General features: G+C 45.2%; 2 protein-coding genes and 1 long non-coding RNA gene across 3 annotated transcripts; 1 reads left to right on the forward strand and 2 right to left on the reverse strand.

The window, feature by feature from the left end:
• Window positions 1-8,034: 8,034 nt before the first annotated feature.
• On the reverse strand, window positions 8,035-11,038 carry ASCL2 (achaete-scute family bHLH transcription factor 2). Its single transcript, XM_090034930.1, has 2 exons — window positions 10,381-11,038; window positions 8,035-8,955 (listed from the first exon to the last, which is right to left on the reverse strand). The coding sequence occupies exon 1, from the start codon at window positions 10,976-10,978 to the stop codon at window positions 10,391-10,393; it is 588 nt and encodes a 195-aa protein (XP_089891056.1). The 5' UTR covers window positions 10,979-11,038; the 3' UTR covers window positions 8,035-8,955; window positions 10,381-10,390.
• A 32,571-nt stretch (window positions 11,039-43,609) lies between these two features.
• TSPAN32 (tetraspanin 32) lies at window positions 43,610-121,153 on the forward strand. Its single transcript, XM_090034931.1, has 8 exons — window positions 43,610-43,675; window positions 48,565-48,679; window positions 53,657-53,754; window positions 71,196-71,267; window positions 106,987-107,088; window positions 109,073-109,165; window positions 111,620-111,703; window positions 119,598-121,153. The coding sequence occupies exons 1-8, from the start codon at window positions 43,610-43,612 to the stop codon at window positions 119,691-119,693; spliced, it is 726 nt and encodes a 241-aa protein (XP_089891057.1). The 3' UTR covers window positions 119,694-121,153.
• Window positions 58,020-86,183, reverse strand: LOC149871428 (uncharacterized). Its single transcript, XR_016440530.1, has 3 exons — window positions 85,509-86,183; window positions 65,884-66,023; window positions 58,020-58,264 (listed from the first exon to the last, which is right to left on the reverse strand). It is a non-coding gene; the product is annotated as an uncharacterized LOC149871428 (long non-coding RNA).
• Window positions 121,154-121,896: the final 743 nt, after the last annotated feature.

Genomic DNA, 121,896 nt, shown 5'->3' on the forward strand with positions numbered 1-121,896 from the left:
AAATGTATCATAATCATTCAGTTATTAAGTGGCTTATATGAAAGTAGTTTATTGACCTCAGGTCACTTCTTAGTAAGCAGTCCCATCCCACAAAATACCACACTGGAAAGTCCTCAGCAGACAAAACAAGGATTGAACAAACCCTAATTCTCCTGGAGGCCATTTCTCACAAGCCAGAACAGAGGTATAGGTGAAGCTATGTGTGGAAGTGTGTGCTGCTATTTCCTGCAGCGTGCCTGTTCCATAACAAATTCTTTATGAGGTGCTGCACAAATGCAAGCCATGATAAACTGAAACCAACAGTTAGTCATTCTTTGCACCAGATTCATCTGTAAACCAGCTACTTATTACTTTTGGACTATGATTTAGGTGACGAAGAAAACTAGGCACCCCCCACCCCCCGCCCCCCTGATGCTGGATCCTCTTTGGACACTTTTTCTTCCTTCTATGTATTTTAAGGAAAATTGCATATATCAGACCCTTGAGTCTCTGTTGTACTCCATTCCACTTCAGGTATCTGCTGCCAGGAAGTACGTTGTACATAGCTGTTGTATGGTAAAAGCAAGCAATTTTGTGGAAGGTTTTCTTGCTAATGATTTGTCTGATGTTTAAAATGGCCTATACCTCCTCATTTTCAAAATTGCTCCTTATTTTATTTGTTGAATTTTTCTCTCCTTAAAGGTAGCCTTGGGGTAGGGAAGCAATGGAGCCTGACAGCAAGTGGTCCATGGTATGTGGTAGCATAGATTCAGAATAGCAGTGAGGGACAGTACATTGTGAAGGGTTATTTTAACACTGGGCATGTCCACACATGCAAGCACATGTATATGCAGCAGCTCAAATAGAAGCGGTGTGAATTTGAGCCGGGGCTTCTTGCCTCAGGGCATGTGCCTGGACATGCACTTTGGTGCAGGGCAAATTGTGCCACCTGGGGCAAAATAACCCTGCTTGGCTCCTTCTGGATCTGCAGCCAGGAGGAGCTAAAGCTGAGGGCCAGCACCTGTGCTGTCCCCAGCAATATAAAAGCTGCCCTGTCAAGTAGCTCAGAGCTACTCATTCTCAGGAGCTTCTGGGGCCTGGCCAATTGGTTCCTGGGGACACTACCCCTTGTGCCAGCTGGATTGCTGAAGTAGGCCTGAGAGTTCCCTGCGCCCTCTACCCACTACAGCAGTGTGGCAGTGGGGGCTGCTGCCTGGCTATGACCTGCTGCACACCAGCCAGACCTGGCTAAGGCATCTGCCACTCTGGGCCAGCTGCCAGTGGGCTGTGGCTGCAGAGCTGGCCTTTATGCAGCACTACTGCCATGTATGCCCCTTGCTCGGCCATCTGGGCAACTGTCGCCTAGAAGATGTTTCCAGTGTGGTGGCCTGCTTTGAACTGTCAAAGCATGTCCTCCTGGCTCCAATTGAGAAGGAGGTCAGCCATCTCCAGCTGGGTCTGAGCTGCCAGCTCTGACCAGGCTCCTCTGCCTGGGTCCTGCCACTTACCTCCCTAGCAGGAATTCTGGTGTTCCCTATTTGAAAACTGAAAAATCCCTGATAAAAAATCCCAAAGTCACTCTGTAAAATACCCCCAAATCCATGTTCCTCCACAATTAAAACAAAAGACCACTTTATAGAGAGAGAGAGAGTGACAGGCAGAGAGACAGGGGTCAGTTGGGCAATGTTTTATTGATATAACTAGAGCAGGGGTCAGCAACATTTTTGGGTGGAGTGCCGAAAACACCCACAACTTCAACTTGTAAGATGTTGGTGTGTCAAGGGTGGATGACAGGGGAGCCACAAGGGGCCCAATCCTTGCTGTTGCTGTGTAGCCCTGGCCCCTTCCCTACCATCCACCCAGAGACACATGTGTCAAGCAAAATGCCTTCGAGTGCCATACTGGCACCCGTGCCGGGGGTTGCCTACCCTTGATCTAGAGTGCTAAAGCAATTTGTAAGACTACTGGTGTCTCTATCATCATAATAAAATGAATTCTAAATACCTGTATGTTTTGCTGTTTGCCTTTGGTTTTCTTACCATAGAGCAGTTAGAGCTCCCTGTGACCCCTTCACTAACCAGGATGTGGGGACAGCTGCCCCTGCAGCCATAGCTCTTGCCAGTAGGTCTCATCCTGTCTGGCAGCTGGGCATGCAAGGTGTGGGCTAGAGGGATGTGGGGTTTGCAGGAGGGGGGTGGGAAGGGGGGTAGGGGGCTGTGGGTGGCTGTGGAGGGATATGAGGGGCCATGGGGTGTGTGGGTAGGTGTGGGTAGACAGTAGGGGGACTGCTCAGGAGGGTTGGGTCCCCTGCCCCCCCTGCAGTGCACAGCCCCCCCTGCACAGCTTATGGGCTGCCCCCACAAGCCCCCCCCACAGGGATTACAGCCCCCCCAACAGGGGTTACATCACCCCCACAGGGGCTACAACCCCTGCATGCAGGGCTTACATGCCCCACCCCTGCTTGTTCCCCCAGTCCCCCAGATTGCTGCCCCACCTGGTCCCATTTCCTGCTGGCTCCTGCAGCCCTCCCAATGGCTGCCCCACCCAGCCCCACCCCTGCTTGCACTCCCAGCCCCCCGATGGCTTCCCCACCCAGCCCTACTCACTCCCCCAGACCCACCAATGGCTGCCCTACCCGGCCCCATTCCCTGCTTGCACCTCCAGCCCCTATGATGGCTGCCCCCTCAATCCCCAGGACCAGCCTCCTGGCAGCACTTAAAAAAGGAAAAAATCCCCGCATTCACTGACAGTAGCAGCTGCTGTTGCGGTCACTGTGGCCTCATGACAGAGCACCCCACCCATGTAGCATAGGGCAGTGGGGCCCGGCCCCGGCTGCCTGGCACCTGCACTGCCACTGCCCATCGCACCGGTGCTGCTGGAATCGGCAGGATGCTGAGCGGCTCCGCATGCTGCTGGGCAGCTGGGGCCACTACAGCTGTCACCTAGGCCCCATGCTGCAGGGTGGGATGGGGAGGAGCAGGGGCTATGCCAAAAGGCCCCAGTGACCCCAGCGGCAGCTGCTACTGCCAGGGAGTGCAGGCTTTTTGTTTTGGGGATTTTTTTTTTAATTGCCAAGATGCTGGGACCAGGCAAGGCAGCGATTCTTGGGGGGCTCAGTGGGCAGGCAGGGCATGGGACTGAGCAGGGGAGCCACCAGGGAGGCTTGGGGGGAAGGCAGAGAACAAGGCTGGGCAGGGCAGCCATCGGGGGGGCTGAAGGAGCAGGCAGGGGATGGGGCCCCTAATACTTAAGGCTTCCTTGCAACCTCTGTTCAATTAATTTGCTCAGATTTGATTGTCTACAATTTAATACCATGCCTTGGTGGTCTACTTGCTTGCTTAGAGTTCCTTTAGAATGTGGTATCAAGCTTTATGCACTCCATTTCATAGGTAGATATCTAAGGGTGTGAAAAGCCATTTGCTGCACACGTTCTTGGTTTAGGAAGCCTACTTTAAGCTGCCTAAACCTAGACTGGGAGTGGTATGTGCAGCTGTTCACTGCTGCTGGGAGCAGTGTGGGAAGCCCCAAGGTAAGTAACTTAGGGTGGGATGGGGAGCTGGTGGGTCGGTGGTGGGGTTGGTAGATCTGTAGAGGGTATTGTCCAGTTGGCGGGGGGGGTGCTAAAAAAAAACTCATTCAGGGCTACGGAGGCAGGGGGGAGGGGTGGCAAGTGGCTGGGTTTACCTAGCCCTGGGGCTGTACTGTGAACATTTGCAGGCATTTCCAAGTTAACCCTTTCTTGATCTAAGCTAGTGCATCTTGGAAATCTTCAAGAGGAGTCTGGACAGTCGCCATGCTGGGGTAACCTGACTCCAGTTGTCTTTCCTGCCTAGTCCAGGGGGCTGGACCTGATGATCTTCTGAGGTCTCTTCCAGCCCCTTACAATCTATGAGCATCTATGAACATCTCCTGAGGTGCACTAACTTAGATCAGGTGCTTCATTTTTTTTTTTTGGCTGAATTAAACCCTCCAAATACCTGCACAAGTGGGCGTTTAGATCACCCTAACACTTCTTAGGTCAATTGAAATATTATTCCTGTATGTATCCTGAATGAAAGCCAGCAGCTTCTGAGAGAGACAGAACTTCCACAATTCCCATTGTAGCCCATGAGAGCTCTGGATGTTTAAGGTACATGTTTAGGTGACTAGTTGTAGGCACTTGCATTTTGGAATTCTTGGAACCCTTAACCAAAAAAATGTTTCAGAACACAGGAATGTCTTCATCTGAGCAATGAGTTTTCAAACAAAAATGGTAAAGGAAGGAGGCTGGAAGACCTACAGTTGTATTGTTCCCCTACATGGTAGAAACATAGGGCTGAAAGGCACTTCTTAGGTCATCATCAAATCCAGTCCCCTGTTGTAATTGCAAGCAAACGTATCTCACCTTAAATCCATTCATAAATGTATCAGGTTACATCTTGGCTCACCCCAGTGCATCCATACAAAATACATTTATCACCTCTCAGCCTTCATTTTGTTAGGCTAAGTAAACTGAGCTCTCTTAATCCCTTTTATAAAATGAGCTGGTAAATGGAGAGCCAAAGTATAGCCCGTATCAGTAGTGATGAAGGGTGTTTGTGAAGAAGGGATATTTGTATTTCCAAGTCTAAACAGTCAGGGTTCTGTTTGCCATGGACCAGAATACACAATACATTCAAGTACCACCACAGTTACCGTTAACTGGCATCCTTGATGATGAGACAAAACTCAGCCGTTGAACCACCAAGGGAATAATCCCATTTATTCATAGTAATGACTTTCTCCTAGCTGGTGAAGTACATAAGGGAGTGGCAAAAATATTGGACTGGTGCTGCTGTCACCCATGCAATCTTTTTATACAAATAGAAGGTTTTGGTGTCCACATTTCTGCCAGCTTTCAAGGCGCTACTGAACTCAGCCTGGTCAGTTTTGAATTAGCAGCAGTTCTTGATCATGGGAAATAAACTGTAGAGTTAAGTGGAGAATAAACTGTAGAGTTAAGTGCGACTGTATGTAACAAAAAAAGGTACCTTCCATTTTCCAGTTCGCATATAAACTCTCTACATGGTGTTTCCTGTTTTAAATAAAAATATGTGAAGCCTTTGGAAAACAGGGAATACATTGTGTTTCTTCACCTAAGAAACATTAATTGATTAACTTGAAGAAATGCATCTTCACTGTATACAGCAGTGATTCTCAACCAGGGTGCCACAGTACAGCACAGCACGTTATCACTGTTAGGTTTACAACATGATTCACATGATAAACCTAGAGATTTCAAATAGAAATCCATAGGTGTGGTCTTTCTGCATTCTCTGCAAGAGAAAAACTGCTCTGTTATTTTATGTAGTCAGAAAAAAAATAGGGAAAACGAAGAGCTGCCATTTTCCGCTGGGGGCCATGCCATGGGTCTACCCAGGGGTGCCATCAGTCTAAAAAGGCTGAGAACCACTGGTCTACAGTGTCTATAGGGGAACTATATTACTCTGTATGAACTTCGTAGTTACCTGATGTTAAGTAATTTTGATTCTTTATTTACTATTTGAGGTTCTAGTTCTTTTAGATCTCATCTGAGATTAAAGCAGTTGGAAGAAAGATGTGATTTAATCTGGGGTTATAGTTTGGCAAATCCTTTGAGTTGGATTTATCCAAGAATATTATCAATAAAAAAAATTCTTAAATCTTGTATCATTCACAACTCTGTCAGAATCGGTATGTGCTCACCTTGCTCCTTTCTACTTCTGGAGGAGTTTTCTAATCATTACACACAATGATTTATTCACTGTCTCTGAGCCTGAGAAGAGAAATCCCTTCTCAGCTTCTCAAAAGCTTTGCAACAGCCAATGTCAGTTTGTCTTCCCAGAAAGGGAAAGATTTGTTTCTCCCATGTTTTGTTCAGGTAATTTGGTGTAGCTTCTCTGTGCCCGAATTGCCAAAACTTGTACTAACTCCTGCCAAATATGAAGTGTAAACTTTTCTGCTTTTCATATGGGTTCAAAAATACTTGCAAGATTTTGTTAGGTCACTGAGAATGGCATGGGATATAGCTCCTGAGTAATTTCAATCACAGGTTACCCAAAAAAATGAGTATGGAAGTGGTATAGAATAGTGATAGTGGACTCTGTTTGTAATCTAAGGTATAAAATCTAGTTTACTTCAGTATTTTATCATTTATGGGTAATAACTGTTAGCTATAAATTGTTACAGTTAATTTATACAGCTTTAATGTTGCTGCAGGAAATATCTAGGGTGACTGACTTCTGAAAAAGACTTACTAACTACATTTTAAACACAGCACTTTTGGTATTAATTTCTTGAAAGAAGGTAAACAACAAAGTAGTCATTAAATAGTAGCAGAGTTGTCCAGGCCAGTGGTTTGCAGTATTTTGCATAGCTGGACAGGAGAGCTGGGTGTCTCTTTATGTACTTTTAGCAGGCTAAAAAGGCTTGTAAAAGCCCAAGCCAAAAAATCTCGTAAAGCTCTTGTTTTAGGCAGTTGAAAGATTTATACAAGCATCCCTGTCTCAATTCATCTTTGAGGTGTGCTCTAATTATAAGAGCTTGAAGTCTCAGTCATTTTAAAAAATGACAAATTAAAATTTAAGAAAAGGGGATGCTGGAAGGATGAAAATGGTAAACCTCAGAACCTACTTGCTTTCTCCATGTCTAATAGTTAAAGTATTCAACAGGCAGATTAGGACTCAGCTATGCTAGTCTTTGCTTTGCCACTAGTGAGCTATGGGATGCTGCTGAGTCGCATAGGAGCAGGTTTTTCTCTACAGTGCTTGCACTACTCTGGAGTCCAATTCCCATCGTCTGTCCAGTGGACTGAGGATTTTTCTACATTTGAAGGTTGATTTGGGTAGGGTGCAAATTTTGAAGTACAACAACTACCTCCAACTCTAAGCGCTTCTAAAATGTCCGTATTTAGAGTTGCTCAGCAATCGTCTCAGGTACAGATGAGCTCCAAGGCTCACAAGTGACCAAGCTGCCTTTTCAAAATACTATAAATAGGGCCTGCTTTTATTTAAGTAGTACCAAATACCCTTAGCTTTTCTTGCTTCATGGAATGCCATGGATACCGATTCATTTCTTAGACATCCCATCACACCCTGTTTTATTTATATTAGGACTGAAGCTCAAATAAAAAAAAGATGCGTCAAGCACACAAATTCTTGAACGTTGAGCTCAAGAATATGAAAGGACTTAAATCACCGTGCTGAAATATAAGAGAAGTGGAACTGCACTGTCCTATTGTTTTTCTGAATTCTAAGAAAGGAAGAGCCAACACATGGTCTTCCAGAGTTAGGTCTGTTTTTTTTCAGTGATTACTAGTTTGGTTTTGTACATCCTCTAGTGCATTTTTGTTTTGCTTTGGTTCATAAGAGCTGTTGAGACAATCCTTTGTTTACCCATTCTGATCTTTGCTTTGGCTTTTAAGAACTTTTCCCCCAGTAACAGAAGTTGGGGCACACTTCCTCTGAACGATGCCTTCAGTGTAGACCCAGTAGTAGTACCAAACCCCTTCAAGTGAGGCTTATGGGGGAGCCATATCATTTCAAAATACTGTTTAGCTTGAAGAAGGGTACCAGGAATCTGTCTTTGGAACTCTCAGTACAAGTTAATTACTACAAATGATGGTATTGCCTGAGGTATTATGTAGGGCTCTGCACTGCTTTCAGGACAGCCCTGCAAAGAGATCTATGCAGAGGCTCCACTGTATTTTGGGGAAGCAACCCTAAGGAAAGCAATCATTGTGTTTTGTCTTCAGAGGCTGAAGTATGCCTTTATCTTTACAATCCTACCTCCCTGTAGTTTTTGATGGAGTGGTTAGTTGTCCCAGAAGTTCTCACTCATCTCTTTCCCACACCCAGCTGAGTAGGAGGACTGTAAATGCATCTAGCCCCTGTAATTGAGAACAGTTGATGCCATTTGTGTGACTTGCGTGCATACAGTCCTACTTAGTACCCTGTAAGTTTTCTTCTAGTACCGTTTTCCATGTCAAGGTCCTCCCCCTCAAGCAAAATGGGACACCTAAATAGATAGCTGGAATGTACACATCTTACAGCTACCAAAGCCATTTATAAATAATTTTATTTATAAATTCAATTTACATAAAATATGATACTCTTTAAAAACTGCATATGTACAACTTAAGAAAACCTAGCAAGTGCATACAAAAATGCCTTCAATACATGAAAAACTTCAGTTTTCAGATAAATGAGCCTTCACACCAGACACAACTCGGACACCACCTTTAAGACAAAACAAGATTTTACAGTCCTTTTAGTAAAGTGTTTGGAAAAGAGATCCTTTATCTAAATCATATAAGTTCTCAAAACATTCTAGCTGGCAGTGTTAAGGAACAAGGGGACTGGATTTACTAAAAATAACTCAACCTTCCCTTCCCCCTTTTCTAAAGTTTCTCATACAAAAATACGTCTTCATATTGATAGTGTTCCCATAGGCAGTTCAAGTTACTTAAAATAGTATCTGTTTGACTTTATAAAAATTCCCTCCCCCTTTAGAAAAAAAAAGGAAGTTGCAAGTGTTTCATTTTCCACCCTCCCCCGCCCCACCAAAAATAGTACACAGGTATTAAGGGTGGAAGCCTGACAGCATTCAAGCTACCATTTGAAGTACAAGCATACCATTTCATTTGAAGTACAAGCATACCATTTCATTGGTAATTAAAGACATGGAGGGCACCATAAACTACTGTACAACAGCAGGTGAACATAGTGGTCCCTAGAACCTATTTACATAATTGCACTTTTAAAAACCAAATAAAGGAGAGCTCGGGAGCCACAACAGGCTGCTCCAAGAACCCTGGCAGGTGGCTTCTGAAAGTCCAGTTTCTTAAAGTTCTTTGCAGCAGGGCTTTATGAAGGTAGAAAACGGGCTGAAGTAGGAAGAGAACTTTTTGCTCTTCTGTTCATCATAATAGGCATCAAGGACAATGAGGTACTGAGGTCCTAAACATCTCTGCTTTCAAGGCTGTTACAAAATAAATAAATAAATAAAGGCCATTAGTGGTATGTAACTAACAGAGTCCACACCGCTCCTCAAACGGATATGCCGCTTTCTTCCTAGCCACGACTTCTGGCTAATCAGTCTCAGTTCAACTTAAGGCTCACTCACAATGCCGCACACAAGTGATTTATTGTGCTTACGAAGTACAAGCAGAACCTGGCTCTTACGCTGCTCTAATCTGTCCCCTTTGCCCTGGTGGGGGATGGAGCGGGGTGGGAGACAACTCTTGTAAACTTAGTCTTGTCCTCATATATTTTGGAATTTTGCCACTGAGTCCAGCTTTGAAGATGGGGGACAAGGAGACAGGAAAGAAAATTGTTCAGAAGTCTCCAGCATTTTTAATTCATATTTTTAAACTTAGGTTTTGCACTGTAAAAAGTCTTCCTTTCTTATACCCCACCCCGATCTTTCAAGCATCTCCACCCCCATTTGTTTGAAAAAACCCAAGCCTATTCCTAGCATGCTGAACACATAACAATGCTACAAGAAAGCCAACTGTTGCAGACGCTTGTAATTGTGACTGATTTACAACCCAAAACAGTTCTAGGCTAAATCCACATTTGACTCCACTTGATTCCAGGCTTCCCCCCTGCTTTTCATTTCCCCAGGGCAAGTTCACCAACTCTTGCAGAGGGAGCTGCCTGCTCGGTCTCTGCCAATCCCTTCCCAGACCCTGACAGTAGGCTGTCGCTTGCAAAAATGCTCGTGCCTTTTGGACCCAGTTAGTCCAAGGCTCAAAAATCGACCTCCATGGAGCGAAGCATCTGAATGAACACTTTGCTCTGGGACAGTGAGGGCAAGGGAGCTAATTCTAGTGAAGTGCCATTCAAACAGCATGCGTCAAACCACTGTCCTCCCCTCTCCTATTCTGATGATGCCCAGGGCAATCTGCCACAGGCATGCTTAAGCCCTACCTCTGCCTGAAGCCCAACTCGTACAAAACAGCCAGTGCCCCTTCCCTGCAATGCTCCTGGCTGCTTGCAGTGGCCAGGCACCTGCTGCAGTGAGATGCCCTGTAGCACCACAATGCACGCCACCAGATTTGCATGTGCCTGCAAAAAGCGTGCATGCAGCGCACCGACGCCTATAAAAGAGAAAAGCGCATAGAGGAGGCTAAAAGGAGAGGGATCCCAGCTTGGGGCCTCTCCTCCTGGACCCTGAGCCCTCCTGCAGGCAGCTCTTGTGCCTCCAGGGCCTGTCTTGAGGTCCCCTCCAGCTCCTCCTCCGGCCAGCCCCAGGTATCACAGAAAGTGAGGGTAACAAGGGACCTCAGGAGGGCATCCCCCCCACCACACACACCCCCCTCCCTCGCGGCTGCCCCAAAAAGCTGGTGCCTTTTGGGCCCAGCCCGGAGCTGGCGGGCGGGTGCCGGCGGGCAGGGCCCCTTACCCGGGAGGCTTCAGAAGGGCCCGAACCAGGCGGTGAAGTCGAGCAGGTCGCGCTCCTCGGGGCTGAGCGCCGCGTCGTAGGCGCTGTCGTCCGAGGAGGAGGCGGAGCGCGGGGAGGCGGGCGCAGAGCTGCCGGGCGCCGCGCCGGGGGAGGGGGCGGCGGCGGCGGCGGCGGCCGTCGGGGCGGCGGGCGAGCGCAGGCGGCGGGCGGCGGCGTCGTGCTCGGCCAGCAGGCGCTGCAGGGCGCCGATGTACTCCACGGCGGAGCGCAGCGTCTCCACCTTGCTCAGCTTCTTGGCGGCGGCGCCGTGCGGCACGTGCTGGCGCAGGGTCTGGAAGCCCAGGTTCACCAGCTTCACGCGGTTGCGCTCCCGCTCGTTGCGCCGCGCCACGGCCGCCGCGCCGGGCCCCGCCGGCTGCAGCTGCAGCGGGGCGGCCCCGGGGAAAGCCAGGCGCCGCTTGCAGCGCAGCAGCTCGGGGGAGCCGCCGCGCCGCTTGGGGCCCTTGCAGCGCCCCGCCGGGGGGCCCCTAGCCGGCTGCGGGGCGAGCGCCGCGAAGCCCGGCGGGGGCGCCGCGCCGGCCGTCACCCCGCTGTTCATCGCTGGGCATCGGGCAGAGCGCGCAAAAAAAAAAAAAAAAAAAAAAAAAAAAAAAAATTGGCAAGCGGCGGGGAGCGTGCCCAGCGCGTGGAGCCGCAGCCCTGCCTCCTCCTCCTCCTCCTCCCTCCCCGAGCCGCCCGCAGCCCGGCCGTGTCAATGGCAGCTCAGGGCGGCTGTGCGGCGGGCCCGCTCCGCGCCCGGCCCCTTTATCAGCACGCGCTGGGGCTGCCGCCGCGCGCGAGCCCCCGCCGCCCGCACGCGACGCGCCCGGCGCCGCCCCGCCCCGCCCCGCCCCAGGGGGGAGCCCGCTTGGCAGCCCCGCGCGGGCGGCGCGTGGCTCCCGCCGCCGGCTCCGGCACAGCGCGCTCGGGGGGAGCACGCGCCGCATTTGCATCCCGGTGCCGATTGGCGGCGACGCCCGGCTCCTCCGCGCGGGAGCGCCGCCGCCCGGCCCCGCGCTGCCCCCGGCTTCGGCCCCTGCCCCCGCCCCCGCCTCCGCTCCGCCCGGGGCAGCGCTTCCGAGCCTGGGGGGCGGGGGGCGGGGGCCGGCGGCTCTCTTATTTTTGTTGTGCCCAAATCGAGAACTCTTGATTCCCAAATGGCTTAAAGCTCTTATTAGACCAGCGGGCTTTTCTCCCACACGCAAAAAAAAGTGAATTGCAAGCTTTCGGGCACAAACAGCCTTCATCGGGTACGGGAGGAAAAGATTGCAAAAGCTCTCCTAGGTGCAAATGAAAGTTCGTATTTCATAGGGTTTCACAGAGGAGTCAGTGATACCTAAAGGTATCCTTTCTGGACCAGGAGGTGACGCGTCGAGGGTGCGCAGGGGGGCATGTGCACCCCCCGACAGGCAGTGTTCCCCGCCTAGGCGAGGGGCAGGGGAAAGCACCAGCCGGGGAGCGGGGGCCCCAGGAGAAGTGATCCCTGCGGCTCCCTCACGGCCGATCACAGTGACCGGGCGTGGGGGGCTCCTCCGCAGCTGACTGTGCCAACCCAGGACCTCCCCCAGTCGGTGCAATGGGCTGCAGGGGAACCCCCGTCCAGTCAGCAACGGGGGGGGGGGGGCAGGTGCCTGCCCTGACTCAGGAAGTACCAGTCACCCGTGGTTTTAGATTTTTGCATTTCTTGTCTCAGATCAGCACGGCTACCAAGTACATCCCTGTCTTTTATTAGACACTTGCAAATACCATTTTTCTTTGTTCTCCAGCCCCTCCCGCCCCTTCCAGCTGTCCTGTACAATATGAATTTTATACCCTATGAGAAATTGTACCATCTTTGCCTCTCCTGTGCCTGAGGAAGAGCACACGTGTGCCCAAAAGCTTGCCGATAAATGCAAAACCCTTGGTTCAGAGATGAAAGCTTTTGTTAGACCAGTGGGTCCCCACCCCTTTTGGCCATGACCCACTGCTAGGAGTAGAGTGCAGTGGCGTGTTGGCCCAGGGGTGGAGAACTCCCACCATGTGGCAGCTCATCCTTTGTGTGTAGCACCACCGGCATTACCCCCATGACCCTCATTTGAGTTGTGACCCGAAGTTGGGAACGGCTGTATTAGACCAACTAAGAAATCACACACACAAAAAAAGAACTTTTTCTGCAACTTCGTAGTTGAGCTAATAAAAAGTATCATCTCTGAACCAAGAGTTCTGGAGATGTGCATTTCTTTTTGTCTCAGAGCAGCACCCAAATACGTCCCTGCAAGGTGTTCAAGAGGAGGCTGGACAAGCACCTCGTGGAGTTCGTTTGAACCCAGTTACCTCCTGCCCATGACAGGGGACAGGACTTGATAATCTTACAGGTCCCTTCTGGTCCTTCTATTCAATGATTCTATAATAAAGAACAATTTTGTTTCTACCTATCTAGTTGGTCTCAGGGTGCAAATTATTGGGGAGTTCAGGGGGGCTGAGCAACCCCATAATTGACCAAGGCCCCCCCCCCAGAAGATTTGAAAATTATAACCCGAGGGTCTCTAATTTTATTAGGGCATCGTGATGGGCAGCCCAATTTTTTTGCAGAGCCCCCCAAGCGTCAAAGTGTAATTTGAACCCTAGTTGGTCTAATAAAAGATATCACCTGTACCACACTGACTGCTTGTACTTTTAGATGGACAGGGCTACAACCTTTATCCCTGTAATTTCTGAGGCAGCAAATTGATGCAGCATATGCAAAACCCAAGTCATTCCCAGCAAGTTTTAACTGACTTTTGGGCTTGCTGTCAGTGCTTTCTTAGGACTGCTTGCCTCAAAATACGAGGGCTGTTCAAAAAGTATCGTGACTGATGCTGTAGGAAGCAAAATATTTTATTTACAAGGGTTTTGGCTTTGTGTCCTTCTAAGTATGCTCCTTCTGCAGCCACTCACTTCTCCCAGCATTTCTGCCAGTGTTGGAAGTACCTCTGGTAAGCAATTTCACAGATTTCATAGACATTAGGGCTGGAAGGGACCTCATAAGATCATCAAGTCTAGCCCCCTGCCCAGTTTGTGGAATCGCTAAAAGCTGCTCAGTCATATTTTGTTTTATGGTTTCCATATCACAGAATCTTTTTCCTTTCAAGGTTTTCCTTAGTTGAGGGAGGAGAAAAAAGTCATATGGGGCCATATCAGGTGAATATGAAGGCTGCGGCACTTGTGGGATATGGTGTTTGGCTAAAAATTGTTTCATAAGCTGTGCTGAGTGGGCAGGCATGTTGTGGTGAAGCATCCAAGAGTCGGACACCTACATTTTAGTCATTTTTCTGGTCATTTCATTCTCAAATCGCCAGTTAGAATTGAATGACATGAACCAGCAGAAATTCCAACTTCTTCCGCTGTCTCACAGTCAATCGCCTATCATTTTGCACCAAACTGTAAACTGCTGCCACATTTTCATCATTTTGTGATGCCAAAGGGCATTGGGAAAGCTCATCACTTTTGACCAATGAGCGTCCTTTAAACCAATGATACCATTCAAAAACTCTTGCACAGCTCATAGTGTCATGACCAAATGCTAGCTTAAGTCATTCAAATGTTTCACTTGCCATTTTCCTGATTTTCCTGCAAAATGTAATGCACACGTGTTGTTCTGGACACTGACATAATGAAAGGGGACACAAGACACAAATGATCTTACGTCAACCACTGGCCATAGAAAACTGGGAAAACACCATGAGCTGCAAACCTGTCCAGAAGAGTCCCAGCATGCCCAGACATTCAGCAAAGCCATGCCCCCCCACACACCCAATACTTTGTACCAGTTTTTTTTTAATTTTCTGTCTTCCAAGCCACATTAGCCAAAACGAATTCCAAATCCGAGAGTCAGTCCAGAACCATAAGTAGCCATACTGCCAGCAAACATCCTCCACCCCACCTGGGGTTTCTGATGTTTCACTGCACACACAAACTCTGGTCTCTCAGACCAGGCAACTTTGAGCTTCCAACACGATAATTTCATATTTAAGACCTGGCAACACTGCTTCTCTCTAAGGTGGCTGCATGACTTCTGGGCAGGAAAGCCTCCTCCCTTCTCCAGGAGAATACAAAACACCAGCAAAGGGTCTCTGTGCCTGAAGAAGGGTGTTTGTGCCCGAAAGCTGGCAAAGAACAATTTTTCCAGCCAGGGGCGATGCATAGGGGGTCCACACAGATGCATGTGCACCCCTTGAGCATGGTGGTGCACGCCCTGCAAAAAAGTGCTGCCAACACAGTGGTGCCTGTGGGTGGTTGCTGCTTGCCACCCCACTGCCAATTCCTGCTTACCGCTGTCGCGCTCCTGCTGCCATGCTCCCACCGCTACTGTGCCCTGCCAACCACTGGGGGCATGCGCTGTATGCTTCCAGCTACTGAGTTGATCTAATAAAAGATATCACATTTACCCAAAGAACACTGCCTGCCTTCTCATGTACCTGAGTGTGTCAGAGCCCCCAGCCCCTCTCCACCTGCAGGTTTTTCTACTGTTTGCATTAAGGAATGGTTTTTGGCTGAGCTTCAAATAAGGCAGGCTGCAAAGACTAAAGAGCTCATATTTTCTGAGAGATGTTTCCAAGCTGAAAAATGAAAAGGCTGTGAACAACTAGGCACACAGTGGCAGGGCCCTGTGCATGGATAAAATGCTTTTTTGATATCGTTTTATAGAAGCAGGATATTGGCTGCTGTGCTTCCTCTGCTTTACTTGTGGCAGGGTGCCTGCAGAAGGGTTCTTGTCTGACCTGCTCCCCCCATGCATCTGGAGATGGAGTACGCATAAAGTCATAGAGAAGCAGGGCTGGAAGGGACCTCTGGAGATCATCTAGTCCTGCCTAAGGCAGCATCCCTATTCAAGCCATCCCATACAACCCTATCCTCAACTCCACATAAGTTCTTCAACCCTGGCACAGCAAAGACCTAAAGCCCTAACCTGCCACAGGTAATGCAGGGGGACCAGGGTAGCCAATGTCCTGCTTCTATAAAATGTTGCCAAAGCACCTTCTCCACCCACAAGGCACTGGGACTTTGTGCGCCTAGTGGTTCTTAACCTTTTCTTTTTTCTTTTTAGCCCCAAGGCCCCCCACCCCCTCAGAAAATACTAGCTCTTAGTTTTTGCAGGGAAAAATACTAGAGGGATTCTTCCCTCGCAAAAAATACAAAACAAAACAGGGGAGAATAGTTTGGAGGCTCCAGTTACCTGTTGGAAGTCCCCAGGTTATTTTGTGCATCATGTTGTTCAGTGCTAATGTTGAGGGGCACCCCGCGCAGTGCTCATGGTAAGAGGCATGTCTTAAAAGGACTTTAAGGCACCCCAGGATGCCATGGCACCCTGGTTGAGACTCACCAGCACAGTAAAGGTGGTTTTGCACTGTGTTGTAGCAGTTGAATAATAAACTTATTGCACTCCTCCCCTCCACCCCTCCATCACCTCCGTGACCTCTCTCTACAAACTCCGAGGCTGCAATAAAAATTGCCTTTTGTACGTTATGTTCCAGACTGGGATGACACGTGAGAGAGTTCAGAAAGAAGTTGAGGGTGTGAAAAGAAGAGGTCAGACAGTTTTGCCAGCACCAAACACCCAGAAATCCTAAATCTGAGCCCAACTGTATCAAGAGTCTCTGCCTTGAAAGTCATGGGGCCTTTTTAAAAAGAAAAAATATCCTCAGTGTTTTTTTCTGTCTTCTGGTTTTCAAGCGCCTAGGGTTCACTCACTCCAAGTTTTCAAGCTTTTATTTTCTGCTCCAGTGAGAACAAGGAACTGTGTTTTTTTTAAAATCAAAGTGAAGGTAGTCATGCGATCTCTTTATTTCAGAATGTAGAGCTTTAGGAAAAATACCAAACTCCTGCTAGGCTTGCCATAAGGTTGTGCAAGTTTGCCATTCTGCTTGGAACCCAGCTTAATCTCAGTATGTGCAATCTGTGTTTACCGTAAAATATGTTTATATAGAATACACTGTGTTTCCCTAACACCTTTAACAGATTTAAATGTTACGCTGGAACTGCCTGTATTTGTAATAAACCTACCCAGTACAGATACCATGCAATAGTTATACAGTAACATCCTGTATTCCTTTGCATTTTGATACGTTAAACGATATGCCTGAAGGCCATTCATCATGTAACAAGAAAGGGAATCCATGGCAATTATGTAAACAAAGAGCATACAGACTTCATATTCTGTATATCACAGTATGATAAAGGGTATCTGCCACAAAGCACTTTTTTTTTTCAGAAATGAATTAGCTCTGGAGAGCAATGATACAGGGAAAGGAAAAATTAAAGTACTTAATGAGGCAAACATGCTTACATTCAAACCTGTGAGCAGTTCCATTTGATTCAAAGTTAAGCATGTGTCTCTGTGTTTGGACACTAAGGACTTCACAATTAGGACAAGGATGAGATATTTTTAGATGTCTTGCATGAAGAGGTAGAACTAATAACAAAGTTAAGGAAAACCCAACACTCATAGGAGCTTTCAAAAGGAAGATCCACATTTTCTAGGCTGTGTAGAGGGTTGGATTAGATGGAGAGAGTAATAGTCTTGCAACTAAGGAACCTGATCGAAAGGGGTAAAATCTTGATTCTAATGCTAGTTCTTCCACAAATTGTAAAATCTTGCACAGGTCACTTAATCTGTCTGTCTCCTTCCTTGTTACAAAGTTAAGGTATTTAGGCCAGGGGTGTCAGACAGCTTTTGGGCCAGATCTGACCCATGGAGCTTATGTGGGTCTCTGGGCCATCATGGGGCATGCATCAGCCCTAGCCCTGCCTATGGCACATGGGCTGGACCCTACATTGGAAGCAGCATAGGGAGTTGGTAGGAAGTGCATGCTGCATGCAGTATGTACACTGGATCAGCTCTGAGGCTGGTCCAGATGAGGTCATGCCAGAGCCAGCACACAGGGCCTATCTAGTAGAGACAAATGCAGCACATGCAGCCACATGCAACACAGGCCCTATGCCAGCTTCCTGTACAGCAACCACAGCTAGTCTAGCCTGCATCCCATGCCAGCCCCAGGACTCAATCTGTAGGGGCTGGACCTGGTATTACATTCAGCACGGGGGGCGGGGAGACAATCTGGGGCATGGGCTATATGTGGTGTCCCACTGGACCAGCCCTGTGTGCTCAGTCTGGCATGTGCAGGCAGCCTGGGGCCCAACCTAAAGCCAGTGAACAGGCCTGGTCCAGTGGGATGCCACATGCAGCCTGCACCCTGGATTGCCCCACTGTGCTGCATGCAGCACCAAGTCTATCCACATGTCACATACAGCGCAAGCCCTGGAGTGGGACAAGCACACATGCTGCACAGATGCTGCACATGGCTCAGGGAGTTGGTCCTAATCTGGCCGGCAGACTGGCCCAGCAACCCTCATATGGTCAGCAGGGCCAGATGTATTTGACACCCCTGATTTAGGCCAGGCCTGTAAGCAGAAATTAGGAAGCCCCATAAACTATGCTGGGGAAAAGTAGAGACAATTGTAAACTGAGCCCTGAAATGAATGAAAGTACAAATTAAATTGGTTGAATATGGCTGGAACATGCCTTTATTCTGCATATATTAGAGGTGAGATGCCATGGGAGGGAAGTCCCTGACTTTCTCCTTGCTATTTCTCCTCCCCAACATGCACACCTTTTCTTTTCGAACATTCTGTTTTGTCTTTGTACTGAAATTACTTTCAAATGCAGGAGCCTCAACCCAAGCTCCATCATTGGCAGCTAGGCAATTCTAAGAAAGGTAACTGTTTCCTGCAGTATCTGAAGAATGTAAGTGGAGCTTTAAGAGGGAAAAAAAATTACATCAGTTAACACTACACTAATTGAGTGATTTATTTTTTAATGGATAAACTCTTGTGTTTTAGATAAAATTAGAATCTTAGAAAACTAGGGTTAGAAGGGACCTCAGGAGCTCATCTAGTCTAACTCCTTGCTCAAAGCAGAACCATCCCCAACTAGATCATCCCAGCCAAGGCTTTGTCTAGCTGGATCTTAAAAACCTCCAGGGATGGAAACTTCACAACCTCTGTGGGTAACCTGTTCCAGTGTTTACTACCCTCCTCATGAGAGAGTTTTTCCTAATATCTAACCTAAACTTCCCTTGCTGCAACTTGAGACTCTTCTTCTTCTTCTGTCATTTCCCACCACTGAGACTAGTCTAGCTCCATCGTCTTTGGAGCCACTCTTCAGGTAGTTGAAGGCTGCTATTACATCTAGAGGTGTCCTGATACATCGGTCCATATCATATCGGCATTCATAAAAGGAAAATTGACATTATCAGCAATCAGCTTTTTTTTGCTGATGTGGCCAATAATGTCACCAATAAATACATGTGCACAGCTGCAGTGTGCACACAGCCAGGAATGCAAGCTGACAACTTGGAGAGCAGAGTCCAGCCAGTAAGTCTGTGGGAGGGAAGGAAGGGGTATGGAGGGTGAATTAAGGCCCCTGCGGTAAGGGAAGGAGTGGGGCTGGGGCTGGGGCTGGGGCAGGGGCAGATGCTGCCCGGCAGGGTGCGGGGCAGAGCTGTGGCTCTTCTGGGAGGTGCAGAGGGGCAGGCTCCCACCACTGCACATACCCTTGAGGGAGACACAGGGAGCATGTGCCCCCCAGATCTATGCGTGGGGTAAAGGCAGGCTATCACTGCAGGCTGGGGGCCAGGGGCTGTGCTAGCCTCTTCCCAGTGGGGGAGCTGCACTCAGGCTGGGTGGTGGCACTGGGAGGGGTGGCTACAGGGGGGGCTATGGTGAATTTCAGGGTGGTGTAGCCCCCAGTGCTGTTGCTGCCCACCCTGCCCTAGCCTGAGCACAGGCCTGTCCCAGTCCTACCCCACTAGGAAGAAGCTGATACGGCCCCTGGACCCCAGCCTGCAGTGGCAGCCTGCCCTGGTCCTGCACACAGATCTGGGGAGCACATTCTCCCTGTGCCTCCCCCCAGGGGTATATACAGCAGCGGGAGCTGCTCCCCCATCCCTGCCCCTCTGCGCCTCCCAGAAGAGCTGCAGCTCTGTCCTATGCCTTGCCTTGTCCTGCCCTTGCTGGGCAGTGCCTGCCCCTACCCCTGCCCCATTCCCTCCCTCACCATGGGGGCTTCAAACTGCTCCCCCACACCCCTTTCCCACAAGAGACTTACCAGTATGCTAATTGACACTGCTCTCCAAGCTACCAGGCTGCATACTGGCAACCAAACCGGTATTGACTGATACCAATGGCAAATTTTTAACCAGCCATATCAGCCCAAAAAATCTTTATTGGTGTACCCCTAATTAAATCCCCTCTCAGTCTTCTCTTCTCCAGACTACATAAGCCCAGTTCCCTCAGCCTCTCCTAATAAGACATGTTCCCCAGCCCTCTGCTGAGCTCTCTCCAACTTATCCACCTCCCTTTGGTAGTGGAGATCCCAAAACTGGATAGAGTACTCCAGATGTGGCATCACCGGTGCAACACAGAGGGGAATAATTACTTCCCTCCATCTGCTGGCAATATTCCTACTAATGCAGTCCAGTATGCTTTTAGCCTTCCTTGCAACAAGGGCACACTGTTGCAAATAGTGTTGTAATTCAAAGGTAGTGTTGTAATTTTTCCCTTCTGCCTATCTGTCCATTGGTTGAGGATCAGGAATTACGGTCTGAGCATTAATCTGTGTAGGTTAGATAAGGACTTCTATTGAATTTCACAGTGATTGGATTTAGTGGTTTCTTTTTTGTGATGACACCAACCTGTTTTGGCTTAATTAGAAATGCATGCGTTAGGGCTCTACCTTATTGGGCATGATGCATATGTAGTCGCAACCAAATCAGTTTACAGCTTTTAAGCTTTTACAGTGCTGGCCACCCTGAAGGGCTGGGAACTAAATTAAGTTCCATGTTTACAAAACACATTTGGGGCTAAATTAGCTCTTTAGTCATTCATAGGTAGATGGTTAGAAATACATTAGCAGTGTGTTGTAAACTAGGATCTGTATGTAGCTCTGGAAGTACCGGTATGACACTCAGTTAAGTGGGGTGAGTATCTGGAAGAGGGGGCACTGTTCCCCCTCTGAGGGAGGTCTTTATTTTCTCCAAGAGATTCACTGGCTGTGGGTTCTCTTGGGATTACAGGTGACAAATTGCTTTTTAACAGGAATATGAGGCTAAGTACTTGAGACCTTTTCCAGATCTGGACCCTGGCAGTCTAATCTTTGCCTTTGCTTTCCAGATTGGTTTACTACAATGTGTTCTACATGCACATACACTTAAATGCCTCTCAGAAATTAAAGCTGCTGCACATATATATTGCTTGCTTCCTAAGTCCTGTTAGCTACATGGAATATGTTGCAATTGACAATTGCAATGGATTCAGATATTAACTCAGGCATTTGTTTCATTAATACAGCCTGTGAGCCTGATGGCAAAGCTGATGGGAGTTTTTCCATTATCTTTTGTGGGCCCTGGATCAGCTCCTTTCTGGCTTGTTTCTTACCTACCTGGTACAGCTTTCTTCATGTAGCACAACAATATATAAGTGGAGATGTGTAAATTAATGGTCCCTAAATGTGGTCATCTGGTGCAACTAGTGGGATGTTTTTAGTGGAAGGTGCTCATCTATGTTAGGATTTTAAACTGTTATAAATTGCTCTGGTATACAAGCACCTTTCACATAAAACTATGGTTGTTGCTTTCTCCCCAGAGGCAAACTCAGGGTCCCAAACATATGGATTCCCTCAGACTAATAAAACACTTAATCTCCTCCCAGATGTTTGCTAGAGATGAAGCATGATGGAGTTCAGCAAAGTGGGCCTCTGTTTTTGAGGGGAGGGCCTTGTCTCTGCTATGGAAAGATGCTCAGGAGTGTGAGCTGGTTAATTTTTGTATGTTCCTTGGGGCAAGTTATTGATGGGGCATATTTCCATAAATAAAAAATGCGGGGTGGGGTGGGAAGTTTGTTAAGCAATTGAGAGTGGAAAGGAGCATTTGAGGGGCCCAGATACTGAAATGAGGGTCTTCATCCATCTTCACCAGTCCGAAAGTCTTAGTGAGTTGTGTCCTAAAGTAGACGTAAGGCCCCAGTTCTACACTATCTTGTGTCTATATAAAGTGGGTTCACACTGTTGCCAGATGAGACCACAGCAGTTTGTACTCACTTTACACATAGGTAAATGAAGTCAAGGTGCAAAGCTGCAAAGAATAAGGTCACAGAAAATCAACCATTCCAGGTATAGTATCACTCCAGTGATCACTTTTGAAACTTTTGTCCACACTGTGTATCTTGAAGAACCAATGAATGATGTTTCACGGTTTTTGGAAAAGTTGGGTGCTATGGGCCACATAGGTAGCCCATCCCTTACAACCCAGTCTTGCAAACAGCAGTGGATGTGAGGAACTTAGCTCATGAGTCGTTTGACTGTTTTCAGTGGGTCCATTTGCTCATATAAAGTTACAGGGCCACTTCCTTTCACTAAGCTGTTTGGGGCAGGGACCTATTTTTTAAGTATTTTTAAAGCTCCCAGTATAGTCTAGAATATGCTATAAATAACTTTAGCTAGAATGGCAGCAAGAATTGAAATATAGAAAAACTTCATTTGGGATGAATTTCAGTCCACAAATAGGTCACGTTTTGAAAAAGTTGGCTCTCTAGGCAAAAGGAAACTGCATTTTCCTCAGCTCTGAAAAAAAAAGGCTTGAACATTCAAGAGTAATAACTGAACTTGAAATTGCTTAAAAATAACCATACAGAAATGAAAATGGATTAAGACTTGTACATATGTGAGTGTCAGTAAAGATAGCATTAAGGTAGAACATGCAACCATCATGCCAGTGCTACCCACATGCTTACCTTTAAGACTTCAGAGTTACTGCTGTTAGGCAGATCTGGTAGTGTTTGCAGGACCTGGGCCTTGGTAGGGTACAGGCTTACTCTGAATACATTTTTATTGCAACGGCATAAGTTTCATGATGCTCTTTAAGTATATCCAGGAGCTTTAAAAAATCAATCTTAAAATCTCTTCGTAACATTAACTGCTATAAAAGAAGATGTAGTGACACAAGAAATCATTAAGTACCATAAACCATTTTAATGTACCTCCCTCTGGTAATCATCTGGAGAGGATGTTCAGAGATGTTGAGTGTGTCTCAAAGGTGCAGGGGAAAGGCTTATCATACCACTTCAATGAGCATGTATAAGATAAAATTGGAATATTTATCATCACCACTCAGAGGCTCCAATAAATAATGATGTTGCTGTGCTAGACCCTGTACAAATATAAAGCGAACAGGCTCATTCCTTCCAGAAAAGGAAACTTGCCTAGCACAGGGGCCCAATTCTCTATGACTGCATTTTGATGTAGTTTGTACTTGTCCAACGTAAGTAAGAAGACCAGTGCATCATGTTGTATGTGTATGAATGAGAACATCATGGGGAAATGTCGATGGGGAATTGAGCCTACAATGAGCTGACCATGGAATGCTTCAGTTTATTTCATTGGGGGCCACTTGTATGCATTTTGCTTGAGTGAATAAGAGCTGCAAGATCTGGCTCCAGGAGATACTGATGTAAGCATGCAAGGGTGAAAAAACTATCCTAGATGCTGTCAGTATGAGCCTACTGGCATACTCAGTGAAGTGTGTGAGTAAACCCTTACCGGATTGGGGCCCAAGGACACTTCATGCTTTGCAAGGAGCAGAGTTAACATTCAACATTCAAGTCTATCACTTGTATTTCTTGACATTTTAGCAACTGTATCTGTTACCTTAATGTTCATGAAAGGTGTATGAATTTTAGGAGATCACTGTGTTCTTACTGGTTTGTAGTGGGGTTTTTAGTTTTGTTTTGTTTTTAATGTTTATTCCTTACCATTTTAGCAAAAGGGTTTTTTAATTCTCTTTATGAGAGAAGATTTTTTTTTCTTTTGGCCTGTTCCATCTGTAATATTCTCCAAGATTGACAACACTTATAACTATTCCCCCAGCTCCCTTGTTCATCTCAAATTCATTTGAAAATGCCTGAAACTCCATTCAGGGTCTCTAAGGCATGATTTGGAAATTTTAAAAAAAAATCCTTTTGGAGGTTGTGTGGTTTCTCTTTGGTTTTGTTTCTTCTTAGACAGCTACAGGCAAACGTTGTGTCCATTCACTATGGAGCTGCATCGTGAATGTTAAGCTTGGCAAATGCAACACCCTCCCCTTTCTCTCTCCCCCTTCCCTCCTTGAAAAGAGACAGCTCCGGGTTTAAAAGTTTATTTTAGCTTTGATTGTGTGTATGTGCTATATGCATGTTAATCAGCCTTCACAATGCATCCTTGTGATAAGCCAAAGAATGCAGACTTTGGCTGTGGGGTTTCTTTCTTTCTCTTTTTTTTTCTTCCTTTCCCTCCCCCTTCAGGTAATTGTGATAGGAGGGAGAGCTTGCTTTAATTAATGTAGCTTGTGTGTGTTTTAGTGAGGGGAGAGTTGGGTGATTTACAGTGCAATACTTTTTATTTACAAGCAAGCTCAAAAGTGAATTTAGCCATATTACGGGCTGTAGGTGAAAGACTGAATGGGTTGAATCGCAGCCAGCACCCCTTTAATTCAGTCACATTTTGGAGCTAGTTTCTACAGCAGGAGGAAACAATGCCCTGGTTATTTGGCTGCCTGCCACTCTACATGCAGAGAATCTCATAATGACCATGAAATTATTTTTTCCTTGTTCTCAACCCTGTAAGGGAAGCAGAGGGGTTTCAAGCCCACTTGGAATCCCTGAGCAGTGGCAGTTGTTTTTTGTTGTTGTTGTGTGTGGTTGTTTTTTTTTTGGGTGGGGGGGGTACCATCTTTTCTCCCAGAGGCAAATCATGAAGGAAAGGGAGTTTTAGGTTTGAGGAGAGAGGAGGCTGCAACTCAATTAACCAGCAGCTTCGTCTGCTGCTCATAGTAGGGCTAGCTGGATATTGGCACCTGAATAACAGTGTAAAGAAGCATGCCTCAGCCTGCTTTATCCCACCCCTGCATGCAGAATGCTCTCCGTTGGTTTGTGCACATTCCCTCCCAGGGTTGTGCTCCTAATCCTGGTCTACAGAATTTGCCAAAAATGCTAGAAGGTCTTCTGCACTACCTCCTCTGCCTTCAGGTGAGCTTGATGGAGGTCATCTCTAGTTTTTTTGAGCCAAAGAAGAAACCTGATCAGTGACATCTTTCTGGTTATCGTCTGTACTCTAGATAAATAGATTGCTGTGCCAGAAGGGAACATTGGGATAATCTAGCTTGACTTCCCATATAACACAGCCCACAGAAGTTCACTCAGCTTCCCCTGTAGTGAGTCTAATAATTGCCAAACTAAATCACTCATATCAGAAGGGCACTTAGCTTTGGTTCCAAGAGATGGAGAGTCCTCTACTTCCCTTAGCCAGTTATTCTGATGGTCAATCACACTTGCTGTTTAAAAACTGATATTTTGTTTGAATTTATCTGGCTTTGGCTTCCAGCCATTGCTTGTTCTTGTTGCACTAGGTTAAAGAACCCTTTAGTACCCAACATTTCATCCCGTCAAGATACTTGGACATTGATTGTTACCTTTTGATCTTTTTGACAAATTACCAGAGATTAACCTGAGAAATACAGCATTAAATGGGGCTTTATCCCTCATCAGGTGTTCTTGACAGTGTCTCAGGTTATCAGAGAACCCAAGAAAGGCTGATGAGTTCTGAACTTGTATTGATATATTCTTGCATTAGATCACAGAGATAAAGGTAATTGTATCCATTCCATTGCCAAGGCAAGTTTCTGTCTTGCCCTATGTTCTTCAGTGTTTCATGTGGCCTCGTTATAAACAACTTTGTGACCAGTGTTTCCACCCATTCTCTTGCGCCATTGCTAGTTGTACAGGCAAAGATAAAATTGAAAATTCAAAGATATTCAAGCTGGAGAACACAAAAATATATTCAGTCAACGTTTTGTTTTTTTTAAAGACTCAAATTGTGAATGAGCATCAGTATCTCAATAAACAAGCCTCCTTTCCTCTTGGCACTTTCTAGTAGGGTCGTGCAAAGCTTTGGGTGCTGATTTGATTTGGAGGAGATTTGGCCTGATTTGGCAGCCAAATCTCCGAATCCAAATCAAATCCGGGGACCAATTAAAAGATCTGAATCAATTCATAGTTTCTAGGGTCGGAAGGGACCTGAGCAGATCATCTAGTCCGACCCCTGCCATGGCAGGCAAGAGTACTGGGGTCAAATGACCCCAGCAAGATGTTCATCTAACCTCCTCTTAAAAGCCCCCAGGGTAGGAGCCTGCACCACTTGTCTTGGAAGTTGGTTCCAGACCCTAGCCGCCCTGACTGTGAAGTAGCGCCTCCTGATATCTAGCCTAAACCTACCCTCTGCCAGCTTGTGACCGTTATTCCTGGTCACTCCTGGCGGTGCTCAGGGGAACAGTGACTCCCCCAATGCCTGCTGTTCCCCCCTGACTAGTTTGTAACAGGCCACTAGATCCCCCCTCAGCCTTCTCTTTTGGAGGCTGAACAGGTTCAGGTCCCGTAGCCTCTCCTCATAGGGCCTGCCCTGTTGTCCCCGATCATACGAGTGGCCCTCCTCCAGACCCCCTCCATGCTGTCGACATCCCTCTTGAAGTGCGGCGCCCAGAACTGGACGCAGTACTCCAGCTGCGGCCTGACCAGTGCCGCATAGAGGGGGAGGATCACCTCTTTCGAGCTGCTTGAGATGCATCTGTGGATACATGCCAAGGTGCGGTTGGCCTTCCTGACTGCATCCCCACACTGCCAGCCCATGTTCATCTTGGAGTCAATGATGACCCCAAGATCCTTTTCTGCCTCTGTGCTGACAAGAGGGGAGTTCCCCAACCTGTAGGTATGGTGCCGGTTGTTCCTCCTGAGGTGCATCATCTTGCACTTGTCTGTGTTGAAACCCATCCTAGTCTCATCCGCCCACCCCTGTAACCTGTCTAGGTCTGATTGTAGCCTGTTGCATCCTTTCAGTGTGCCCACGTCCCCCCACATCTTAGTGTCATCAGCAAATTTGAACAGGGTGCTTTTTACCCCCTCGTCCAAATCACTGATGAAGATGTTGAACAGTGCAGGCCCGAGGACCGAGCCCTGTGGAGCCCCACTGCCCGCATCCCTCCAGGTTGAGAAGGACCCATCCACCACCACCCTCTGGGTGCGGCCCTCCAGCCAGCTGGCGACCCATTTGACTGTGTGGGTGTCTACACCACAGCCCCACAGTTTCTTAATGAGAACGGGGTGAGAGACAGTATCAAAAGCCTTCCGGAAGTCCAGGAAGACTATATCCACTGCTACCCCTGCATCTAATGATCTGGTGATCTGATCGTAAAAGGCCACCAGGTTGGTCTGACAGGACCTGCCACTGATGAACCCGTGTTGGTTGCCCCTAAGCATGCAGTCCCCTGCTGGCCCCTCCTGGATGTGTGCCACCATAATTTTCTCACACAGCTTGCCTAGGATTGAGGTAACACTAACCGGCCTATAGTTTCCCGGGTCCTCCTTCCTGCCTTTTTTGAAGATGGGAACCACGTTGGCCCTCTTTCAGTCCTCCAGTACCTCACCAGAGCACCACGAGTGCTCATAAAGCCGTGCCAGGGGACTTGCAGTGACCTCAGCCAGTTCCTTTAGAACTCTAGGGTGGAGATCATCTGGACCGGCTGACTTGAAGACATCCAACCCCTCCAGAATCTCCCTAACTAAATCCTCGCTAACCCCTGGCCCAGGTGTGCCTCCCCTGGGGCCCGAGGGGGGCCCAGCAGGGAGGTGGCTGTTCTGGTCCCTACTTAGGAAGACGGAGGCAAAGAAATCGTTAAACATATTAGCTTTGCCATCTGGTGTGACGACCAAATTTCCCAACGCGTCCTGCAAGGGCCCCACATTACCTGGGACCTTCTTTTTACCCCCTATGTATTTAAAAAAAGACTTCTTATTGTCCTTAATCTGGGAAGCTAGTCCCAGTTCCATCTCTGCCTTGGCCTTCCTAACTACCCCGCTACATCCCCAAGCAACTACAGAATAGTCTTCCCTGGTGATGACCCCTTCTTTCCACTGGGTGGAAGCCTCCTTTTTAGCAAGGAAACATTCCTGGATCCAAAGCTCTCTGATTCAGAAAAGATTCAGAGAGCTTCTGCAATTTGGGCAGTCCCACTGGCTGCAGCAGGGAGCTGGACCCCGACTCCAAGCTGGTAAGTAGGAGTCAGGAGAGGGGAGGCTGAAAGAGCAGGGAGGGTACCATGGAGGCCCCATCCCCTGCCTGCTCCCCTAGCCCCCCTGAGTGCCCCCCAACCCCTGCCCACTCCTCCAGCCCCCTGCCACTTGGCTGCCCTGCCCACCTCAGCTCCCGGCCCTTTAAAAAAAAAACAAAAAACAACTCACCAGCTGCTGCAGCAGCCTTGAGGCTTCTGGGGGCTCATGGCAGTGGCCCCCATGCAGTGTAGGGCATTGGGCAGTGTGGGGCAGCAGGGATCGCCCCCCAGTGGGCAGGTGCTGGTGAATCATGACTTTTTTTTTTTTTTTTTTTTTTTTTAAGGGCCGGGAGCTGGAGCAGGCAGGGCAGCCATGGGGGGGGGAGGGGGGAAGGGGCTGGGGGAGTGGGCAGGGGTTGGGGGCTTGTGGCAGAGCCCCCCATGCAGTATGGGGCAGTGGAGATCACCCTCTGCCCAACAGCAGCCGATGAGCGGGGCTTTTTATTTCCAAAGAGCTGGGAGCTAGGAGAGTGGGCGGTGGGTGGGGCCTGAGTGATTCGGAGAGTCGACTGATTTGGCAGTAGCTGAATCTCGAAATCAGATTCAGCTGAATCGATTCGGAGCAGTGATTCAAATCACTGAATCAAACCACTGTCCCCCAAATCAGCCAAATCCGAAGCAAATACTAGCTGCTTCACACAGGCCTACTTTCTAGTACCTCAGCAGTCTGAGTAGTGTCTAGTTCTTCACAGGTACAATAGTAGATGTAACGGTCTTTATCAGATGAAAGCACAATTTGGTCTTGTGCCATTTTGAAAGATATCCCTCCATGTAGGATAAAAGAGTGGTCACTTTTTCAACTCCAGTGCAGCTGGACCTGCCTAATAGTCTTGCTCACAGGAATGACAAAAAGTGTCTCTGGCATTCAAGTGAAGGCTGTTAATTAAAGGCCATGTAGTAATTAAAGGCCTACACGGTAGTTCCAGCTATGTGTTCTGTAACTAGAGATAAGGTAACTAGTGGTAAGGTAGAAAGTCCCAGGATGGGCTTGTGGCTCCTTGTGATTGCCTGTAAGGCAGTAACAAGTTTGGGAAGGGCAGTTCATACTCTGTAGGGAGGCCAACTGATAACTGCTGTGGGAGAAGAGGAAGGCAGAGATAATATTATGCTGCCATTTTACATATCTGCCAATCTAATCCAGAGTGGCTTAGCCATTTCCTTCAGAGAACAATGCTCAATCACCCCAATGAGTCTGAAGTGTCATTGATAGAGGAAAAAGAAGGAGCAGCTATCCAGATCTTACCCAGAGAATGGTTTAAATACCTGATGGGACAGATGATGTCCCATGGGCTCTGCTTTATACGTAGGGGGCAGTGAGAAGTCATATCCTGCTAAGGGGAACTCGAGATTGGAAAATGTGATGGGGGATCAGCTTCCTATGTTTTACAGGTTGTATATTTCTTCTACAATGCATCCTTTAAAGCACAGCTCTCAGATCTAAAGGACATCCACATTTTAAAGTCAACCTGCAAAACTATATTTACCACTGTCACCTGCTAGTATTTCAATCAAATGTGATGCAGCATTTTTTTCAACACTGGGGTAAAAGAAAGTACCACCTTCTACAAATAGAGCCTCAGGCACACTGCAAACTGAAAACCATCTTAAGTAACAGTAAATCTCTCAGAAACCCATGAAAAAAAAATCATTTATTTAGTTATTGCGCTCGTACTTTTGAGAACCTAATACTCCCAACTGTGAACTTTTAACCGTTGAAGCAACTGAACAAAGAGTGGTCAGCTGTAGATACGTCATGGGGGCAGCTAAAACTATATCACTTTTTTGTTGGGATCCTTTCACCTGTGACAATGAAAATAAGGCCACACACGGATGAAAACAGCCAAAGGGAATCCAAAGGTTCCACAGGAAGTGGTGTTGAAACGAGATGCTTTCCTTATAATCTGGCTCTGTATTTCTAAGGTGTTGTACTGTTGAAAGTCCCATCTTTCAGCTCAGATGTAAATCTAGATTTTGTTTTACTGTACCCATAAAAAATTCCACAGTGCTTACTAAAGGAGTTGTGCTGTTCACACCTTTTTCTTAACTGAAATTGCAATACTGATCATTATAATACGTTCTGCTCATCTTAAAGCCAATATACAAAATATTTCTTAAATTAAATTTAGTCTGTTTTACTTTCTCATGAAGAATATCTGAAAAGTTTATTTTAATGTCTAAGTTCAAAGGTAGAGTGAAAACATTAAATGCCATGTGCTTTGTGGGAGAACTTCTTGGGTGGTGTCAAGGAGAGGTCTAAACATGTATATTGAGAACTTTCTCACTGTTAAATCACCAGGAGTGTTAACTCTTTAACAAAGAACTCATTTTTTCCACAAAGTGTTTGTGAGGCTTTGCAGTTAAATAGGTGTTGTAAAAAATCTAAATAAAAATTCCTTCCCTGTTCAATTGCCACTGTTGAGCCAAGCACATATTCTTAAATCCCATTGACTGCAATGGGGATAGCCAAGTACTGGACTGGTTTCCTGAATCAGCATCCAGCCTCTTGTAATGTCACAACTTTACTACTTATCCAGCCAAGAGTTGTACATAAAGAAGCCTTTTTGCTGGGGGGGGGGGTTCCATTTGGAGATTCATGTCTCAGGAGTCTTTCAAGCCACTTAAATTCAATAGAATTCAGAAAAAAAGTTTTCAAATCACCTGCTTGCATTTTAGGGTGGGACAAACTGGTGCCTAATATGCTTTCTCTGGAACTGCCACACTGGAAGAGCTAATCAAGATGGCAGATGTGACCTTGATCTTGATGGTTCCTAAATCAAGAAGCCAATATTTCTCATGTAGCGAAATTACTGGCATAAGTGTTAAATTAGTGGCACTATCTGGGGCACCTGTATTCTTCATTCTTATGTTTGAACTGGTACATAATTCCCAGTCTTTACATTTTCTTATAGAGATCCAGCTATCCAACTGAGATGAGAACATACTGAGAGGTGGCATCAAACTGCAGTAGTCATTATCATATAACATTCCTGGGGCAGTTGCTTACATAGTAAATTAACATTTGAAAAGTATTTACCTATTTTTAGCTGGCCATGGAAAGGGAACCTTTTTTCTGAGGCTGTGCCTTCCAATTTTGCTCTCATCTCAACTTCCATTATCTGTTTTATTATGGTTTCCCCAGATGGAACTGCAAGGGAAGCTAACACCCTATGACCAGTCAGTATAATCTGTGCCCTACAGTTTTGGACTCTGGTACAGAGTGATAGGCAGATGTGATTAAACTTCCATTATACAATTTTATACTCCGGTTGATGTGTAACCAGATGTGGAGCCTTGGATATATACAATAGAAAGGCCTGTCTGCTCATCATACATCCACAGGCATCCATGTCTCAAAAGCTGACAGATGTCATTGTTATCATTGACACTGCTTGACAAAATGTCGGATGTACAGCCACATTCTTCAGCTCACTGCTGTTATAAGGAACCTGTCATACAGTGAGCTTGTAGTTTTGGTTAGTGGTATCCTTCTCTCAGGCCAAACAGCAGTATCTACATGAGAAGGGGGGTAATGAAGCAATGGAACAGAGAGGTTATGGAATCTCCATCCTTAGAGCTTTTTGAGACCCAGACAGACAAAGCCTTGGCTGGGATGATCTAGTTGTCCCTTTCAACCATAATTTTCTAAGGTTCTATGATTATATTAACCTTCTTAAAAATGCATGTTTAGACAAACAGTTTGGTAAATGTTCTGGTGCTTAAGAAGAGCAAGTGAAAGAACAAAACAGGGTGTATATGGAACATGGACATATTTCTTTTCTATAGCTTAATCATCATGTATTCTATTTGCAGAGGGAGAAAAAAAGCACATCCAAAGCAAAAGAGATAGGCAAGGATGATAAAATCATCAGTTGCAGCCAAATAAAATGTTATATTTAAATATATATATTTTCCAAGTGCTTGAACCTTCTCAAATGCTGAGTGCTCTGAAGACTCAGGTGGTGGTAATACAAATGTTGTTTTTATGATTAGAGTTGAAAGGAGATAGAGCACATTCTCTGAAGATATAAAGGATGCTTCAAAGAGAAGGTTATAGAAGTTATTTAGCGACTTCTCAGGTCATTCTACAGGAGCTCCCAAATAACCAGAAACCTAGTGGAAAAGAAGAAAATGGAAGTGGATGGAACTCTTTCTATTGTGAGTAGAATTTTCTGTTGCCTAATGTGTAATATCTGAGTATCTTCCAGTATTACCTTAAGCAGTGTGACCTAACATCTGTCATATGTTCATTCACTCACCCTCCTCTCAGAGCAGGAAGCAGTGTTTTGTTTTAAGATTTACACCCACCCTGCTGTATACCTATTAGAGAAGTCACAGCCGGTCCAAAGACATGCACCTTGCACTTGGTGCTGGTGCTTACTTCCTGTGACATTTGTTCCACAGTCACAGCCACTGAGGAAGCCTTGGTTTCTGCACAAATTATCACTGCCCTTGCTGTACAAAATTCCACTGTGCTAGAGGAAAATGTTTCAGCCATAACCTTTATTTGAAGCTGTAGTTGGCATTTTAGATATCCTGGGCCCAGGCTATTAAGCATCTTTGAAGATTAGGATTGAATGCTTGAACTTGATCTTATATTCTATGGGAAACCACTGGAAGGAGTGGAGGAAAATGTCTGATATATTTGCAGTAGCAGCATTGTTGAGGAGATATGAAGTGGCATCCTCTGCATGTTCTTAATTAGCAAGCTAAATAAGGGGGTAAGGGGGAAGGCTCTGCTTTTTCCCTGTTCCTTTTGGTATTACAAGAACCAAGGAGAGGTTAGGCTCTTGTTTTAATTCCTGACTCTGTATCCCTTCTCAGGCTATCACTTTTGATCAAAGAGATAAAATACAGCTTGTGGGACAACTTGGAAGCTTATTAAATCACTGCATGTACACACTACAGTAACACACTCCTTCACATCTGTTGAGCAGTGTGTCCTGGGAAGCTATCATACCTTAATTGATTTGAATGTTTGAGTTCTTAATTACCCCTGATTATAAACCACATGATTCATTTCAGATCCAAATTTAACTAAGAGAAGCTAAGGCTACAACAGAAATTTTTAAACATTGAGCAAAATAGGCACACATTTTCTTTTGTGTTTTCTTACTGTTTTGTCTGAGGGTCCTTATTCTATCACAGTGTTGGGTTGAATCAATTTATGTAGTGAGGGAGTTTATAGAATGGATAACACACCAATGATTCATCCAATGTAATATATAACAGATACATGTGTATATATGTGTTTTTGTGTCTTTAGCTTGAAAATCAATTGAAGTGTCTCCACATACCTTCACCTGTTTCTCCAAGATTGGATGAGAGAGTCTGGGAGCTTCCCAAGTACTGTCTAACTAGAAAGGCCATATTAGAACTGCCTAGGATTATAACTTAGGGAGCTAAATTACAAATTACTGTGAAGCTAGGAAAGTATGAAATGCTCTTGTTCTGTTTTCCTGGAATTTATTTAGTTTTTTGCCAACAAAATGACTTGCGTTCCATCTTGGTCTCCTGTATTATCTATTCTTTCTAATGAACTCAATTGACACCATCCAACTAAATTCACAGAAAGAACCAAACACCCACAGATTACCAGCCATTAGCCATTTTTAATAAAGGTGGAAAAGTGATGGAAACAGAAGTTTTTTTTTCAAAAGCTTCTTAACAAAATGGGACATAAAATCAAAGTGTTTCATTTAATTTTTTTGAAAAAAAGTCATTCGGAAATGAAACACTGAAATTTTTCAGTTGCAAAATCTTGAAATGAGCCTTTTCTTTCCATTATTTTTTTTTTTATTTTGAAATGCTGAACCTCAGTGTAAATGCTTAACAATTTTTTTAATAAAAGGTATGCTAAAATGATCATTTGACCCCAGCAGACTTCCTCCCTATGGCAAGGGGGCTAGACTTGATGATTTCATGAGGTCCCTTTCGGCCATTAATGTCTATGAAGTCATTTTTCTCTCACTAAACTTAGGTAAAATAACCCCACCTAAAAAAACATTTTCCTGCTGGTGGAAATGCATATTCCAATGGGATGTGGTTCCTCTAAGTAGCTCAGTGTTTCTGCTCCTTATTTACAAACTGGCAGTACATACATACTGTGGTACATACTAACTGGCAGTAGTAAGGGGTGAAAGTCCTAGAACAGTGGTCTGCAACATATGGCCCACAGAATCAAAGTGCTTTGCCTTTGCCTTTGCCCATGCCTGGGCTGGAGTTGGGCAATGAGGAACTGCACTAGGGCCCAGCAGCTGGACATACACTCATCCCACCACTGCTTCTCTCCACCTCCCCCTCCCCCTAGCTGTACTGCAGGAGCAGCTTTGAGCCAAAGGGGAATTGAGCCGGGGCTGGGCAGCACCCAGCCACAGCCGGGCAGCACCCAGCCACAGCCGGGCAGCACCCAGCCACAGCCATAGTACAGCTGGGGATGGAGAGAGCCAGTGGCAATGTGGATGCATCTTCCAGCTGTCTGGCCCCATCTCAGTTCCCTGCTGCTCTGCATCCAAGAAGCAGGAAGTGTAGGGGACTAGCCCCTGTTACTGGGAGTTATTGGGTAATGACTGCAGGAGAGGGCAAAATGTAGTCTGCAGGGAAGGCTGGCACCTTGCTCGCTTGAGCTTGTGGAGGGACTAATAGGATATCCCTGCACCTACTGCTAAGAGGCAGAACTATAGAGGCAAACACAGGCTGCTGAGTAGGAAGTCTGCTGATAAATGGTGAGTGACACCTGAGCCCTGTTGCAAGAGGAGCAGGAGTCAGGTGACTGGGTGGAGGAGGAGTCAGGGACTATATAAGCCTGCCTCCAGCTAGAAAGGTAGTCTGGCTCTGTTTTCTGCAGAGAAGAGCTCTTAGGAAGTTATTGCAGTGTGCTTTGTGAGAATCCCAGAGGAAAAAAAATGAAGGCTGTGGGCCTGGTGCCTGCATCAAACAGGAAACTCAGGTGGGAGTGAGCAAAACTGAGAAGCAGCCTCAGCCAGATGTAAATCACAGGTGTGAGACAGTTCATAGACTGATATGGGGAAGGGCTCTAGGAAGGGAATCCCAGAGGAATAGCTGATAGGGAGGAGAGCCTAGGAGAGGACAAACGCCTGGCTTCTGTTGGAGCCAGACTGGAGAACTAGGTTGTGGCTATAGGGAAAGTGTGGAGGCCATGGGGTATGGGGGCACTTTGAGCAGAGCCCTGCAGGGAGTGAGGGCTCAAGATGGGCAAAAGCTAAAAGAGACCCTGAGGCCAAGACTGAACCTCTTGCATGTCTGGGATCCAGTGGGCCACAGCTGAATGGCTATAGGCTGAAGGCAATAGCCCAGCATAAGTTGGTGACCCACAGGGCTGTGATGGAGAGAGGGCTGAGACCAAGATAGCCTCACATGGGTCTAGGAGCCAGCTGGCTATATGGGCCAGTGCTGAGCAGTTATCAACTGAAAGCCACAGCCCAGCACAGGTCAGATCTCCAGAGCTGAAACCGAGATGTGCTGAGGCCCAGATAGAGAGCCTTGTGAAGGTCTGGGACCCAGCGGGCTATCGGCAAAAGCTGAATAGTTGTAGGCTGGAGACAACAGCCCAGTGTTGGGTCAAAGACCCAGAGGTTGAAATCAGTGTATGGCCAGGGGGTCTGGTGCATGACTAAGTGAAATCTGCAGGGCATGGGTGTAGCTATAGGAGTAACTCAAGGCCATGATTATTGCTCTTAAAACAATCAGGATTTGTAGGGTCACTTGGGCCCAGTGTCTGAGAACTGGAGTTTGGAGAGAGAGCTGTGTGGAAAGGTGTTAGTGCCTCAGAGAGAGACAGATGGTACTTAGGACCCAGCTAAAGGCAGCACCAGTAGAAGCACTACAGGTCTCAGGGTGACAGCCTCCCAGTGTAATATAACATTGTCACTAAGGTGTGGTAGGTGAGATGCTGAGGAACTAGAGTGGGGCAGAATTAAGGTGGCCATTGAGGGGCCTCACAGCCCCTTTTAGGGGCTGGTCTTTTCATAGGGAAGTGTTGGGACACATGGCAGCAGTGCTTGGCCCTGGCCCACTGCTGAAGCCACCTGACCTCCAATGGACTGGGGTCAGGTTGTTCAGGCCTGTGACTTGTAAAGGTTGCCAGCCCCATGGACTAAGATGTAAGACAATGCAGTAGCAAGTCCTGTGAGTCTGTGGCTACTAGAGTCCCTCCTTTCCTGCATTTGTTACCAGATAGGTAATAATCCATTAGACAAGACAAACAGGGTACATAGTTTATAAAGACAGAGAAAGTGTTGCTTAACCTGCCATGGTCTTTCTAGATCAGTGGTTCTCAAACTTTCTTCTTCACAGACCACTTGAAAATTGCTGAGGGTCTTGGCAGACCACTTAATCTCTGTCATTAGAAAAAATAAATAAAGTACAGGGCCAAGTACAGATATTCTCAGTTGTTCCGCAACCTTTCTGAGGGCCACGTAAATGAATCTTGTAGACCAGTGGTGGTCCATGGACCACAGTTTGAAACCTCTGTTCTAGATATTGATTTAGAGGTCTTCCCTGTGGGCTTTAGAAAGATTTCAAAACAAAGGCACAAAGAAGATTGTGATCCCTTGCTCACAGGTTTGAGGAGCAATAGGGCAATGTAGACTGATCCTTTGAAGGTCTCTCTGGCACCAGGTTCATATACTCACCTAACAAGATGCTTACATCTCAGATGGTTACTACAACCTGGCTACTAGATTACTTCATTGCCTTATTATCTTGAATGATCCTTGAAAGAGCTGGTCTCCTGAAGGCAGCCATCTTTCTCCCTTCCAAAAGGAAAGTGAAATGCTGACCCCATTGGCTAATCAATTTTTAGCATGTCTCTATTGCAGAAGGAATTCAGCAGCTAAGTGCAAGTGCTTAATGTGGCTTAGTTTGGGTGGCAACAGCCACGCTGCAATAGTTGCAGCGTCCTCAATTGTACTATATGTGAGTTACTAGGATTCTTGCAGGCACATCCTATAGTTGTCAGTGCTGTACTAAACCAAACGGTTCCATGGGGTTTTTTTCACTGTTAATTGTGGGAGCATTTGCCTTGTGTCCTGGGCACAAGGGGAATTGTGGGATAGATCTGGAGAAGTTTGAACACTTGAGGGATTTAGCCCGTATCCCCAACGCAAACTAATCAATCAAATTCACTGCATTAGCCAATGCAAGCTAGCATTATCGACCCAAGTATAGACCTCGTATGGCTTCATCTCACAGGCACGGATGAGCCAGCTAGCCTGGGTTGAAAGCAACTTCTAAGTTTGAGTGAGAATTTTGTGTGAAGAAGAGAGGGACAAACTTTCTCTGCCTCACTACTGTCCTTTGTGCTACAGGGAAACTTAAAATGGAAAAATTGGAATGAGGTTATGTTTGCCTATGTTGAATTGCCTTCCAGTTCTCTTGCGCCATTGCTCATAGTACAGGAAAAGATAAAATTGAAAATTCAAAGGTACTGGAACAGCATGACTGAGATCCAGTGTTGCTAACTTAAGTGATCTTGATGCTAGATCTAGTGAGTTCTTGGGGCTCCTAATGACAAAATGCATGTACTAAGGATCCTGTATCAGTTTCCTGTGTTCGGTTGTTCTAAACTGTCCACTAACAACTTTTAACCTATTTAGAAGGTCTACTTAGTGACATCTAGTCCTTTTTTGTGGTTATTCTGGTGACTTCCTGCTTTCAGGAATTGGCAATTCTGTTAAGATGTGTTGTAAGTGTGTTTTCTAGTCGCTTCCCAAAGGCAAAAGTATGTGTCAATAGTGTTTTTTTAATTAATTTGTTTATAATACACACATGCACTACTGAAGTAAAGGTAAAAAAAATGCACTTTAAAGCAGAAGGTGAATTATAGTTGCTGAACTAATAAGCAGCAGAGACCCTGAATGTAAGAAACAGTTCTGAGAGGTGCTGAGCTAGTTTGCCCACAGAAGTGTCTTTGCCATTACATAATTACAGTGTGAGGGGTTAGTGCTGCAGTTTACCAAAAGGCAAACTAAGAAGGGAAAAAGAAACACAAGGGGACTCTGAGCCTTTCCCACCAGTAGGTTAAGCTGCATGGGCCACAGACAGAAGAAGGAATTGTCTTTAGTGGGATTTCCCTATCCACCTCCTCATTTCTACAGAAATATCTGAACCCTGCTAGTTTCCTTTCCCTGGGAGTGGGCAAAAAGGAAGAACTTTCCACTTCCATTCTTCCTTCTCAAGGGAAAAGGAAGGCTTCTGTCTTCCTTTCCCTTTTACTGAAATCCAGGGGAAATTGTTACAATTCTCCATTTATCTCTAAAAAAAGAAAGAAAGAAAAGAAAAAAACCTCTCTCATGTGCAAAACGTAGAGAAACAGGTGCACTGAATGAGGCCTCAATCCTGCAAAAAAACCGGAGTGCATTGAAGTCAAGGTCAGTAGTCTGCCCGTCTAGAACTATTTTCAAGATGCAGCTAGACAAAGCCTTGGCTGGGATGACCTAGATGGGGATAGTCCTTCTTTGAGCAGGGTGTTGAACTAGATGACCTCCTGAGGTCCCTTCCAAACTGAGTTTTCTATGATTCTATGAACATAATTTAGCATCTGGAGCCAAGTGCCTACACAGGGGAGAGTGGTAATATTGTTGATCATGAGTGAATCTAGGATTTTAGAAAGGGGGTGCAGATGGTGTGGTGCAGCACCACATACAGCAGAACACATTTTTCTCCAGGTACAAAGGAACTAAAAGCTTTACTAATTTGCTCATGGCCTTGGGCTCTATTATTCAATTTAAGATCAAAGCAGAAACAATTATAGCAAATTATGCACATTCCAATAGAGTTATATCTTTTATATTGGATATTAAAAACACAACAAACCAGTCAAAGTATTCAAAAATGTTTCTTTAGTTTATAGTCATTAGGATTAAATGTACATCTCTTCAGATTCATAATACAAGATCAAGCCTTATGAATAGGGTGGCCATTATAGAGGACATTCTGATTTCTGCTACCCTGTCCTCTGTTGATACAACACCCAATGCCTTTATGTCCTGTAATTTTCTCATCAAGATTTGATGAGAAAAATACAGGACATAAAGGCTTCTGGTTTTGTATCAACAGAGGACAAAGGACAACCAGACTGTCTACGATGGCCACCCTACTTACGAAGCATTTTTACAGTGCACCCAATGCTTCTCTGAAAGTTGTTTCCACGCCTGCATTAATATTTTTAGCTAGAGTTCAAAAACAGTCTACAGGGTGAAATGGCTACTCCAGTTAACGTAGCTCCCAACAGACAGCAGAATTACAGAAGAAAAAATAGCTTGATTAGTGGAACATTAAGGCCATTATCAAAGAAAAGAGCATTGTTTACACCTGTGGGATGAAGGGTTTAGAAGGAATCAGGTAGATTACAATGAGCCATGAAGTCCAGTGACTCCCTTGCTGATGCCTAAATAGAAAAAATGCTGCTTCTTCTGCCAGGCCGTTTTGTTTTATATTTTGACTGGAGCAGGAATCAAAGGGTGATGTCACTGTCCCCCATGCCCCCTCCCCTAGTTTGCCCCTGCTATTGATGCACAAAATCCTGTTGATGCTGACAATAACCAAATTGCAAATGGTAGATAATATTTTCTATTTTTTCCCAATTCCATGCCCCCCACACCAAAAGAAATCACAGTAATTGCAGGAGTTTGAGATAACAAAAGGTAAAAGATTTTGAAAAAAAGAACATAAAAAAATCGCCAGCAGGCCACTATCCATTTTAACTGGTTATTTTTATGTAATATATTTACAATCCATGCTTCATGAGCTGCCCACCTTTTTCCTGCATGTTCAGTTTGCTTGAGCAGGTGTGCCTTTGGCAGGTGAGCATCTGCAGCTGGTGTATTAAAGGAGCAGGCAGGTGGATCACTCTTTCTAAACCTGGCTTGCTGCCACCTGCAGGACTTGCACAGAAAGACAAGCTGTTACTGTGAAAGCCACCAGTAAGTCCACATGAGGACTATGATTTTAGGGATTTTAGTTGCCTCAGAAACCTTCCTCCATTGACTTCCCTCCACCTCTGTCCCCCACCCTCCCCTCTGCCCTTCAGTGGTTGTGGGACGGGGGAGGAACAGAGGAGGAAACACAAAGTAAGCTTTTCAACTTCAAACATAAAATTTTGCGTGGTGAATGGAATGAGGATGCTATGCAGGAGGTTGGTGTCTTCCCTGCCAAAAAGCAGAGGTTTCACAGAAGGAGGCATTCCCCCCAAAAGGTACTGTAGGAGTTGTGCCCCAAAACAACTATTCATAGTTGGTAGGGTTGGAAGGGACCTGAGCAGGTCATATTCAGGGGAAATCCTTTGAAAAAGCAGCTCTTGCAGGTCTGATGAGCCATATAGCTCTCTAAAAAAACAAAAACAAAAACAAACAAAACACCAACCCAGTTTCATTGGATAAAGAAATAGCAATCCAGTTGCTCTGTCCAAATGCCTGTCTTTAATACACCAGCCCTATCTACCTTGGGGAAAAAATTGTATCAGTCTTACCATGTCCAGTTTCATTGGTGCTGGGCTTAATGTGGACTTAGCTTCATTGGCTGCCAGTGTTTTAAGCCATCTTGTAACGCATGCTGCCTAAAACTGGGGTGGCTCTTAGCATTTAATACCAGTGGAAACAAAGCAGTGTTAACCATGACAAGAGAGCTCTGAGGAATGTCTTTAGTGTAGCTAGGGTTTCAGAAACTTCTTGTAAGTAGGGGCACTGTTTGAATACTTTTGAGATGGGCAAGTCCTCTGTCAAAAAGCAAACTTAAGCTCCTGTTGCTTATGAATGTCCACCTATTTGTGTTTTTTGTTTTTTTTTTTTAGCCTGTGAGGACCTCTGGTGGACAACATGAATTTGCAGCAAATATTATTTATGTAGCATATATTATTGTTATATTATGGATTTGGGAGTAAAGAAGGAAATCAAGGGACAGGAAAATCAGAGGGCCTTTTTATTCCTGTTAAAGACCATTGATTTTTTTCAATACTGCTCAAAGCACGGTGTTCCTCAACATTATTCAGTATGACATATGCTCCATCTCTAAATCTCTTCCTTGCTAATTCACTCAGAAAGCTGGGTGCTCCTTTTCTAACTCCTCATCACCTGAAATCAGCCAGCCAGCAAATTACAGTCTGGATCACATCTTGTCTCTGCTTTCTTCCCATTATACCCGTAGTGATTCCTGTGAAACTACCTTCCATAGCTTTATACTGGTTGTATATTTAGTGGTCTTTTTTTTAATAATGTACAAAGAATGAATAGATGCAACTCTCCATCTTTAGGCCCTGCCATGCTAAAAGTAATCAATAGTATTAAAGCTTTATTTGGATGCCACTTGCCTCTCGCATTCATCCTTTCTATCTCTGTAAATGCTTGTATTGACCTTGTTAGGCAATATCTGGATGCTCCACAATCTTTAGTACGGTAATTCTTATGATGCTGGTAGGAAAGTACCAGTTTGGAGAGCTGAAGTATGAAGAGACTAGCAACATGGTGGTAGTAGGGTGTTCAGTATGTAGTCCTACTGTAACAAGGGACCTTGGTTACTGTTACTGAGAGTGGGGAAAAAAGGTAGGTAAATGGTGCTTGGGCAGCCAAAAGGAGGCTCTGCCATAGCGTGATAGGCAGCCCAAGCCCTTTAGAAGGGAAAAATGCCTATTGTTGTGCTAGCAGAACAGCAATAGTACAACAGGAGAATAACCTGGGGAAGCATCAAGTGAACAACTGCAGAGATAGCTCTGCTGCTTTAGGCCATCCTGCAGGCTAGTAGGCAAAGCATGTTAGAGAGCACCTGCTGACTGCCCAGGGAGTCACGTGGCCGGAGGGGGCATGGCTCTGGGTATATAAGCCCCTGCCAGAGAAATCAGTCTGGTTCTGGAAACTCAAGGGAAAGGAGCTCTGTAGGGGGCTGCCTGCTGAAGAGGGACTGTGAACATGCTGTGCCTGGAGATGGTATATAAGCCTGGGGCTGAGCCAAGCCACAGCATCTAGCCCTACAAGCCACAGCTCCTGGCCAGGAAGACTGTGAGGGGGTGATAGACGGACCTCAGAGCTGCCCTGAGGACTGCCAGCAGGATACTGGTACCTTATGAAAGAACACAACCCTGGGTAAGGGGAAGCCTTTCTGCAACATATTCTTGTTGTTTGCTATCCCTGGAGTAGATTAAGTTATGTTATAGCCAGAGAGCTTATTTTGGGGGCTAGGATTTTACACTGGTGATTTGCTTATCTCAAGAGGGCCTGGGGATTCCAGCATTGCAGTGAGAGCCCAGAGAGGGACAGAGCTTGGGGCCAGGGGGCCAGGGGGCCCAGAGATCAAGAAAGGGCTAAAGAGCCCACAGCACTGCTTTTGAGGGGTGGAGTCCTGGAAAGAGCCAAAGCGAGCTCAATGCCTAGAGCAGGGTGGAGTCAGGGCCCAGAATTAAAATAACCAAGATAAGAGCTGGTACCCAGAAGCCAGGCCCAGCTAGAGATAAGAAGGGGATGCTGAGAAGGCCCCAATAAGGGAATGATGGTGCAGTGTCCTCTGTGAGGAATGGCTGTGGTGTAAGATGTGGTCAAAGCCATGTATAATTAGCCCTGGGGCATGGTCAAGATGAGGGTGCCCTCTCAGCGTAAGGGCGAACTGGAGACTAGCAGGATCCAAGAGGGACCTGCTGGTGGCTAAAAGACCTGGGGCTTGTCTAGGACCCATAGGCAGCCTCCCTTCTATCAAATAATTACATGAAAGGCATGGTAGGCAAGTGAGAAGAGGAGGGTACCCTAGAGCTGGAGCAGAGTAAGGGTTATGATGAATACTATTACAGCCATCCCTGGAGTTGAGCCCTGTTACACACACTTTAACTAACTTGTCCAACAGAGTGAATTGCACTCAAGACTCCCAAATCCCAGCCTAATGTCCTGTGCATTGGACAATTCTCTCCATCTCAGTATAGTCTAATAGAGTTTGTGCATGTATTTCTTCCTTCCTTCGTTAAAGATCACTCTCTTGCACACAGCTGTGCTAAATTTAATTTGCATCTTGTGAAACTTCCTAGTTGCGTGCCCACAAGGAAGCTTTCATTTTACAACACAACGATGTACTCAAGATGATGCAACATCACGTTGTTTTCCCATATGTGGCACTTGATTCTGCAATCCATTTTTCTCTTTGACTCTGCACTGTATGGTTTTTCTTCTTTCCCTTTATACTTTTCCTTCCATATCTTTGTCCTTTTCATCCTTGTTGACTCCTTGTAGTTGTCTTTACTATTCAGGCAAGGGAGGTAGTTAGCCACATTCGTCTGAAGTCAGGCAGAAGGCATGGTAGAGTTGCACTTTACAGACTGACAAAAAGAGCTGTTGGTTAGGGAAGCTTATGCATCTCTGATTCAGTTGGTCTGTAAACTGCAACTCCCCACAGTTCTGGAATAATTATTTTTCTTTACCCTGTTCCATCCCCTTTTCCCACTTGTCTATTCCTGAACCTCAAGTTTATTAAGAGTGCCCATGTTAATAAAGATGGTTCCTATGGAGATCATTCTGCAAATGAGTGAATTTCACTCTTATTACTACCTCGATCAGTTAACTCTTTGTGATTGTCTTTGTGGCTTATTGTGATTATCTGTTGTTCAAATAGTTATTAAATACAGCATTTGTCAAAACTCTGGGTTTTAATATCATCAAAAGCTTCAAGGACCATTTTGATAAGTAGTTCTACAGTTTTGACTTGAACATCTTTCTTTCTTGCTTGCTTTCTTTAGAATTATCCAAAACTACTTCCAATTTTTCTTTGTTTTGCTTATTTCAGTTTTAAACTGGCTTTACTGTTTTGGGTGAAGAGATCTGGTATCTTACTACCCCCCTTTAGGAGCAGTGCATCAGGTTTTAAGTAGGAACTACACTTCCCAAGATGCCTTGCTGCAAGCATCTGTTGTAAACTGCCCCAGCAAGCTGAAACATTGAATTTAGCAAGATCTTAAGGGAGGAACAGCCAGTATCAAGTGAGAAGAGAGAGACATGGGACAGCAATGCCAGATCAGGGCCACCAAATGCCAGCTGCTGGTGACCAGCCTGTTTGTCATGGTAACAATCAGAGGGGGAATTTGAGCAGAATTTGGACTAAGCAAACTAACCTGCCTTAAAAGTCTTTCTTTAAAATAAGCTGTAAGAGTTTTCTTTCTCTCATTTTATTTTTAGCACAGAGAACATTTAGAATGAAAGAAGCAAACTGCATGAGTTATCTTTGCATCCCAAGCTGTTATCGTTGCTTCCCAGCATTGCCTTCTCTCACTGATAGGTATTTAGTTTCTCAAGCTGTCATGCTGCTTCAGTTGTCTCAGTATTGGGGGTGAATTTAAGTAAGAAATGTATTGCTGCCGGTGGATACTGTAGCTTTTAAAATGGGGACAGACATCTTCTCTTACGTTTTTCTTTTAATGGTTTCACTACATTTCATGTTAATGGTTTCTTGATGCATGTGTGTTTTATGTATAATAAGACAGCTACAGAATCATTGTATTGTACTTTGGCAAAAACCTATTTGACTTGGATGTTAGATGGAAGAGGCATTTGGAGATCTTCTGTTTCTATACAGCAAAACAAGAAATTAGAGTTATGTTTGAGTAGCTGTCAAAGAAACAAATATGACAAAATGTCTTGACCTCTTAAAAGTTAAACTGCACTTGCAGTTGAAGCTGATAAATGGGGAGGTGGGGGTGTTAATGATGGATATTAAATGGAAATTTGGGGGAGGGGTTTCTACTTTATTTTAAAAATGACCAAATTGGAAAAATTGAAAAATTTCAGCCAGTTTCTGACTGGCTCAAAACAGGTGTGAAAGAAGGGGTTTTTTTTGTTTTTTTTTAAATGGAGAAGTACCTTTTTAAATCTGAATTGAATATTTAAATAAAAATTGTCAAAATAACAAAAATTGCCTAGCTCTAATACCAATATGTTGTTATCCCTTCAGAGGGGGACTAGTACTGTCATGGTGCCTTGAAAGAATGTGATTCTGAAAACAACTGAAGTAAAATCAGTCCAATTCATGTCAGAGGGGTACTTGGACAGGTTTTAGTTCAGTTTATCTTTCTGGGATGCAACCAAGGATGGCAGTGTCAACACTTTGTGTATATTGGTATTTCTCTTAGGCTGAGTGAGCTGATGTTCTGCTAGACATCAGATTGAGACTGTATTAACAGATAGGCAGTGATGGGCAGTAGTAAGTAGCCTAAAGAGCAAACAAATCCTATAATTTACATTATTTTGAAACCAGGGAAGAATGAAGTTACGGGATATTTCATCTGTAAAGCTGTCTGTTTCAAATGTATCAGTTGTTGCTTGAGAAAGCAATCAGGTTACACTTAAGTGTAATATTTTGTTGAGTTTTTAAAAAAATGACTGGCTCTTCCCCCATTAATAAGTAATGAAATATTGCTTCTCCTAAAGCCTATCCTGCAGTGCCAAATACAACTTCTGATGATTCCCAGAACAGGCTTGTTGAACCTTGGAGGGGGAGTATTCCTAATGAAGCCTGCCTCTAAGGGGACCCTCCCTTAGGGTTTCAGGATTAACTCTTGTCTTATTGCTTTCCAGTTTGCTACACCAAGTTTTCCCATAATTTTAAACTTTACCACACTAGCTATCACCATTTCAGCTGTGACCTCAGTAGCGATGATGAGAACACTAGCATACATCCGGCAGCTGCCAGACTTCTAGACCCCTTATCTATTAGACCTGCTCTGAGATAAACTGGCAGAAAGCAGTGGCTCTGGGGATAAGCAGCTGGGTGTGGGACTGCCTTGAAGGAGCTTTTATCTGTGCTAATATCTTCAGTAGGTTGGCTGATTAATTGAGGCTAGAGTGTTTACCCAGTGCCCGGTCTGTCTGTGTGTTGGGAGGTTTTGGTTCCCCCACACCCATCCCTTTTCCCTCCGTGGTGGTGTGTATTTTGCCTTTCTCTCTTGCTCTTTTTAGTTTCCTTTAGGAATAACAGTGACAGGGTTTCCTCTGGGTGGGTCTAGGATAGGCAGTCTCTTAAAAAGGTAGCTGGCACTCTTTAAGTGTACCTTCTCATGCGATGTTGCCTGCGGTGGCACTGCGCTCCGCTCCAGCCTGCAGGCTGCCTTTACCCTGCTGCTCCCACAGCTCCCTGCAAGTAAGTTTGAGGAAGCATAGGTGATGGGGGATTGGAGGGGGGGCATAAGTGATGTGGAGGGGGGCTGGGGTGCTCCTCCACCCCAGATTTCTGTGCCTGCATGGAGCCTGGCCAGACAAGCACAGGCAGGATCCACTTCCATGACCTAGCAGGTGGGACCTGGAGTGGGGCAGTGAGACTTGTTGCTGCTGCCAGGACCCCTGCATCAGCTGTGCCACCAGCAGCACAATGAGTAATGGATCAAGTTTGGGGGGGAGAGGGCTGTGCTGCCCTCCAACTCCTTCTGCCACTAGAGGTGAGCGGTGGAGTCTGGGCCATGCCCCACCCCACCCCTAGCCCCACAGACTGGGTTGGGAGTGAGGGAGACCTTCAGTCCAAAAAGATTGAAGGGAAAGAGCCAGGGCAAAGGTGTGTCGTTCTGTGTCGGTACACGCAAAGGCCCTTGGGTGGAGATTTGGTGTGCAGGTTCTTGTGATGTGCCTTTTTTCCCCCTATACCCCCCCCCTTTTTTTTTTCCTTGCAGCATAGGTGTTCTCCAGGGCACAAAGGAGGCACAATGGAGTCTGGGTCAGCTGTTGCAACCTGTGTGGGATGTGCTATATTCATTAGGGGTGCAATGATAGAGAATTTTTGGGCCAGTATTGATGGCCAATTTTTAACAAGCCATATCGATCCATACCGATCCGATTCCAATATGTAGCTGGGTAGCTTGGAGAGCAGCTTCACCACCCTCATCCCCCACCCCACCCCCTGACATTGCTGACAGCACCTGTGGATGGTCCCCAATTGCTGCTGGCTGCTGCCAACACTACTAGCAGCATCTGCAGGTAGTTACCAACTGCTGCCCCCGCAAACTTCCCCTTGCTGCCAACACTGCCATGGGAGCTCCCCGCTCACCACTGCCACACTCCCGCCACTACCACCTACGGGAGCTCACTGTGTCTTCCCAGCTACGGGGGGCACACAGTGTGTTCATGGTCTTGGTAGCCAGCAGACTTGATATGAGTGTGATGCAGCTGCACAAAAGGCAACTGTAGTTTAGGGCTGAATCAACAGAAGCATTAGGTGCAAGACACAGGAGATCTGTCTACTTGGCACTGGTTAGGCATCATCTGGAGTATGTTGTGCAATTCTGGGCTTCACATTTTTAAAAGGACATGGGGAAGTTGGAGAGAGTCCAGAGGTGGGCAGCAAAGGTGATGAACGGCTCAAAGGGCAGGTCGTGTGAGGAGAGGCTGAAGGAGCTAGGTGTGTTCAGCTTGCAAAAATGGTGCTTAAGAGGGCACGTGATAGCAGTCTTCATATACTTGAAGAGCTGCTATGAAGGAGAAAGAGAGCCCCTTTTCTCTCTCGCAATAGAGGAGAATGCAGAGCAACAGCTTGAAGTTGCAGCAAACTTAGAGTGGGTATCAAGAAAAACTTATTCACTGATAGTCTGTTCCACTGCCTCTCAATTCTGCCTAGGGAAATCGTGGGAGTGTTCAAAAAATTGGACAGCCATTGGTCAGGGATGATATCAGCATAACTATGCCTATGTTTTACTATGGGTAGTTCCCATGCTTCTGGGCTTTGCTGGTTGCCCCTGTTCCTTCCCCCTTTTCTGCTATGTGTGTCAGGGTGTTTTTAAGCCTTCCTTGGAGGCATTGAGTGTTAGCTATAGCCAAGGATGGGGTCCAATGCTGGAGTGTGCCAGTCAGTGCTCCTGCTACAACTCAAGCTGGAGGTTCTTGGCTACAGGGTTTTGCTCCGCCACTCAGTCAGACTCACTGATGGATTCTGAGTCAGGAGTGGATTTACCCCATGGTCAAATCAGTATGGATGCGGGGTGGAGGCGGTTACCTTCCTCTGTAGTGGGGGACATAACCTTCTACCCAGGATCTTTAGAGACTATACTGACAGCATTTCACAGAAGCAGGACATAAAGGAGCCACAGCAGGCAACTTTACCTATGGCAGGTCACAGTGTTAATTCTGTGTCGTGAGGGTTGACGGTAAGTCTTACGTAGAGTTTAGATTATGGAGCATATAGGATGGCTTGAATAGGGATGATCCTGCCTCAGGGAGAGGGTTAAACTAGGTCCCTCTGGAGGTCCCTTTCAGCCCTTCTCTGATTTTGTGATAAGAGTGCCTAAAACACAGGTGCCACACAGTGCCTAAAACACAGGTGGTTACCTATCATCACACTACCACTGATAGAGCTGAAACAATAATAGCTATGGTAAATTCTAGAGGACAAAAGGGGTCATGTAAATGGAGGCTTGGGCTGCAAGGTAAGATTTATCTTTTTGTACCACCTTTTCCTCAGCAAAGATAGCAACACAATCTCTGGAACGCTGCAAATCTATACTTAGAGTGGAGCAGAGAGCACAGACCAAACTAGGATGAGTCTTGAAGCTATAACAAATTTAGTAGCTGTACGTTACAAAAACTGGTACAACATGAATGTGTTGCTAGACAAAATGGTGAAGGCTTAGCTCTTCTGTTTCTTCCAAGTGATCCAAATTTCTTCTTTTTTGCAGAGATGAAGGCAGTGAGTGCATGCTTTTTATAGGCAGCAATTATAAGAATAACCTTTTTGGGGCCTTTCCTGTGCAAGGTGTCCATGGAGTGCTCTTTACATGGGAGTGTTAAGTGTATGCTGTATTTGAATCACTTTAGTTTCCCTTTGCTTATGGAGCTGAGCATTTGAATGAGCTGTGTATCTCTTATGACCTGCTGTATTTGCTGCTTGCTAATTGTAAATGGTTTTAATTTTTTCCTTTTTTAATACATTCACCTTATTTTGTTGTTTTTTTTTTTTGTTTTTTTTTTTTGTTTAGCTCCTGGGATTCTCACTTGCCATATTGACCACACTCACTCACTTTGGGGCTCCTTTCACCATAATCAGCGGTGTTTCTTATAATGCTAATCCCTATAGAATCATCCACAATGCAGGTAAGTAATTGTTTCTATCCCAACTCAGATGATTTGTGAGGGCCAAGATCTTTGCATCGTTGTAAAATTAGGGTGCAGTGATAGGAAATTCAGAGATTTTGCATCAAACAAGTTCCTGACTGATAGTATAAAGGTGTCAAAGCAATAGCTGTAGCATGGTGTGGAACATTAATCATGATGCTTTAATGCTGCTGGTTGTGTTTCACTGTTTAAATACTTCAGACAAAACTTCACATGCTTCAGACAAGCCATGAAGAAGAAATAAACATTGCTATATAAGGAAACACAAACATAGGAAAGGGGCTGAGAGATTATGAATGGAAGGCAGGGGCCTGGAGGAAGAGAGATTTGATAGGGCCACACAGGAGTGCATTGTTGTGAAGTGCTTTAAAAAAGAGTGGGAATAGGAGTTAGACCCTGATCCAGTAAGAGTCATGCATCATTCAGTGCATAAGAGGCTCACGCACAGTGGAACTACTCCACTTCTACATCTGGATTCAGTTCTCAAATGTCAGCAGAACTTCAGTTCCATGTTACTGTTAGCTGTTTTCCCCATCCCCATTGACTTACCACAAAGATGATGGGTATAAACTACTGCTGATGGTCAGACAAGCTGCAGGCCAAAGAATAGATGGTTGCATTCAGTATCTCCTTACCTGCAATGTTGCCCAAATTTATACTGGCACAACTGAACATGTAATTGTCATGTAACAAGGGCACAAACTGTATGTCCCCAACCCTTCAGTATAATGTGTAGTGAATTGTAAGTTTACCTTTAACGCACCAGGTTGAGAAAATGGAAGGGAGTCAAATGAGAAAGAGACTAATAGAGAAAAGGCGGCAGAACACACCCATGTAAAAGAGGGTGGAGAAATGGAGCAAGAGAAGAAATGCAGACAAATTCCTCTTTTCTGGCCCAGGGACCCTGATCATTCACAGCAAGGTTTGCTTTCTGTCTTTGCTGAATTCAAGCATTGACAAGACCAGGTAGCGAAGGGAAGGATCCAAGCTTCTGAACACACAGAGGGGAGGAAAAATGGATAAAACTAAGGCAGGAGTATAGGTGGGACAGTAGAAGTGAAAAGAGCCTGGGCATTAAAGTTCTCCCTTGCTTTATCCATTATGGCTGCTGGAATGATGCCTACCCATTTCTCACTCTGAGGTGGCTACTTTTGGAGCCTGAGCAAGCTGGGTTACTGCTCCCAGACTCCAGTTTAACATTTCAGGGTGTATACCTAAAGCCTCTTTCCTTTCAGACATACAGCATTAGGGCCTTGTTACACATTGCACTTTGAGCTACTCAAATGTCAATCGATGTTAGTGCTAGCTTGAGTTTGGAGCAGCCACACTTAGGCTAAAAATCTTCTGTCTCCCACCTACACACCTGTGACTTGCTACTAGAGGGCTGGCAAGCAGGGGCCTGATGCGGAGCTGCTACTAGATAGCTGGTGAGCCAAGACCGGCTTCTTTTCCTGCTTTAGATAGCATGGGGTAGAGCTGAGAGATGAGTTGGGGAGGCAGGGAACATGAAGTTGGGAGGCTGAGAGTTAAGGGATGAAGGTGAGTAATGAAATGGGAGGTGGAAAGGAAATGGGGATGAGGAGGGTAGTAAAATGAAGGACGTCAGCCACTGAAGGATAAAATAAAAAGAAGTAAAAAAAAATATATATATTTAAGAGGAAGTAAATTAAAGAAAGTCTCACATTTTAATAAATTGGAATTTAGGATTGGGGTGTGGGGTGGGATGCTGGGCATACTTCCCACGGTACCTTGGGAGTGGGAGCAGTGAGGGAAGGCACTTTTGGGGAGGGAACCCTTAGCTCATAAGGACCCAGTCTGGCCCCCCACCTTGCTCCTGCCTCCCTAGACCCCGCTCCTGGATCTATCCATGCCCTGTGATCTGAGTAGCTGGCATGTGCTCTGCAGGCTGTTTGCCCAAGTTTGCACCCCTGGGGATGGAAAAGTCGCATCCCTGGAGGCAGAGGTAGGAGTTGGCTTGCTGCCGGAACAGCCCCCTGGGCAGCAGAGGTCAGGGAGTGGGAAGTTTGTTGACACAGAACAGGGAGGGTCAGGGAGATGACGCTGCATCCTGGGATCCTGAAGGACTACAGCTTGGGTGGCTCAGCTGTGGGAAGTGGCCACAAATTAATTGAACATGAGCTGGGTAACACCGGAGAGAAACCAGCCCAGAAGTGGCATAACTTTAAACTGCTTACAGTGTGCTTAAAACTAGTTTCAGGTGTTAATGTGTGGACAATCCAAGGGTTAAGAGCTCCAGGAGTCACCTAAAATGTAATGTGTAACAAGGCCCTTGGTCTACTGCATTGTTAGTCCCAAGTGCTGAGTTAAAGAGCTTTTAGCATCAATACACTCCCTAAACCCTCACCCCCAGTATCACTTAGAACTCTGTTTTGGCCAGGAAGTCAGAGAGTGGGTGTTGTATGAGATTAGTAGTGAATATATATGTGGTTGATGCTAGGTTCTGGAAAACATGCACTTGTTTAGCACTGTTAAGATTCAGTAGGATTTTTATCCGAGGGCAGAGATCACTGAAAAGGGAACTTTTAACATTTTGGGTAAAATAACAAGGTAAGATGAAGTATTTCCAGGATACTCAGTTCAGCATAAGCTGTGGGAGAAAAGGGAAGTGTGCACAGGTGTATGTATGTAGTCTTTCAGGGTAATCAAGCTATACAAAGATGAAGAGTCCTGAATAAGTTGAAAGGCATTTGAATCATCTTGCATCCTACGCTGGTTTTTATCTGGCCCTTTCTTATACTGATTGAGAAGGCTGAGCACATGCTCCACGGCTTCATGCCCACGTACAGGTAGTTATACTGAAGTCTTTCAGAACTGCTCATTGGCATGAAGGTTCCTCCTATCTTTAACTGTTTTGTGGAATCAGGGCCTTAGACAACAAGCTTTTGGGAACAGAACTGGCCTCTTTATTTTGCTTCTCCTGTACAGTGTAGACCAGGAGTGCTAAACATATAGGCATGCAGGCCCTGCAGGCAGATCTGGCCCCGCAGAGCCATGTCACCCAGCTCACAGCTTTGAGAGGAAGACCTTCCTGTAGCTGCAGCCAAGTGCCTGAGAGACCTGCAGCACTGGAGCTGCAGCAGCACCATGAGAAGAGGCCTGACCCCATGGCTTGTTCTCGCAGTGCCAGCCAAATGCTTGGGATGCTGGGCCTCTTCCTAGTAGGTCCCAGCCCAGAAGGGCACAATCCAGCCAATGGGGATTGTGCTGCACCATTCATCCAGCCTGTGGGGCCAGACCAGTTTGACACTACTGCTATAGAGAGATGGGCCTTGGGCAATTCCTTTATATAGCTAATAAAGTATGGTCATACAGGACTGTTTGTATTGCAGTATATGAATGTCAATTCCTTCCCACTTCCCACTGTACAGAGAACAGTCGCCTACTTTTCCTCAACCTCTGTAGTTAGAAGTTTAGAGACTAACTCCATTTAAACGCTTGCTTGGCTGAACTTATTCTGTTCCTTTGTCCTAAGGTTTTGTCTGGTCATAGAATTAAGTTGCCACCTTTTTAAGATCTTCAGCAGGTTTAGCACCAGGATGGGGACTCTTCAGACCAAGTTGCACTTTATACTGATCCCATAAGCAATCTGTGGCATGTTAAGTGGTGTTAAAGTTAGACTGTGCTCTAAGCAGTTACATGTTAAAGGTTTTTACTGTTCCTTGCCTGCACAGGTCTGCCTTGCCACCAAAGGGCTGGCAAGCAAGGGCATGGCTAGGATACCTGGGCTCTATCCTTGCTTTACATTGGTGGGAGCAAAGCATCTTGGGATGTTAGAGGACTACTAATTGCTTGTTTTATCTCTGGAGCAAACTGAACTTAGCCTAACATGAGCTAGGTAGCATGACCCAGAGTTAACCCTCACCTGGCATAACTCTGAGACGCACTTAAAGAGCACTTATTAAAATTCGTTAACTTGTGCTGTGTGGATGCTCACACTTTAGGTGCTCTTAGTACAGTCTAAGTTGAGTGTAAAACTCCTCTGGCCCTGCAGCCTGGATGTGGATCTTTGCACTGGTCTGTAGGTCAGATCCAGCCAGTGTGTGGGTTGGCTGTGAGCTGGGGCTGGCATGGGGCACATACTATAAGCAGCACCCCACTAGATTGGCCCTGAGTTCTAACTCTGGGGCCAGTCAGGATCAGGCCACACACCATCTGCATGCTCCAGAGCCAACATGCAAGGCCATCTGATGGGGCATCACATGCAGCATGCCCCCTGTGCCATGGGCAGCACCTGCAGCACCAGATCCAGCCTGTTCACAACAGGCAGCGCAAGCCCTGACATGGAGCCAGCACATGGTCAATGTGCTGCACAGGCTAAATCCAATGCCATGGGCCCTGCTCGCAATACTGGGGGCCATCGTGGGATGTGCACTGCATGCAGCACCCTGCCTTTTGCACTGGCTCCAGCATGGCTTGATTTGAACTGGCCCCAAAACCAGTGCACAGGGTTAGTCCAGCACAGGCTTCACATGTAGCTCACCCTGTGCCATAAGTAGTGCTCACAGCACTGGGTCCAGCTCACGTGCCAGACCAGCTCTGCATGCAGCCTGCAGGGTCTATGCAAGACCCATGGGTTGGATCATGTGGCTTTGTGTCTCAGATCCAACCCACAAGCCATGTGTTTGACACCCCTGGACAAAGTGTAACGTGGAATTTCCACCTTCTAATACTTTGCAGTGTAAGGGAGCTTATACTAGCTACCAAAGATCCTAGCTCCATAGTGTTCCTAAGCCCCGATCCTAATGTCCTGGGGACCCAAACTTTGAAGTTTCTTGTCACCTGGGGTCCCTAAGGAAGCTCTTCTGAAGCCTTTGGTCATACAGTTGACTGGTCCAAGAGAGTTGAGCATGGGATGACCTGGGACTTGCCAGCAGATAACTCCTGAGGGCAGCTTGTCATAGCTTGTGGAAACATCAATGTGTACCTTCCCTCCAGTGTTTTACAGTGGGATGTGTCTGAGCATGATTCTGTTCCTCGCAGCCCTGCTGAGCTTCGTTGCCACAGTAAAAGAATCGCGTTGTCTCATGGCAATGGTAAGTGCATGCATAGCCTGGCATGGATGGACAGGGGGGTAGTTTTTTCCTTCTGTGACATTTGGGGGGGTGGGGGGAACATTTGATGAAAGGAAAAGGCTCTGTTTGTATCCAACCTGCTCCCCACACTTGGCTTATTACATTTGCATATGGCATTTCATAGATTCATAGATGTAGGGTTGGAAGGGACCTTGTAGATCTTCTAGTCTGACCCCCTGCCCTGGGCAGGAGAGAGAACTGGGCTCAAATGACCTCAGCCAGGTAAACGTCAAGCCTCCTCTTAAAGACCCCCAGGGTAGGAGCCATCACCACTTCCCTTGGAAGTAGTTCTTACGGATGTCTAATCTAAACCTACTCTCCAACAACTTGTGGCCGTTATTCCTTGTTACTCTGGGAGGCACTCGGGGAAACAAGGTCTCTCCCAAACCCCACTGGTCCCCCCTAGTAAGTTTATAGATGGCCACCAGGTCCCCCCTCAGCCTTCTCTTGTGGAGGCTGAACAGGTTCAGGTCACGTAGCCTCTTCTCATAGGGTCTGCTCTGCTGTCCCTGGTTCATGTGAGGGGCCTTCCTTTGGACCCTCTCAATGCTGTCCACATCCTTCCTGAAGTGCAGCACCCAGAACTGAATGCAGTACTCCAACTGCAGCCTGACCAACATCGCATAGAGGGATCACCTCCTTGGCCCTGCTTGTGATGCATCTATGGTATGGTTAGCCTTACTGACCATGTTCCTGCACAGTAATGACTCCAAGATCTCTTTCTGCCACCGTGCTTTTGAGAAGGGAGTTCCCCAGCCTATAGGTATCCTGCTAGTTCCTACTGCCCAAGTACAGCACCCTGCACTTGTCAGTATTGAATCCCATCCTATTTTCATTTGCCCACCCCTGTAACCTGTCCAGGTCCTGCTGTAATCTGTCCTTCTAGCATGCCCACTTCACCCCAAACCTTGGTGTCGTCTGTGAATTCAAACAGGCTGCTCTTCACCCCATCGTCCAAGTCACTAATAAAGAAACTGAACAGTGCGGGCCCAAGGACCAAGCCCTGGGGGACCCCACTGCCCACTTCCCTCCAGGTCAAAAATGACCCATCCACCACCACTCTCTCAGCCAATTTACGACCCATCTGAATGCGTAGGCATCAATGGTCAGCTAGCTGTTTAATGAGGATGGGGAGGGAGACAGTGTCAAAGGCCTTCCAGAAGCCCAGAAAGACTACATCCACGGCGATACCTGCATCCAGTGATTTTATGACCTGATTGTAGAAGGCAATCAGGTTGGTCTGACAGGACCTGCCCCTAATGAAACCATGCTGGTTGCCCTTAAGCATCATCTCTGCTGCTGGCCCATCATAGATGTGCTCCTGGATAATCTTTTCAAAGAGCTTCCCCAGGATTGAAGTAAGACTAACAGGCCTATAGTTGCCCAGGTCCTCTCTCTTCCCTTTTTTAAAGATGAGGACCACATTGGCCCTCTTCCAGTCGTCCAGCACCTGGCCAGAGCACCACAAGTGTTCGTAAAGCTGTGCCAGGGGCCACGTGGTAACCCCTGCCAATTCCCTCAACACCTTGGGGTGGAGAGCATCTGGATCTACTGATTTGAACACGTCCAGCCCCTCCAGAAGTTCTCTAACCTGGTCCTCCCTGACCCTAGGCTTGGCGGAGTTTCTCCCAAGTCCATCCTGAGTCTTGATAGGGGAGTCCTGGTCCCTGCACAAGAAAATAGAGGCAAATAAATTGTTAAAGAGGTCTGCTTTCTCTTCTGTAATGTTTTTTCTTTGTAATCCAAAAATATGTGGTGGGGGGTGGGGCAGGGAAAGGCAGCCAAACCCAAATGCTGGGTTATTATAGCCCATTGTGGCACAATGTGTATAAGTCATCTGCTGTGTCAGAAGGTACACTGTGTCTGACCTCCCAAATCAACTACCTCTGGTTGCATCTGTGAGGGGGGAATCTTTCCAGAGGTTCTGTGTGTACACTGCAACCCTCTGACTGAGGTCAAGGGAGAGGCCAATTTGCCAAAACAATTAGGACAATCATCATTCCTGATTTATTTTATCTTGTAGTTTCAACATGGTTTTGTGGGGAGACCTTAACAGCATTTTTGGTTTACCTGATACTGAAGTCAGAGGTCTGTCTATGTGACAGCAAACCTAACTCGCCCTCAGTGACGCTTACTATAAATGTTTATAGTGATTATTATTAGTTTGGAAAATACAGTGGTGGTTGCCCACATTTTGACTGAATTACCAACCTCAGCAGTAAGTAGTCTTTCTTTTAGACTAAGAACAAGTGTCACATTTATCCTAGGAGAAATCATTGTCTCCTGGGACAAAGCACAATTGTTCATACATCCATTGTCCCAGGACAAACCCCGAAAAGATTTACAGGATAAGAAGTGTTAACATTTCATTTCAGGACATAGTGAAGGACATCTGAACAGTTGTGCTGGGACATAAGCTTGGGACAAGCAGTAGGGCTATGCGAAGCTTCAGTCCGTGATTCAGTCAGGCGGAGATTTGGCCCAATTTGGTGGCTGAATCTCCAAATCAAATCAGAGGACCCTTTAATCTCTCCAAATCAAATCGGAACCCTCCAAATTGATTTGGACATAAAGACAGCTTTAAATGTTTTGTCTACATACCTCTAGGTAACAGGGGCTCATGAATGCTGCTATGCTGGGGCATATGGAGCTTCCCACAGAAGTGTGTGGGGCTCCCCAGTGCAGTCAGCAGCAGACCCAGAAGTGGACCAGAAGCACTTCTGGTCCGCTTCCGGGTCCACTGGGGAGCACACCAGGGTCCCCCCTGCACCCTCCTGGCTCAGCGACTGGTGCCCCCCGGGTCTGGGGGACACCCGAGGTCCTCCTGTGGCCAGGCCCAGCCTTACAAGCTCCCTGGTGGAACTGGAAGTGGACCAGAAGTACTTCAAGTCCACTTCTAGGTTCACCACCAAGCACATGAAAGGCCTCCCCACACTTCTGTGGGATGCTCCATGCGCCCCAGCATCGCAGCAATCACAAGCCATGCCTGCTACCTCATGGTGTGTAGAAAAAACTTTTAAAGCTGTGTCTATGTCCAAACTGCTGATTGAATCTTCAAATTCAGATTCGGACGAATAGAATTGGGGACAGCGATCCGAATCAACGAATCGAATCACTGTCCCTCGTTTGGGCCGAATCCAAATCTAATAGGGCCCACTTCGCACACCCCTAACAAGCAGCCCACAGTGTACTGTTTTGACCCCAGTCCTGGCCCCTCTTGAACTTGTTGCCATTGCTCTGGCCCTGATGACAGAATGCTACTGCCCAGGTGGCTACCCCATCTATAACTGCTCTGTAGAATGACTTGCTACCCATGTCATGCTTGCCACCTATTCCAGATTAGCATCCATCTATCCATCCTCTCTTTGAGGAGACCCTCTGACCCAATTGCCACCCACTGAGTCAAGTTCAGACTTCCACCTACCTTTTATCATGGGGCTCCCATCTGTATCCAGTGTCATGAACAAGTGCAGCAGCAACTGAACCAGGGAAGAGGTAGTGGATCTCTTGCTAGCTGGTGTAAGATCATGAACTCGCGCACACTCTGGTCATACCACTGAAACCAGGTGGCCTACGAATGGATTGCAAAGGAAATGATAGTCCAGGGATGTGACTATGACTGGGCCCAGGGAGTTGGGGGAAACTCCTTGGAGCTAATCAGGTGTCATATACATGAGGTAGAACTCTTTTTGTCAGAAAGGTTTCAACCACTTAGGGATGTTCAACCCCCTGGCCCAGATCCAGCCCCCAGAGCTGTGTCATCTCGCTCACAGGGCTCCCCAGGCATCAAGAAATTTGGTGGTAGGGAAGCAGCGGCAGCTCCACTGCCAAATTTCTGGACCTATGAGGAGCTCCAGGCTGGATAACATGGCCCTGTGCAACAGATTTGCATGAGCATGCAACCAGTTCAAGGTGGTGTATGACTGAGCCATTGTGCAGCCAGATCAGGGCAGTGTGCAGCTGAGGTGACATGCAGTCCCATATTCCAGCTCCATGTGGGATTTGACCTGTGGCCAGACCCACTCCACCCTTCTGGCCCGGGCCAGAAGGTTGGGTGCCACAGACTTAGCTTATTGAAAGAAGTGAACACAATGAAGAGCTGATTTGGGAACAAGGGGGGTGGAAAGGAATGGGAGTATGGGGCATATATAACTTGTTTTTGTTTTTTTAACTTCAAAATTCAGAAAAATTTCTCACATCCTTACTTATTAGTTCACTACCTTTTCAACATCAGATACCTAGAGTGAAGTTTTTAAAGTCTTGAATGTACGAGCAACTCCAGCTGCTGGGTTGTGGGTGGCCAGATCTGGGGGTCACCCAGGGTCAGAAGAAGGAAGCAAGATCCAAGGCAGGTATGTAGAGTCTTGAGTGTAGGGGAGCCAGGAAGTCAGAAGATTTATCCAGGGAACCAAGTCAAAGATCCAGCAGGTCAGGCAGAGCACAGGGCGAGGAGGCCAGCTGGGTTAGGTATCTGGGGGATTTAACCAGAGTCAGGTTAGGGAGTCAAAGGGTCAGGTCAAACTTGGGGTCAGTGGGCAAGCTGGATCTGATACCCAGAGAATCCAAGAGCCAATAGAGGCACAAGCCAAGCATGAGGCAGCTTGGGTACAAGATTGATCCTTGTTGCCCAGACACTTCCTCTTCCACATGAGGATTTTTTATAGGAAGTGGCAAACAGTCAGCTGACCCTGGCTGGCCACTCCAGTTTCAAGAGTGGATGAGTGACTAGGTCTAGTTATCAGGTTCTGACCACCTAGGTCCACCCCAGTGCTCTGCTGAAGAGGTGGCAGACTGAGATATGTGGTCACAATGGGCAGGCTGAGGCCGCAGATTCAAGACCATCACCTAACATGTTTTGCCTTCCCCCTGTTCTCTCAACGTATCTCTAGTGTGCTAACACGTCACTTTACCAGTTTAATGCTTCTACCAGACAAAGTTCCCATCTGGCTGCTACCTAACATTCAGGCACCCTCATTCCTTCCTTCCACCCTACGTTCTATTTCTTGAGGGCTCCAGTTAAGATATAAAAAGAGCCTACTCTGCCCAAAACACCTCCATGGCTGCTGCTTCTATCATGTGCTTTAGAGAAAGGAGAAAAACCTAGTTTAATAGAGGAAATGGTATTTTGTGCATCTTTTAGCTAAGATGCACAAAGTAGCAACGTGCTTTAAAACATTTAACATTTCTGGCATATTAAATACGATAAAGGATACTTATCAATCAAACAGGAAGCTGCTGTTGTTCAAAAAACTTGGGGATGCAAAGCAGGTCTTGAAATAAATATTTGCAGCTCTAGCATAGAATCCCCAGCTGTCCAGCCGAGATTTTTTTTTCAAAGCTGACTAGAAGATTTAGTGAAATAACTCCCATGCATATTAACAGTAGTTGTCTCTAAATCCCCCAGCTGGGCCTGAACATCTCAGCCATAATTTACAGTAGTGTCTCTCTGCTTGTAGTTAGCATCCTTGCAGCTGCAGATGGGAGTGTGCGCACCCTCAGGGATTGGGTACGCAGCTACTGAAAACATGGCCTTGTTTTTTTATTTAGCATCAATTAAGGTTCCAAAGGCAACATGCCGTGTTTTTGGGGACACACTTGCCAATCTCCTCTAGAAAAACAGCTCCCAATAGGCTGCAAGTAATGTATTTTTTGCTTCCTCTGAGTTACCAAGTGCATCTTGATTTACTTAGTTTTGTCTTTCATATTGGAAGCTCTTCATGGCAAAGGAGTCATCATCATTTTCTGTCTTTTGCAGTGTCAGTCACATTAACAAACAGTAGCACCCCTTTGTAAGAAGAAGGAAGATGAGTCATCCTTTCTGTGGCTCTTTGGGCAATGAAGGCTGTTACTGTCTGTGACATGCTTTGAAACTTCCTTTTCAAGAGACTTAAGCCCTATTCCTTGTTTTGACTCCACTTCAGACACTCCGATATACCTACAGGAGGCAAGAAAAGTATACAAGGCTCTCGGAGAGGGAAGGGGGTGGGCTCTGTAGAAGAGGTGGGCTCTGTATAATACTTTTCCTTTTGTTATAGCCGTTGTGTTTTTTAACTCGGTGTAGGGTTGATAATGAAATAGAGGCAGGGAGTCTTTGCTTAAGTGGTCAGATTGGTAGAGATGAGATGCTAGGGATATGGCATGTGCTACAAACCCATCCGCATGGGCAGAGGGACCAACAGTCCTTTGTGCTACAGATTCCTTACTTGGAAGGGAACAGGCCAGGCTGGCTTTTGCCAGCTGGATCCATGGACAGATCTAGGAACTGGAAAAGGTGGATATGAGAGATGCCACTTGCCCCCTGCTCCCCACCACTGTGAGCAGATCATGCCACAGCAGCAGCTGCCAGGGATTTTTTGGAGTCCCTGGAGCACGTAAAACACCTTCCTCCCCACCACTCTCAGCACTCCCTACTCTCCCATTCCCCTCTCCAGTAGAGGTTGCCCAGGGGTTTCTTCTGGATGCAAGAAGAAGGAAATCTCCCCACTGTTCCCAGGTGACCCAGGGGCAGAAGAGTCACATGGCTTCTCCTGCCCTACTCCAGCCAGGAGCTTTGGTAAGCAGCAATATGGGGTGCCCAATTTGGGCAGGGACTGCAGCTGCAGTGAGCAGGCCCCCTCTTCCAGTGTCTGCTCCTGGACCATAGGGGATACGTGAGCGGTGAGCAGGGGGCAGGAATACCAGGACTGTTGCTGTCTGCAGCTGACCCAGTGGTGGGAGAGCCCCAGAACTGTCCTGCCTCTTCCAGCTGGAGCTTGCAGGGAGTGATTGCATGGGGTACCAGGTTGGTGGTGGGGTAGGTCCTGCCACTGTGTTTCTTTTGCTGGCCTGGAAACTCCCACTGAGGAGTAGCAGTATGAAGTGCCAGGCAGGGCTGGGTACAGCAACATCAGTGGGTGATTTTCCCCCCCTGCCCCGACTTCCAAGTGCTCCAGTTCCCTGCCTGCCCCCCAGGTATCCCCTGTGGCCCAGGACCATGTGCTGGAAGTGGGGGTATCGCCCACTGATGCCACTATTCCCAACACTCCCTACATCTGGAGCCCCCAAGGGAAATGGTGGATGGGGAGGGAGCAGGGACCCACTATGTAGCACTGTAGCCATCCCAGCTCTCTATAGCCCCTAGCTATAGTAGAGCAGGAACAGTCCTGGGACTTCTTCTGCCCCTGGGTCTGCAGTGTGTGGGTCCCCTCTTTCTCACCTGCTCCCCATTCAGTCCCCCGGTGTCCTACTCCAGCCAGGGGCTCCAACTGTGCCTTGAGCACCACAGGGGACCCAGGCATCTGGGGCTACAGAGAAATAGAGCCACCAGTGTGTAGACTTCACTGTGGAAGCAGGGTGTAACTGTGCTGCTGTACCTGCCTTGGATCCACTCTTGCCTGGATCTGCTGTGAGCTGGATGCACACTGAGTTTGGTGGAAGGCAGAAGAAAAGTAAAAATCTGTCTTACACTCATACACTGGACCAGGAAGATATTGCGAAGAAGAAAACCTTGCAGGTTTGCTTAAACTCTCCTTTGACTGGGGCATGCAGTGTGTGCTAATCCTCTATTTCCCTGAGATACCACTAGAGTGTGCCAAGTTCTTAAATTAAGAGAGGAGCTGGCTGCAGTGTCAAGAAGAGCAAGGCTGTTTTCATATGTAGGCTTGGCACCATTTTTGCTCTTGTTGCCTCCAGTAGTTCGATTAAACACACTCTCAGACACTGCATTGCACTACTACACCTCTCACCTCCCCGTAAAAGCCAGCAAAGATAGCCTACAAACCAATTTAATGCCATTTATTCTCCAGTAACGAGACAGCCCTTTCTGTGTTAACCTTGAAAGTTTAAGATCAGAGCCAGCTGCCTCAGCTCAGTGTCCCCTGACACATTCAACTAATTTGTTCAGTTTCTATACAGAAACCACATTATTACTTTTTCCCTTGCAGTGGTGCCTGCAGACCTTAATGAGTGATCATGACCCCAAAATCAAACATATAACAAAGGCAGTTCCTACTCTTCAGAGCACACAATAAGCAACAAGGCAAACAGAGAAGGGAGGACAGGAGAACTTGAGACATGACTGTAATTTAGCCCTTGTAGTAGTTGACACGGACATACAGAGGTGTCAGCGAAGCCAGGGTCAGGCTGTCAGGAGATGAGTAAGTTGTGAGTGCTGTTTTATATTCAGGTATGCAGGACCTTACCATTAATAGCTTATTCCTAAGGTACTCTCTCTGAAGAAATGTACTCTTTGACACTGATTATGAGTAGATATTACAGAGAGAAAATTCTTTGCTAATCTCTGCAAATTATCAAATAGCTAATCTCCTAAAAGAGGAGGGTTTATGCCAGAAGTGGACAATTATTTTGGGTAGAGGGCTACTTAATGAGGTTTGGTGAGCTTTCAAGACCTGTGTGGGTAGCCTCACCCCGGTCATCATTTTGGGACTGGAAGTCCCACCACTAACCCCTGACCTTTGCCGCTGGACATCTCACCCCTTGCCCCCAGAAATACTTCTTTTGGGAGAGGGGGGTTGTCATCTTAGAACCAGAAAAAAACCAAATCATACACTAAAAGTCAAACACAGACTATAACACTTTTATTACAAAAAAATATTTTTGTCATGATTTGTGTTTCTGTACTGTATGTAGAGGGGATTGCATAACAACTCAACATAAATTCTTAGTCTGATATATTGTGTGGGGGGTGTAGTTTGGTGCTTTGTATACTGTGGCAGGGCATGCGCATGTGTGGTGGGGTGTGTGCATGTGCACATGTGTGTGATAGGGAGTATGTGCATGATGGGGTGTGGGGGGGGTGGCTGTGTGTGTGGGGACATAGGGTATGTTGGGGGGTTGCGTATAGGCGGGCGGTTATGGGGCCAGGGTGTGGGTGTATGGCATTTGTGGGGTGGAAGGGGGGGTGGAAGGACTCTCACCATGGTGCAGCAGTAGATGGAGGTGCTTGGGGCACTGGTGCCCAGCTCTGGCCAGTGCTGCACATCATGGGGAGGAGCGCAGCTCCTCACTTAGCTGTCTGTATCGCTAGCGTTTCCCGCACTAGCATGGCATGGGAGGGAATCCCTACATGCTAGAGCGGAGAAGGCAGTTGGCTTCCAGTGCTGAGTGTGAGCACCCCCACCTGCTGCTGCTGCTACCACTACTCACTGCTGGGGCTGCATGCCATGGTAGGAGTATAAGGAGGTTCCCTCCACCCTCCCTCACACCTACATGCTGCCCACCCAAGCTCCACGCTGCCACCACCCCCTGGGCACAGGCTTCACGCTGCCACAAGCCCCAACCCCACAGTCCCACACCTGCCCAACTGTAGCTCCACCCTAGCCACTTCCCTACCTGCTGCCGGGAGTGAGCAAGAGGGATGGGGGGAAGCCTGCAGCAGCAGTCCCACCCAGAAGCTGCTGCTGGCTGGGCAGGGCCTTTCCACCCACAAGGGTGGGAGCAAGGCACAATAGGGTATGTTGGGGAGGAGGGTGTATATGTGGGTGCCTTGCTCCCAGCCTCAAGGGCAGAAGGGCTGGTGGGGCACAGTTCATTGGTGGGCACTGCAGGTCAGATTTCATAGGTTTCATAGACATTAAGGCTGGAAGGGACCTCAAAAGATCATCAAGTTCAGCCTCCTAAATGAAAGTGCTTGGCGGACCAGATGCGGCCTGTGGGCTGTATTTTGCCTGCCCCTGGTTTATGCTTTATTAATGTAGCAATGGGGTTTCTTATTATTAATATATATTTCTTAGTCTGACTTAGCTGAATATCTTGTGGCAGTAAGTTCCACAAGTTATGGGCTGTTGATCTTTTCAAGTACTTTTTTGTAAATAACCCTTAATGTCCCTGTTTTGTTGCCTATTATACAGGAAATGAAGGCAAAGAGGTCAGTGTTTGACCTGTACCATTTAGAGGGAGTTATTGTCATAACTAGGATTAGAACTGGAGACTCCCCACACATTGTCTCCGGCCTCTTAACCATGCTTCCCTTTCCTGTATTATTATGTAGTTCCCAGAGACGCCCACTGTGCAGTCAGTTAGCACTTGCATAACCAAGTACTAAATGACTGCACAGTAACCGGCATTATCGTGCGGTAGTCTCCGGCACAGTTGCCTGCTGACACTTACTGCACAATAGCTTGTTACAACTGCATGATAGTGTTACATCATGGTTTGTGCCTGGCAATGCTAGTGTGCACTGTGCAGTAGTAACAAGTTACTGCACAGTAAGCATCTGGTCTAGATGCTCCCAGAAAGTCTTAAGCCTGTAGCTTTTTTTTTTTTTTTTTTCTCATGTTGGACTTTTCTCAGCAAGTTATTGATTCTAAAAAGCCCTTTCTCTGTAAAATATAGCTTAAGAGGATTTTGTTTTTTAGTCTCCAAAGATGAGAGGAAGCTCTAGTATGAGTGCTCTTCTACCTGTAAATGTCAAAGAAACTGAATTGGGTTTTGTCTGCTCTAAGGAATATCAGTTTTGTAATCATTGTACTAATATAGCTAAGAAGATGCAACTTCATTTTGTAGGTAAGCTGCATTGAGGCATGTAGGAAGAGTACTGTTCTGGAAGCCAGGAGACCTGGGTCCTGGTTCTGTCATGGCCTGTGCCCTGCTGGATAACCATAGATAATTCATTTCATCTTTCAGTACCCCACTTTTTCTTCTCAAATTTGTTTAAAGTGTAAACTTTCTTTTCCAGCCTGAGCTGTCTGTATGTATATGTGTACAGTTCCTCCTGTAATAGGGCCTTAATCTTGGTTGTGCCTGTTTGTGCCATGTAATACAAATAATTCAAGGGTAACAGTGACATGACTTTCTCTACTTGGAAACTAGAGAAGTCACATTAACCAAAGCTTCAATTTATGCCAGAGCTGTAATTAATCATGTTAGTCTGAAGTCGGGCAGAAGGCAGAGCAGGGTAACACCCTGAAGGCTAACTGGTTTAGAGACGAATCTGACAAAGTAGACTATTGCTTATGAAAACATAAGAAAGGTGCTACCCTTCCTCATCTTATACCCGGGGTGGGCAAAATGCGGCCCAGGAACCAGATGCAGCCTGCCAGGCCATTCTATCTGGCCTGCAGGGCCCCTAAAAAATTCAGAAAATTAATATTTATCTGCCCCGGCTGCCTATCCTGTGGCCCTTGATGGCTTGCTAAAACTCCATGAGTGGCCCTCTGCCCAAAATAATTGCCCACCCCTGTCTTATACCAACACACATCAACATATCTGCACTGGAGGCTTGCCCTGTTGTAGCTACACTCAATATCCTCAGCGAAGATAAGGTCCAAACCAGTTGACACAAATACAGTGAACCCACTCTATAGGTCAGGGTGGTGTCCTGACCTTCTCCCAAAGGCTCCTTTTATCATTGGATTAATTTCTAGAGCTATAGACATGATCCCAAGTGACTGGGAATGCATGCTGAGGTCCTGAACCAGTGACCCAAAAGCTGCCAAGTCCGTGGAGGGAGCTGGGATGACTATATACTCACCAGTTGTAGGGCATGAGACTGAAGAGATTCCTAGTTTTTTAGTGACAGACATAGCACAAATTCAAAACATCTTATCGCTCTGAGAGTCTCCTAAGCCCTGTTAGAAGCCAAGTGGAGGAGGAAGAAAAGCGTAGCAATCTCTTTACAACTGCTGATATAAAATAATAATCTCTACCCCTAGTAGTGCATGAGACCCTGTGCTAATGTCTTGTCAGACATGTGGAAGAGAGGAACGATAATGAAGAGAGTGAAATGGCCATCAAAATGATGTAGCTTGAAACTGCAATAGGCTAGAAACACTGTAGACAAGAACAGGTTTTCAGGCCCAGTAAAGGGTTCCAAGATCTGTTTCTGAGCCAGCGAACAGGAAGAAAAAATCCTCAACCCCTTCATGATCCAACCTAGTTTTTTTCAGTGTATTGGGAATGATGTAGCACTATGGCAGGCCTTTAGCATAAGCTGTTTGCTTTACTGCTCCCTAAAGTATAATTGTAGGCGAGTGTGTCAGGGATTCTTAATAGTACAGCAGCGCACTTCAGTGCCTTGCCTGTTCTGTTTCTTAGGCTAAGCTAGTGCTTGCATCAATTATGTACCAGTCCTCAATAAGAAATCAATCTTACCTGGACTGATTTAAAGCTGTGCTGCCTCCCTTGGAAACTGAAGTAGGCAGGACCAGCAGCAAGCAGAATTCTTGTCGTGTTCAGTCAGAGCCATAAAAAGATTTCTCAGACAGACACTGCCCTTCAGGTTCTTATTAGGGCTGTAGAAAAAGAAAACAAGCATATTATGACTTGGGATGGAAGAATACAGGAGTTGTTCTTTTTCTTTTGCACAAAGTAAGCAAGCAAACTGAAAAACCCAAATGATATGACCGTAGCCTAAATATAGCGATGGTTGTCAAGGAATTACCCAGCTGTAACTTAGGGGAAGAAGAATGCAAGGATAGGTTGAAGCCCCCTACCCATTCCTCTGACTGTGGCCTACTACGTTGAGTCAGTTTTGGGATATTAGAGCATCCCAAAGGCTATTCTGAAGTGTAGTCGCTGCCAGTTGCCTCGGGACTGCTATGTCAGGTGGGATTTGCTTGGGCACAAAGCTGTAAGGGGATATTCTAAGAGGCATTCAGTTCAATCAGTGCTGCCAAAGGATATACACTGAATTGAGTGACTTACTTATGACTTGATTCTTCCAAGGTTAGCACTGCCCCTCTACTACTGGTATTACTGGTTTGTATCAGTGGTGAGGTACAAAGCAACTGCATTGCAACTGAGGGGTCATTCATTGCATAAGATAAAGTTTCACTGCTCTGAAGATGAAGGGATGATGAACTCGAAGGAGGTGGTCGACTAAAAGGTGGGCAAGAGAGAGGTGGCTAAAAAGATCCACAAGGTAAGGAGTTGGAAGCGTTGTTAGGATTCTGCCAGATCTACAGGAGACAAATTTTTCCTTGCAGCAAGAATAGAAACAAAGTAATTCATAAAGGAGTGACTAATGTCAGGTCAATGCCAGCTCTCATTGTAGCTGATTATGCTGCATTTTGCAAGATGCTAGATGTTCTTTATTGCAACAAGTTCACAAAAGTCATCTTAAATCCCTGAACAGGGAAAAAGCAAGTCAGCCTTGACTCTTGACATTTTAAATATGACTCCATTTTCAAATGTATTCTAATATAATTAAAAAGCTGCTCTGTCCTCAAGCCCTCTGGCTGGGAAACGAATAGGCAGCCTATAATTCATTTATAAGAACTTCTAGGAGCCATATAGTTATGTATCATATGCTGGATGCAGGGAGATCTCCCAATAGGGGAGTGTATTTCAGTATTTGTATACAAACTGGGTGGAATAAAAGGCCAAGTAGAGCAGACACTAAAGCGCAAAGAAGTGGGTCAACTGGCTGGGGGATGCTGAGAAGGGTTTTCAATGACTGGGTACTCTGACATTGGGAAGAGACCGCAAACAATGTAGTTGGGTCAGGCTAGAGAATGGAAACATTTTATGATGAATTTTGCTGCTGTTGTTTTCCATTTTCCAGGGTTCAGCCAACCCATCTGGGAGGTTCTTGTGGTGTTCATTGAATCTTTTTGTGAAATAACTTTCAAAATCCTCATCAAAATGTTTTGAAACTCTTTTTTCACATTGCTTGTTATGAAAAAGTTCAGTAAAAAAATATATGGTTTATCACAATGTCAGCAATTTTTTATAGATCTTAGGGAGAGAAAACAAAGGCATGAAAAATTGACCTATTCTAGTGGGCAGTGAACTGATGAGTCTTGAAAATTCACAAAAAAACTTCACCTGCTTTCTAGGTTTCATTTCTGACCCCAATTCTTTTGCACTTTCTGGACACAAACATGTCCACCACTAGGCAGGCCAGGCTAGTTCTTGTCCCACCAGTTAGGTACCTAAGCATGATCCTCTTCAATGCTGCTGGAGTTCCTAAAAAAATGTTAATACAAAAACATGGGTGGGGATCCTCTCTGCTTATTTGTGACTTAAGACTAAAGCTTTGTGCCGATGTGCCACAAAAGTAAATGCATATATATATTTCAGGGATTCAGAGAGGGTGGAATAGGATCTGGTTCTCAAACGTGCTGCCTGGATGTAGCTGTGGGAACACAGTAGAGAATCTTCTGTTTAAAGAGATTAGTAATAAAGGGGCAGTATTTTCTTTTGCCCTGTGGCTGAGCTCTGATATCATTCCTCTTGCACTCAACCCTGTAATTCTTCTTGTTACTGTTCTTGCAGCAGCTGTCAAAAGCAAAAGATATCAAAGGCCACTCCCATTACCACTTTCTACCATACGCGGCAATACGGCACTAGACAGGCAAATGAGTGGATAGTTGACATGCACGCACATACTGATGTTGGCAGGTTTAAAATTGAACCTTGTATGACCAATTTAACAAAAATCATGAAACATGACCCCAAGCTTTTCTAGGCCCCAGCTATAGATTGTCTTAGTAATAGCCAACCAGACAGTGTTAACTTCAAGCCCATTTTTGGAGTCGCTCCTTAGGGATATGCACTTTTAAATTGGTCATACAAGAGTTCAGTTTTAAACCTGCCAGTATCAGTGTGTGAAGGGAAAATCTTCTATGTGGTAAAGGATTCCAGTCCTACACAGAGTTAAGTGACTTGGAGAGTCTAGCCTGATACTTATAACCTTTTATTTTTACTCTCACAGGTAAATCATAAAAACAAATGATGAAACCTCCGTGATCTGTTGAAAAATGTTCCTTGGGTTGTAACAAACATGTAAACTGATTGACTAACCACTGGTAGTTAAATCCATTTACCGCAAAAATAAAAAGTATTGATTCTGAAAGAGAAAAAAACTGCTCTGTTATAGATGTATAGTTTGGGGCTGTTAGGAATTCAAAAAAGAATAGTGGCTTGGAAGAGTAGAAACCTCATGGTCTAATAAGGTTGGATCAGAAGGCTAAAATAAGAAGACAAGACTCAAATGCTGAACAAAATTTTTTGACAGCTAAAACATTTTAAAATCAACTGTCAAACTGTTAAAAGCTAGCTCAGTAATGTCAAGTCATTGGCTCTAGCAAACTTCAGATCTTTAAGTCTGCAATGTTTATCTTCTTACTTAAGTTGGTAATCTGACATTTGAAACATTTCTTTAGACTCTGGCAGACATTACACTTTACGACATGATGAATTTGTTAATCATGCCATATATAGTAACCCTGCCACACATTCAGGCAATTAATGGCATGAGAAAAGGAGACATGAGCCACAAAAATGTTCCACATTGTGGAACATTAGGTTTCCATCATGTCTTAAATTAAACATGTGGCCAGGAGAACCCTCCCATTCAACCCCATGTCGGCTCTATGGTAGGGCTTTAAGCTTACCAGCTGGTAGGGAAACATCCCCAATCTCCCAGGTCTACAGCATTGCGACTGGGGATAGAGGAGCTTTAGACACAGCATGGGGGAATTTTAGGTGCCAACAGGTAGGGAGCCCATGAGCCCAGCCACCAGGTATGGTTTCCAACCTGTGGACATGCTTGGAGGCTCCCGCACCAGGGCAGGCTAACAGCCACACGGTACAGTTCTGCAAGGGGCTGCACCATATGGTTCTCAGCTTGCCTATATACAAGGAGGTCTCCAGCTGATGGACTCCACCTACATCAGCAGGCAAAAAGGGCAGCGCAGGAAACGCAGCATCAGGAGTCAGTCCCCGATACCACACTTCCCACAGCTCCCTTTAAATAGGCTCCTCACCTGCCTGTTACACAGTTGGGATCTGATGAATATTATCCCACATCCCCAAATCTCATGTCCTGCTGTGCATGTGTGGCTTAGCATGATGTGCCATTTTTGGGTCCAGGATAAAATTTGTCATCCCCCAATCTCACAATTAAATTAGCATCTCTCAAGGGCCTTCGAATAAACCAGTGGTGATCAACCCCTGGACTATGGGCCAGATCCATCCCATAAAGCTATATAGTATTTGGTCCATGGGGCTCCTTATGGGTAGGGAAGTTTGGTGGCAGGGGCAGAGTGGCAATTAATACTACCACCCTGCCCCTGCTGCCAAATTACCAAGCCCTGCAGATCAGGGCTAGGCCATACCCTCTTCCCCCTGCATGGATGGATCAGGGCCAGGCTGCACTCTGCCCCCCTCCAGCCAACTAGATCAGGCCCTGCTGCACTCACAGAATCAGTCCACAGACATACAGAGCACTGCCCATCTGCCCCACAAGTCAAAAAGGTTGAGCACCACTGGGATAAACAACAAAGAGCATTAGAGACTGTTAGGTATCAATGTGATTGTTACATCACATTGCACACTAGGTTGAAAAAAATAGTATTTTTCATTTTGATTAAGTTTCTGTAGAGCATTTCAAGTTTTTGTCATAAAACAGAAAACTGGTTATTTGGATTTTCAACAATAACTATAATTCCTTCATTAGTTATATACAAAAAGGGCATTTTATCAATGAAAAATAAACTTGTAATACCCTAAAAGCAGAAGGGAAAGACTGGGTATGTACTCAACAGATGGACAGCATAAAATCTGCCCTCATCATGTCATCACTAGTATAATTTTTCAGTCTCTAGATGGAAAAATCAAGGCTTTGCCTCTGTTTTGAATATAACCAAATAGGCAGAGGTAAACAGTGCAACACTGAGAGCATTCAGAAACGTGTGCGTGCACACACACTGCTGTTCTTAGAACAAAACCTCTAAGAATGTATGGGCTCCCCTCCTGCTATTAAAATAGTTCAGGCCAAGGATGTTCAAAATCCAGGAAATAGTGTGTAAATTTTCTAAATATCTTTTATTTCAGAGGCAGTTTCTACTCTGATTTTCTCATATGCCATCCCATTACTTCCAGTTGCATTGTGCAGAAAGGCAACTTGGCAGTGTAATTGGTACTTGGTGAGCAACTCTGAAGCACAAACCAGAATTACATATAGCTTCCTCTTCATACTTTTCGGCTTTCCAGTACTAGCAAGACTAAAATTTTCTTGTGTTTTTTTTCTCTCTAAAGTCGGGAGAGAGGCTCTGAACCCTTGAGATGTATGTATTTCTTATGTAAGAAAGTACTTTCTCACCTAGTCTCACATCAGTTTCACACTTTTAAAATCTAATTTCTTACCTTCACTTTTTTTCCAGAAGAACTGGAATCAAACAGACTAACAACTTTGTAGCACATAGCCTGCTTTTCTGCTAAACATTTTTTAAAGTCACAGTACAATTAGGGTCCCTGTCAGAACCTAAAACCTTTGTGTCGCTAACTAACATTTTAAGTATGGAGGTTAAGTATGTCAACTATTAACACTACTTATATTAAATCAATACATTACTTGAATTAAAACCAGCATAATTATCAATGTTTTACTTTGTTTTTGTATAAATATTTTCTGTCCTGAGAAGAAATGCTATAGCTAACGTGTTAATCTCTATCCTCAGGGATTCTTCTGTTTTGCTGTTGTATTCTGTGGACTGATATTAGCTGCATTCTGGAGATACAGCAATACAGAGGTAAGGCTTATTTTCTAGAAAAGACCAAGACTTCATCATCGTATATTGATGTGGCAATTACTGCTACCAAAAGTCAAACAGCTGGTGGAAATTAAGCCACCCTTCTAATAGGCTGTGCGTCAAATTCATGTTTTGTAAAGTCTGTCAGTGAAATTCAGCTTTTGTCTAGGGAGTATACCTTCAGTCTACTCTTGAATTTCCACTGGGGCTTATTGGGGAAAAGTATTAAATTGTTTGTTTGTATGGTTGAGTGGGGAGGGAGTAGTCCCCCTTTAGGGTAGGGGCTGGGAAGAAAGGACTTGGAAGCAGATTGAAGTGCTTTTAAAACAGTCTGAAACAAATTTGCAACCCAAAGCAAAATGAAAACAAATTGTTTTGCTTCAAGCAGTTTGTTTAACAAAAATCAAGGAAACAACATTTTATTCAAAGATGTTTTCCTTTGGAAAAACTTTTGTCTTCAATGTTTTAGTGGAATATCTTTCCACCAGCTCTAATCCCCACTCATGTCAATTGGGAGCTGAGTGCAAAAGCTGAGGATAGATCACAACCAGTGTAGTCTCTGGTATCTGCAGTGCTTTCCAGGTGGTAAACATCCAGTGCATTTTTTTTTTTAAATAAAAGTCAGCCATAAAGTACTTAAGTGGTGTGTGAGTTACATGAATGGACCAGGGTTAGTTTTTAGAGCTATTGCCAGAAGTGGTAAAGGGGGCATTCAGGAGAAACAGTGTGACACATGGTAGAAGAGAATCCTTTAAATATATTTGTAACAAATGTGATCTAATGCAAATATAACAACACACAACTCCCCACTGCTACAGTGAGGTTAAAACCATCTCTTTCTTACCTGTAACATTCTCCATGAAAGGCCTTTTCAACATTTTCCACAAGTCATCCTGTGGGAAATTCGCCTAAAATGATTTCCTGGTAATGACAGAAGGCAAAGCAGACAAAGTCTCTGAGGTGCCAGCCTGCCCTGGGTTCTGCTTGACTTCAGACTAATGCAGCTAACTGCCTTACTCTTCTTCGGCAGTCCCTTATAGTCGAGGATGATTGTCTTATCTATGTGTCCAAAAATATTTGATGAGGCCTATCTGGGACTGACCAACTCTACTGCAACTCGGACACGTGTTTCTATGTGGGGTGAGTGGCACTGGATTCTTGATTTGATCTGCGACATGATGTTTCTGCCACTCCTGCTTTTCCATCTCCTGTTGTTGTTGTGACGTTTCAAAGTACCGAGATCCTTGCAGCAGACTTCCTCTATTTGGGATGGTCCTGGGCCATGATTGACTGGTGCCTCCCATGACTGTGGTGAGCAAGGACCACCCACAGCCACCGCCAGCAGTGTTGGCAGCAGTGAGCAGGGATTGTCAGCAGCCGGGGGCAAGGGTGGCAGGCAGCAAGTGGGGACTGCCCGCAGCTACCGTCTGCACTGTCGACAGTGGCGAACAGGGACTGCCCACAGCCATTGGTGGCCACGTTGGCAGCGAGAGGTGGGGGCGGCGACCACCCACAGAAGTTGGCGGCGACTTTGGTGGTGGCCAGTCTTGAGGAAGGCACGTGTCCCCCTGTGCCCTCCCTACACATCGCCTATATCCTGGGCAATAGTTTCCCATGAGTTTACATTTGATGTTGCATTTTTTTATGTTGACCTTGAGGACCTCCTGGAAGGGTTTCTCTGCCCTCCTCTTAAGCATATACACCTTGGATGAGCTGGGAGAATAAAGCCTGCTTCAGGAGTCTGGAGACGACAGCCAGCCCAATGAAGTCCACATCAAGTGATAATTGCCTCAGTGCTTATGGTGTTTGCTTGCAGGAGGACACTGTCTTCCCACTGGATTCAGAGGATATTCCACAGGCAATGTTGATGATACTTCTCCAACAACTTTAGATCTCCTGTACATTGTCCATGTCTCGGCTCCATACAGCAAGGTGGGGATCATGACTGCTTGACAAACCATGAGATTGGTTTCAGATCTCATGATCTCATCTTTGAGCACCCATTTCTTCAGGTGTCCAAAGGCTGCACTTGCACATTTGAGGCAGTGTTGGATTACTTTGTCTATGTCAGCCTTCTGCAAGAGATGGTCTCTGAGGTACAAGAAATACTCAGTGTTGTCCAGAGTTTGACTGTGGATCTGGATTACCAGAGCTGGGGACTGTTCATAAGGAGCTTGTTGGTGGAGGACCTTAGTCTTCTGAATTTTAAGCATCAGTCCTGTTTTCTTGCATGCCTTGGAAAAGATGTTGATGATTGCCTGGAGGTCTGCTGCTGAGAGAGCACACTACAGCATCATTGGTGTATTGGAGTTCAATGATTGAGGTTGGGGTGGTGTTGGTGTTGGTTTTGACTTGGAGCTGCCTGAGGTTAAACAGCTTACCATCCATTTGGTAGGTTAGCTGCACTCCAGCTGGAAGCTCGTTGGTGGTCAGATGTAGCATGACAGCAAGGAATGTTGAGAAGAGTGTTGGAGCGATGACGCAGCCTTGCTTTACTTCCATTTTAACCTCCACAGAATGTGTGATAGATCCATTACTGAGAACCACCACTCTCATACCATCATGGAGCAGGCAGAAAATGGTGACAAAATTTGGTGGGCATCCATACTTCAGAAAGATCCTCTTCAACACCTCTTGGCTAACAGATGCCTTGTCATTCTTCATCTGCTTGATGGTTTTCCTGACCTCAGCAAGGGCTGGAGGGATTCTGAGATCATCACTCTTGCCCCTATTGGGTAATGATAGCTCTTTCTCCAGCTGTTTTTTTTTCAGGCTGAGTTTTCCTATTTCAGCAATTGAGTGAGTACAGACTCTGCAAGCTTGTTCTGTATCTGAAATGATACGTAAACCGATACTAACCATTAAACAGCTTCTCCACTCTCGTCAAAAAGAACTGATTTTGCAGGCAAAAATGCCGGTGTGCATTTATATATATTTTTTTATCCTGGTAGAAAGTTACCCAATGAGAGAATATTTAAAGCATATTGGATGCTAACATGTTATCCTTGCCCTGTGTGTGTGTGTGTGTGTTTGTGCGCGCGCGCGCGCGCTTTTGGAAATTAGATGAGATTGCACTTCCAGTAAACATCAAGCAAAGGGCTGCAGCCTCTACTTGAATGCACAGAGAGAAATCAAGCTTGGAATGCAGATTTTTACACACACAATGTTGATTTCCAGTGAAGAATCATATCCTGGCAAAAAGCCAAATGGGGGGGGGGGGTCGTATTCATCTTAATTTGTCAGTTATCCATGTTGTGGATCAATCTGATGTCTCTTTCATTCTTTGTGCCATAATGCAAAATAATGAGTCTGATGGATGCTAAAGAGCTAGATAATTGCTCTTTTATTCTGTCTTTCTTACATATTACTTCTCAGCATTGTTTTGAGAGGCACTGGGCCTTGTGAGCCTTTCTGGGCTGCAGACTCTCACATATTTATGTAAGAATACTTTTAAGATGTGGATGTGGGGTGGAGGGTGAGGGGGAAGAAGACAGGACATAATTCAAAAATTTGCCCTGCATATTCAGTTCTGTTATGGAAAATGCAGAAAATCCAAGTAACTAAACTGCTGGGATAAGTTCCAGTAAGAATCCTTCAAATTCCAAGATTCTGTATGCAGCCTCTTCAGTACTTATTGCAGATGCCATGACTGAATGCTCGATGGCAATTAAGCCATGGGCAAGCAATGCTGCGTGCTAAAGATTGTTGAAATACGAGAGCCTAATAAATCCCAGCTGTTCATGTCTGGAAATCAGGATGACTTAATTATGACTGATGAGACAAAAGTTGTCCAACTTCTGGAGAAAAGAAATTTAAAAGAGGAAACATGAAAGCAAAGGAAAGAAGTGTATCAGAGTTCTGCTACTGTAGGTGGCATGTGGCTGCTCTTCTTTCTATGCAACAGGATGAGGTACAGTTTGCTAGGAAGAGAGATGAACTCTCAATCTTCCCCACATGCACCTTCCTTTTGAAATCTCTCCATATGGAGTACAGTATATAGACCCATTTTTTAGAGTAGTTGATACAGCCCCATTTTACATGGGATTTTAGAGAGATCTGAAATCTCTGTGGCTATATGGCTTGCATTATGCAGGGGTAGCATCCCTGTATACTACTTCTAAGGCTTTGACCAGGTTTAATAAACAAGAGAGTGGATAAAGTGGCATTCTTTCTAATCTCAAAATTGGAAGTTTTCAAGGCAGTTAGAAGGTGAAATTATTGATGAACTGGGGTATCCTTGATCCAGTTCTATTTATTTGCAAAAATGTACAAAGTCCTGCTTCTTTGAAAACAGGAGGAATCAAACAAGCCAGTCAGTGCCTTTGTTCACAGTACTAAGGCTCTTTCAGCCAGCAAGCGGTCTCAGTTGTTTCTCAGCAACACCTGGTTCTGGTCCAGGCTATACTGGAGCTTTCTTCTTTTACCGTGAGACCTATCTGTGTCTCTTCCACACATGTCCACACTCATTCCAAAAAAGTACCCAGCAAAGCTTTCTGTGCCTGTATAATTCAAATTCTTCAGCCGCTTTGCATGTGGGTAGTGGTACGTGTGCCTGGGCCTTGATTTGGAGGCTGTTGTTATGCCAGCTACCTGCTTAGATCTCTTCTATAGCTATCTAAAGGATGGGCAATAGTTACCTATGGCACTTTAAACCAGACTTGACCAAAATTTTAACACTATAATGGTAGGTGCCAAAGTTACAGCTTAGTATACTTGTGACTTCTTGTAGTCTTTCCCCTTGATAAAGGGGTTAGAGGCTTAAGACACAAATGTCAGAGCTGTCAGGGACTTCTCAACAAAACAGATTTTCACTGAAGGTTTTAGAATTGAAGGACAGAAGACTGGAAGGATGTCATGGGTAAAGGGTCCATTTCCCTGCTATTGCAGGAAACCACATCATATAGTCCATTTTATAAACTGGTCAAGCTCCACATTAAAATTGTAAGGTTCCACCCTACAAACAACAACAAGAACTACTGGAGGGCTATTCCACAACCTCACACCATTGTTGGTTAGAAAGCTTCTAATTTGCAGTCTAAATTTACTCATGGCCAGTTCATAACTATTGGTTCTTAGGTCAGCATTGTCCTCTAGCTTATGTAGTTCTTTTTCTTTCCTGGTGTTCATTTCCTGGATATTATTATAGAAAGGAATTGATGCCCCTCTCAACTTTTTTGGTGCTGGGTTAAATAAGCTAACCTCTTTCAGTAAGATAGGCTTTCCATTTCCTGTATTTTCTGCACCTGTTCCAGTTTGAATATGGGTGACAAATTGTACACAATATTTCCTATGAGGTTTCACTAGTGCCTTGCACAGTGGCATTCACATTAATGCTTCCCTATCTCTACTGACAATATGTTGCCTGGTATATTCTTTTAACCTTTTCGTGACTGTATTGTTTTGGTAGCTCAAAGTTTACCATCTCCTATACAATTATTTTCAATTAATGAGCACTCATTTCATGTCAGAACTGCCTGTTATTTCTGCCTAACTGCATGGTCTTGAACCTATTCAATTTCTAATTTTCTAGTCTTTAATATCATTCTGTTTGATATCTCAGTTTCTTCTCTTTGACGATGCCTCCCAAAATTGTATGTAACCAGCAGATTTCATTAGCATACGCTTCTTTTTCTGTCCATGTTATTAATGAAAATAATAAATAAAATTGGTTCCAGGTCCAATCTTTGAGACACTTCACCAGTAATCTCCCATCTACCCAATAGTTTCACAGACTATTGCCATTTCTCTTTTAACCATTTCCTTACTCCCCTTACAATTTTTGCACCAATCCCCATCTTCTCCAGGATAACTAACTGTTCCAGTCTGCCTCTGTATTGAGTGCTTCTCTGAGGTCTGCCTAGATTAGCTTTACCTCATTTTCCCTGCTTTAGAAAATCAGTTATCAAACATATCAAGTTAGTCTGGCATGATCTGATTTTGGTAAACCCATATGGCATTTTATTCCATTTACCTTTTAACTTTGGCTTTGATTTTGGCTTCAAATTTGTTAAAACTAAAAAATTCTCTTTGGGAATTTTGGAAACATTTTCTCAGGTCTGGGATGAAAAGTCTGGTCGAAACAAGAGAGAAGTATCACAGCATTGAATGGCAAGTAGCTCAGTAGTTCATATACTCCAGTATTAACTAAAACCAGGAACTTGAACATGGATCTCTCACATCACAATCCACTAGCTTATTGACTACCTGGGACAGAAGCTTAACTACAAGGTTTTGCACCCTGGGTGGCAGTGACCATGCCTGGACCAGTGGCAGTGGCAATTTTGGTGACCAGGCCAGCACTGAGGGCAGCTGTTGTTCTTGTGTCCCCTCCAACTCAGCGTCTGGGACTGCTGCCCTCATCACCCATTCCTAATTATGCTGCTAACTTGCAGTTTGTCTGTCTTAGGTTTTGTTACAAAAAACAAAACCTTCAGAAGGTCTCAGATTAGTCCCAGTGCAGAACAGGAAAACCTAAATTGTCAGTTTCATTTCAAGATAGGCAAATAGTGTGCTGCACTGCTTTATTAATGCTGGTGTGTAGCCAGGGATTCTGATTTGCATAGATAATTAAACTCCAAATGTCCACCCCACAGTGTGCTAGCTTCTTAGTGAACTTCATAGCCCTTTCCCATAACTGCAGGTGATAAATTGCAAACCTGGGTGCTGGATGACCCTGAGGGACTTGTGAGACTTTGACATTTCCAAATATAGCTGAATTTTGCATCCCCTCCTGAATCTACCCAGTCCTCAACCTCCACATGTAACTTTACTACAGTATTTCACTTCCACTTTAACCTGCTGTACCAGTCATAGAACCCCTCTGAAATTTTAGTTCAGAGCTGAGAAAATCAAGGACTTTTCCCTACTTGTGATCTATTATAGGGATGGCTATCCAGAGATGGAAGACAAATACATAATCCCTATTTTCTTTTGGTGTACCTGGATCAGTACACAAGAGATGCCAGTGCCCCATTGTGTTTTGCTGAGCATTTAGACATAGAAGTGGCAAGAAGCTGTCTGATAAGTTATACTGCTAATGCACTAAAATTAACAAAAGGAAACTAGCATAAGGGAAACTAGTAAAGACGACCTTTATTTTGCATGTGTTTCCATAACTGAGTAGCTGTGGCACATCACCATAAGCATAAAGTTATATTGTGGTTTGGAGCCATGTTCAGAAATCCTGATTCTAGAAGTCAGAGAACTGAATCTCCTTTTCACAAAACAAGTTGTTTTATGCCAGAACAGTTCCTGTAAGGAGCTGTGTGAATGCTCCTCTGTGTGTTAACTACCAACATTTGTTATTAATTTACCCTTTAAGCCCTGTTTCTAAAGCCTCCCCTCTGGAAAAAGTTTGAAAAGCTTGCTTTGAAGGGCAATGTTATAAAGATGAACAGTTTAGCCAGAGGCGGTCATTAACCACCAAAATATCAGTTTGTCTTGGGTTGTTCAGCAAAAAAACCAAAACAAAAACAAGAGATGTCAGTGCTGTGTCATGACCTTCTTTTCCCTTATTGGCACTAACTTAGAAACAAGAGCTCAAGAAAGTGTGGCCATGTAGAATAATGGGATGAGTCAGCAGAAATAAAACTGTAATCAGGATGGTTTTTTGTTTTTGTTGCAGTCAGAGCAGGTTTTTAACAGTATAGATCAAAGAGCAAGCAAAGATGAGCAGAAAACAAACAAAATGCAGATTTTCCCACCCAAGGTCACAGAGCATCTCTTGCAAGTCCTTCCAGGCATCTTCCTTATTCTGTCTGTCCAGCTTTTACAGCTCTCGTGAGGGAAATGAGTGGCACAGCTAGCATTAAGCTTTCAACTGTTCATGTCGCAGATTGTGCCCCTTCTTTCTTTTGCTCAGTATTGACTGTGAGCGAGTCATATTTTCTCTCCTTGGAACCACACCAAGTTATTTGGACCACAGTGTGTATCCCCCCCCCCCCACTCGCCTGCCATGCCTTGACGATCATTGTGTCTGGGAGGATGTATGTTCTGGCCTACACGTCTGTCTGGTCCTATCAAAGATCTTCTGCAGGGCTCCAACCTCCCCAGTACCCTGTCCCTGTTCTCTCAGGTGGATGGGCACTGTTCTCCGTGGACGATGAGCAGAGACTGTCCGGGTCTCTCTCTCTCTCATCTTCAGCTCGCAGTAGCTCATCCTAGTTCCTCATCATTCAGCCCTATTGCTCTCCCTTGGAGTTTTTCCTTTGTAGGTCCTGAGGCCTCTGCAGTTATTCTCTTCGGGGCTTGTAGGCACCTTCCCTCTTTCCTTTAAATCAACTTGTCGGGTGAAGTGTTCTTCCCCTCCTCTTTCGTGCTATTACTGCTCTTTAAGCCAAAGGGATTTAAATCAAAGGTAAGGCCCTAGCTGGATCCTCTCTCACGCTATTTGTTTAGAACTCAAAATTAATTGGTATCTCCCTTGGGTCTCTTCTCCTCCCTTTTTGGGTCTATTCTGTTATTGGCAGCATGTCCCTGCTTGGTTCTTTGCTCACCAGCAAGATGCATACACTCTGTTTCTTTATGCTGGTGGCTTCAAGTCACCTCTGTCCTTGCTTGCCCCAGCAAACCAGTCTGCTCTCACTTGCTCTGGCTCCCTCCTTCCTTGGTGGGCTGGCCCAACCGCTTCCCACAGGCATTCTTCCCCTAGATGGCCAGCTTGGGATCTGTGAGGACACAGTCCCATCCTTCCCCTTTCTCCCCGTTTACTTATCTCCTTCAGGCAAAAGGTTGATCTCTCCTCAGGGATTGTCTCAGTCTCTGCAGCTCCTGAGGGTCCAGTGTGCTAGGATGCTTCTCTGGGTTCTTCCGCCTTCTTGCTGCCTGAGGTCAGGTTTCTTCTTGGGAACACCAAGTGATGAACTTCCCTCAATGTCCTCCCCTTAAACTGCCTGCTGCCTGCCAAAGGCCAATGACGGCCGGTTCCCCTGGAGCACAGGTTCTCGCTCTCCCCTGGCTGCCTGAGTCGTGCCACTCATCCAGACTCAAATGGGTGAGTTCCCCCACCTGCAGGGCTGTTTTCAGCAGGAGCGTGGCAGGGGTTGAGACCCTGTCCCTGCCATATTGACTTACTTTTATTTGATACAGTACACACACTGGCTCTGCAGAAATTTCAGTAATAGAATACAAAAACATTGTATTATAGTGAAGTTCATTTGGGCCCAGCATGTACATGCTATTTTTCCATCAGATTTTCCGGAATTTGGTTGCAGCTGCAAGAGAAGAGTCTAATTCATAAAGCATATCCTGCAAGTGAGCTACATCTTAGAGAAAATTTTGGGTGGTTTCCCTTCTCTTAGCTGATCCAGAATATTTTTATTATGATTGTGTTTCAGCTTGTATTTCTTCCCCGGATAATTTTCTAGTCTTGGGGTGTATGTATGTACAGTGCCTAACACAATGGGGGACCCCAAATCTCAGATGAAAGCTAGTGGTACTGTGATACAAATAAATAGACATTGCATTCTTTCTGGTGGTTGTCCAAATGAAAGCTGAAAGTGATACTGCTCAGAAGAGGGCAAAGGGAACCCCAGTATCCTGGGCAACACTCTGTCTTTCAGTGACAGATCCTAACATTGAGGTCTGTGTAAGAGCTATTGCTGAGTGTTAATGGCTGCTGTTTTGGCTTGCTCAAGCACTGCTCTGCCAGGATGTAATTCATTATCAGTAAGTACTTTGAGTTACAGAAAATGAAAAGCGCCATCTATATAGTGAAACCACACTTTAAATCTCTTGGAGTCTCCCTTTTGATTTATTCCTCAGTGCTAGACTCTGTCTACCTTTATTGTACCTCCACAATTTAGGACATGGAGGCAACTGGTATGTAGAAGGTGGTGAAGCTGCATTCATGACTCATTCTACATATTGAAGTGAGCCTGGAAGCAAGGATGTCCATGTAGATGTCTGTGCTTATTATGCCAGTACACTTCTATCTTGCAAGGGTGTTAAGGCCTAGCTCGTTAATGTGAGTGTGTTAAGTAACTTATCTCAGTGCTGAACACCATCAAAATGCCTGTGAGAATTAAAGGCAGACAATGTTCTTTGAGCAAATCCAATATCTTTTATTAGACCAAGTCAAATAGTTGGAAAAAAATTTTGTAGCAAGCTTTTGGGTTTAAAAACCCTTCGTCAGGTGGACGAAGCCTCTGCAGTTGGCGTGTGCTCTTCCTGGATGGATTGAGTAGTAAAGAAGCCAGAGGCTGGTATGCATGCAAGACAGGCAGTCAGTGGAGATGTAAATTGAGGTGTCGGTAGGTGAGAGACAGACGGGGAAGGGCAGAGGGAAAAGGGGGATGAATGCAGTCTTCTCCTCCCCACCCAGCCTCTCTCACCCACTGACCCCTGAATTTACATCTTCACTGATTGCCTAGCAGTGGCTGTTCCCAGAGCCCAGGCAATCCCTGCTTGTGCTGTGCCCAGTGCACACAGGCCAAGCAGGGAGCCCCCCAAGCCTGGTGTCCTGTCCTGGCCAGGCAGCATTCCCCTGTGGGCAGGACAGCTGTGCTTCACCCCCAGACAGCTTCACGGCCTGGGATGTGTCCTACCTCTGGTGCTGGTGAGTACACCTGCTGCGGCCCGAGTCTGCAGAGTCCCAGGGCAGCGTCCACTCCCAGCCTGCCTGCCCTGACTCCTCCTCTGGCTGCCCCCTTCCCAAGGGCCCAGCCAGGCCAGTCAGCCTGCAGCACCTCCCCCCATGTCTGCTTCTCCCCATGCTTTGCTTCTCTTCTCTTCTCCCCCATCACAACATGCTTAACAAAAAAGAATACATAAGAACAAAAGTGGTATATGATGTATAATTTTTTGTCACCAGATTTAGAATTTTTAGAAAACCTGGCATTTACTGTAAAAAATAAAAGCATCATTTATAATTATTAACTATATTAATATGCAGTGTCTCTTGCCATGTACCCTATGCCCCAGTTTTTTGTTTTTCTTACGTGCTTGCACTCCAGCACCTTATGGGGTACACATTGCTGTTTTTTCAGTACTCTGGCCAAAAATGTTGCCTACCGCTGGTTTATACTGTGTTTTTCCTATCTACAATTGTTTTATATGGCTACCATATCTGATAAAGCAATGCTTTATGATTACTAAATGTTTTGATGTTGCCTACGTGTATGAAAAATTTGCCAGTGGTACTTAAGGCTGTATTGTTTTAAATTGGTGGTACTCAGGCTGTCAGAGTTTGGGAATCGCTGCTGTAGAGCACTTTCAGGGGACTGATAACACTACAAATATCACTTCTGTCATTACACATTGTACCGTAGGGCCTCGCTGATGTACTGGTGAACCTTAAAGCTGTACCTTTCTTGCTGTTTATTTCACCTTTGAATCTAGAGCAGCTTGCGACAGCTAGCATACCAAATAACCATCCCATTTCTTCCTCCAAAGATAAGGAGAAAGAGGGTGTGCACCAGGAAAACACAGTATAGCACAAGGGCAGGAACAGAGTATGTCAATGTAAAGAAGGTTAGTATTCCATCTTTTATTTTTTCCCCTTCTACTTTTTCCTTGGGGTTTTTTTTCCCTTTAACTTCTCCCTCTCCAAACCATGTTGTCTGTCTTTCTCCTTCTGTCTTTTTTATATTTTTAAAACAACATCTTATCTTTTACCAAGGGAAGGAGATTTCAGTCCTTGACTCTTTTGAGCCTTCATACTTTCTATATGCTCTGCACTCCTCTGTTTTCTATTATCTCTTTATTGCCCTCCTTTCACCATCTTCCCTCTGCTCTGGGGCTCTCTTTTCATGCCCTTTTTCCTTTTTCTCCCAAAAGGCCAGATACTGCTGCCTTCACCTAGACATGGATATCATCCCTTTTCTTTCAATGAGGTTAATTAACGTTTATCTTGTAACTCCCCCCCACCCTCCCCTCCATCAGGGAACCTGTTGTTGCCAGTGGAAGGCTCCATGTCTTTTATTTCACTATTGTCTTTTCACAAGACAGGTGCTGGCACTGAAGGTGAGGAGGAGAAGGTAGTGTCATCCTCTCTTCCATCTCGCTGCCCAGTTCCATATGCAAGCAACTGAACTATCACTACACCAAGCTGTACCTTCTCCCAGACAAAGGTCATAGTGGTAGGTCAGATAGTGGTAGGTGGTAGCTAGGAGGAAATTCACTTTGGCTATGGAGTACAAACTGCCGGCCAAAAATCTGTTATGACAAATTGAGGAGTGGCTGCTATAAGATGTAGCTGAACCCCTGGGTAAATGTCAAATATCATGGATAGCCAATCCTAGCTAGAGAGTCCACGTAGCCTCTCTTTCCCTCCATCTGTCAGTTTATAATTTGAAGGCTGTCTCTTTAAGAAAAGGGCTGTATTTGACTTGATTAAATGGAAGGGAGGTTACATGGTTTCAAAATTTCAGAGGCCTGTGTGACCATACTCTTCAGGGTGAACTAAAGGCCGTCTTCTGTTACTGTCCTTGAAGCATCATGCTGCTTAGATATAAACTCATTACCTTTTATGTATTAAAATTAAGAGTTTGACAACAAGACTGATAATAAGCTGCTAAGTGTTCTCATAAGTAACTGTTTTGTCAAATGCCTGCAGATCTTACTGCATAGAAAGTTATTTTGTAGTATGCTGTGTGTGTCTAAAGAATACATGTGTGTATTTAGATTTTTGTAGAGAGGTAGATGAAGTGTATGTGTACATGCTCTCCTTCAGCCTCAGACCTTTTTTTGCAGGAATCATCACACAGATGCTTCTGGCCTTCCTTTTTGTAGCATAAAAACAAGAAAAACTGAGTCTTTTATGTTCCATGACATAGCAGATAATGTAAGATTGTCTTCCCCTCCACTTATTGGATTTATAAGACATTTTGATGGCTGTCCTCGGGAATAATGTGATCTGCCAACAGCCATTTCTTAGTCTGTCAGCCTGCCTTCCACTTGCCAGATTCTTTCCAGTCCTCTTTACCAGTCTTGGGTCCTACACAGCTTTGTAAAGGGAAGAATTCAGTAACTCTCAGAGCAAGAGCTGACTACTCTGGTGTTGAGCTAGGTGGCATCTTTAAGACTGCAGTATTATAACAGCAGCATGCCAGGGCCTGGGACATCAGAGCAGAGCTGGAACTCAGCAACTGCCTAAAGACTTTGGAAATAATGTATTTTGTAGAATTTTATCAAGAAAAGCAAAATGATTGCTCCTTCCATCTGTTGCATAGGATTGAAACTGGTTCTGCTTTATCCTTCCACAACTCCAGCTTTGAGGATCACGTTTTCAAAGGAAGTTGCAATAGTTATCAAAACATACACTCTACAGTTGCCCAAACAAAAGAGGGGTATTTACTGATGTGGTCACCCTTTTTTGTCTACAAAATATAACTGCTGCTCAGATCTTCACCAGGTAGCTACTGACACAAGATTTTGATAGATCAGCATTTGGTAAACTAGAGCCCACCCACCCTCTACCCAGACTTATGTTTACACCACTGCATACAGGAATCCATATTGGTATGGCAGCACAGCTGGCCTTAGCCAAAATAGTGCCCTGACGAGGTGCCCCTTCCCCCTATTTCAGAAATAAAGCTGTAATCTCAAGTTTTTTATAATTTTCTTTTTTTGTATTTTTTTTATTAAATGACACAAAAATCAATTGAGTTAAATTCAGTCGTATTCAAATGAATGATATGCCATAAAAAATAACATAACTGTGACAAACTAAGCATTAAATTAAACATTAAACTAATAAAGAACAGTAACAAATAAAAAAAATCCTTGTTCACTAAGATTCGAAGACTCAGAAGATGACCCTGCTTGTGCCCTTGCTAGGGATGTGCAAGGTTAAATGATTTCCTAACTGATAAGTGTAGTGATAACCACTGTCCTTTAACTCAGGGCAGGGTGCAGTGTGCCAGAGAAGGGGGAAGCAAAGCTGCATGGTGCCGTAGGAGGAATCAGAAGGCAGCAGGGCAAGCAGAAGGGAGGGAGAAAGGAGCAGGAAGAAGGGAGGGGCAATAGGGGCTACTACTCATAGCCTAAGAGGAAAACAGCAGGCAGGCTCATCAATTAAGCAATTAGCTGCTGGCTCATAGGTGCTTACTCCCTCATAGCCTGTGTTGTCTCGCTGGGCTTGCCTCTTCCCCCTCCATCCCCCCCAGTCAAAGGGCCCCCACAGCTGAGAGTGGCTCCCAGGAGCAGCTGTGTGGGATCTGCTGCATTATCACTCAGTTAATCATTTAACCAATACAATTAGGGAATTAAAGAAATATTTTTTAATGGTATTTACTCCCCTACCTTTTGCAGCCGCAACCTCTGATATTGCTTGTAACAGATCTGTTTTGAGCCACGGCATTCTTGACAGACAGGATGGCCAACAAAGATAGCCTGACAATTGCAAATATGTCTTTATGAACTTCAACTTTGAGAAGCTCTGTTTGCTGCCTGGCACTGCTACAGGCATGGTTAACAGGATCCTGGGTGCGAGCCATGCGTCTCAGAAGTTGTCATGAAGTTCACTGTTGTAAATAAATTGTAGAACTTCTTGAGGAGCGCTACAGTCCGTTGGAAGTAGCTATCTCCAAAGTCTAAGTTCTTTGCACAAGTCAATGTCACTAATGTCAGAGCTCTCTCCGTATGTCAGCACACAATGAAGGTCCTTACAGTGCTTCTTCAAAGTTTCTTTGTCAAGGCGTTGCATCATGTTATATAGAAAGCCCCAAAGGTTCACATATTGATTCATTTTCTCAATCCATTCTTCCATGGACGCTCTCACCATGCTTACAAGCTGGTTGAAAAATTTAAGTCTGAACTTGCCTGCTGGACTGTTAACTGTTTCATCTTCACATCGGTAGCTGAATTGATATTTTTAATGATGAACACGTGAGGCTGGTTTAAACACTAGATCAACACTAAGACTATGCACCTTATCCTATTTTACCCTTTGCTCTGCTTTGACCCATTTTTGGCAGGAATTGAAATAACTGATTTCATGATGCACAGGAATCTGAGACGTGCTTCCAATCACGTGACCCCTCAAACGCTAGAGATGATTTTGGATTCCAGTCAAACAGCTTGTAGTGGAAACAGAAACACTTGTCAGTGAACTCTGAGTAAAGCAGCCAGCTCTGCTTTAGAACTTCACAGTTTTCAAGATTTCTGTATAAAAACACCATAGAAAACTGGTGATTCTAGAGGAAAATCCATGTTCTTTCCTTTTGGTGAACTATTGGTCAATAGAAGATCTTGAATTTTGGAGGTTAGATTGGGCCGTAAAGCAGGATAGGAAATGGCATCACCAACACCAATAATGGGAATCGTTTAATCTCTATCATTAGTGAATTTCATCATTATTCTAGTCCGGATTAAGAATTTCTGTTTCAGTTGGATCTCTGTTTCTCTCGTGATGTTTCTTGAAAATTGAACTGTGGATCATCCATGCATCTGACCTGTCCACTGTGATTGTCTTGATACTAATGCACAGGTTGTTGCTAATAGATTTCAAGTATTTTTTCATTGTATCTACATTTTTTGTATTGCAGTCATTAACTGAGCTTTTTGTTTCCTCTTCTACACCCCTGACATCCTTTTCTTAGGTACTTCAGACATTTTAGTTCCTTCCAAGTTTCGCAAATGATGAAAATTTGAAACAAGCTTCCTGGCATATACATGAACATGCCTGCACATGCCTGCACACACTTGCAAGGGTCACAGATGATGAAAATTAAAACCAGCATCCCAGCTCTGCTCCCGCTTCTGCCACCATCAAGCAGCCACCCCCTCCCCCAGGCAGTGCAGTTCTGGTATGTATTACTATTCAGGCAACTAAGGAAGTTGATGGCCTGTTAATGACCCATTGTTCTTTACTTGACTGACGTTAACAATCATCTCTCTTAGCTGCCTGAATAGTAATACCAGAACTGCACCAGCCGCCTCACACCCGCCTCTGCCTGCAGAGCTGTACCACTCCACTGGTGCCCCTGGATGCCTTGGATGGTCACCCAAACCATGCACCTTTAATTTCACCTCTGGACTGCAGAGCAGCTGTGAATTCTCTTATAGGGCCTGATCCAAGTTCCATTAAACCAGGGGTATCAAACTCATCTGGCCCCGTGGACACAATGAAGGCCCTGGGGCCAGTCTGCAGGCTGGATTGGGCCCATGGGCCCCCTTACTCCTCCCTCTTACCCAGCATATCTGATTTGGCAGTCAATCTGGAACCCGAGCTGCATGTGGCATGGATCACAGAGTGGCCAGAATGGGCTCCACGTGCAATGCTGCATGCAGTAGCCATCCCGGTCAAAATGTGCCTTATGCAGCCCCTGCCCTGCCAGCTGCAGGAGTGCACCCCATTTGGCACCTGCCTGAGTCAGCCTGTTGCCAGACCCCTGTTGCCAGGCACCTGCAAACACCATGTGCAGCACAGGTCCCAGACTGACTGAAGGGGGAGCTCTGTGTGGTGTGCATCCCAGAGCAGGTGCCACTGTGATGCTGTCCAGCCAAGACAGCCACCGTGTGCAGAGCAGCTGCTGCTCCATCCAGACTACAGCACCTACTGTGCCCGTTCCAGCCCCTCTGAGATCCATGCCATGCACAGCACAAATCCCAGACCAGCTGGAACAGCCACCAGATCAGGTAAACTGAGAGAGAGGGAAGGGGAGGGAGTTCGTGGGTCGGACCAACCCTGTGATCAGGCCCTATGCCATGGACAAGTGTCATGCCCCATATGGGTCTTATCAGACTTGGGGCACCACCAGGGATCAGATCTTGGGGTGCCATGGGCCAAATCTGGCCTATAAGCTATATGTTTGACACCCCTCCATTAAAGGCTCAGATTCAACTAGCTGTTATGTCCCAAGAGAGAAACCTTGCAGTCACTGTAAATAGTTGTCTAAAAACATCAGCTCAATGTGCAGCAGAAACCAAAAAAGCCAATAAAACATTGAGTATCTTTAAGAAGGGAATTGAAAACAAAGTGGAAAATATCATGGCATTAAAAAATTCCATGGTGTGCCCACATCTTGAAATCTGTGTGCCGTTCTGGTCTCTGCATCTCAAAAGGATGTAGTAGAATTAGAAAAGGTAGAGAGAAGGGCAGCTAAAATGATCAGAGTCCTGGAGTAGTTGCCATACCAGGAGAAACTAAAAAGGCTAGGACTCTTCAGTTTGGAAAGCAGAAAGCTGGTGGATATAATAAAGGTCTGTAAAGTCAAGAAGGGTGTGGACCAAGTGAACAGGGAACTGCTGTTCACCCAGTCCCAGAATACTAAAACTAGGGGGCGCCTGCTGAAGTTAGTAGATGACGAGTTTAAAACTAACATGAGAAAGTACCTTTTTAAACAATGTTAACTTGCATTATGTTACATTAACTTGTGGAATTCATTGTCACAGGAAGTGCTGGAGTCAGATTGCATAGCCAGGCTAAAAAAGGGACTGGATAAATCCATGGATGATAGATCAACTAATGGCTATTGAACAAAATGGTTGGAGTTGTTTCCTCTGGCATCTCTAACCCAAAAAATGATGGATGATGGTATTGAATAGGGGATAGATCACTCTAGAGCAGTGGTCTCCAGCTTTTGTAAGTACCAGATCACTTTTTGAATTCAAGTCCAACCCGGGATCTACCATGTGCCACCCCTCCATCCCCCATCCAGCAGGTCAGTCTGTGAGGGAGAGAAGGGGCTGGAGGGTAGATTGAGGGAGTGGGGCAGGGGCTGGGGTGAGTGGGGTCCTGGCCAAGCTGGGTGGTGGGACGATCGGAGCCCGGGCAGCTCATCCAGGAGTGGGGCAGGGGGAGGTCTCCTGCCACCCTAGCAGAGGCCCAGGGGGCACATGTCCCCCCCCCAACATGTGCGCAGGACAGAGGCAACTGCTGCTGTGGGCTGGGCTTTGTGCCATGAGCCCCGCTGCAGCTGCCCCAGGAGCACCGCACTGCCACGTGCATCCCACCACTGAGTTGAGGCGTGCCGCCTAGCCCCCTGGTGGTGGGACATGGAGCCTCTGACAGTCGATCTCAGTCTGGGGGTGCATGCACTCAGCCCCTCCAGACTGAGATCAACTCTGAGGCACCACAATTGACCAGTCAATCACGATTGACTGATTGGTGACTACTTCTCTAGAGATATCCAGTTCAGTGCTCTCCCCATATAACATCCATTTCTGCCCCTGTCAGAAACAGGATACTGAGTGAAAGAGACCACTGGTCTGACCCATTTGGTATTTTTATGTTCATATGATAACAGTCCCATTCAGGACAGTGTTGAAGAATGTGCTCAAAATCAAGCATGGACGTAGGAACTTTCCTGAATTAGGGTGAAAGTATCTTTCCCAAGGCATTTGGTGTAAGCTGTTTTAGGCCATGTTAGTGTCTATTGTAAAGGGCTATAAAAACTATAATACATCTGACAGATATTATCTTTTCACATATGGGTGATTAATATGGATCTGTTTCTGAAAGGAAGCATAGCCTCACTCTTATTGTTGATTTCCAGATACAGTCATTAACAGGCTTTCTCTGTTCTTCAAAAGGAATATATGAAGAAGACGAGAAAAGTTCCCTTTCTTAAACTTTCATTTCAAATAACTGGAATATCCCTAATATTCATATTCTTATTCTACAATAACCTTTCAGTACCCCAAGTGAGATGCTGTGTTCCTTTGTTCAATACTCTAGGCAGACATATACGCCTGTAAGACAGACTTTCGATTTGCATAATTTATCAGTGTCCTTACTCTGAACTCGCCCAGTTCCTTTTCTGCCTCCACCCATGGTATGCAGAGGATTAAATGCTACCAGGACACAAAAATGGTCCCAGAAGCTTTGACTTCAAATAGGATCAGCTGTAATATCTGAGGTCATTATTGTAGTGTCCTGTTGGCCATATCACTGTTGCATCTGAGCACTTCCCATGCTTTGGTGGCTTTAAGGGATGACTAAGAGTAGAGACCACATAGTGAGAGAGTCTGGTTAAAGATGCGGGTTTTACAGTCCCCAAGATTTGTAGCTGTCCTTATTCCTTATGGCATGAAATTTTATACTCCTGAGCCTGTGGGTGACTATTCTCAATTGCTTGTTCTCTGCTCTTTTGTCAGAGCATAAAATATGTTGTGCATTTTTCAGAAAGATGGTACATGTTTTCGGGGGGATCAGCCTCCTGTTATGTGCACTGGACTGGATCTTGCACTCAAATATTTTAGATGTGGCTCTATCCTTGGCTGTTTTAAGAGTGGGTTGATTTTTTTCTTTCAAAGAACTTTTATCAGAATTTTGAAATATATAAAGGATTTGATGAAAAATTTCCAATAATTTCTCTTTCCAAAAATTTGTTCTTAATTTTTTACTACCTCTGAAACTGGCCAGCCTTTTATAATACATATAACTCCTGACCTTTAAAAATGAATATAAATAAAAGAGATTCAAATCCTATTTTTTTAACTGGCTTTTAAACATTCTCACTGTTTTCTAGGGTTTGGGCTGAGGTGCAAGCACTCCTCCATTACTCAATCATCTACTTTCTTTTCTTCTCATTTTTTAACTTCCACGGGACTTTTGGTTTCGTAGGGCCTTGTTACACCTTATTTTGTGAGCTGCACAAACGTTGATTCATGTTAGTGCTAACTTGGAGTTTAGACCAGTCATACCATTAGTCTAGAAACCTGCACAGCTTTGACTTGCTACTGGAAGCCTGATGATTAGGAAGGTCCTTTCCAGCCCTACTTCTCTATGATTCTTTATGCTTTTAAGGCCGTGGCTGGATGGCCAAGTACCTAGTTCGAGGCCAGGGCTGTGCTTGTTGCAGGGTGGGTAGGAGCTGGTGGAGGTAAAAACCAAAACAACTCCCATGTAACCAAATGTGCAGATCTGGGACTTCAGAATTTATCACTTTACAGTCTAGGCTTTTGACTCTATGGAAATAATGGTTTAGTATGCCTTTAGCTTCAAGCCCCATAGATAACAGGACAGGGATAAGCTGAGTGAGGTATCCTCTAGGGCTCTGAAAGAATTTAGGCATAAGATTAGATGGTTCATGATTCAAAACTGATGGGTCACATCTCCAAGTTACAAGGGTCAGGATGGGGCTTGTGATCTGAGTACAAAGTTTCAGGACCCTAGATGTAGGTGGCATGTTAGAAAGTGTCAGTTTTAAGATGAAGTCATGAATTAGGGGTTGATTTCTGCAATGTAAGAATCAAGCCCTGAAGTCTGGTCTGAGATTTGCAAGATTGCGGCCAAATAGAAAAAGTTTGAAAAGGTCATGCAGTTCCCCCTGAGAATTCCATGTTGTTTCCTTGAGTTTATTTTAATAATGTTTCCTTGAGTTTGTTTATTTTAATAATGTTTCAGTCATAGCTTCCACCACTTCCCTTAGGAAAGTATTCAGCACTCTTCAGTGAGAAGAACTATTTCTTGATATTAGCTTACTCTTTGCTTACTTTCATAGAATCATAGAAAATGAGGGTTGGAAGGAACCTCAGGAGATCATCTAGTCCAACCCCCTGCTCAAAGCAGGACCAGCCCCAACTAGATCATCCCAGCCAGGGCTTTGTCTAGCCAGGTCTTAAAAGCCTCCAAGGATGGAGAGTCCATAACCTCCCTGGGTGCCTGTTCCCGTGCTTTACTACCCTTCTTATGAGAGGTTTTTCCTAATATCTAAGCTAAACTTTCACTCGTTGCTTTTATATCCGTATGCACTATTGTAACTGGTTTGGTCATAGCCCCCAGCTTTTTTACTCTGATATCTGTCCCTGCTAGAAAATCAATGGAAAACAAATTAGAACAGCCAAGATGTTTAGCTGCTGTAGCTAATGCCATATGGAGTTTTGTGCTGGCCAAGCACTGAAAGAAAACTTGGTATTTCTTTCCCATTTCATCGTCTTTCCAACTCCAGCCAGCATGAAACACTCCTGGTTATTTATCAAGCCAAGCAGGAGTCCTTTAGGGCAGTTTTAAGTGATTTTGTAGATAGACTGGTTTGATAGATATCATTCCCCTTTTGCTTCAGGACTGTGAAGGATCTAGATATAAATTAAAAACTAAGACCTAATGGCCTTCAGATTTATCACTTGAAAATAGTCCTCTAAGTTGTCCAGGTATAATAGGGCATTTAGCACACCTGTCACTTTAAGAGGAGAAGAGACTGAATGAGAAGCAGCCTGCAGGTGTGGCAGGAGCCAATTGGAGAGTCACCTAACCAGAATGGGGCTGGGCTAGAAGGATATAAGCCAAGGGCCTGCGCTGGGAAGACAGTCTAGCTCTGAGAGGCACAGGGAGAGGAGCTCCTGGGCAGCAGGGTTTCTGGGTAATACCTGATCTGGGGTAAGCAGCTCTGGAGGTCTGGGGGAGGGACAGGGGAGGAGGAGGTCCCAGTAAGGCCTGGGAGTAAAAAGGCCAGGGAACATAGAACAGAGCCTGGGACCCAGAGGCAGAGAGCTTGGTTAGGGACAGAAGTTGTACATAAACCAGTTTAATGATCAGAAACTGGTTTAAACCTGTAACAGAACAGAAGCTCAGTGCACAACATGGCTGAAACGGATTTAAAATAAACTTGGGTGAATGTAGTATCAGACTTAACTGATTTAGGTCAAACTGGTTTATAAAACTTCTGTCCCAGATGCCTTCCTAGTTCAAGTTAAATCACAGTCACCCAGCATCCCAGCATACTTCGCAGCCCTGGGCTGGGCTGGATTGTCTGCTCCAGAGAACAGGGTTGGCTCCACCCTGTTTCTTCCTAGCCCAAGCAGTGAGAGCTGGCTGACAATGGAATGGGAGTGGGAAGCTCAGCTGGGGACTGCAGCTAGGTTCACTGCTGGCAGGGTAGCCACTACCAGACTTTTATCCACTGGAGTGAAGGGTTTGGGCGGGGGGGACAAGGAACAACCTGAGGTTAGGTCAAACCGATTTATGATAAATTTTCTCCAGGATCTTTCCAGGGATGGATGTCAGACTGATTGGTGTGTAATTCCCTGGGTCTTCCCTCCTTTCTTTCTTGAAGACTGGGACCATGTACACTCTACCTCTCCCTAAAACCATTGCCTGCCTTGCTTTGTGGAAGACAAGCTGTGTGTGTGTGTGTGTGTGTGTGTGTGTGTGTGTGTGTGTGTGTGACAGACCCCCACCCGACTTACCTCAGTGCTGCAGCCCGGTGGCTGAGCTGCAACCAGCAGAGCTGCTACTCCACATCTGAAGGTCCAATCTCTGATTGTAGCATGGCCCAATGGCCACACATTCAAAAGCAGCCCAGAGGCCAGGACCCCAGCTGGAAGCGTCTGGGTGCCAGAACCAAAATGGGAACCGGACGCATTCATACCCCACCACCAGGAACACTCTGCCACCACCTTCGCTAGCTTGGGGAAATGGCCCGGCCCACCTGAGCCTGTATGGGGCCAAACCTGAGGGGCGTACAGGCCCCAGCCAGACAGCTGTCCAGAGGAAGTGAGGCGCAGCTCTGGTATCCTGTCTGGGGTCAGACTTACTCACTGGAACCAGGCAATCCAGACCAGAGCAGTAGAGCCAGCAAGCCTATGCAAGACAGAAGTCAACAATGATAAAAGTCAGACAGAGATGGGAGAGGACAGCTCAGTGGGTCCTGAGAGAACCCAAAAAGGGTGCACCCTGGGCAGGGGGGGCCATGAGGCGCCAAACTCCCTGCAGTCCAACCGCGCACCTGAAGTGCACCATCAGGGGATAACTGCCCCATTTGGCCATGAGCAGGCTCTTTGGGGAACACGCAGAGCCCCTCTGACACCCAGCCAGGGGCTTGTAATGAAAATCCCTGGGCAAAAAGGGGCTTAGTAGAGAAAGGGAAATGAAGGGCTGAAGAAGAAAACCCTTAAGTCCAAAGCAAGCAGCTCAGTGTGGTAGGTAACAGTGCCCTGTCCACCCCTCAGTCTGAGCTACGTTAAGTTACATTGTTCTTTTTGAGTTATCTCTTTTTCCCGAAGTGTGACAGGTCACAGGAAGTTCCTGTGACACTGATACTTTGTTCCATTGGCATATCAAACAGCTTGCAATGACACCAAGGCAGCCTGGGATCTACAATAATAATCAAGTGAAAAGGGGTGGGGTGTAGGGGAGAAGGAGCTCCACAGAAGCCTGTAAAACCACAAAGCAACATCACAAAGATATGAATAACACCCAAAGTCATGGCAAGCAAGTAGGCTCAGGGTTGGTTTCCTCCCAGGTGGCAGGGCAAGGGCTTGCTGTAATATGCATGTACATACACATGCATGGATGGCATGTACAAGGGCTGATCCAGGGAGGTGTGGGGGATTTGGTTGCACTCCTGTTCAACTCAACTTCATTGAGCTCTCTGCCATCAATAGAGGTGAGCTCTGGCACTACAATGAGTTCTTCCATGCCATTTGTACTCCCTTTTTCAAAATCCTAGATCTGTTTCTGTGCATGTATGAGCCATTGGAAGCCATGTGGGTTTTCTTCAATGTTTAAGTCCAAGTAATTTGAACAGTTCCATTTAGAAAATGGAGAACTCTTTCTTATGTGGAGAGTAATGTGAGTAATTTATTATGGAAGCTGGCATCTGCTTAAGCACTTCGGACAGCTATGTTTTTCAGAGACACATTTCTGGCCCTGGAGCAGCAGTCTGTGTGTGTGTTTTCAGGTGGAAGAGGATAAGGGGAAAAGACAGGAGAGGGCTGGGTATCACAGAAGGCAAAAGGTAAAGTGTTACATTGGTCTCAGAAGGTTTTAATAGTTTTGAGCAGGGACCTGAAGGAAACTCTGGCTTCAAAAATCATTGGTTTATAGGTTTGGACTTCCACTGAACTACAAAAGCTTTTGCCATTTTCTTTAACATGCTGCCTAAGTGATGGACCCAAAGCCAGTGTCAAGGATCGAACACCATCAAGTCCTGTTCTCCTCTACAGTCCCATGACAGGCAGTGTATGCCAGAAAAAAATGTTTAAAAAAAATGAAAGTTTTCAGCCTTAGCATCTAATAAAGGGACCATGGGATCCTTCCTGTCACTTTGTCCAGCAACAGAAGCACAGCCCAGGTAAAATGGCACCTTGCTTCCTTATGCAACCTTTCACAGGGGCCTCAAAGACCATTTCGGTTTGCAATGCTGGCCAGATTTCTGCGTCTGATAATAACTGACTGAGGACAGGGGGAACTAACAAGCTATTAACGAAATATAAAACTGCAGCAAGACTTTTCCATAACAGTCCCTAGAAGCTGCTTGCAGGAATGGGAGAGGAGAACTCTTTAAAAGAAACCTGATCCAAAGTCCTGTGAGACCAGTACAAGACACTGAGTTGATTTTGGTGGGTTTTGATCAGGGTCTTACACAGCTGTTTTACCTAGATCACCTTCTCTTGTTCCCATCTTTCTTCCCCCATTGTTCCCTTTCCCCATTCCCCTGCTTCAGATCTCTCCTTGCTCTCTCTTTCCCTTTCCCAACTCTGTTTTTTTTTACCCTCACTCTCTCACCCCCAGCTTTTGGAAGATCTTTATTTGTCTGCCACCCCTGCGCAAAACAGAGGCTGATATACAGAGGAGTCTAGGTTCTAACGTGAGCTAAGAATTAACAGTGTTACTTAGCTCCACCATTCCCAGGGGCCCTGCAGCCCTGCTCTAATGCACCTAATACGCTCCTTATGTGGAGTGTCGGGGGGAGGGGAAGAGTGCCATTCACAGAACTGCCAGCTCTACCAGCTTTATACCACAACTGGGGGAGTTCTGTGCTGGACACTTACTGATAATTTCCACAATTAAGGTTCTGGGCCATTATTTGCAGTTCCCAAACAAGAAAGCTTCTGTTTGAACTGTATCCCTGCTGTAGCTTTTAAACACATCTGCTCACAGGAACAATGATTTTCCAATGAGCTTAGAGTTATGATTCCTACATGGATGTTTGGTTATAGTATAGGCTATGCAAATAGCGAAGCATCTTTATTTCCTGAGAGAGAATCTTTTTTTTCCCCTAGCACTATCAGAAACATTAGCAGTCATTTCAATCAAATGGCTTAACTGTTAATTTGAGCCTTCCTCAGATGACCAAAATCCATTATCCACAATTCTCATCGTGACCTGTTGCATGTGATAGTAATAATTTCTGTCATTTCTGATGATCAGGATTTATTAGTAAGTGCAGCATTATGGTGCTTCCTTTGTTTACTTTATCTTTAATAACTGTTTCTGAATTCCCTACTATCCTCCCATAATGCCCTGCTATTCTTTGAACCTGGTAAGATTATAGCTTCATCATTTTCTGCTCCAGTTACTTTTTCCTTCTACAGTGACATGAACATATACAGATCTATATCTATCTATCTATCTAATATATCTATAAAATCATGTATATAATATGAAAAATGAAACTGTAAGAACCATTTTCTTATAGCTGACAATTCTAAACCTTTATCATCTATATTGTGGAATGTAGTTTAACAGATACAGCTATAATTTAAGAGACAATGCTGAAAGGCTTGGGTTCTTGGCTTCTTTTGAGACCACTGTAACATCTCAAAGATCCATAAAGATGATAAGTATTTTATAGCAGAATGCTGCTTTAAATAGATCTTTTCAGGCATATTCTGATTCAATAGGAATAGAAAAGGTGATTTTGCCTTTAATGCCTTCTGTTAATAATAACACGTCCTTTAACACATATGCCCTTTAAATCTCATCTTTGTAAATGGGATATTTAGCAAGCAATCTTTGTTGCGTGCTTTTGCTAAAATAAGTCCAGGACCATTCTTGATGCGATTCCAACCATGTGCACTTTCCAGTTTAAGTTGCCTAAATACTGGTGTTCAACAGCAGATTCCCTTGGCAATATCTGATTTGACAAGGATCAATACGTCGACCCTCTGGATCATGGTGTACGCACATGAGGTCTACCCAGAGGACTCATGGACCTGCTTGTGGCTGACCAGCCCAAATCAGGAGTGACACCGCTTGTTACAAGTGTCACAGAGCCAGGTGTTGTCTGAGTTGGAGTCCTGGGTTACAGCACACTCTTTTCTTATTTCTCACTTTCCTTCATCCTCTGGATCAAAGCCACTTCATTTTGAGCTGCACCCAGTGCCAGATGTTCCCACCAAATTAGACAGGATTCTGTGCAATTCTCCCAGCTTCCTCTGCTGACATTGAATGACTTAATATATCATTTTTGCATACATCATGGCAGAATGGATGGATTTGGGGTGAACACAGCACTTAAGTCTCGTAAGTATATAAGGGGTGTGTATCAGAATGTAGGGGAATGCATGCTCACTAGAGTGGCCCAAGGGATGACAAGGTCTAATGGTCACAAACTTCTCCAAGACTGTTTTAGGCTGGACACAAGGAAAAACTTCTTTACTGTCTGAACCCACAAGCCTGGAATAGACTTCCTCCAGAGGTGGTACAAGCACCTGCTCTGGACTCTTCTAAGAGGTATTTGGATACTTACCTTGCTGGGATCCTTTGACTCTAACTGACTTCTTGTCCCTGGGGCAGGGGGCTGGACTTGATGATCTTCTGAGGTCTCTTCCAGCCCTAGTGTCTATGAAATCTCTGAAATAAGGGCCTTGTTGCATGTTAATTTTAGGTGGCTTAGGGAGCTCTTAACCTTGGATTGTCCATGCATTAAGACATAACTAGTTTTAAGCACCTTTTAGGGGTCTTAAAGTTACACCACTCCAGGGCAGGTTTATTTCTGATGCATGTTACCCAGCTTGTGTTCCACAAATGCGTGGCCACTCCCCAGACATAACTGCCCACATTTCAGTCCTCCAGCATCCCAGGATGCAGTACCCCTTCCTCCCACTCTCCTGGTCTCTGTGGACAACTCATAGCTGTTACTTCTAGTCAGGCCCCTAATCACCAGCCCTCCAGTGGCAAGTCACAGCTGTGCAGGTGGGGGCAGTCAGAGAAGGTTTTTAGCACTCTAAACTCAAACTAACACTAACACCAGCCAACGTTTGAGAAGCTTAAGGTGCAATGTGTAACAAGGCCCTAAAACAGTTCTGTTGAGGTTGTTGTCTATGCATACATTCCAAATGTAGCTAACAAGAAAATCCTCCTTTGTAAGCAGACAGAGAGGAAAATGCTATTTCTGTCTTGGATAAGGTGAGGCTTTGATCAAATTAGTCTCTAGAAGGAACTTGAAATCCAAAATTTCTGAGAAGAGTTCATGTCCAGTTATATTTTAAAATGTTTTTTGCTGGGGGAGCCTCATTAAACACGGGCAACAAGAGGCTGTTAGGTGTGGCTACACATTCATTAATGCAGCGTAATTACTGTGCATTAAGTTTAGTATTTGGTTAACCAAGTACTAAATCAATGTACAGTAATGCACCCTAGTGCTCGGTAGTGCCTGCACACAGCTATTTAGTGATGCTTACTGCACAGTAGCCTAATACTACTATGCAGCAGCATGTTAGCATGGTTTTTGCCTGGCATGCTACTCTGCAGTAGGATTAAGCTACTGCGTGGTTAGTGTCTTGTGTTGACATGCCCGTTAAGGACTTTTGAGTGAAGCAAGCATCCAGTCTTGATCTCATTTAGAACTGACACAACCACAATTCCCTTCTTTACATTAGAAATGCTGTACAAATAACTGTGACCTGGAGTCAGCTTTTTAGCTAATTCAGTAGCATTCTTCCCCATAGATTGTAACCCTGGATGTGTCTAGACAGCACTGACTAAAGGTGTTTCATTCAGGCATGCAGCTGGAAATAGGAGAAAGAAGAATAATTTCTTCTGGCTCCAGTTTGAAACTGAAATATTGTACAACAGTTTTCTTGGAGAAATCTATTAATAAAACTATTGCATTCCATAGCATTCAAACTGGAAATTTTTCTTTGACCTTTCTGGCTTTGATACTCACTGTCTTTCATGGAGTGCATTGGAGGCCTTTTCTTATTTCAAATAAGAATTTAATTCAGCAGCTGTCCTCCAACAACAGTACACAGTGGATGATTACTGAACAGTCTTAATATGTCTAGGGAGCATCAATAACATAGAGCTAGTAATGTGAAGAAGTATCCAAACCCCACTTCTGTGTGTTCATTTTTTCCCAAGGCTTCTACAGTAAAGACCCATATACATTCTTTCCCAAGGATCTCTTGTCCAAATTTATCAATCCAGTTGGTTCTGGCTACTGCCTGTGTTGAGGCACTCAGCACACCTGTGGTTTTCTGAAAGCACGTTATTAACAATACTGACATGGCCATTCAAACAGGACCTTAAAAGGCATCCTGCTGCCTGTTACAGTGAGTGCCCTGATGTTTTTCAGCGTCTGGAGTAGAAAACTCAAAGAGGCAATTATTCAGGTTGAGGCAGTAGACCAAATACCACCTTTCAGTTGTGCAACCCTAATGAATGTAGTGGGCAAGAGAGAACAGAATTTAGCATAATAAGAATGAAGCAGACTGATTCTCGAGGTATGATATGCCCTCTGCTTGAGGGGAAAGGCCCTAGGTGAAAATTTGCTTCTCATTGATACATGGCTTCTATCTTGCCCTTCTTGAGTTGCATTCTGTTTTGTCTGCTTTCATTATTTTTTTATTGAAAAAAGTGGATAGAGGGAGTTTTGCATTACATGAGTTTGCATTCTGCTTTGATTTAGATAGAAATGATGTGGCATGGTTAGTATATTAAAGCATGGTTGATTTATATACCCAATTGCCAACTAAAACAAGCAAGTTTTTTAAATACCCTTATCCAGCAATGATGGTTTTGTCAATTAAATAATCTCCTGTCCTAATGCATCTCTTTTTTGTTGGTGTTTGTATAATGCCTCCCATATACTCCATGACATGCTGCTTTAGAATGAATCCTCTCTCTATGCAGCAGTGACCACCGTGTACCAGCCAACATGGCACCAGCTGTAGAATGTGTTCACCAGTGAGCAGCTGTGAACATCTGTATCGATGCACTTTTCTATGCTGTGATTGTTTGCATGGAGTGTGAGTGCGTGACATGTTGAAAAGAGCTCCTGAGGTAGAGCCCTAAAACTCATGACCAGCACAGAAGGCTTGTGACTATCCAGCCAGTGAGACTGATGAATTGCATAATGCTTCTCTTTTGGAAAATACTTACAGTGTGATGGCAGGCTATTCCCTTGTCACTAATGACTGTGAGGTTTGGGAAGTTCTTTAATGAACTGTACAACCGAAGCCTCAAGGTAAACAACTAGCAGCCTTCAAACTTGAGCCAAAACCCCTTGTAGTTAATAAGAGTCTTTTCACTGACTTCAAAAGATTTTGGATGAGGAACTAAATTAGTGCATTCAGCTTATGTTGGAGGTCTCAGAACAAATTAGATTTCCCAGTATTTTACCTATTATTCACTTAAATTTTGGGCCTTTTTTTAGCAGTTTTCTGATTTTAGTTCCAAAATCTTCATTCATAACATGCGGAAGAATTTTCATAGACCTGAATACATATAAAGGACGAGATTTTCAAGAAGTAGGAGCCTAAACCTGACTTTCATTGGAACTGGGCTTTTAAGTCACAAAGACATTCTTGGAAAAACCCATCTTTGAAATTAGTTGTGGGCCCTGATTTTTGGGCCCTATTAACACTAAAGCATGATAATATAAAACAAAGTATTAAAAGACAGAAAAAACAGAAAAAAATACATGTGCAGCCCTCTGATCTTACAAAGGACAATGGAAGCATAGTCTAACATATTCCTTTTGCCAAAGACATTTCTAAATGTTAGGCCTTTGAAAATGCTTAAGAGAGCTAGTTGAAATATAGATTGACTAAATAAGAACCCATGCCCATCACGGACCCAGTTTTATATCTATCCATATCTAATGTTTTTGTTGAGAACTTCATAAGAAACCTTATGACGACAGGCTGAGAGCTATGCGGCTCTTTAGCCTGCAAAAGCACAGGTTCAGGGGTGATCTGAAGGCCACCTATAAGTTTATCAGAGGTGTACACCAGAGCGCCCCAGGGGATGACAAGGTTGAATGGCAAGACCATTTCAGGCTGGACATAAGGAAGAATTTCTTAGCCTGCTGTCATCCTGCACACGCATCTCTGTGTGCCCTTGGGAAGAGTCTGGCATGGCCCTGCAGCACTCCCAGGGGGCATGAGCCCCCAGATCTGCACACGGGATGATAGCAGGTTGCTGCTGCCAGCTGGGGACAGTGACAGACCAGTCTTCCAGGCACTCAGCCTGCCATCAGAGGTGGTTCCAGCACCTACATTGAACACCTTCAGGGGCAAATTGGATGCTTATCTTGCTGGGATCCTATGACCCCAGCTGACTTCCTGCCCTTTGGGCAGGGGCCTGGACTCAATGATCTTCCGAGGTCCCTTCCAGCCCTAATGTCTATGAAATCTTTGAAGTTATGCTGTTTCTTAGCGTAAGCAGCAGAGCAGTTTACATGGGTTTTCCTTATCTCATTGATTCTTCAGTTTTTTGCAGAAATTCAAGACACCAAAAGAGCAGGTCAGGAAATTATTTTTCAGGATTTTGATAAAGAAAAAGCTGTTTTTTAAATGAAAATACATTTGCATAATAGTTCTTGTTCTGATGAAAAGTCACTTATGTCAGGGACAAGAAGCAGGAGGTGGAAAAGCTGAGACAAATTTTTTTTAGTCGCCTCAGCTAAAAGGTTACCCAGGCAAAGGATGTTTTGCATGGCCACCAATTATGGTCTTGCACCAGGCTAATAATGGGTCACTATTTTTTTTTTTCTGTTGTTGTTTAACTACCTCGGAGCAGTACAACCTGCTGCATCTGACAACTCTGAATCCCATCAAGTCTGTTATTAGTACACTGTTAGATCTCTCTAACCTTGTCTTCTGAATTAATTATATTGTGAGCAATACAAAACTCCTCAGGGGGAGTTTATCAGTGTGCTGTAGGTTAAAATCAATGGATCAAGCAGTGGAATCAACAAATTGCCAGCTGCTCCTCTGTAATTTCTTGAAATCCCAGGTGAACACACAGACTGATAGCAAATTCCATCACTTCCCCGCCTATGAAGCTACTGTCACAAAACTAAAGCTAGGCCCTTCTTAAATGCCTCTAATAACAAAAAGCATCTCAAAAGTCATTTATTTCCATTCCATATTGATGCCTTTGGAAAAATCTCCTCACACATTATTTGAAACTTGAAATCTATGCCTGTCAAAATGGATGAAGGCCAAAACTAAGCAGTCATTTCTTTCTCCTTTAGTTTTTAACCCCTGTTAGTGAGTTTCAATTGGAAAAGCAGAATCACATTACAGTAATCACTAATATGGTCTGTAATGGCCACTCTTTTATCTCCCAAATGCAAAAAAAGATAATACTTGGTGTCTCTCTTCTTGGGTAATTCTTTAAGCCAAAACCTTAAACCTGACTGGAAAACCTTGCTGAGGGATGTGTTTGATCCAAGTACACTTGTTCTGTCCCTGACTCATCCTGCCTGCCTATTGATTTTCTGTTTTAAGAGCAATGCTTTGTGTTCAGGCCCACTTCAGATAATTTGCAGGGAGAAAAAGGACTAAAAATAAGAGAATTTTGCCAGCTCCTTGCTAGAGTCAAGGTCACCTGACATATTTTTCATTTGAAACTTCGCCAATGATTGGTTGAGATTGCTGAAGCTGTCATCTTTCATATTTTCAATAAAAGTGCTTAGGGCCTGATTCATCACTGTGGCATTCTGGTGTTACACCAACTCTGTCGGTGTAGAATGCGGCTATTGCAGTCTTATGTTGGAGCAGCTATCTCTGCATTAAACATTAGGGCTGTGCGAAATGGCTATGATTCATTTCAGTTTCGGATTCGACATTTCAGAGGGACAGTGATTCGTTTTGGTCATTCAGATCACTGTCCCATTTTGATTCGGCCAAATCTGTTTTGGAGTTTTGACGCTGTTTTGGTGTTTCAGCCATCGGCTATGATGGGGAGTCTCTAAAATGCCTCTAACTTGGTCATTTCTTGCCTGATTTTGATGAACATTGCCCCTTCTGAACACATGAAGCCTGCCAAGTTTCAAGGAGATAGGTGCAGGGGTTTTGGTGAAACTGCAGCTCAAACTATTCAAAGCAAAACTCGTATCACTTGCTGGGAGTGGCAGCCTGCTGTCATCCCGCGTGTAGATCCGGGGGCCTGCACCCCTCGGGAGGGCTGTGCTGTACAGCTCCCAGGAGGCACAGGCCCCCAGATCTGCATGCAGGATGACAGCAGGTTGCCGCTGGCGTTGGGGCCAGCACCAGCACCCAAGTCTGTTTGGCGCACCGGAGAGAACACAGTGCTGCCGCTGGCCCCAGCCAGCAGCAGCAGCCTGCTGTCATCCTGCACACACATCTCTGTGTGCCCTTGGGAAGAGTCTGGCATGGCCCTGCAGCACTCCCAGGGGGCATAAGCCCCCAGATCTGCACACGGGATGATAGCAGGCTGCTGCTGCCAGCTGGGGGCAGTGACAGCACCAGTCTTCCAGGCACTCAGCGCAGGGTGTGCCGAGCAGACTCGGGTGCTGGTGCTGGCCCCATCCCCGCACACAGATCCAGGGTCCCATACCCCCAGGAGGGATGTGGGGCTGTGCCAGACACATACTGGGGGGGGCATGGGCCCCCAGATCTGGGTGCGAGATGACAGCATGCTGCTGCTGCCAGCTGGGGCCAGCACCAGCACCCGAGTCTGCTTGGCACAGCCCGTGCTGAGTACCGGAAAGAACCCAGTGCTGCCTCTAGCCCCAGCTGGCAGCAGTCATCCCACACACAGATCTGGGGGCTCGCACCCCCCAGGAGGGCTGGGGGGTGCGGGCCCCAGGATCTGCTCACAGGATGACAGCAGGCTGTTATCCCTTCCCCAGAGCACTGGGATTGGAAGGGACCTCAGGGACAGATCAAAAACACTGGCCAGCTACAGATGGCAATAGCAGAGCAGTCCTTCTGCCCCTCTTCCCCTCCCTCCTCTTAGTTTCTGTTTCCCTGAAAGCCCAGCTCTGAAACTCTGAAATTTTCCCAAACGTTTTGGATGATTCTGGTTTGTTTCAGAGATGTTTCGGAGCCTTCCGTTTCGAGTCGGTGTTTCGGGTGCCAAAATGGGCGGAAATGCCTCCGAAACAAAACAGCTGCTGAAGTTTCCCACAGCCCTAGTAAACATGGTGCCAGTAAACCCTAGTATCTTAGTATTTCGCAGTCATGACTGTACGTGTCCTCACAATGACCCTGGAGTGCTATTACCCCACTTTACAGAAAGGAATTGGAGGTAAAGGGGGCTAGATCTACAGAAGGACTTGTGTGCCCAAGTACTGTTTAACTTTCAAAGGAGGCACCCACGTCTAAATGTAAGTCCTTCCAAACCACCAGCTCAGCTGCTTCCTAAAGTTGGAGGCACCTGAGTTCCCAAGGTATCTAAGTATCCGCAAGTGAAGTCACCTAGGTTCAGAAAAGGTTGCTTGCGGGTATTTTTTAGAGCTGCCTAAGTCTTGTTAGAGCTGAGGAGCTCTGTGCCTAGTTCACGTTGAAGTCCGAGCCAGGATCTACAAATAAGGCCTTCATCTCCCTGTGTTATTGACAAGGCCTGATCTGATTGGCATTCTCAGAATACACCTACTGAGTTGGGAACGGCTTAGAACATATGTAATAAAAAAAAAAAAAATCCCTTTCACTGAATGTGAGAATGGTTAGGGTTACTTACCCAGCATGGTGGAAACTTGGCTTTAATTCCTTTCCTCTACCTGAGGGGATTTTTAATTCTTTGCCATCACTTCATCAATGAATACCCCTGGGAATACAATGCTGGGGTTTCTGAGTCTCTCCTATGGAAGCCTTCTCACTTTCACAGAATAATTAGTCACTGGGCCGGACAGAGAGTGAAATAATAAATTTGACTAAACTTAGCCAATGGCTACTCACTGGGAACAGAAGGGAAATTGCATTCCAGTCTCTGCTTTTCCAGTCCAATTAATGCTTAACATAAAATACTACAAGGGGCAAGGATTTTTGTAGGTGGTATCTTTCAGGTGATTTAATAAAGACTGCCTTGCATATGAAGGAATGTCCCAACCACACAGTTGGTCCAATAAAAGATACCACCCACAAAAATCTTTGCCTCGCATAATTCCTGGGTCATCACAGCTACAGCATTAGTCCAACACTACCATAGCATAAAATAAAACAATCTTTTTAGAACAGGGGCTGAAACTTGGGTCTTCTCCTCCCCAGCGATTGCTTTATTATAGAGGCAAAGGGACATGTTCGTTCAGTAGGGCTCAAAGGATAGACAGTTGTTCCATACATAGGCAATGAGATTTAATAGGAGTGATTAAAGGATTTCCCATCTAAAACAGTCTGCTAGTTCCAGCCTTCAGTAGGGAGACTGAAACTGGTTTTAAGTCATTTCAGGCAAAGGAGGGAATTGAACCTTAGTCTCCAGCATCCTGGATTAGTGTCCTAAACACAAGGCTTGGGGCAAAAGGCTGCTGCTGCTGCCATAGCCTAGTCCTGCTGTGTCTTTTGAGAAGATCCTGACCTAGGTACATAATCTAGGGAAGAGTTAATGTCTGAATCCTAGGTGGAGGGTGGCATGACCCTGAAGCCCAAGCTTGGGCACGTAATCTCACAGGCCTTAACAGAGTGTCTTCGCTCAAAATCTCACTGACCCTAAAACCAGTACCAACACTTCATAATCACTCCCACTCTATGAGCTGCATGCTGAAAAACTGTTGCATGGCTGCAGCTGGAGGGTGCTGGATGCACCCTGTGTTTTATCCTGGAGCATACCTGAGAGGGTCCATAGGTATGCAACAGAAAGTGAGCATGTAACATTTGTTGGCAGGGCGGTGTATATAGAGTAAGAGTGAATAGGCATGGCTTGTTTCTTGGCAACCATCTCAGAATCTGTGTGGGGGTGGCATAGATACTTGGTTGTCAATCTTTTTACACTCAAAGCACCCCTTGGAAAACACCTCAGCTCTTTCTTTTCTCTCATTTTTTACTACAAAAAATAATAGAGTAATTCTTTCCAGAAAGGCTGCAACAGGGCAGAATGCTTTTGACGTGATGACTTTCTATTTGAAATCTCTGGTTTTATTTTGGGAATCATGTTTGTATAACTAATAGTGCTAACATTTCATGGCACCCTGCAGTAGCACCCTAGTCACAAATCACTGGCATAGACATTTTCTTAGTAATTTGTCCAATATAGTAAAATAATTCTCTGCCAGAGTAAAAATTTGAACCCGGGTCCTTCACTAGCACCCGAACCACTGAATCGCCCTCCTCTGGATGCTAGCAGTCACTGAGACTTTTACTTGTGCAAAACTGTAATTTAGAGGTAGTTTAATAGAGGTGACCATTCTTCATGTGAACTTTCAAACTGAGTAACATTATCAAAAATCTGACATGTTTTGACCTACCCATTACAAAATGTAAAGATGTTAAGAAAAGCCCTTTATTCATATAGCTGAATAATGTCACTTAAAAGGCAGCAAATTGTCAGTGCAGCATTCAGGTTTGTTAGTCGCATCATTTTAAAAAGAAAGAGGACTGGTAACATCCCACGTTACACTATTTACCGCTTAATTCTAATGACAGAAACAGCCACGGTCTGTAGTCTAGAACAACTCCCACCTAACCTCCAAGGGTAAAGAAATCCAGTTTGGGTTCCTCTCTTTTATATTTCAGTTTCATGAGTATATCAGAGGAAGCTTTCTGCTTATATGGCTTTATTAGTTGAATGGGCTATCCCAAGGGGGTTCCAGACAGACTCCAAGATCGGAGTTTCAGTTCCATCTTTAAAAGATTATGATTTGGCTCATGGTTGAGTTACTTGTGTGGTCAAATCCTTGGTTTAAATATGTCATCGTCTTTGTAGGTGGAAGATGCTATGATGGATGTGTATGATCTTGTATATGAGGAGGTGAGGAGAAACTCCTCCAGCTTCAGGAAGGAGGAACTCACTGCCATCCATGAAACAGTAAGTTACACCCAGTCTTGGTTGGTTTGCTTTTGGCATCTTGCTCCTGGTTTGTCTGGCTATATTACTAGCAGCAAGAGAAGACTTACTAAGATTGTCATAAGATTATGGATGATGACCTGCAAGTTAAATTAACAGACTTCAACTATGGGACAGTGATATTAAAGTCTCAGTGGAGAGATTCATGTATCCGAATATTGCTCTTATCCAAAATGTACTAAAAGGCAATCTCACCTCCCTGTAAGAGCAGCAGCTATACTACAAGTTGGTCAGTTCCTTTGCTATTCCATAGCCATATTCATAAGGGAAGGATATGTGTAACCTATACATCTGAAAAGCTGGAGCCCTCATCTAAAACTGTTGTCATTACACAGTTAGTAATTAGGGGGCTATAGAATGAATGCAATCTGTGCCCTAAGGATAAAAGCACTAATTCTAGCTGCAAGCATTAGGACCATAGGATATCTGACCTTCTTTGCAAGTTTTTCAAGTTGCTAAAGCCATACTAAAGCTAAGCTGTAAAGCGCTAAAGAACTGTGAGCCTGCAGTGCAACCTGTAGGTGTGAAGAGAAATTATTGCCCAACCTCTGCAGTCTAATAGGTGGATCAAGGTGACCACACTGAGCCTAGGGAGAGCGCTTCCTTCGGAGTGTGCATGATGAGGCAGCGCAATAGAAAAGGGAGCATTTCGGAATGTTTCCTGGGGTGAGAAACTTGCAATTCCTCCACAGACAGCTGAGTAAGGGAAATGTCATACCCTCACTCAGCAGGACCTGTTTGGATAGTGAGCTAATGTCAAGCTGTAGGGACTAGAGAAGATGATCGACATTGCTTGTTTATTTCCGGACTACTCCTTTTATCTCGTTTTGTTTTTTGTCTCTCAGCACTCGCAAATGTCTTCTGTAACCATGTGCATCTGTACTTCTCAAAGGGCTGTACTCATGATAATTGTTGTTTAATTTCAATAATATAGTAATACCCATGACTCCTGTGAGACAGCGGGAAGTGTGGCACAGTCATGGGCTAAATAGCGGGGCTAGGAAGCAGGCTAGATTAGCTTGGAAAGAGTATCAGCTATATTGTTTCCAGTACCTGGGCCAGCAAGGAGTTCTTTGGATGACACCACCTGTTACCTTCATTGCCTTGTTCTCCCTGGTGCACCCCTGCTGTGTCTACTTTGAAGGACACATCAGGGTCCTCTGTGCAATTTGGTGAGCAAAGGAGAGGAATTGGATACAAAAAAGGCAGGATTAGAAGTCAGGTCTCTCAATTCTTCATCCTGTGACCTAACCATTTGTGTAGCTAATGTTGGTAAGAAGGGTACAAACCATTTAATTTGACTACCTGGTCCACAGTAAAAAGCAGCATGTTGAAGAGCTGTGGGTAACTTCCAAGTTTTGTCAGAGGTTTGTAGATCTAAGGATCTTCAGACCACTGGAAATCGGATTAAAAGAAACAAAAATGCAGGGTCCAGTGTCTAGAAGTGCTAAGGATGTATAGTCTGCATTGGAAGAATCAGAAGAAAACTGTGGATACCAAGCAATAATGGTAGGTGCCCTCAAGGTGCCTGTTGTTGAGCTCCCCAAATTACTAGTAACTTCTAAAAACTGGAGTTGAAATTCCTGAGATGCAGATGAGGAGAAGAAAAGAGAGGAGATTGCCCCATTGCTCCAGGTATGGAGAATTCAGAGCCTAATCCAAAGCCTACTACTCAGCAGTCAGTGAAAAGATTCCCATGGACTTCTGTAAGCTTTGGGTCAGGGTCTGAGACCCTGAACCCCTGGAGCTCTCCAAGGACTTGGCTAATTTTCTTTATAAACTTTATGTCCTTTGCAGCCACCATGTTGTGAAATCTTGGCCCAAAGGAAGATAGACAGGAATTCTTATTCCCCTGACTCCATTCATTCTGCATCATCAGTCTGCCATTCTGAAGAGAAAGGGAACCCCAATAGTGACTTTTGACATAGTTTGCGTTCTGTTTCAGTTTCTGTGCTGTGGGAAGTATTCACCCTTTGAAGAAATCAGAGGCATTGAAAATGGGACATGTCCATCAACTCTTACAAGTACAGCAAGAGAGGTAAGGGGAGAACTAGGGAAGCAGTTGTTTGATGAGATGTCAAGAGTAATTTGTAACTTAACAGCTAGTTCAAACAGCTCAACTGATCTACTTTTATTTAAAAAAAAATAGCTTTTGTTCTTGGTAGATAAGGCCTAAATGGACATACATGATGAAGGTCAACAGTAAATGGAGTCTTGCTGTTACCCCTGGTCATTATTTCCCAGTCTGTTACTGCAGCAGTTATGAGGCTCCTGCTTGCTTTTCTCTGTCTGGATAATTGTATTGACTTCATTCTTTTGTCTAAATTCCATCTTGTAAATATCCATAGACTTTTAGTCAGAGCAGTAGCAGCATGATCATTATTTCCAAATCTTCTCCACAGAGCTACAGACAATTGTCTTCTGTTCATCCTGGTCTCCAAGCTCCTAGTTAAACCCCTCTCACTAGCTGCCTTCATTGTCTTTGTGTGACTGACCACATCTATTGGTACCTTCTTTGGATCATATTCTCACTGGCATCTTTTTCTCCTTTGGGAAAGTCCAGATGGAACATGAGAAATGGTAGCATTTGGTGGGATAAAAAGGAGTGTTTTGGACTGTTTTCCTATACATCCAACTGAGGCTACATATCTTCTTACTGATTGCCAAACACCACTTCTGCAGTTTTATCCATTAGACTAAGAGTATTAATTTTTCATTAGAAATACAAAGCAGGTGACTTGCAGACTGAAAACTCCAGCTGGGAGAAGTTAGAGTAGATCAGTAGTTCCTTCAGCCAAGAATACAATTTTGTAGCTTTTTCCTCTTGCTGTTCGACATTTACATCCCAGAGAGATTTGAAAATGTTTGATCTGATCAGCGTGGCATGTCTCTGAAGCTTGTTGTCCTCAGTGCGTGATGTCATACTTGTATGTCTGATGTCAAAAGCTCAATTGCCAAATCAGACTTCTCTATTTGAAGCAGTTTCCTTACTGATGGCCAGAAGCTGCATGAGCAGACTTTCATATGCAAATTGTAATTCCCTTTTCAAGGGCATTAAAGCAATAACTGAAAAACAAACAAAAATTGCCCTAGTTTTTCAGAGCTCAGAAAGCAGGGCTTTTTTATTTCTGGGCAGTTTCATCAAACACATTTCAATAAAGACTCCCCTGCCATCTGACTACTCAGAATCGATACTAGATAAGCTCTATACTGAGCCCTTAACTTGGAGTTTTCTCAATAAATTCCCTTGGTCTGTGTAACTTTTGTTCTTTGTTGGACCAGCTGTCCTAATCAAAGTTGCTAACTTTGGAGTGTGTATTTGCTGTGGGGGCCAAAGTGATTGCTGAGTTGCTATGGTTATGCAAAGCCATCTTGAATTAATGCAGCATCCTAGCACATTCGTACAACATCGCAACACAGCTAGCAGCATATACATTTGGAATGCTTCAGTTATTTTGCAGGTCTGCTTGCAGGAACCAGGACAAATGGGGTGGGGGGCGGTTGCGGTCTTTGTGAGATATCTACCTTCTGCCAAATAAGATCTGAATTGTAACATATAGAACAGCCTAGAACTGAGTATTTTGTGGCCCTCAGGCAGGAAGCTAGAGGAAGGAACTTGGTCTGGATGAGGGTGGGGAAGCGGGTCTGCATATAGCTATTTATGCTTTGAATTCCTTCCTGCCCCTGGTAGCAGGAGGTAAACGGCAGGGGCACATTGTGGAATCTCTGGGACTGCAGGAACTGATCCTGTGTATTGGAAGCTGCTGTTTGTTTTTTTTGTGCGTTTTTTTGGTTGAGGTTATAAGTCTCTGGGCAGTCTGATTTAACCCAGCAAAGCACTTGAGCAACAGCATAACTTTACACGTGCTCTCTGTCTCTCTCTCTGATGACACTATTCACATAGTTAAATCAGCCCCTTATTAGCATAACCTGTTTGAAGATCAGATACAGCCTTGTGGTGCATTTCACATGCCTTTATTCTTCTCTGCCTTTTCACATCTAGCAAACATGCACACACGCTAATCTAACATGTATTTCACCTGGTGCCATTCCCAGAACATCACAGCAGCGGCTGGTGTGCTTGTTGTGGGGCGCACCTCCAGTTACAGCAGAGAAACAAGAGCCCTTTCACGTGCAAAGGTCAGGTCTAATATTACATGTTCACATTCCCGTGCCCAATACAATCCTCAGCAATTCGCTAGTGGGTTAAATCAAAGAGGAGTTGCACTGTTGCTACAGTTATCCCTGCTAGCTGAGGAAAGGGAGAGCAGAATCAAACTCTGAAGAAAATCTCCCTCTTGTTCCCGTTCCCTAGAGAGAAACAGCCTCTATATTCAAAGGGCTGTGAAAGAGGGAGAGGGCTTGGAGGCTGTTTCTGTTGAGGTGGGGATAATGAAAAACCCTATCAGGAAGCTTGTTGATGACAAAACCCTACAGGGATACAAAGTGAGTTCCCACAAGTTGTGCTCTCATAGGCTTTCTTTTTTTTCAGGATTGCCTTCAGCAGATCCAAGACTTTATGAAAAAACACATGCGTTATGTCTCCACACTGCTGATCATCACCCTCTGCTTAATGGTACTTATGTTTGTTTCTTAAATCCATGGTTTTTGTTGAATCAGGACAACTCAGTGGTTCGGGAGGGAGAAAGGACCAGCATCCTGGTGCTTTCGCATCAAAAAATTTCTCTTTAGGAAGCAGGGTTTTTTTCACATCTGGTTATAATGAACCATCAGCATAGTATTCAGTAGCAAAGCAATAACCGTGAAGATGCAGTTCACCACAAAAACTAGAGCAGGGTTGGCCAGACTTACTCTAGGGGAGTGGGGGTGCTGAGTGACCTGGAGTGGAAGTGATCACTGATGCTCACCCCGCCACACCACTGAGCCACTCTGGCCTTCCCCGCTAGGAGGTGGGTGGGCTTGGGGTGCGCTCCTCGGGGGGAAAGCCAGAGCAATTGGAGGTACTGGGATGCGCTGTCCCCCAGAGCCACCTTGGGGAGAAGTGTGCAGGGCTTTGGCTAATTTCCAATCAGCCACAAGTGCTGTGCCAGCGAGCTGCAGTTTGGCCACCTCTGAACCAGAGGCAAGTCCTCCAGACTGATAGGTTATATAGGAAAAAAGCTACTGGTGGCTTGAAAAAAGCCAGGCGGTTCTCAGCCTAGAGGCTTACTCAACTATTGTCAGCCGGAAGTAGGCATGACAGACAGGAACGAGGGACAGGCTTGAAAATGAACATCTACACCAATTGAATCTCACTCTCAAGTGTCTCTCTAAGCAACTTGTCCTGTGGCTGGGGATGTCCCATGTTCTGACCCTCACATGAAACTTCTTATCATGTTTTGTAGAACTGGTTAAAAAAAAATGGTAATGACAGTTTCATTTAAAATCCTTTCCCCTCCCCCTCTACCCCCAGCCAAAGCAAGCATTGTCTTGGAAAACTTTCACCCTGGTTAAAATCTTCCAGTACTTTGTAGAGATACATAAAATGATTCTGTAAAAAAAAGTATTTTTGAAAATCAAAAATTTTTATCAAAGCCCAGATACTTTAACAAGAATGGGTTTTGCAATCTGAATAAATGTTCATTTGGTCATTAAGAAATGAAAAACAGGGGAAATGTCTGAAATATATATTTTTTTATTGACATCCTGCATACAGCTATGAAGTTAATTACATATACAGGAAAGTAGTTATATGCAGGGAGAAGTTTAGAAGCTTCTAACTTAGGCAGAAAGAACTGCCTTTGAACTGACTTGGTAAACTAGGGCCACGCACAGACATTACACTTTTACTAGTATAAGTGATTGGAAACCAGTCTATACCTGTAACAGAACAGAAGTTCAGCACACAAAACTAGTCTATGCCCATAACAGAACGGAAACTTGGTACTCACAAGGCATGTCTACATGTGCACTTTAATGCACAGTAGCCTATTTTACTGCGCATTAAAGCATCACATAAAAAATGCAATTACACTAATGTGCAGTAAAATAGGCTACTGCATATTAAGTGCCACTTTTAAAATGTGTGCTTTCAATATCGTGCAGTAGGGCAGCCTAATGCACATTTATATAGTACCTCACATTGGAGGTACTAAATTTAATGTGTATTAGGAAAACTGCATTAATGCACATGTAGACACACTCACAGACTAATTTGAAAAATGGCAGAACCTAAGATTTGCCCCACCACCACCAAAGGGGGAATGTGTGCTACCAATTTAAACTATAGTGCTTATAGAAAACGACCTAATCTAAATCAATTCCAGCTTCAGTTTTTTGAATTTCTATACCTAACGTAGATCAGTAAGCATTCCAGCAGCAGTTATGTACCAGGATGCTGGTCCTTTCAAGAGATCGAGGCCTATCTCCAGACACTAATTAGGTGCTTCCTCTCCGAAATTCTGAAGCCACATAATTGAACAATTGCTTCAAGGTCTTCATAAAAGCTGGCAAATAGCTCAGTGGAGCTGGAAAGCTGCAGGAAGTAGGAAAGCTTCTGTATAACAGAAAGAGAGGGCATCTAGTTCATACGTGATTCTCAGGCAGATGGCCTGTGGAACATAAACCTGCAGAAAGCAAAAATATCCTACACACTGCAGTCCTGTAGGAAATGATAGGCCCTGCAAAAGACACCAAGTTAGGGAGAAAAGACATGAAACTGCTGAACTTGTTCAACTGGGGGGTGGGGGAAGGAACTGAAATTTTGTGATGAGAGAAGATTTTGTTGGCACATTAATCAGATAGGATAGAGACAGAAATTGCACACAAACTGGTATAAGTGATCAGAAACTAGTTCAAATCTGTAACACAACAGTTCAGTGCACATTAACCACTTCCAAAATGACGGAAACTGGTTTAAGATAAACCTGCATGTACGTAGTATCAGACTTAACTGATTTAGGTTAAATCGGTTTATTGAACTTTTGTCCAGATCCCCTCCAGATTCAAGTTAATTCACAGTTGATGCTTTGCAACTCCCCCCCAACTTCTCCCACAACCTTGCAGGGTGGACTAGTCTTGGTCCAAGCTGTCTGCTCAAGCAGAGGAGGTATACTTTAGCACCCCCAAGCTTCTGGCCTGGGCCACTGCAGGCATGTGGCTGCATTTCTGGAATAAAAAATGAATGTCTGTTCACTTAGTTATTGGTTCTATCTATGCAGGTTAGACTAGCCTGTGACGATTGAATCAATTCAGCCTCAGGCTTTTTTATTGTATTTATTAATAGAGTACACCGGCTTCCAGAAATACATGCGATGGATAGAGAATACCACTAGCAGAAAATCTGCTCTGGTGTCTAGTTGAAAGTTGCCAGACGCAACATGACATATCTCAGTGCAGACAAATTCAAGGTGCTATACCTCAAGAAGCACAAATGCAAAATGGGTGATAACTGTCTCAGTGGCAACATTGCTGAGAAGGATCTGAGGTTTTAATGGATCAGACTCAACATGATTCAGCAATACAATGCAGTTGTAAAAAATAAAAAAGCGATTTTGGGCTGCATCAACAGGAGTAGTAGTTGTAAGACAGCGGGCGCATCTACCCATGCAATTAATTTACAGCAATAAAGTCTGGTACATGTTGCACCAGAGTTTATTGCTCTCGGACACCACATTCGAATGTGCACCCAGGACTGCAACAGGTTGAGCCAGGTCAGAGCAGCCATGGCTGGCAGCGTAGCCTGCTCTATCCTGTAAAACTTGTGGCCACAGGGTGCCCCACAGCCAAAGGGCTCCCTGCAACTGTGAACACTCCAAATCAGTGCTGTAGCAAAGGGGGGCTGGCAGTTGCCACCGCTCCAGTTTGCCGCCGCCGCCACCACCACTACCAGCTTCCTGTCTGGCCACTTGCCACCCTGCCACCACTGCTGGCATCTTTGGCTGGTCGCCACAACAGCTGTCACCAGCTTCTTTGTATCAGGAGCCCCCAAAACTATATCTTGCAGTGGGCCCCAAAAACTATATCTTTTTGAGGGGGGCCCCAAAAAATTGTGGGCCAGCCCTGCTGACAGGGGGCTCAGGAGGTCAGCCTGCCAGCTCAGGGCTGTTCCAGCCCAGCTGAATGTGCTGCAGAGGGGCTAGGATAGACAAAAGGGTGCTCCAGAGTAGGAATGGCCAGTAGGCAACCCCTGCACTGAAGCACTCTTGTGCTGAGACAGCCCCATCAGCATCTACATGTGAGTTGCTGCACACTAAAAAACTCCACCTCAGGAAAGGACTTGTATTTACAAGTACTAACCAACAGTGGAGTTTATTAGTTTACTGCACTGTATAGGGCCATATGTATAGATGTTGATATATTTACAGCAGAAGTAATTAGGCAGCTCCATAGTAAACATCTCCTGTAGACATGCCCAGGAAATGATAGTCCCTCTACTCAGAATTGGTTAGGCCTCATTTAAAGTATTGTGTGTACAGCTCTACGCGCTACACTTTATAAAGGAAGTGGAGAAGCTGGAGTGGATCCAGAGTGGGGCACACAAATAACAAAAGGGCTGGAAAATAAAGCAGACAAGAATGCACTGAGAGAACTAAGCATATTTAGCTTGAAGAAAAGGCAGTTAAGAGAGACGTGACAGTAGTCTTCAAATATGTGAAAAGCAGGCTTAAACAAAACAAGAGGAAGAACAACTGTTCTCCCTTGTTGCAAAGGGCATGATGTGAAACAATGGCTTTGAATTGCAGCAAAGTAGATCAATATTAGATCTCAGGAAGAATTTGCTGACTGTTATAATAATGAGGCACTGGAACCTCTTCCCAGGGTAACTGTGGAATCTCCTTCCTAGGAGGTTTTCTAAAACAGGTCAAATAAGCATTGGACAGGGATGATTTAGGAATAGTATTTCTGCGTTCATGCAGGGGGTTGGACTGCAGACCCCGGAGGTCCCTTCCAAACCTGTGATTCTAGCACACATTCATTACCTCTACACAAGGGTCCTGCACTTGTACCTTGTGTCAGAAGGCTGCACAACTCTAAAGTCTGGTTCATATGCAGAATAATACATTTTACCTGCTGTCTTAACTCAGCACAGCTCTGTAGTAGAACTTCAGTTATGGAATCAGGATTTTTCTGAGTAGGCCTGTATATTTAGGGGATTTCATATTTAATCATGCTCACCTTTAAATCTACCCTGGCTTAATGCAGAGTGAAAGACTATTATATCTAATTTGCTATACACATAAGCAGATGGCCTTGGCCATAGTTGTAATATACTCAAAGGGCTGTCTTTACTTGACATGCAGGGAGCAAGGGTGCCTGTAGTCATCACCCCATGCAAGAAACACAGGCAAACACAGGATGGAGCAGCATATAACATCTGCAGACAACTGTCTCTGAGGGTGTTTATAGACATGCTCCGGGAGTGGGGGTGGGGGGATGCTTTAATTAAAGCAGCCACACCAATTGAGCTTCAGTTAAAGCGCCCCTGCTGCCATTTTTCAGCATGGGGAATGCTGATACACATGATGCTGGAGTGTGGTAATTACCACGCTCCAGCAGACTCAATAAATTGGGTATGGTCTGACATGTTATAATTATATCATGTCAGAGCAGCCTCCCTGCACGTGCATAGGCAACCTGGCTGACTACCTGACAAGCTGGCAGATCTATCACTGAGGGACCATCTCCCAATCCCCAACTTCCTCAGTTTCCCATGAGGGAGTCTCTCTAAATTGTAATTTCTATCACAACAATCCCAAGAGGAAATTCTTGTGTTGAATATTGGTTTGTCTTTTAATAATAAAGTTGAGATAAATGTTTGCTCAAATGCTGAGCTGCTGTGTCTAAGGATGGAAGACAAACAGTAGATGGAATAATCACAATCTGATTATCTTTCTTCGTGCATCAAATTATATAGATGTGTAGTGTTTTGACACTAATATTTTAAAAAGTTCTGTTTATTTTTCACATAGATTGGCTCATCCCTTGAACTGTGATTGAGGCCCATGTGTCTGAATTGCATTGGTTGCATTTCTTAGTTGTTATTTTGTGTAGGAGAGATCTTGTTCCAGACAAGGAAAAAAGAGGGAGAGAAAGGGAAAGAAGGGAGGAAAGAGTGATACTTGCCCCAATAAGTGGCACTTGCTGTTAAATACTTAATTCTTAACTCTGTTAAGTATTTTTGTTGTTATGCTTGCAGAATGCAAAGGAAACATATGATGACTGGGTTTGTTCTTCTGATGTCACTATCCTTCCAGCTCACAATGAGCTGCTCATAAATGTGCCAGAATCTACCCATAAGTTCAAAAGCTCTTTCATAGATTTCATAAATATTCGGGCTGGAAGGGACCCCAGAGGATCACTGAGTCCAGCCCCCTGCTGCAGGGGCAGGAAGTCAGCAGGGATCATAGGATCCCAGCAAGATAAGCATCCAAATGTGTCTTGAAGGCATTCAAAGTGGGTGCTTGAACTGCCTCTCGTGGCAGGCTATTCCAAACCTTCACTTGAAGCAAACTTTTGAAAAGAGCACATTGCTATCACCATCATTATACTTACTGCAGCAGCCTTCAATCAGCCTAAATTCTGATATAGACTTTCTCTACCTGATCTTACACAATGCTGGGCAATGTGAGGTACCATTCAGTGACTGCTTATATTACTGTACAAAGAGCTGCATTATTCTGCACTTGGAGATGCATATGTATATGTTGTATTTTGTATTATTCCCAAAAGCATACACTGTTTGTTTGTTTTTTCAATTAAAAACTATAGTGAGCATATTGTTGGTGTGGAAGAACAATATTCTTTGAAGGCATTTGAACTCCATGTGATTTGGCTTATTCTCATTTCTGACATTGAGATGATAACCCCGTTGTGCTAACAGTTGTTCATAGCAAGCGCCCCCAAAAATGTATAGTCTCAGTATACAAAGGTAGGAGAAAGTAAGTTCCTGGACTTTCAGAAGGCCTTCAACACTGTCTCTCACCCCATTCTCATTAAGAAACTGGAGGGCTGTAGTGTCGACACCCACACAGTCAATTGGGTCGCCAACTGGCTGGAGGGCCACACCCAGAGAGTGGTGGTGGACAGGTCATTTTTGACCTAGAGGGATGTGGGCAGTGGGGTCCCCCAGGGCTTGGTCCTTGCGCCCGCACTGTTCAACATCTACATCAGTGACTTGGACGAGAGGGAGAAAAGTACCCTGCTCAAATTCACAGACGACACTAAGACGTGGGGAGATGTGGGCATGCTAGAAGGGAGGGATAGGCTGCAATCGGACCTAGATACGTTACAAGGGTGGGCGGATGAGAATGGGACGGGATTCAACACCAACAAGTGCAAAGTGATGCACCTGGGGAGGAAGAACCAGCACCATACCTACAGGCTGGGGAACTCCCTTCTCGTCCGTGCAGAGGCAGAAAAGGATCTTGGAGTCATCATTGATGCCAAGATGAACATGGGCTGGCAGTGTGGGGACGCGGTCAGGAAGGCCAACCGCACCTTGTCATGCATCCACAGATGCATCTCAGGCATGGCCAAGAAGGTGATCCTTCCCCTCTATGCAGCACTGGTCAGGCCGCAGCTGGAGTACTGCGTCCAGTTGTGGGCGCCGCACTTCAGGAGGGATGTGGACAACGTGGAGAGGGTCCAGAGGAGGGCCACTCTCATGATCGGGGGCAGCAGGGCAGGCCCTACGAGGAGAGGCTACGGGACCTGAACCTGTTCGGCCTCCACAAGAGAAGGCTGAGGGGGGATCTAGTAGCCTGTTACAAACTAGTCAGAGGGGACCAGCAGGCATTGGGGGAGTCCCTGTTCCCCTGAGCACTGCCAGGAGTGACCAGGAATAACGGTCACAAGCTGGCAGAGGGTAGATTTAGGCTAGATATCAGGAGGCGCTACTTCACTGTCAGGGCAGCTAGGATCTGGAACCAACTTTCAAGAGAAGTGGTGCTGGCTCCTGCCCTGAGGGTCTTTAAGAGGAGGCTAGATGTACACCTTGCTGGGGTGGTTTAACCCCAGTACTGTTTCCTGCCATGGCAGGGGGTCGGACTCGATGATCTACTCAGGTCCCTCCCGACCCTAGAAACTATGAAACTAACTACTAAGTACTAATTTCCTCATTTTCCAGATAGACAGTTGAAACATTAGGGCCCAGGGTCACAGAGGAAGTTACAGAGCAGGATCCTCTATGTCCCCATCAAAAGTGTTAACTACGAGGTCAGAGACTCCTTATGCCTGACAAAGGGTGACTGCGCCCAAAAGCTTGCTAAGAACCTTTTTCCAACTACTCAGTTGGTCTAATGAAAGATATCACAACTACAAGGTCATTGTTTCTTGTAAGTTGAAATTTCAGCCTTTAGCATTTCACAGGAATGTAATTTTTGCAGGTACAGAGCTCAGGGATACTAATCATATTCAGCACTGTTTTGTTTTTGAGCAACATTTGTCAGCACCTCTACACTCAGGTGAAGTAATATGCAACAAGTAGTCCTAGTATTTAATTCTTTGTCTGTCTTACTTTTCTGCCACAGGTGTATGGGATGGTTTTAACTTCGTTCCTCTGGTTTTCCATCCACTTCAGCAATAATCTGGACCGCAAAGGCAAATACGTGCTGAGAAAGAGGTAGAAATCAGTTGGACCAGTTTCTTCATCCAAGGGAAGCTGATTTTTGGCCCAGGGAGCTATCTGAAGTTATGAGTTGAATAAGAACTTGTTCCAGGGTAACTGGAAGCAGACCTTGCTACCTTCCATGTTTGTGTTCCATGTTCCCTTTTCTTGCACTACGTATTTCCTGTGTATTACCAGCTGTGTGAGTATCCTCATGCAGCAGAACAGGAGAGAGAGAGAGAGAGATTCATGAAGACTTGCAGGTACTGTGCAGAGGCAGCCAGCTAAAGGATCAGAGATTATGAAAGCCTATTGAACATAGGTATGAGTCATGGACGGTAGCATAATAAAGAGGCACCAGACAGCCCATACCAGGACACCAAAAACCAAAGCTTGATTCAGTGTCTGTAACAATAACCTAAAAAAAATCACTAAATCATCCAAACCAAACACACCACAGCAAAACATTAATCCTCCCCTTCCCCCCCACCCCCAAAAACAAAAGGGTGGGGGCAGGGTAGGGGAGGCTGAGATGGGCAGCCACAGGAAAGGCAAATTCACTTTGTCAGTGAGCAAAACAAGCTTTTACTTCGCACATCCATAGCCGCCACCACCACCAAATCATCGTTTGTATCTGAGAGACTAGAATACACACCAGGTAATTTTATTGACCCAATTTTATGCCAAGTTTCTTCATTCTTTTATCTGTCTTCCTGTAAGTGAAGTACAGGCTGGAGAGCTATTGTAAATCAATGCTTCTTAACCCATACACAAGTATTCTTATCTATTACATCTCAAACATGTGCAGCAGATGCTGATTCAGATTTCTCTAGAATTTCACTAGGACTGTAGACTCCTGCACCACTTTGCAAAAGTTTTGCCAAACCATCCAGTTCAAATGTCGCTTTCTCTCTTGTCAGAGAAATTTTGGGTTCCTCATCACCATGCAAAGTATGACAGTCCTAGACTGAATACTTCAGAGCACATTCTGAGAAAGATCTTTGGTGTAAGCAGTCATGATTTCCTGTTACAAATACCATGATTAGTGTAATCAGTTTTTCCTGCCTTGACACTTTCTTCTTGACTTGGGGTCAGATTTCTAAAGATGCAGATAAATGCCTACTGTGATAGTTTTAGAAATACCTAAGCCAGGGGCAATTATTTGGGCCCCCAGGCCATACAGGCAGTTCTGGGGAGCTGCCGCAGGCCAGTCAGCACCCCTTTCCCCCTTACAATAGCCTGGAGCCCGGGCATCTTGCAGCTCCTCCCCTGCCAACAGTACGCAGCCCCAGTCTCAACCCCGGCCTGCCCTGCACCCGCTCTGGTCTCACCTGGCCGCAGCAGGCCAGCCAGAACCCACATGCACTGCCACTTCCCCAGCTTGCCCCCTGCTTACTTCAGACCACCTGCCCATGCTGAGCAGCATGGGGGAACAAGCTGCTGCTCAGCACAGGGGAACAAGCATGCTCTCCCCATCACCACTGCTCGGCCCTTCTTGCTGCAGCTGCCCAGAGCCCATGCTCAGGATGCCCTATGGCTCTTCTCTGCCACTGTCACCACCTCTTCTGGGCTGCCCAGCAGGGCAGTGGTGGCAGTGCAGAGGAACCACAGGGCAGCCTGGGTGCGGGCCTTAAGTGGCTGCAGCAAGAAGGGCCCAGCAGTGGCAAAGGGGATGGGCCACTTTTCTCCCATGCTCAGCAGCAGCTTCTGCCCAGCTGCTGCCACTGGTCAGTGTGGGCAAGAAAGTCTGGAGCAGGCACAGGGCAGGCCAGGGGCAGAGCTGTGTGCATGGGTTCCGGCTGGTCTGCAGCTGGTCCACTCCTCTGGGCCAAGTCTGGAGCGGGTGCGGAGTGAGCTGGGGTTGGGACTCTGTGTGCAGGTCCCCACTGTTACCACGGGGCTGGGGCCAGCAGCAGCAGCGGCTGGAACGAGCCACCACTGCCTGGATTGCCTAGAAAGGCAGTCCAGCTGTGGAGCCACCCCAACCCTGCTGAATGCCCAGGGGGCAGTGGGATGTGCCACGGGCCAGAAGGTGCGTGGGCTAGGCAGGACTGAGGGATCCACTACAGGCCAGACAAAGTCCCTGTGTGGGCCATATTTTGCCCACTCCTGACCTAAGTATTTATCTCCTTTCTCCCCCACCTCTCTTTTCCCACAACTTAAGGTGCCCTCAAGACATTTTTGCTAGCTATCTTGACAGTCTGTCTTTCACAGCCTAACAC

Source organism: Crocodylus siamensis, chromosome 2 (genome assembly GCF_052110815.1).
Source record: "Crocodylus siamensis isolate JL-2025a chromosome 2, ASM5211081v1, whole genome shotgun sequence".
Classification (NCBI taxonomy): Eukaryota; Metazoa; Chordata; order Crocodylia; family Crocodylidae; genus Crocodylus; species Crocodylus siamensis.

What these genes read in the sequence shown, in the direction of transcription:
- ASCL2 (XM_090034930.1), bottom strand. Translation starts at nt 10,978, where the DNA reads ATGAACAGCGGGGTGACGGCCGGCGCGGCGCCCCCGCCGGGCTTCGCG.
- TSPAN32 (XM_090034931.1), top strand. Translation starts at nt 43,610, where the DNA reads ATGGGACAGCAATGCCAGATCAGGGCCACCAAATGCCAGCTGCTGGTG. An exon ending in CGCGTTGTCTCATGGCAATG is followed by an intron (nt 53,755 to 71,195) that starts GTAAGTGCATGC and finishes CTCTATCCTCAG; the next exon opens with GGATTCTTCTGTTTTGCTGT. An exon ending in TCACTGCCATCCATGAAACA is followed by an intron (nt 107,089 to 109,072) that starts GTAAGTTACACC and finishes GTTCTGTTTCAG; the next exon opens with TTTCTGTGCTGTGGGAAGTA.